At 38.5% G+C, this 128,030-nt stretch overlaps 5 protein-coding genes across 7 annotated transcripts; 2 read left to right on the forward strand and 3 right to left on the reverse strand.

Moving 5' to 3' along the window:
* Positions 1-1,540: 1,540 nt before the first annotated feature.
* CCDC18 (coiled-coil domain containing 18) lies at positions 1,541-22,665 on the reverse strand (the record flags this gene model as incomplete). The annotated part of the gene is made up of 23 exons (XM_082484161.1): positions 1,541-1,681; positions 2,153-2,269; positions 3,330-3,429; positions 3,999-4,212; positions 5,098-5,261; positions 5,724-5,866; positions 6,331-6,498; positions 7,854-7,970; positions 9,427-9,504; positions 10,077-10,211; positions 10,993-11,124; positions 11,939-12,049; positions 12,846-13,066; positions 13,761-13,918; positions 14,028-14,131; positions 15,383-15,692; positions 16,463-16,584; positions 17,352-17,448; positions 19,686-19,814; positions 20,700-20,809; positions 21,782-21,949; positions 22,201-22,357; positions 22,535-22,665. The coding sequence occupies 23 exons, from the start codon at positions 22,663-22,665 to the stop codon at positions 1,541-1,543; spliced, it is 3,327 nt and encodes a 1,108-aa protein (XP_082340287.1).
* A 956-nt stretch (positions 22,666-23,621) lies between these two features.
* Positions 23,622-30,188, forward strand: TMED5 (transmembrane p24 trafficking protein 5; the record flags this gene model as incomplete). Its single annotated transcript, XM_082483321.1, has 4 exons — positions 23,622-23,804; positions 25,801-25,898; positions 26,583-26,766; positions 29,387-30,188. The coding sequence occupies 4 exons, from the start codon at positions 23,622-23,624 to the stop codon at positions 29,603-29,605; spliced, it is 684 nt and encodes a 227-aa protein (XP_082339447.1). The 3' UTR covers positions 29,606-30,188.
* Positions 30,189-37,949: 7,761 nt separating this feature from the next.
* MTF2 (metal response element binding transcription factor 2) lies at positions 37,950-52,253 on the reverse strand. Its single transcript, XM_082484219.1, has 12 exons — positions 52,158-52,253; positions 51,705-51,805; positions 51,203-51,351; positions 49,870-49,965; positions 48,703-48,771; positions 47,753-47,876; positions 45,104-45,171; positions 44,543-44,713; positions 43,734-43,842; positions 43,516-43,574; positions 43,273-43,377; positions 37,950-41,001 (listed from the first exon to the last, which is right to left on the reverse strand). Exons 1-12 carry the CDS (start codon positions 52,231-52,233, stop codon positions 40,647-40,649), a joined length of 1,482 nt encoding a protein of 493 aa, XP_082340345.1. The 5' UTR covers positions 52,234-52,253; the 3' UTR covers positions 37,950-40,646.
* A 32,169-nt stretch (positions 52,254-84,422) lies between these two features.
* DIPK1A (divergent protein kinase domain 1A) lies at positions 84,423-103,873 on the forward strand (the record flags this gene model as incomplete). 3 transcript variants are annotated; one of them, XM_082484162.1, is made up of 5 exons in its annotated part: positions 84,423-84,476; positions 99,148-99,282; positions 99,574-99,681; positions 100,358-100,534; positions 101,922-103,873. In XM_082484162.1, the coding sequence occupies 5 exons, from the start codon at positions 84,423-84,425 to the stop codon at positions 102,732-102,734; spliced, it is 1,287 nt and encodes a 428-aa protein (XP_082340288.1). In that variant the 3' UTR covers positions 102,735-103,873. The 3 variants fall into 3 exon arrangements, with proteins under 3 accessions (XP_082340288.1, XP_082340290.1, XP_082340289.1); XM_082484164.1 differs by lacking the exon at positions 100,358-100,534; XM_082484163.1 differs by lacking the exon at positions 99,148-99,282.
* Positions 103,874-105,525: 1,652 nt separating this feature from the next.
* On the reverse strand, positions 105,526-112,918 carry RPL5 (ribosomal protein L5). The gene is made up of 8 exons (XM_082483584.1): positions 112,831-112,918; positions 111,897-111,966; positions 111,682-111,797; positions 110,060-110,194; positions 109,279-109,481; positions 108,220-108,397; positions 106,339-106,427; positions 105,526-105,689 (listed from the first exon to the last, which is right to left on the reverse strand). Exons 1-8 carry the CDS (start codon positions 112,831-112,833, stop codon positions 105,590-105,592), a joined length of 894 nt encoding a protein of 297 aa, XP_082339710.1. The 5' UTR covers positions 112,834-112,918; the 3' UTR covers positions 105,526-105,589.
* Positions 112,919-128,030: the final 15,112 nt, after the last annotated feature.

The raw sequence follows: 128,030 nt of genomic DNA on the forward strand, positions 1-128,030 counted from the left end.
TGACCTGGTTATTTCATGAGTTCCAAAAGGGCAGAGTAGACCAGGACAGAAGGCAACTCTAGCTAACAATTCCTTCCCTGAACTAATATATTTCCTGTAATAAGCAAGGAAGGTAGTGTATTAAGGGGAAAAAGAATGAGACAATATCCTGGTTTGAGGTAAAAGAGAACCAATTTTGTTCAGTAACTAAACCATGACAGACAGGCAGACACATACAACACACACACACACACACACACACACACACACACACACACGAAAGTCTTTTCTTACATCATATAATATACACAGTTTTTAAACAAAGAAGCAACCATATCAACATTCTAAGCAGAGTCAGAACTCCTCTGCAAAATATTTAATATTTTATGCGGAATGCTTCCAAAATCCAATGTTTCATCTACTTAACTATGATGTAAATAAACTTGAAATTTCATTTCCTTCAACTCAAGTCTCCGAAGGAACACGACTGGAGTAGGCCTATTTTCAAAGCCTTTCTTATCACATTCTTGGGCCTCCCCCTACATGGTATTGCTTAGCAAAATGAATAACAAGGCAATTTGCCTGGAAAGCAAGGGTCTAGTCAGCAGTTGTTTAGGGGCTAGCTAGCTATTCCTTTCATTTGGAATCATCCCCAAAATCTTACGAAAAGGTGGAAATATGTTATTGATACGTGTGAAAGGTAGCAGCTTGCACTGTCCTGTTCTTGACTATCATAAATAACCTTTAATAGAAATCAAGATGGAAGAGCTGACATGTTTAATTTGCAGTGAGAGGACCTTCACATTCAGCTGCGACACAGCCAAACGTCCATGATCTAGAACACAGATCAAATGCCTTTGGTGACTACGCAGTAAGAAGACTTCTCCAATATCTTATCCTAGGGAAAGAAATACCACACAAATGTGATATAATCAAAATGGCAAGAGCCATTTCAGTATTGGTGTTTACCTCTAGGTGGCAAGCATCTTTTAATGAACTTATTTCTGCTGAAAACCTGTTTATCTCAGATTGCATTTGTACTTGTAGTGACTGATTCATGCCCTAAACCAAAGATTTGTATAATTCACAAAGTAAAATTAGCTATCTTCTCTATTCTCTCTGTATGCTTCTATTCACTACACCAAAAAATTCTCTCTTCACGTTCCTGTAAGCATGCTAGATCTCAGTACTCTTTTGATGCATTTATTTTCACAAGATAGATACTTAAGTCACAAGATGTTCTCATCATACAGTGTATTGTTTCATTTCAAGGAAGACCATGTCCATAGCCAGAACATCAGCTTACTAAAGACAATCAATATTCAAATTTCTCCACAAAGCAGACAATTAAGTGTGCTATTAAATTTGTAATTTTTAAATCATTCAACTGGTTTAACTTTAGAGGATTCAGATTCAGCAAACACCAGGATATAGAATACAATTACTTGGGGAGAAGTAATTATTTATTCTAAAGAGACTTCGTATTGTTCCTTCTAGACAATTACCATAATGGCATTAAAAATTGATAATTTGTTGTGTATCCAAGGAACATTTTACCTATTCAGAGAGCTTCTACGCTCTGTTGTTTTCTTTCAATTTTTTTCTTCAGCTGATTTATTTCTTGATCTCTCTGGAGCAATTCAAACTCTTTTTCACGAAGCTCATCTTTAGAATGCTGGAGTCTCTTCTCTAAGTTCTCAATCTGAACAGAAAATGCAATTACATCAGAACAGATATTTTTGCTGAAATCAGGACAATTAAAAAAAAAAACAAAACCCACCCCAAACAAAATAAAACAAAAAAAAACCAAAATACCATCAGTATTACTTCTGACTTTGGATTCCCTTATCCATTCCTTATTTTATTTGTATTTTGCCAACATTTTCCTTTATTAAAACAGCAGTTTGGGAGCTATATCATATCAAGTAAAAAAAAAATAATTTCATTTTTATACTGGTATTTCCCTGAAAAATTTTTAGTTTTAATTGACAAACATAAAATATTTTTGCTGATATATTATTAAGATACTCCCTTCCCTCTCCCCACAATAAAGAACCATTTTTATTCTTCTAGATTAAACCTGGCTGGGCATCATGTCACATGACCAGATTTTCTCATAGAATTAGCTGCCCTTTGTTAGGGAAACTGGCTCTTAAATTTAAGTAAGAATTACCTGTTTATTGCATTCCTTAATTTCTAACTCTGACTTCTCTAAATTGCACTCTAATTGAATTATTTGTTGTTCCATTTCTGCCCTATGTTCACGAACTGTCATATCCAACTGTGTAATCTAGAGGTAAAAAAGGAAGAAATGGAAATATTTTATTTTGAACTTTGCAGATTTTAAGTAACATCACAAAATATGACAGAGAAAGGAATGAAACTAATCCTTTGTAGTCTGAAGAATATTCTCTCAAGCAGTCAATATAAAAACGCACCCTAAGCAACTCATTTAAAAAGTTCAGGCCAAACACAAAGAGAGAAGGGGAAAAAGGGGGAAAAGTCCATAACTGAATACGTTTGGTCCTCAGATACACAAAACACAAACCTAGTTCTCATTTTAAATGAGTAGCTTAGTATACTAATCCTTCTTGTTATAAAGTCCCAAATTTTGCCAAAGTAAAAAAAAAAAAAATCCTATTGCTTTGATAAATTCCTGGAGCAGCTCACAGGACATGTGGCAAGAGTATATTGGAATGTCTGGCCTCCTTACAGCGTCAGTTACTTGAACAGATTTTTTTTTTTTCTTTAAACCCCACCCCTCCTTCTCTCTGCAACTCAAATATTCTTGGATACAAAGGCTGGTAACTCCTGCAGGAAGTAGCTATTAGAAGGCTTATTATAAGTAACAGAATAATAGCTTTTCCATGATGGGTATCAAATCCTGAAGCCAGAATAAAAGACTGAAAATATTTCAAGTGAGCTACAGAAATTTATTCACAACAAAGATACTGTTTCATATTTACAGGTTGCTTTAGAGCTAATCAAACATGCTCCAGTGCAAACAAGGAAAGGAATCTATCATCTCCAAGCACACTTCAGTGCAGATCCTTCTTTCGTTTTATCAAACATCAAGGCGATAACAACTTTATCACTAAGGAAGAATTATGGGACAGGTTTGCATGAGGCTTCTGTTCTAGCAAAAGTAGCCTGTGGTCCCTTAGGGGAGCACAACATGATTTTTCCATACCATAAGGCTTCAGTAACATAGGTTTTGAGGTTAACACTGTGGCTATATTAACAGTACAATTTGGAATGATGTGTAAAGGCAATTAAACCTAGCAGATGTTTTATAAGTTATCTACTACATAACAGGATAATTATCAGTAATATACTTAAAGCGATCTGACCTGAGCTGCTCTTTGTTTCAGTTCCCAATTCCTTTCTTTCAATGCATGGTCCATGTCAAGGAGTTCTTGGTTTTTGTCTTCGATTTCTCCCTTGCAATACCTGAAATTCTCATATGTTTAATTGCTTAATGCATATTTAGTTGCTTAGGTTCAAGTATCCACCTTGAAAATCATGAGAACTATTACTTAAAAAATGTGTATCAACTAATTGATTGCAAAAAACCCAAAAAGAATAATTCTGTTAACTATATTCCAGGTGGTAATTTCCCAATAACTTCATTATTCAAGTTATTTAACTGGTTATCAGGACAACATGTTATTGAAAAAGAATAGTATAGAAGAAAATATTATTACTTTATGATCAGAAAGGAAACTGCACAATTTCACTATAAAAAAGTGATTCCTCATACAATTATTTCACATCTTTGGGATTCAGAAGATAATATGAGCAGATTTTAAAATAGAATTCCTAATAAAGAATTCAGCACCACTTTTAGAAATACAAAGTGAGCTGAGGAGCTACTGTATCAAGTTATCTTACAGCCACAAACCACCTAAAAATTATAGAGAGCTGCTAAGAAGATACAAACAGACCATCCAAACTATTTGCTATTACTAAGGAAAAACTAACACAACTAACTTTTCATGATGGAAAAGATACCAGCTTACCTGAGCTCAGTTGTAAGATCCATGATAGCAACATGCTTCTCCTCCAGAGAAGACTGTGCTTTCTGTAATGCATCTTTCAATTCCTGAAGCTGTGTTAAAGCGATTTTTAATTCTCCATGGACGTCCTCTAATGCAGATTCTAATTCTACTATTTTCTGTAAGGCTTCCCTGTGGCAAGTCTCACTTTGAAGCAGCTTATCTTCTAAATCATTCACTATTTTACACACACACAAAACACAAAATGTTTAATCATCAGTAAGTCAGGGTCTTTATGCAATACCGCTGCCTACTAGCACTTTCCATAATCAATTGTCAGTATCACTATTCCTAGCAAAATCTAGAAAAACCAGTGACTTCTGAGGTTATACAACCTTTTCATGTCACTTAAGTCTTCGCTGTTTTTATTCAACTCATAATCTACGATTGACTTCAAATATGAGGATTTATCTAAAAACATTTGGTCAACAAGAAAGTACAGAGACAACATAGTAACTGAACATGTAGTGCTACGGAAAATGCAAGCAGAATGGTTAGTAAGCCTCCAGTTTAAAAGAATGGTAAAATTAAATGGAGGAGAAGGGGTTGGAAAGTTTGTTATTTCCGCAGACTCACTTGTGGGTTTTGTGTTTGTTTTAAAGAGCTGAATTTTTGTAAATAGCATATGCCTTTATTAAGCCTATGTGTCTTGTTTGATTGCCACATTAAGAATCTGCGTTACCAATTTACAGGGAAAACTATTTATTCATTTCACCTGGGGTAATGGTACATCCCACAAAAGTGAGAATTTGCAAAGGTTGGTTAAAAAAAGTTAGTTTGGTTTTTTTTTAAGTTTGCGGTTTTTTTGGGAGGGGGGGGTAGGTTTGGGGTTTTTTTTCCCCCTCTTTCTTTTAAAAAACTGTGGAATTACCAACACCTTTAAAAAAAAAAAAAAAAAAAAAACCAACAACAAAAAAACAACCCCTCTATCAAAATGATCATATTTTTACTCTCATGTACTTGTTTATAAAACAATAGGGGAAAAAGGAAAATTGTCTAATCCAATAGATGCATAGAAATAGCCTGATGAAAGGAAGTCTGAGAAACAAAATAGCAAAATTACCCTCATTTGCCTTTTCACTGAGCTGTGATCGTGCTTCTTCCAAAGTAATATCCAACTGATTTATCTGCATTGCTTTGTCTTCACCATCTCGTTTTAATTGCACTACTTCTTTTTCCATACTATTAAGTTCATTCTTGCACTGATCCATCTCCAATTTAATTTGTCTAAATAGAAGCAACCAGAACAAAATGAACCTTGGAATAACAAAAGTGACATATGTATGTCCTTACGTGCTCCAAGACAAGCATTTGTGAATAAAATGAGAATAAAAAAGTCACATTAAGTAGGCTTTTCTCACAATAAACCCCATATTCTTTAGGACTATCAAGCCCTCCTAGAATCTACTATCTAGAATTACAAGCAAATTGATGTGTTTATGAGTTGAATTGCATTATGAAGTGCCATCTTAAGGCTAAATAGGTTGCTGGGACACGCATTAATTCTGTTGGAAGACTGTTCCAGAAACTCATGCCTCTGCTACTTAGAACCTTCCCTTCTGATTTCCAGTCTATGCTCATATGGAGACTGAATTGTACGACTATGTAGCTGAATACCATTTCAAACAGCAATCTTTCTTATTGGTATGTCTATCTGCAGAATATACCTCTCAGTTATTCTAAACCTACCTGATCGTACTAGAAAGTTCATCCACCTTCTGTCTGTTTAAATCTGCTTCCTGAGCAGCTAGGCAAAGTTTCTCCTCTGCCTTTCTCAACTCTTCTTCTGCGTATGTTTTCTGCTTCTGAAGCTCTTGTTCCAAATTGGATACCTATTTAAAATGGTATTTAAAAAGTATTGGTACTTTTAAATTACATACCAAAAAAAATATGTCTTCGACTTGCAACTTACATAGCAAGTTTTAACACAACGGGTTTCTTTATAGTTTAAAATTTTATATAATTTGATTAGAACTTCGCTGTCACATTTGAAAGACAAATAGTTTCTAGTGAATATAACAAGATTCAACTTTCTGAATTTCAATACACCTTTCCTTAATTGCAGTCTAGGGTTTGATTTTCCAAGTCCTTCGCCACTCTAATTCTAGCTAGTTTCTAGTAGCACAGAACCTGGTTTAAGACAAACCAAACCACTAAACTCTTTATTTTAGCTATATCTATAATAACTGCCAACTCAATTATCAAAGAAACATTCAGATTTTAAAGGTATTACAAAAAGATATATAAAAGCATTTAACCATCTGTCTTTATGTAGACGCTTCTCACCATACTGTACCTGTTTTTCAAGTTTAGTTTGATTATCTTCTAGCTCCCCATTTCTAATAGTTTCTTGCTGTAACATTTGTTGCTGATGATGCAAAGTTTGTTGTAGGAGAATATTTTGTTCACTTGTGTCCTGAATATTCTGATCTTTTAGTTTTATTTCTTTCTGTAAATAATGAACCTGAAAACACATTTATTTTCCATTACAATAAAATATTTTAATTTGTACTTGCATCAGCTATTCTCTTCGTTCTTAATACGCACAGAATCACACCTATGATTCAATAAAACTTCTGTCTCAGAATGTAGTTGCGTTACAGTTTCAACGGTACATAATACATCTCATAGCTCATCACTGAGTTGTGCTTTATGAAGTGAGGAAAGAAGTAACTTATCAGCCCTGTTTTTTGACTTCTTGCTTTCTAAATATACCTAAACTGGTCAATATTTTAAAAACATATATAACAAAGATTTTTCATGTCTAAATTACTGAACTACTTTTCTTTCTGTCATTCTTCTTACTTTGTTTCTCAGAAAGTCCTTGTTTTCCCCTTGAAATTTTGTTTTCAGTCCTCCCCTTAATTTCTTCCTGCCTCTAAGACAATAGTCATTTCAATAAAAAACAGGAATTCTGAGTGCCTAACTTGTCCCATGTTGAATGGCCTGATTTCTCAGTGTTGAATGCCAAGAATTTTCTGAAAAAAGGAAAAGTTCTTAAAATAAATAAATAAATAAAATCACTAACTGCTCACCCCAAAGTGGAAGTAGCGATTCTGTCACTTATGAAAACATTGGTCACAATTACAAAGCCACACTTGCTACCCTTAAGTTTCACGCACCATACAGTCTCTTCATATGCAGTATAACAACAGATTTCAGGGCTTAGAAAGTAGCAGTAAATATTACAGGCTTATGCATAACACAGACCATAGATTTCCATGCGGCTACTCCTATACAGGGTCTAGTAATCTCTGGTTGACTAAAGCCCATCTCTCAGCATGTAGGGCAACACTGACATGAACAGCTTATTATGAGAATTAGTTCATGTGGTTAGTCATTCCCACAAATAAACATTCATACTAATAATATTTAAACTTAATTCTTTCTTGCTTTCATGTAGTAGTGGAAAGTATGATAAAACTCAGGGGCTTGAAGTAAAAATATTCTTATGCCCAGGGCTTCTTCCCCATTAAGGTACTTGAAACACAAATCAATTACATGCACCTCAGTTTATACTGCAATAGGGCATGCTCCATTTTTTTTCCAAGATAATGCTTTCTTTCACTTAATTCTGATTTTGTTACTTCTCTCAACAATTCATTTATCTTGGTACTTCTTTTCCCTAAGCTTATCCAGTGTTTCCTAGTTATGATTTTCCCCTTTACCCTCACAATACGTACAGTCTTTTCCCAGCTTACTTCCTATTCACAGTTCCTGATGTGTTTTGTATCTTATTTCATAGACAAGCTTTTAGATTAAATCATTCAGAACAAACGTTCTCTGCAATACAGAAGAGTTGTTAAAACAAGCTGTTACCTCTTCAGACTTTTTTTTGAGCTGATTTTCAAATATCTCCTTATTTTCTTGTGACTGACTCAAATACAGTGCAACTTCTTCCTTACATACATCTAGCGCTGATTCAAGTTGTCTCACCTAGTTGAATGTAACAGATGATTAATTAAAATTGCATGGCATAGTTTTTACTAAGTAGTCTAAAAAAGTGCTAACACACATCTTTGTGTCAAATGTCTGAAAAGCTACTTTTTTTATCTAAAGACTACTAAAACAGGCATGGAAGATTATGAAATACTATTCAGAAATTAAAATTATTTGTGAAATTAAAATACTTTAGACTGTGTTTAAATCAGATGAGACTATCAGTTAAGAAAAGATATTCCAGTAGTTGTCAGTAGCTGGAATTTAAAAGCAACCACTTGCCCAACACCAGATCATTAAGCCACCACATTTTATTACATCTAGAATTGTATAAATAAATTTGGAATGATCATCATGTGATTTGAGAAAAGTCTTTTTCAAAAATAATATTCAGATCTTAATACAATTCCTCTTAGAAAGCTACTAAACAGCATTTTTTTTTTTTCCTTTCTGCACTGAGAGACAGTGCCTGAGTTCTACCAAGGGGGAAAGGAAAAGCATTTAGCAATGTCAACACTGTTAATCTATTTTACGCTTTTACTATTAATTTGGATTTGAGTAATCTCTAACAAATATCTTATAACCTCGAACAGACAAAAATTATAATGAACAAACCCCCAGAGGTGTTAAGACATAGTAATTAAACTTTTCTTAACTGTTTGGTTTCAGTGCTAGGACAACTTTTCTCAATAACGGGAATTGTGCTGAATTTAGCTACAGATTGGCTAATGCTTTTAATGCTACAGTTTTCTAAGCCATATTGGATTGTATACCTCTCTCCCCACCCGAATCAAGAGCTTTTTGAAGAAAAGTGATAATGGGTCCTAATTTTAAGTTTCTGGAAAACGTCCCAAATACTACAAAGCCACTTGGATAGAAAACTGGTCCAACACAGTTCTGAAAGAGCATGCTACCAGCCAAGTCCCCTGTATCTTCTTCTAGTGATATCCTGAAGATTTAATACTGTTTAATACTGTGGTAAATCACCACATGGCAGTGGTTTACTAAAATACTGTTGCAAGTGCTGCATGGAAAATATTTATCAGGCAAATGCTAGGAAGAGGTATAAATGGCTAAAACCATGAACATTATTATATCACATCACATATGTCTAAAATATATGTCATATCTGGAACAAAAAACCTACATAACATCTTTGTTAGACAATGTTTTACTTTAAGAGTACAAGTACAAGTCTGCCCTATTTATAACCACAGTAATTTTATAAAGCAATTATGCACTGCATAATCTCTTACTGCAGGTTTCACCATACTTCTTCTAATTAAAAAAAAAAAAAAAGGAAGACTTCACGTTAATGACTTCTGAAACATTTCCTTGAGACAAATTTCTATAAAGCAACCTTACTATAGATTTTCTATAGAGGATAAAAGGAAATACACCACTACTGCAAACTTTAAAACTATTAATTGAAAATTACAAAGAGCTTACTAACTTTGATTGTTTCTTCTGTTAACTGACTTTTCAGCACTTTCAATCCTTGATCTTTCTTGATATTTTGATTTTCCATTTCCTGTTTGTACACATATTTTTATTCAAGAGAACAAAATGTACATATAGTAACAGTAATTTAACTAATAAAAACTCATACTAAGAATCGGGGAAAAAATAGATCAGTGTATTTAAAGCACAATTGCTTGTATTCTGTATTTGTGTACATCATACTCTGAAGTGAGTTTGGTTCCTGATAGGTGTCCCTTCATATTCTACAACAGCAGGAATTATTAAAAGGAATAAAACATTGCCATAATAGAACATTCTTGGTTTTCCACCTGGCATAGAATAGATGCAATTGTTCTTTATCCAGATCTCCTTCCTTGGCAAGAAGCCCAAGGGGCAAACGAGCGGCATAAACAGAATGCTGAGATAAAAAATAATGAAACATCATTAAAGTTTGTACAATATATAGAAGTAGTAGCTGGGGACTACACTAGATTCAGTCAAATACTCAAACAAGAATTAGGATGCAAAACCATAAATATCTTTCATTTTCTCAAATTTTTCCATGTGTTTACAGACATGCTTTTCATCATTATTAGTCATTTGTTTGATTTGCATTTAAAGAAAGTCAAGAGCCAACCTTACCTCTCTGCTTTCTATCAGCAGCCCATTCAATGAATCAATGTGATGCTGTTTATGTATAACATCTTGTTGCAAAATAGATATTATTTTCTCTTGTCCAATGAATTGTTGATATTTCTTCTCCAGCTGTGTCTGAAGCTGTCCATAAGTAATTCATGATTTATTATTTTAATAAGCTCTTTCAAAGAATCTGTGCATCTAAATATGTCATTCACTTCTATTCACTCATCACTAACAATGAAAAGCAAATAACTTCCTGACATCAGTAGTATTGCAGAGTCTTAAAAACATCAAGAAATCCCAAATGCTTAATATTTTAAAGCAACAGGAGAATCAAGAGAATGAGGGCAGGCAGAGTGTAATTGCCAGTTGTCAGCCGAGACACTAAGACATGCATTCATTCTTTAGTAAAAGATGACAAGCTTGTTGACAGTAAGAAATAGCTACAGTTATATTTCTAGTCACAAAGCAACAGAATTCTTCTCTAAAGACTGAAAAACCTACCAGCAGTTCTCCCTGAACACAGATGCTCATAAGGCTCAGGCTGGCAGAGGTTCAGCAAATGAGATAATATTGTTAGAAACTGTCATAGTTTAATCCCAGTAGGCAAAAAAGCTTGTGCTTTTTTTTCGTTGGGTGTTTGGAGTGAAGAACAACAGTATTCTTCAAGTCCCTATTTCTCTTCAGTTGAGCAGAAAAGAGGATATTAATATGTCAGAGGGAAATAATGAGATTGCATAGTGTTAAATGGGAAATGAACTAAAAATCAGGAAATGTAGGGAGAAGATGTAACTTTTTAAATATAACTTTTTAATTGGATATTCTGCCTCAGAATTATTAAAAAGACAAAGAAATTAACATGGGAAAAAAGTTACCACGTATATCACTCATACATACTAGCACACAAGGAAGGTCTTACTAGCTCAATCTGTTCCTCCATCTCTTTGTGCTGCTCAAGGTGAACCAATTTTGCTTTTTCAAAAGCAGAAGTTATTTGCTCATGTTCTACTCTGATAGTTGTTTCTAACTCATGAATGCGTCTGTTTTTTCCCTGGAAAACAGCAACAACAAAAAGGACTTAATAAAAATATTTAGCTGTGATACTAAATAGCATTTTATTTTATAATCAAGTTCCTAGATTTCATAAAAGAATACAGAAAACACTGAAGTTATACACAGCATGTTTCATCTCAAAGGATGTCACACCTATAACATAGGTATAGAATGCCACTAAATGGAGCAGAGACAAAGTGTCTGCCAAGATAGACTACTGACACAGATTATAGCAATTGGAGCAGGGAACTTCTGACAAAGACAAAAAGAAATTTTATGTTCACATGGATAGATGGAATCTTTAAAACACAGGTTTCCATTTGAAAGGGACCACATAAATAGTTTCCTTTTCTAGCAACCTTAGACCCCTTCCCAAACAAAAAAAAAAAACTTTGTGTAACAATACCCAGACACGAATTTACAGTATTCCAAGTGTTAGATCACCTTCTTCACTTATTACCATTTAGAAGACAGGTCTATTATTCACAGGTCTACATGTATTTCACTGAAACAAATGGCAATGCTATTATTTATTTCAATAGGACCAGATTTTCATTGCACATATCATCACAAGGAAAAAGTAACATGTCCATTAATAACTTACCACGTTCAAAAGCATGAAAAAAGGAATGTTTTAGTTGATGCAAGATTCAGTTTTGAAAAACTACACAGTCTAAAAACTGCACAGATTGTTTAGCAGATCTGAAAGTCTATCCATCTTGAATACACGGAATAACACTGTTTTAATTTAAACTTTAATCTCTGTTTATGTGTTTTCACATAAATGTAATTTCTCACTCATAACATTTTACCATGAGTTCCTGTTCCAACTCGATATTTCTCGCTGCAACAGCAGAATAAGCAGTAGTCTTTTCTTCCAATTGTTTCTCAAGTTGAGAAAGGTGAGAAGATTTCTTTGTTATCTGAAATTAAACATGGCACAAAACACCATGAAAACAACTGTTTATTCAAGTATTTGTATATATATTCTTAACACCGATGTAATTTCAGCTCCTACTATTTCCTAGTATTCTTAATTAATTGTTTTGTTTATTTTTTGTATGATCTATTAAACTTTATTACTTACAGAGAAGAATTCCGGACAATTTACCTGAAATGTATCCAATTCATGATAATTATCAGTGCCATATAGTGAATTAGCTATTACAGATCTGTAACATTTATGGCCATTATTAGAAAATACTGTAAATCCCATTATGCTGGAATTCTACAAACACATAAGCACCAGAATGTAAACATTAGCATTTTAATTTATTCAACCAGAGAAGAGCTAGTTGAAGTTTAATTTCTTTCTTTTGTGACTCTCCAGTAATGATGTTAATCTCTGGCAACTGTAGTAACATTTAATGAGGAAAAATATAACTGTTCCTTCAGCATCGATTTCTTAAGATTACACATTAATTCAACCATAACACAGCAACAAGACTGCACATTTTCCACATAACAAATCAAAACAGTAGTACTAAAGCCCACTAACTACATCAGCTTTAAAACGAGATTTCTGACAACTAACAAATTAAGGCTGCTCTCTAAGTTTTTCTGCTTGCTCAAAAGTTTATTTCCAATTTTTCTTAAATAAGCCAGATTTTAAAATTAATATGGCAATTGCAGTTTCTCCATAACTATTGTCTTAACTATCTTTGCTTACTGAACTAAACAAGAAGTGGTATATTTTTTTCAGTGCTGCTGAAAACTTACTTCTCTCTCTAAGGTACTAGTTTTTGAAGCCTTCTTCAGTAGGTCTTCCTGTATGACTTGAAACTGACTGGTTCTCTGAGCCATGCTGATCTTCAAAGAAGAATTCTCATCATCTGCTTTTGTCAGTTTAGTGCGTAACTCTTTTATCTCTTTCTGGAATCTTTGCTTCTCCTTTTCAAATTGTTTACTGATAAGTTCCAACTGCTGACATTTTCTCCTCTCTCAAAGTAGAAAAAACCCAGAGATTAATTTATAAAAGAACATACAAACCAACACTCAAGCAAGTAATCATACAAACCAAAGAGAGAAGAAACATAATTGAATGACAACATATTGAACTAACACATATAATATCCAGAAAGAAGACTGTTTATTTTTTCCCTGTAATGTAACTGAAAGCTGTGACTCATGAAAACAACCAACCAACCGCACACACCCCAACAAACAAAAAAAACTGAAGACACCATCATTATATAGGTGCCCTGAAGTTATTTCATGGAGCAGTCCAAACAGTAATTGCAGAACCGATTGCAGAAATTCTGCAACAGCAGGATACAGAGAAAAGAATCAAAGAAAATGTGGACACCTTAGCATAACCTGCATAAAATAAAAATACATAGTTCTATTTCAAGACAACTTGTAGCTTAGATATTGCTGATGAAGTAACTTAACTAGCAAAAGGAAGAAGAATATTGTGCCTGGAGATCATGACAATTTCCAGAATTCCAAAGTGTCAAAATACTCCCTATTCAACCAAACTATATCTGTTAGCTCACAGAGATATATTTAAAAAAAAAAAAAAAAAAAAACCAAACCCAAAAACCACTACAAAAACCATCTATCTAAACCCCACCAAAAAATTCCTATTCTGTGGATTAATCAGACAGAACTCCACAGCTATTTTGGTAAGCTTACCTCCTCGACTTCTGATGAGTTTCACAGGCTCTGTTTCCAGGCCACATAACCTATTTTCTTCTCCTTCATTGTCATTAGAAAGGTGCCCGGCTCCATTACAGATAGTTAAGTTCGCACAAGGCTTTTGAATTTCTGCTTCTTTCATTGCCAGTTTAATGCTATTATAAAGGAGGAGACAATTATTTAACATTCTTTCTGCATGCTAGTTCAAATACTACCTTATTATCTGCCTATTCTTGCCACAATTCAGTAACCAGAAAGTTATACCTTAGGTCTGCAATCAAAGGTTTATTTGGTTCACAACAAGATTCAGAGAGAGCTTCCTTTGTTGAGGAACTGGGTAGCTGGTGTTTCAAGTGGTGCCATTTAAACTAAAAGTTAAGGGAAAACCAAGATCAATGCAAAAAATGACTTTTTATTTCCTCATAGCATGATTAATTCATGTTATGCTAGCATAAATTTTAAGATGCATATGCCAGGATGTTAAAAGTTTGGATAACTTGATCTTTAAAATTACTCTCCCAAGTAAGTGCTTGCAGAGCACTGCAGGTTTGTCTCACATTAGCAGAAATTATAGGCATTAAGGCCCTCTAAAACCGAGACCATTCCTTTAGATAACTTTGTACAGGTACTGAAGAAGCAACATTTTTTCTGTGAAAAATTAAGTAAATGGAGATACTATCAGTAATTCCACATTTTTAACTTCTTACATCATGCTTCCTTTCAGATTTTGATGACTGCATTTAATGTAATTTTTTAAAGTTACAGAAGGCTTCTGAATATTCCATTAAACTTCCAAATAAATGTCTATGGTCACAACAGCCCAAACCATCATTTTTATACAAAATTACTGTATTGTCTTCAGCAGAGGTCACTTTGGCAATTCCAAAATCATACAGAAAGCATACTTTCTATTTTGTTTTCATTACAGCTACTCACATTTATACTTCAAAAACAAAGATACATGATGTAATCTGTACTCCTGACTTCATATGTCTCTCTAGCCCTTCCTGACTTCCCAAACAGTTCTTCCAGTGACCCAAGTCAGTTCACAAATTTAGGTTTTTTTACTTGACTCTTCCAATCACTCAGTTTAGTGATATACTTCACTGGTACAAGCTTCAGGCTCGTAAGCCAAGGTTCATTTGCAGTCAGGAAAGGTGTGCCTTCTCTTTCCCAGCAAAAAGAAAGTTCCTACAAACATCTCTCCAGCTCTAATTTCTCCACTGCTGAGGTTGACACTTCAACTCTGGCTGTGTGACACAATGTGTCTACCATATGTGAAATGTCATGCTGTTCTATTAAGAAGATCCTCAGTGTCATATAATAGGACATCATCAGGTTTTAGAGACTATACCTACATCTGAGCAATCAATACACAGAACAGAGGAATGGAAAGACTAATTTTATATGCTTGCTGATTAATCAATTTCAAAGCACCTATTCCTTCCTCTTGAATGAGAAGGCAAAAGTAAAATATTTAAATTAAGAAAACATCTTGAAAACCAAAAGATATATTAGTCAGATTATTTCTCAAGAACATCACAGATTTTCCATGCAATATTGGTTAGAATTATTTAAGACACATAATACAATTTGTAAGGATGTATCAGTTACAGTACCTCTTCAGACGAACTTAGAGACAACTGGGAAATAATGGTTTCTAGTATGTTGAGCTCTTCCCTTGAGTCCTCAATTTCTTGATGGCATAATTTCAATTGGTTATGTTGCTGTGCAGTTAGTGCTTTCAGCTCTGCATTTTCACTTATTAGAGCATTCTTCTCTTTCAGTACTATTTCTTTTTCACAAAGTTCACTCTCAAGCTCAATGATCTTCTGATCAGACAGAGTCATCATTGATACCATTTCAGTGTTCTTTGCCTCTAGAGTCTTAATTTCTTCTTTTGTGCTATGATTCTCTTCCTTTAATTGCCTAAAAAAAGTACATCCATTTAAAAGGTATAGCTCAACATAGAGAAGTAGACTAGGATTCTCATTATTAAAAGTACTAGAAGAACACATAGTAACTATACTGTTTTGCTAGTTTACCTGTCAAAATCTAAGATTAGCTCTACACAAAGGACAGAAGAGTTTTCACTGCTTTACTAAGCTTACGCTGTTCCTAAGGACCAAGATGCAAACTGCTATCACCAAACAAAAGGAGAGAATAAACTACTACAGCAGACTCACTGGCAGGAAACAGATCAAGGTGGCTTTAACTGTGCTGAAGCCAAGGAAATTTAAGAACAGAATAAAATAACTGTATCTAAAATGACAATGGATGAAGATAACATACTAAGACTGAGCTAGTAGAATGTTCTGTTACTAATAAGAGAGGAAGGGGTCCTATTTCTTCTTTCCCTTTATACCTGATTGTACAGTGAACCAAGGAAACCTGTGCTCCCAGAGGGCTCAGTGGGGTATTGCTTGTTATTGTGAATGTATGCCAGCATATGGGATTAGAACTTTTAAGGATTAATTATAGAAGAGAATTTAGAAATTTCTAAGTGTATGCTAATATTTGTTACGTGTTTAGTATTATGGTTTGTCTGTTGTATTGCTGATATTTATCCTAAGTGTTCACTGATGCTAGTCCTGATTTGATTTGAACTATGCAAATTGAGCAGCACGTACAGTGACAGTTGTAACATGTAATTTATTCTCAAATAACCATACAGAGATTTTTAAAAGCCTTTGCATTACCTTAATTGCTCTTCTAGGATGTCTAGATCCTTTCTGTAGCTGACACACTTTTCATTCAACTTCTCTTTTTCTTTTTCACAATTAATTAAACGTTTTCCCAAGACTGCTTCTTCAGCTTTAACCTTAAAAAGCAATTTTTCATTACTGTACAACAATAATCTAAGCTTCCACGGCCAACAGGCTTTTTAAAAAGAATACTATAAACACTATGCTTTTTCTTTTTTTCTTTCTGGTATGCCTGTAGATAGTTCTATTGCTCACTGTTGTGAAGAAAAGGGGAGGGTCAAAGAAGATTTCTTTTTTTCTGTCATTTGGGAAAAAAAAGTAATATTATTTTGGTTTAATATTTTAGGGAATATTTGTGGTTGGCAATCTCCTTCCACAAGGAAAGGAGTCTAATCAAATAAAAATTCTCTGTATGAGCTAACTGTCTCAGGCCTGTATTTTCTCCTCCCACAAGGCAGGAAGCATTAACAATTTTGACTGCTGGAACTTTGGGAGATGACTTCATTTTCATCTTAGCTCTTCTCTAGCTCATGTTTCATTGAATAGGTAGTACAGATGGAGTCAAAAGAGTTTTTTTAAAAGGATCATATACTTTTAAAATGTAAAATTCCCAGCTGGAAAGCAAAAGACAGAAGAAACATCAGCAGCATTAAGATACCTCAAAGATGCAGACTGTCCAGACTGTGAGAAGACAGTTATAAACTGGACAGCTGAAGTTATCACAACAGAGTTGCTCACTCTGTCCCACCTCTCTTAGGATTTTGCCACCAACAAGCAGAAACAATTGACCCACTGGTGAACCCCTTGCTGTTTGCCGCCCAGCTTATTGGAAGAAGCAAAATCCTAATAGCATGGCAAAAGCAACTGAAGAAAAAACTCTTACCTTTTCTAATTTTTCAGTTATTTTCTCTTTATAGTTTTTGAAAGCTCTTGTCAGCTCCTCCACATTCAACAAAGCTTCATTTCTTTGCTGTTCTACTCTGCAAAGAAACATACCAATTTTAAAAATTACAAATTTCAGTCGTTATGTAACTATCTCCCTCCAGTTACTAAACAACTACTAAATTAATTGCTCCAGGTAACTTCCTTTCTTCTTCCAAATTTTCAAGCCCTAGATAAAAAAAGTTTCACAAGGCATAAATTAATCTTAAATATCATTTTTGCATATTAACATAAACAAAATTCCAGTAAGACTAAGAATGTAAAAATAAACACTTTTGAGATTCCCCTTCAAGAACATTTTTATTCAAATTATCCTCCTGTCCCTACCAGTAAAAGCCCATTTTAGGGACTGGGGTAGCATGCATGATAAGGAAGCAGAAGATAGCAGCGTTCCTTAAAATTCAAACTGCTTAAGGGGAACTAGAAAAGATTTTGATACTGAAGGAAGCTCTTGTGATGGAATTATGGTGAGACTGACAGGAACTAATAAAAGGATAAATTATTTGGAGGATACTGGAGAGATGGTGTCAATATTAGTAAAGGAAGCTGAGACTGGGATGATATCAGGTGAGCAACTGTTCAAAGCAGCAACCCAGACTGCTTACTATTTCGCCCTATCACTCTGCGCCCCTGCCCCTTTCTTGCTGTCCCCTATCCTTACTCACTAGGAAAGAAGTTGGAACAGTAACTGTGGGACAGCTTAGGTATTCAGTCTGTTCAGGACAGACACCCAACACAGGCACACAAGAATTCCTGCTGCTCAGTAACATTTGTTTCTCTTCCACTAAGGGAACTGCTGGGACAGAGCAAGTGTCTCATCTAAGTACAGCCTACCCTCAGATCAGTGTTTCTCAGTCTGCCTGTTGGGAGATGGCAAAAGTATTCAGAAAAGGGAATAAAGGGATTTCAGAATAACAAACAAAATAGTGTTGAAGCACTTCAGCTTGCTTGGCCAAGTAAGTGGTTGTAATTACTGACTAAAAGCAAACTGTAATAATTGTTAATACTAACAATAACATCATGTTGCCTTTAACACCTGACAGAAGCTCAGTTTTTCTAAAGTACCGAGCTATTTACATTTGCAACTAGTAACTGAGTACAGCTAGCTCCAACTCCACATGCACTGAATGAACAGTGACCATAGATCAACACATTTCTTCATCAGCAGTGCAAGTGCCACAGCATTTCCATTTGTCTAGCTCTAGGAAGGTTAGGGGTAATTTCATGGGTAGATAGACAAGCCAAACAAGGGTTTTGCATTCAAAGGGCTCAAGAAATGCTGTCTTGAGTCATTAATTCAGTTAGATTTTGCCCCAGGTAATGCAGTTAAAGACTCGTACCTGCCCAGTTCATTTATTCCTCTCATTTCTTGAAACAGAAAAACAACCTTAGAACAAGAGGTAACGGGCTCAAACTTGAACACAGGAAGTACCATCTTAACATGAGGAGGAACTTCTTTACTTTGAGGGTGGCAGAGCACTGGAACAGGCTGCCCAGAGAGGTTGTGCAGTCTCCCACACTGGAGACATCCAAAACCTGCCTGGACACGATCCTGTGCAACCTGCTGTAGGTGACCCTGCTCTGGCAGGGGGATTGGACTAGATGATCTCCAGAGGTCCCTTCCAACCCTGACCATTCTGTGAAAACTACATTTTGGAGGTAAGAGGATTGTATGCAGTAACTTCCAACAGTCGAAAGAAATTACCTAACCCTCCTAGTAGCCACACAACCACTAGGCTAAAGGAGGCAACAGGAAAGGGAAATGGGAATTGGGATGGAATTACAGCACCTTTTTCAATAATACCATATAGACAGGTAAGATTAAGGATAATATAAGAAAGTTCTCTTGATTAAGTTGTGCTTCTACCACTTTCCCCATGCTAACCCTAAAAATACAGCACTCAGTACTGTTGAATACTGAGTACTGAGCATACGCTGTAGGTTCTTGCAAGACAAACTCAAAAATAATTCAGGAAAAATATGTTCTGGACACATTTCAGCTCTCCATTGCAGTACATCTAATCTGAAGGGAAAAAAACAGGTGATAAAATGCTTGCTAGTGTACAATATCAGCCTGCAACTACCAGCAAATTTCAAGATTTCAAAACTGCCTATTTAAATAATAAGTATTTTCCCATTGAATCACCATTTTTTAAAAAAATAACATCCTTAAAGCAGAGAAATAATTTGATTCCACAAAGTAATCATCTGCAAATGGAAATAAACACTTATGCGCTATTATTCTGTATTCAGTTTATTAAAACTACTTAGCTACCTCTTTCCTTGCTTGCTTTGTTCAATTAACTCCATTTTCAGATTTTTATAGTCCTTTTTATATCTTTGCAACATGTTTGCTCTTTCCATTCCTGTTTTCCGGCTTTGATCCAGTTTATCTTCTGCATCTCTAGCAAATAAACAAAGCATAATTAAAAAATACGAACTTTTTTTTGTAAAGAAACCAGGTTTTTGTGGTTCTTTTCTGCACATGATGTTTGAGAAGAGCTAGCCAAACAAGTTGCAACTCTCAAAACTAGGTTTGGAACACCCATAGTCTCCAGACTCCCCAGGAGTATGTCAGCCTGCAGTGGTGTCCAAACCTCATTATCAGGCATCAGGTATCACGATTGCCAAGGGCCCAGATGGCTGACTTTGTGTCATGAGATCCAAACGTAGAAATAATTTTTCTGGCAATAGGTACAACTAGTCTGGATACACATGTGGGAAACAACACTGAAATATAAATTAAATATAAGTATTTCTACTGCTTTTGTAAAGACAGACTACTGAGATAGTAATTGAATATTATATAGGATGAGGTTGTAACATAAACTGACAGCCAGGTATGACTTCCTGAGAGCCTCTGGATGCTGTTCATGTTCGCTTTATTTGGCCATTTGCCTTGATTAATATATTAATGAAGAAAGAATCCTTTATGCTACATGCTGCACAGTCATGTTTGAAAATATGTATGCTTGTTTACTACTGAAGATATGCAGTCATGTAGCATACAATCACTCTAGTCAATTATAAGGGCACATTCATGTTTAGCATACATTATAAACTGGTTTCTTTTACCAGCCTTCAGTATTTTTTTATCTATTTCTTGAAGAACATTCAGTACAAAATAAAACACCTTCCTCCTCCTATATATGGCTCGGAAATGAAAGTTTCAAGCCCCAGATTACATGACCCACACAGTACCAGTAATTAAGTCATCCCAAAAAAAGAGACTGGACTATTTATTCTGGCAGACCACAATAAAATCTTGATTTAAAAGTACACTTATTACCTCAGAATTTTATCTTGAGCTGAAACTTCTGCTTCCAGGTTTACAATCTGTTCTTTCAACTTTGGAATACTGACTAAATGTGTACCTAAAGTCGATTCAAGATAAGAAATCTGAAATACAAACATATTTGGGGTTTCATTAACACTTGTTTATATACACCTTCAGGAGAGACGCATAAGAACAATCCGCTTACTGAATGATACAGTGCTCTTAACCTTACTGTAGAAGATACTTGTTCATCTACACAAACTGACCTCCGATTTTTTGCTCATTTAACATCCTTCCAGTTCCCTAGCACTGTTCCAGTGTGATATGCTGTCTAGCAGAGTGATTTCATTATATGTTGATCTTGTCACTTGCTTTTCCCAAAAAGTTTACATTCCACTATTTGTTCTTTCCATGCCAGACAGTCAAACATTTTGTTTATCTACTTATTTGTACTTTTGTTCTTAAACAAAAAGCATTAAGCATCGCTATGTTTTATTAATATTACATACAAACAAAATACAAAAATATAGTTATCTTGAAAAAAACTGTAGATACAAATGTATATTAAATCAGTAATGATTTATTAGATATAGTATTTCCTTCTAACTCATGTTCACTTTTTCAAAATATTTCAAAATTAATCCAACCTGAAAGGCCAACATTTTCATTTCCTAGACAAATGACTCCTGTGCCATTATTATTCACATTAAGATTAATATAGCTTAGTCACATGAATGTACAGTATTGAACAGTATTGAAATACATTATTGAACTATTTTCTTACATAAAGTATTATTCATTCTGTGACTTACTGGCTTTACATTTAACTTTGGAACATGAACAGATAGAATTCATAATTAATCTAGCCGTTTTGCTCATGGAGAAATAGATTCCATACTATTCTGTTCCAAGATTAATATTCTATTTTTTTCATAGTATTCAGCATTAAAGTTTAAAGTTTAAATACTAAATTTATATAGATTAAGACAAGACAAAAAAAAATAGCACGTTCTGCTTGGAATTACAAACTCAAAAGTCATGGTCACCAGGGCGTTTTTTTGCATTCGGGGTTTGTTTTTCTTTTTAATACATACTCTTGTTTTTGACTGCATCAATTCCAAGGTCATTGTTTCCACTCTGTTCTTTAGGTAGTGATTCTGAGAAATCAAAGATGCATTTTGCTGATGAAGGGCATCCAGCTTCTCCTTAAGACATTCATTTTCTTCCACAGTTTTATCAGAAGTTGTAAATACTGAGTAAGACTAGACATAAAAAAAGTCTGATATATATACACATACACGTATATATGCATATATAAGCAATATATACATCAACAGAAACTCTGCAGAACAAACGCATTGAAATCAAGTTATGTTTAAGAGTGCTTTGCTGATATAATTGCCTAATGCCAGAGTGTATCAACACCAAGTCCTAAAAGCAAAAAATATTCAGAAACACAGCAAAAAACAGAAAACTAAAGGAATAAAAATAAGTCACGAAGTACAATACTTACTTCAGATTTTCTTTGAAAATGCTGGCAAGATGTTTTACCAGCATTCTTCTTAGAGTTGGAAAAGCCTTGATGGTTGCAATTAGGCTGAACAAGGTCCTCCAAAGCGAAGTCTACAGATTCATCGAAGCAGCGGCCATAACGTTCACTTGTACTAGAGCTAGGAGGGAGAGTAAGAAGTTGCTACACAATTTTTTCTTTATTATTTTTCAATTGCTTATAAAGAGTACCCAAAATAAAAGCATAAAAGAAGCTACTTGCAATAATTCATTACACTGAATAAGACAGATTTACACTACAAGAGACAAGCTGTTCACATTCCCAAACACACTCATACCTAGAAAGCTCTTCCTCTACAGTTCGTAGATTTTTTTCAGTTTTCCTCAGCTGATTCTGTAATGACTGTAAATTTGCAAGCAGGTCGTCATCAGCAGCACTTTTAGCGCAAGTCCACATATGATATTCCATTGGTACTACACGTATGGCTAAAATAATATTTAATAGTAAAACATTGTTAAATGCATGTCAATACTACTTGCAAAGACACTTTTAAAGACACAGAAATAAGGCAAACGGAAAAAGAAGGAAAGGAGGAAAAAAAATACAGAAAAGCAAATACTGAATTTCCCAATGTAAACAAACATACATTTTGCTCGCTACCCTTTCCCACATTCACTAGATAAAACCTACTCTGTACAAATTGTCTCTTTCGAGAAAAAAAAAAAAAGAGTTACATACATAGCCACAAAGTATGAGAAGCTGTGTGAATTGCCACTTATGAAAACCAGAAAAAAACCCTACTATACATCAGGTGCCAAAAGTCTCTTCGACAATGCGCCTCAGTTACTTCAGGTAACAGCACTCACACAAGCAATACACGAAACTTTGCCTTGCAGACCAGCTAAATTAAAAAAAAAAAAAAAAGAAAAAAAAAAAAAGAACAAAACATAGCAGCGAGGCCTTGACAGCACAGAGGATGCGACCGCCTACGCGGTGGGGGCAGCCCCTCACCACGAGCAAATACAGACGCGGCAGATCGGGCCTGAGGTATTCCCATGCGTAAACGGCCCAGACGGCTCGGAGAAACCAACACTCCCGGGCGAGGCCTGAGGGGATAGGAAAGGACTCCGAGGAGATTCGCGTGGGTAACAGCGGCGCCTCAGAGCCCCGCTCCGAGCACCGCGCTTCCCTCCCACAGGACTCCCCCCTGGGGACCCGCACCTCACCCCACTTCAAACAGCGCGGGCTATGAGAGACCGAACCCGCCTTCCCTGCCAGGTCCGCATGGCGCATGCGCGGCCCCGCCCCTTCTTGCGTGCTGTGCGCAGCGGCGCCGGCCCCGCCCACGCCCCCGGGGGCCGGTACCGGCCCCCGGGGGCGTGGGCGGGGCCGGCGCCGCCTCTCGCTCTCTCCGCGCCGCCGCGATGGTGGTGGTGCTGTGGCCCCGGCTGCTGTTCGGTTGTTTGGCGCTGCTCCTGTGGCCTCCCGCCACTGCCGAGTTCACCCCCTCCCTAGACAGCGACTTCACCTTCACGCTTCCCGCCGGCCGCAAGGAGTGCTTCTATCAGCCCATGCGCAAGGAGGCCTCGCTGGAGCTCGAGTACCAGGTCGGTTCGGCTGCCGGTTCCCGAGTATGGAAGGGAGGTGCCGCCGGCCCGGCCCGGCCCGGCCCGGCGCGGCCCGGCCGGCGGGAAGGGTTTGGGGAAGGCAGCGGCATCCCCGGTTGCCTTTGCCTCAGCGGCGGCCCCCGGCGGCCTTCCCCCCGGCGAGCTGCGGCGGCGGGAGGCCGCCCCGCTGCCCGCACGTCCTGCGGTAAAGCACCTTTTATCTCGAGGGTGGAAGTTTTGCAAAAGCAGCCTTGTTTAACTGGGCTAACGTTAAGGTCTTGATGCCCTTCTTGGGAAGAGTTGAGTTCCCCGGGTATTTCTGGGGAATATCTCGGCCTTTTTTTTTGTTGTTGTTCTTATTTTTCTTAAAATAAAGACTTTTTTCAGTAGAACAGGCACAGTGAATATTTTCCCATCCTGCTGCTGTGCCTCAAAATTGGCCGGCATCTGTCTTTCTCCACCCCCCACCCCTTTTTTCCCCCCTTCTGCTTCCCAACTGAAAATACAAAGCTGAAATTCCAGATTATTGTCTAATTATTGTAAAGCACAGAACTGAACAAGAATGAAAGATTGATGTGTTTAAGCTTTGTTCAGAGCCCTGTCTTAGCAAAGCAGAAGCTTATTTTGTACTGACCAAGTAGGATTTTATTTTAATCATAATCAAAATTTTATTTTACAGGGAACAAATGTGTATAACTGAGTTTTATTTCCAGTTATTTATGTATAACTGAATTTATTTCCACTCAGGCATAAATTACTGTAGTACAGTAACAATTTGTATTTGAATGTGTAAAAGAGGAGCTCTGTATGTTACTGAAAATAGATTCGTCTTGTACTTAAATATCCTGAATTGGTAGTGGCTAAAGTACAGGAATATCGAATGTAAAGATGCAGGTCATTCTCCAAAGACATCATCCATTAAATACTACGCTGATAGGAAGTTTTGTTCCGGGTGTTTAGATTGTGTCATAGCCTTAAAGGTATATCATGATGTGTGGTTTTTAATTTGATCAGCTGTTAGCTACTTATTTTCCTTGTCCTTTCTCTTCTTTTGGTAAGTCTCCAGTGTTACTTTAAGTCGGTGTAAACTTTGCCCTCAATTTCAGCAGGAGCAGACTGCGATACTTAAATAGCTCACTGGAAAACAAGCAAACAGAAAAATCCCCTAGCATGGGATCATGAAAATGATCCCCCTCTGCCCCCTTATGCAATTACTACTTTCCCTGTAGAGAATGTCTGTAACATAAGAGATGTGGCGATACAACTGTAGCCACGTTATACAGTTAAAGCAGCACAGCTTTGTAATACTCTATGCACTTAGGAGCTAAGGAAGCTAAATGCCTTCAATTCCTTCTGCCTCTGGGAAATCACAATGCCCTGGGAGAATTCAGACCTTCAATCTGCATTAAAAGGCGAGAAGGTCTGCGATACAGCTTTGATTGGTGTAAGACATCTATTCCTGTCTTCTACACTGTTAATTCACCCAATAAAAAGATCCTGGGGATGACACTGCATAGACTGTGTTCTTCTACAAATAGATGTATGTGTATATACATAAAAGTGACAGATCTTAGTTTTAAAATTGCTTTTCTACCACTGAACCTAGCACTGGTACTTACCCATCAATGATGTCTGCCGTAGACATGCTAGAGTTAGCCATCTGTTGGTACTCTTACAGGTTGGCTAACCCTGCCCATTGATAAAATTATATGCATTCTTAAAAACGAATAGGGAAGAGTTCACTATAAGCCCAGCCTAGCATGATTAGATCATGTGTAGTTTAAGATTCGAAATGGCTAAAATGCTTTTGGGTTGAACCAGTTTTTAATCTGTTTCCAGTTAACTTGGTGTGAACTCATGCAGACAGATTCAGCTTTCGGCTTCTTTCTGTGTCAGTTCCCTTACCTAAAAATATTTGCCTTCCCTACTAATGTTGCCATCAGCAATACAAACAGGAATTCCACTGGCTGGAGGGTTTTTTCTGTTTGATTCACAGGTTCTAGATGGAGCAGGATTAGATGTTGATTTTCATCTGCTGTCTCCAAAAGGTGAAACTCTAGTTTTTGATGAAAGAAAATCAGATGGAGTTCATACGTAAGTTTAAAATCTTCAAACTTACAGGCATTACATAAAGTACTTTTTTGATTTCTTTAACAAATATAACTAAAATAAAGTTTGAGTACTTATTATTCCTTGGTATTACAGAAGACACAGGACAGTTTGAGAATACTGATTACCTCTCTGTAAGCACTGAATGCTTTTTACATGGATCTTACCAGGGGAGTGAAGGATATTTTTGTTTTAATGATAGCTGTTTCTGGTCAGTGAACAAAAATAATTATTGTGACGTTGAACAAGGTCTCTACATCTAATATCAAAAGATCTTGTCAGTCATATAATAATAAGCTGAGAAATCCCCTATTTTTCCAGTCCTTTTGTCAAAATATCTAGCAATTATTGTAATTTTACTGTAGAGCATAAGAATTCCACTCATGGTATAGCTTTTTCGTAATGATTAACAATGATTCAAAATCCCAATCAAGGAAAATCGCTGTCTTCATCATTTTATGCCTTTAGAGTCAGTGGCATTGTTTTGCTGTGACTCTGTGATCTGTAATGTGGCTTTAGACTTCTTACTTTATATAAAAAGCATATTCAGTTATTTCTAAGTGCATGATTGTCAGTCTTAAAGACGAAAATTTGCTTACAAAAACTCACTTTTTGAGAACCAGCATAAAAAGTGTAGTTAAGTTAATGAGATTTGGCTTATATACACAGGGTGGAAACAGAAGATGGGGATTACATGTTCTGCTTTGACAACACATTCAGTACCATTTCTGAAAAGGTGATTTTCTTTGAACTGATCTTGGACAATATGGGAGAAGACGGACAAGATCAGGAAGACTGGAAGAAGTACGTTACAGGCACAGATCTCCTAGATATGAAATTGGAAGACATTCTGGTTAGTATTTGATCTTTAATTCTCTTCAATGTAAGAACATTCAGGAAAAAACTCAACATCATTTAGCCATTCTGCTTTGGTCGGGATACTATTCCAGTTCCATATATCACTTTTTCTGATGCATTAATGCTAGCACCACGGATCTCTTGCTTCCACACAGAAATTTAAGAATACTTTCAGAATAGACCCTGAATCAGCAAGAAGACATTGCCTAGCTCTCAAAGTCACTGTTTCCAATTCAGCTTCCTTTCTTCCTACTGCTAAAGTAGGACACTTTTCCCTAGCAGCAATGAAATGAATATTTATAGTGTTAAAGTATTGCTTAATCCCAGTGATGTAGTTGGAATCACTGCATAGATTTTTTTTTTATCAATGTTTGAAAATAAAGTACTGTGTTAGCCTCTTCTTCCCATCTTCGCACAGTACCCCAACCAGTGTATGGATTAATAGTTCTATCTTCAATAATTTATATATTACTTTATTAGTTTTTTTCCCCAAAAAATTTTGTTTCATCTTTTCAAAGTAATAAACAGGACAGGAGTTAATCTGTACTACACTGCAGGTTCACCTTTGCAGACCTTCATAGAATGGTAATGATAGAATCATAGAATGGTTTAGGTTGGAAAGGACCTTGAAAATCATCAAGTTCCAACCCCCCTGCCATAGGCAGGGACACCTCCCACTAGACCAGGTTGCAATGTTTGCTTAAACTGTACACTGACACTATTTGATGTAGGATGAAGACTACTGCTGAGTCAAAGCTTTTATTTCCTTTTATGATCATTAAATGTTGAGATTACTCTAGAAATAGAGGATTGTTTGGTGTCCTCTGCCACTGTTCTTAGTGCTTGGTAGGATGCAGTAAGCCATTGTCTGTTTGCTGGTAGTTACCAACAACAGGTATCTTAATAAAAAAAGCCCAAACCCCAAACAAAACTAAAACAAACCAAAGCCCCAAACCAACATCCACAAACACTTACTGAATACACTGGTGTACAGAATGGCATTGATTGTATTCTATTTATTACAATAAACAAAATGCAGATTTTTAAACAACAAAACAAAATGTTTATGATCTTTTATAAGTGTATGATACGCTTTTAAGTAGTTAAAATCAAACATAGAATATGAAAAGCTATCCAGATATTCTTTAAAATTGGCAATCAAGACAATTAGAAAAAACAAAGTTTATAGGGGAAATTGCGAAGAAAATCCCTCTCACTAACTGCAAGCAATACTTGAAAGGATTTTACAGCTACTTGTGTACATACTGCTCTCTCTTCCAAAAGAAAAAGAAATGCAGAACTTGCCTTTATTTGAGAGCCTTGCAGATCTTATGAAGTAGGTAATTTTTGTAAAGCTAACATTAGCGTTTGATGGTTTACTTAGTTAAGTTATATACCTTACTTGCAAGTTCTGTGAGGACTTACATAAACACTTAGCAGTTTAACTTTTTAAACAACATATTTGCTGGGGAAAATGGGGAATTCTGTCTTATTTTTAAAGCTCTATGGTGTTGATGTTTCTTATTGTGTAACTTATGAACTTTAGTATAATCATAAAATTATTTGGCTTCCAAAAACAGCTCTTTTGAAATATTTGTTAAATATGGAACAGAGAAAGCGTCCATGGAGAAAATGTTACTGGTGGGTTTAACCTTTTGGGGGTTTTGTTTGGTTGGTTTGTTGCTTTTTCTTTTTTTTTTTTTTTTTTTTTTATAGCCTGTTACTGTGCACATTACTTTTCTCACTACAAATTACTTCACAGTCCCATAATTATATCAAGAACCTAAATCAGCACTTCATGAGATCAGCTTTTAGGTTGTGACTATCTGATATGGTGTGGATGAAACTTTTAACAGATTATAGGACCAGGCATTGACTTTGTAAACACAGAATAAGGAGTAGATCTTGAGCTGCTGCTGTTACAGCCAGAGTGTTCATGTACTTCCTCTGGTTCCCTGAGATGCACTGTGTCCTTTGTAGGACCTCCACTTGTCCTATTGACAATTTATTGTCAAAATTCTGCTTTAGTATCAAAGCTGAAGCAGCAGTTTATCACCACTACAGAGAAAACAACAACAACAAAAAAATGGGAATATAACATTACTGTACTACTTTTCTTTTGCTACGTCTATCGTCCTGATGGTAGTCTGCATTAAAAAGTGCCTTAATTTAATTATTCAGCAGGAAAAAAACCACCCTATGTTTGTTTCCTACTACGTGACTTGAGACTAGTTCTGTAGAGATCACTGCTTTTTACTTGTCTGAATACGTGGAATCACAGTTCCCCAAGATACATGGAATATTAAAAAAACTAATTTTAGGTTTGATTTCTCTCTCCTTTCCCTAGCCTGTAACAGGAAAAAGCCAAGTTACTATAGAACCTTAATTCTGTGTTAATTAAGCCTTTTTAGGTGATGTAAAATAAATAGGCTAGACAAATTAATGAAAACTCTGCAATGAGGTATATATTTCAAAGTGAAATTAACTGTCTACCTGGCAAGAAATTAAATTACAGGTGGTAATACAGTATTAATATTTTGTATATGTTGCAAGCTAAAAATTTAATTCGGGTGTATGTTTTTTTCTTCTAAAAAGACTCTTTTATTACTTACCAGGAATCCATCAACAGTGTCAAAACCAGATTAAGCAAAAGTGTCCAGATCCAGACCCTACTCAGAGCATTCGAGGCTCGTGACCGCAATATACAAGAAAGCAACTTTGACAGAGTGAATTTCTGGTCCATGGTCAACTTGGGAGTAATGGTGGTGGTATCAGCTGTTCAGGTTTACATGTTGAAAAGTCTCTTTGAAGATAAGAGGAAAAGTAGAACTTGATATTCAGTATGATCATAACAGGTATGGGGGAAGAGGGGAAGCAATAAACTACTACAGTAAAGAAAAAAAAAAAAACCCATGACCTTTCAGATTTTTTTGAACAGGCAGTAGACATCAGGTTTTCAATTCACTTTGGGCTTTTTGGTTGTTTTTTTTGGCAGTGGTGGTCATGTTTGTTTTGTTGGGTTTTTTGGTTGTGTTTGTTTTGTGGGTGTTTGGTTTTGTTTGTTTTTTTGTTTTTTTTTTTTTTGTTTGTTTTTTTTTTTTTAACATGGACAGAATGCCTTGCCCCAAGCTCTTCCATTTTTGCAAATACTACTAACTTTTTTTGTACTTGTAGCATTTGTTAATGATTGTTAATGACTAACTTATGTATAGTGCACAGGATGCTTGGTGCATATGCAAAGAAATGTTAATACTATAATTTTTTCATGTTCACATAAAACTTTAAATGTTAACTTAAACATTGGTTTATTTGTTGTTAAACATAGAGTGAATTTACACATGTGCCTAAGTGTTTACAGGATTAGGGCCCACAGGGGTAGTCTGTAGTTACTGTCATTTAAAGTTACATGTTTTTAAAAATCTTCAGCTTTTGGTGTATGGCATAGCATCATGGAGAAACACTGGGCTAACATTGTGAGAACAAAGTGAGAACTCTTTTTTTTTTTTATACAGATGACTAACATCAGCACTTTAAAAAAGCACCATCAATGTGAAATTGAGTCAGTGTTGAAAAGAATTGGAGAAAATAGGTGTAATTCCTGTTCATAAAGATTTCTGTCCTGTAGTTGTATAACCCTATTCTCCTTTTTGGCTGTTACATGAGATTCAAGAGACAAGTGACTACATGGTATACAAACAAATGCACACACACACTGAAGTATGGTTTGCAAACTCTCAGATACTGTAACCTTATGTAATAGATAGTTTTCAAGAAGTTATTTCTGATATTATTCTTTCCCTTTAATAAAGGGGGGGTGGTGGTGGTGTGTCACAGTATGTGAAAACATTACCTTAATGTTAATTTTTGTAGTCTCCCAATCCTTCTTATTTGCCAATTTATTTTTTATTAGTTTTTGTCTACTACATGTATGACTAATGTAGCAGTTAATAGGGTAACTTACATAGGCATGAAAAACCAAAGCTGTTCACCTAAACTTTCCCCTTTTGCTCACCCTCACAAGTCTTTTAATTCTTTAAGTACACTCAGTTCATGAGCAGTGTTTCTATATCTAGCTATTTATATGAGTAAGGCATGAATTACATGAGCAATAAGTACAGGCTTCAAATTTTAGGACTGACTGAAGATGTAGTATCACTTAACTAAGACAACACTATCCTCAAATCAGTAATTTGTATTTTCTAGATGAAGTGGCTTTTAACAGTGTAGTGCAGGTATGGAGAATTTTTGCCAAAACCCCTGGTGTGTGAGAATTAACTTTTTTTAATAGTTCGGAGTTCGTAATTTTTACAGTGTGCCAAGTCACTGAAATTTCCTGTATAAGTGTGTTAAACTACTTTCTCAAAAAACACTTTTTTAAAAGTGTTTTAAAAAGAGTGTATGTATTAGTGTTGTGCCTGTTATTGGGTCATCTGGGTATGAACAGCAGAATTGCAACTTTGAGACTTTCTGTGATTAAAAATTTTATGGAGCTAAAACAGGGTCAGTAAACACATGAAGAAACACTTTGTTCAAATGAAGGGCTAAAGTACATAGAAACAGCACTTCAGCTTCAACTTCAGACAACAGCTTTTATAAGCAAACGTATTATTCCTCACAGCACTTGGTAGAGAGGCTACAAAGGCTGTTGAGCTACTTTTTCTTTCTGCAAAGCTCTGTCCAAAAAACTATTGTTTCCCTTTAGGGTTCTGTGTACCTTTTTTTCCACATGATGCTTTCTATTCTAAATCGCCTGGAGTTAGAAAGCTTATTTCTGTGATCAGCAAAGTCTAGGAAAAATGAATTCTTTCTGCTAGAGGGGCAAATAATATTTTCCTGCCATTTCCCTGTACGTCCCCCAGTACTGATATACTACGTTTGTACATGAGGGCATAAGCCAAAGCTCACTGAAGTCAACTTCCAAGGTTTTGATCAGGTCCCTTCAGCACAGGCAAATAAGATTTTTAGGGCTCTGCCCCTTTTGCTAGAAGAGGAGATCTATCATCATTTACATCACCATGAGTGTGATGCTACAACCCATCCACAAAATGCTGAACCAGCTCTGTGAAGCTGCGACTTCAACATCTACCTCTTATATCAAAGCTACTAGATTCTAGATTTCAGCTTAGACCTCCAACAGCTAAGTTCTGCCAAGTTTTTCAAGGGCACCTCAAGGGGTTAGGTTCGCCAGCTGCTCTGCCTCTCTGACAGTGGTTATACATCCAGTGGCAAAACAGTATGGTGTATTAGCTTAAGCTGCTAATGAATGCAGACTTCTCTGATCAAAGGCAGAAGACAACTGCAGCAGTTTCTCCAATTACAAATAGTCTCTGGTAGAAGCAAAATAATGCAACAATTGTCAGCAGAGTTCATCTGGAAGAAATTATTGTTTTGCAACTAAGAGCTCTGACTCTATTTTCTCCCCACTCAAGGTTCATTATAGAAGATGAAACAGGGAATAACTATAAAGGTAACTGCTTTGACTTTGGCAGCTGGAATATGTTGATCATAGGTGAAGGATTTACATTTAAACATGCAGCTGAAAAAAAGTTTAGTAGATCGCTTTTGATTGTATAAGATTTACAAAGGAGAATATAAATCTAATTTTTTTTTCTTAATGGACTTTTTATTCACAATTTAAATGTTTTAAGACTTGCAGATGTTGAATAAAGTTATGCAAAACTCAGATTTTCAATAAATGAAGTTTAAACCTGTTTGTGGTCTTCATTTTATAATGAAGGAAGAATGCTTTACTTACAAATGCTGCAAAAGATTGAGGACTGTAAGCTAACAAGAACTTTATTTTTAGTAATGGAGCTTTTTCATTTCTTCGTCTTGCAGGTTCAAATTCTGTTCTTATTCAGTTACCCAAAACCTTATCAATGCACATAACTTCAGATTTACACAGATGTCAGATCAGAACGACACCAACTTCTGATCTTGATAACTTCAAAACTAAATGTATTTTCTGTTACCATCAGATGCATGTCAGGTATGAGCCTTAACTATTTTTCCCCCCCCCAATATTTGAAACTTAATACTTATATTCCATATTGCACCTGTAGTTTATTACACACACACACACACACACAGAATGGCACAGCTTCCAGTTATGCAAGGCAGTAAGGTTAAGAGAAATTCCAGAAAGAACAGTAGGTACCGTCTTGTGCAAAATTATAGTAAAGGTCAATAATACTACTGAGACTAGTAAAATTGTGTGTTCAAAGCAAGAGACAGCAAAACCCTTAGGCCAGCTTAAATCAAGATAGCTTGGTATTAAATCAGCACCTAGGACTTTGGGAAACTATTTGTCTAGTTGAGTGTTACTTCTTAGTAACCAAACCAAGTCCCAAGTTTCTCACCTGAAAAAAAAAAAAAACCAAACAGAAAAAAAAGAAATATTCCAAGGAACAGATTATGGGAATCTGTAAGCTTGTGATACCAAAGACGGCGACAAATTGACACTTGAACTCAAAAATCACTTTACTGCTCTAACCCAATGGCCTTTTCAGCAAGGATTTTACAGAAGGTACTTGGTCTTGATACATTGTTCTAACTTCTGTGCATGTTTGTGTTTCCAAATAAAAGCAGCACATAAGTCACATGAAACCGAGAAGAGTTAAAAAATAAAGGTTTTTTCAGCAGCAAACATCAACTGACAGGATCTGATGACCTGTTGAGTGCTTCCATTAAATCTTATATTTTCCTCCTTTAAAGAAACAATTTATTTTACAGTGTAAGTATTTTCATTTCTGATTAAGTATAGTCAACATATTGAAAATAAACACCAAGAAAAAAATAGAAGGAAAAGAAGAAAGTAGTATCACACAGTATCAAACTGTAGCAATTAAGGATCCCATAATATAAATTACTAGTAGTTATTAATATGTAATAATTTTGCATTAGTCATAAGAGAATACACAAGATCCTGAGACTAAAAGCTCAGCAGTTTGGAGCAGGTTTTTTTTCAGCTTAATCAAGTAATACACATGACAAATCCAAGCCTGTTTACCATTTCATAAGACTTCTGAGAAACCTGGGCCTGTCCGGAAGCCTGCTAACCACATTGTTCAAATAATGAAACAGGAACTTCCTTTTTGTACTGCGTCTTGAATCGATGAAATAGATACCATAAAATACTAAGGTACAACATTATGTTGCCAGATTGGGCAATTAATTGTAGAAGGCACAGTGGTTTGACTTGAAAAGGGACACGCACAGTGAAAACTAACAAAAGCCATTTTGGACAAAGACATCAGTGCAAAAGTTCCCTTTCCTGGTCTCTCAAAGTGTGCGCTGTGACAAATTATGCCTTCTGCTTTAACTTCTTACGTACAACACAACACTTTCGTACCTCAGACCGGCACAAGTGCAGTGCATCTCACGTACTCAGCAGCACAGCACTTCCTTGTTCAGCTCTGCTTACTTGTCAGCCTGCAGCATTATCCTCAGAGTCCATGACCACGTGGTACGGCGGCAAGACTACCTTGTTAAAAATGTCATTCAACCAGCCACAGCAGTTACTTTTTTTTTCCCTTTCCTATTTTTAAAACAAATATTTACATGGCAATCTGTCTTAAAGATAACTCATCCCCAACAGTTAATTAAGCCAGCCTGTTACTAAGTAGATTGAGCTATATCTGACATCTTTAAAAACTAAGAGTTCCTGTGCCTTCCTTAGTTTCAAAGAACTCTTTGAGACTGTTTCATTTTAAGACTTACCAATGCTGAGAAATGGCTTATATTAAGCCCTGCCTTTTGCATGCCTTCCCCCTGCTCCCGTAGTGCCCCATCACAGAAACTCACTATTCATACAGAAGGAATGCTAGTACAGAGATGAGCAAGCACCATATTCATAAACTACTGCACAGCAGATCAAAATATGCCTTATTGTTAGTTTTGAAAATAAAATCATATAATATACTTAAGGCAATGGTTGATTTTTTAATCACAGGTAAAGATAATAAAACTAACAAAAATAATATAAAAAAATAATAGTAAGCACATCTACACTGCTCAAGTTTCACCAGAAGTATCTGAATTACATCATCTTGTCTCATGCTATCAATTGCTATAGTTGAGGGCAGTTAATGAGACTTGGTACCCCATATAGCTCACAAGTCCCTTTCTTCCCTTAGCGTGTACTGAATTTCTGGAAACAAGATATCCTTCCTCCCTCTCCATCAGTTACCTGCCAAATAGGAATAACGGGCATGTAAGGAAGGCATAGAGTTGCCAAGATGTTCTAAAAGCATGTCTCTCTAGTCTGTAGCTTTATTTCAATGTTATGTTAAAATGACCTGACATTAACCATCTTACTAAGGTCATTTTTGTATTATGCTGGAGGATTTCAGGGAGTGGTAAAAATCAAAGTCAAGTCAAAAGATACCCATGATCGTCCATACAAAGAGTTTCTGACAGTTCAATCAATCACAGTTCCAAACAGTTAATGAGAAGTCTCTCGATTACACTCTGAACAGGAACAGGGTAGAACTGGGCCCCGGCCCCACCCCCGCCCCACCCCCCTCAAGCCCTGAGCACGCTTCAGCCATTATTCATTTATGCTGCCTGTCCTGAAATCATTCTTCAATCATTCTTCCCAGTCACTTTTCTCCCACAAGATGACACCACAAGACTGGGAAAAAGGAAGCAGGCTCAGGCACCAAGTGGCCAAACAAATAGGAGTTTCCATTTTAAGGCTTCAGCACTTACCTCTGAATGACTGTGAGACAGGTGAGCACATACAATACCTGAGCTCATTACCATAAGCAGGGAAGAAAAAACATGGGCGGAAAGAAGGCAAGGCTTGAATCAGCAATTTTTTTTTTTTTTTTAACCGTCCATCAAATGCTGTCTTTTTAAAAAGCGTTTCACCGGCCACTTCCTTAAAAATAATAACCACCATTGTAATTAAATACCTTCAAGTTGTTTCTCATTGTATTACTTGCACTTGTGTATTTCTACATGTAAATACACATATTACATATATTTATATATACACACATACTTTTCTGCAACAAGCCAGTTAGACTCCCTAGTCAGTTTGTCAGAAAGGACAATTCTGAGTATCCTCAGTGTCCTCCTGGTGTACTTTTTTTTTTTTTTGTACAAAACCCATCACTTTCCCTAACCAAGGAACTCTGCATCATTATCTTGATCTATTCTTAGTTCTATCTTATATTCTTCCCTTTTTCAGTCTCACCTTTTCCTCCTGCTACCACTACAAATAAAGTTTAACATCCTACAGCCTGAAAACCTTCCTAATTGTTCATTCATTATTTCCCTTTCCCTGAATTTCCAAGCATTGTTGATAATCTCTAGAATTTAATTATCTTCCTGCTTTCCAATCTCTGCTATCATGCAACCAATTTCTCAAGTATGAATACCAAGTTAGAGCAAGCAAATGAAAACAGAGGCAACCTTAGTAATGTTCATGAATGACAGAAACATGTACGTAGCAAGGCAGTAATTGTCACATTGGATGATGACAGAAGTGAATGCAGTAACAGCAACAGTTTTGTAAGTACTCATTAGTAAGTGGCAGAGCACAAATGGAGTACTTTGAAATAGTACTTACAGAAGAACAAACTTTATTTAGACCAAGACAGAACTATTAATTAGCTTCTTGCTATAAAGAAGGTTTTGAAGCGAATGAGTTTATCATTTGCAGATATCAAGATTGCAAGTTAATGCTACCACACTGGATATTAGGTAAACAGATGACTAGGAACCACAGGGAAGTCAGTTAATGCCGAATACAAAATAGCTAATAATGGGAATATAACAGAATACTGTCAAATTCAGAAACTGGAAACATCAATTAGAACAAGTGAAAGAGATATACACTGGTGAAATAATATCAGTGAACAGATTAGGAGAAAGATTATATAACTGTATGAGCTACAGCTGTCTAATATCTAATATCTGCAAGGCAAAATATTTTGGTATGAACGAAAACCGGAACAACTGTTGATGTTACAGATCTCAATGCTGGAATATGAAAAAGTCTGATTAAAATAATAGCAGAGATGGACTAGCTGAGAGGAACATTAAGGGATCCAGAAATGTAAAACAGATAAAAAAACACATCATGACAATACAAAATCTTCTGTTTCATTGTTGCTGAACAACAGGAGTAAGAGACTACCAAAAGCATCGAATTCCAAACTCATTCTCAGATCTTCCACAGCTTCTATTTGCACTTATCTTTTGCTTTTCTTTCTATTGGCCTGCACTATCTTTTCTAAGAGATGGTCATTCCCCTTTCAACCTCTTTCAGGGACTCCAAGGAGTCTCTTTTCCCCCCCCCATCTTTCTCTTCTTTACCTACAGATGATCCAATTTACAAAAAAAAAAAAAAAAAAAACAAACAACCCAAACACACAAACACACACAACCACACAACTCTTCTACAAACTTTAGGTTGAATTCCAATATTCCAATTTTTTTTCCTCATGCATTATTGTTTTTCTGACCAAACTAGGGATCTCAATAGATCTGACAGTCCACATGGTTGTTTAGCCCTCAGCTTAAATTCAGTGTCGACCAAACTCAGTTCACCATCCTAACCCCTTTTCTCCATTTCTAGAAAATATCATACCCTTAACTTCAGTGTTACTTTTCATTCAGGCAGATGTGAAGGAACTAGAAGTGACACAATTTAAAGCCTGAAAATGTTACCTGCATAGCATTTGCAAGCTTCATTCTCTTCCCTCTGCACAGAACTGATGCTCCTGTCCAGTTCATCCTTATCACTTTGTTCCAACTCTTGCTCCGTCTCCAGCCTTGGCATGTTCCATTTCAGTTCCATTTCCTTTTAAAATACAAAACTAAAGATCACTTTAGCAGGACATGTCCAAAGACATGACTGTTTTTCTCTTTATCCACTTATCTTTCCCCCCCACTCCCTAGACAAACTGCTTGTCTTCACCTTCAAGGACTTTTTTGGTTTATTTCTCTATGTTAAATCAAAATACTGACTTTCATTTCACATAACACTCAGATTTTTTCAAAATTCCTTTGTAATCTCACTCAAAATACCTGTTATGCATAGAAAAGCATAGTTTTTATTCAAAATTCCTCTTGAAGTTTTTTTTTGTTGAGACAATGATTTGACAAGTAGTTTGCTATGACAATTACTTCACAATTGTGACCAGTAATGTGCCATTCATTCTTTGCTGTCTTGTTCATGTGATGCCTACATTTTTAGAACAGCCTCAAGAGATACTTTACCTACCTAAATACTACTGTAATACAAATAATATGTAATGGAAAAATATTAAATCTGATACATATAGAAATGGTTCTAAATCAGTGACCACAACAAAGTTGAATTACATATATTTACACACATGCATACATACAACGATCAAGTCATACCAAAATGAAATCATTACGTACAGCAACATTTTTTTTTTCCTTTAGACACTCCATTACAACATACAATGAAATTCACATCAAAATGAGAGAAAGGCATTTGTAGGTGTGCTTTATTTACTACTCTAGCTGTATCTTCAGCAGCAACATTGCAGCATTTTCCAGTACATGACACCGTGTAACAAAGCATCCCTCAAGCATAGCTGGAACACTAGTTAGTGCCTATGTGCAGGGCAAGTGTCTCCAAGACAGTAACAGGAAAGCTAGAGATAGAGAAACAATGGATGGGAGGATACCATCAAGTATGTACTTCACAAGAATACAGAATCAAAACTCATTCTTCTCTCTCAAAAAATACACACATTTAATGTTGGTCTTTTAATTCTAAGAAAAAAAAAAAGCAATTCCAAAAATACAAACTGAACATCAGAGTCAAGTCAACCACCATAATAAAATGAAACAATGACATTCACAATAGTTAAGTCTATGGACAGCTTAAGTTTGACAAATATCTTCTCCCCCTTCCCCCCCACTAAAGTCCCTAATTACATTCCAGTATTTATCTTTCAATGAAACTTTACGAAAAATACTGCTGGTGTTCAGTTAGAATTAAAGGACTTGTATAAAGTGAAACAATAAAGACAGATACAGATGGTGTGAGTAAGGTTACAAAGTCTTTACATTTTGCATTATCCCAAGATATAAACATTCAAAAATTAACATGAAGTTGCTGTGTTATCAAAATATTGCAGCTACAGGCAAGGCAACATTAAATTAATAGCTGAGGGTGTGAGAAAAAACCACACATTTTAGTGAAGGTAAACAGAAGTGGCAGTTCTTAATCGGCATTTTTATAAAGCTAATATTACCCAGCCAGCCATAAACCAAGCACAGGATAAAAAGCTTTCTCTGCTTCCTTTGGCTACAAGGTGACAGGAAAAAAAGAAAAAAAAAAAAGAAATCACCTTTTTAAGATGTTGAAGATGAGCAGAAAAAGTCAAATCAAGTAATGGAATAAATAAGTACTAACCCAGGCAGTACACTTTAAACCACTCTGTCATTTGTAAATGTTACATAATTTTATTTTGGTGGTAAACTGTAAGCGCATAGGAAAACTAACCTTATGCAGTACAGTGAATAACCACCAAAGTAAAAATATTCTTCTGTTTACTCTTTGGCTAAACCCCCCTCAAAAGTAGCAGACAAAGAAAAAACATCTAATACTGGCAAGAGACTTTTTCAACTTTTTTTTTTTTAAACAAGTAAAATAAACTTATCAATTTAAAACTTGGTACATTTTAGAGAAACAAAAGAGGTAATGTTGTAATAAAAATCAGTAACGTTACTTCAAATGGCAACAAACAGTTGACCCTGTGCAATAATATACTTTGTTCATACTACATTTATCAAAATATGACTGTTTCTACTGATATATAGAAATCTTGTGTGTGACTCCTGTCAACTTAAGTTTATAACTGGGACACAAAATTTACAATCAATGTGCCACAACAGCTTTCAAATTGTTATTTCTAGTAGAGTTAATTTCAAAAATGTTCAGAACCTGCATTATTTTTTAACAGTTAGTTCTCATGGACAATAATGGAATATATTACCTAGAGCATATGAACATCAATGACTGCACCCATTGCCAGAACACACTGCACTGGTTTGACACTTTTCCTTAGTACATAGAAAGCAACAGCACCCAATAAGCCTGAGAAGAAATGCTGCTGTGTAAATACTGGCAACTATTCCTGAAAAAAGAATTATGGGATGTATTCTCAGAAGCTGCCCAATCCCATAATTTGTATTGCATAGGTCACAATCACACATATATATACACGCACAAGTATGTGTGTGCATCTATACATATGTATATACACACACGCGCACACGCACACACACAAAGAATATATTAAGAAGACAATGAAGTCTGGTCACAGAGCAATTTACAGGCTCAATATATTTTTTTTTCCTTTTTTTTTTTTTTTTTACACTTTGTTTGAAAGAAAATTTCAGTATTTTACAGTCTTCAGTAGGCATTATATACACTGCACTTATGAAATCTAGAAAGTATTGAAATAGAAATACATTTCTGCAAACATTTGGGTAAGAAAACAAACCAAAATTTTTCAAAGATTTGTGCTATCTACATAATATTTTCTCTAAATCACAATAACTGTATCCATGGAATGTTCTCTAGAAAAGGTCTTTTTTTTTTTTTTTTAAACACCATGCACATTTTTAAGCAATTGTAACCCAAAATATCCCAACCTAAAACAATCTAATAATGTTCAGATTAAAAAATTTAAGTTTCAGATCAGATTTTAAAAAGATAAGTCTTTATCACAAGAGCTGTAATGATAACAATTACATGTTAAGGCTAAACTGGTTTTGTTTTGTTTTTAGAGACACATTAAAAGACACGTTTCTCTCGTGGCTCTGCATTATGAACTGTACTTACAGATGACAGTGCAGTGAACATAATGTTCAGTCCTACAGTCAGGATGCAGTTGCTCCTTCCCACTCCACAAGATACTGCACCTTTCCATCAAGTGTCACCCGACGAGCCAAAACACGGTATTTTTCCCCACAAGCTATTCTACCTGCTGCACCAAAATAACTAGTAATCGAGTTCTTTAGATGATTGAGCTGTAACTCCTGGTCTGCTAAGTTGTTAAGTATCTCTGTATTGAGTTCATCATACTGGTAATCTTCCTTGCTTTCATCATCTTTTACAATTTCTGAATTTTGAGTCTGGAGTGCTTTTCGTGGAAAGCGACCTCTTCTTCTCAAATGTGGTATTGCAGCAGGCCAAGTTCTTCCTGTACGAGTCCTTTTTCTCGTGTCAGATAAACTATTAAAAAAACCAACAACAATCCAGCATTAAATCCAAGGGACTTATTCAAAATATATACTTTATAATCAGTTATTTTCACGCAACTCATGTTGTAACTTCTTTGTTCTATTTTTCACTGATAAAAATACTTGTTGCCTGTAGACAGATGACTATAAATACGGCACTTGCAAAATAAAGATTATTTACATAAGGAAAATTGCACAAATTTAACAAGTGTCAGAAGTTAGCTAAATTATATTAATTTATGCCTAGATAGGTTAAAGTACTATTTTGATACAGCTCAACCTCATTCTTAAGCAAATTTAAAAAGCTGTCTTCAGAGAAGTCTGCACCGGACATGCTTAAATTTGCAAATTAAAAAAAAAACAGTTCAATCACAGGTAGGCCTCAATTACAAAAACTGTACTATAATAGTATTTCAGACTTGATGTTCGTTAAGACTGTAAAAAAAATTTATGCATAGTTATTTTTTCAAACTGAATTTATCTCAATAAATTAAAATTCTGAAATATGAAAGATACAGCAAAATTTATTCTACATGACTACTTTCTATAATACACATTACTTTCTGAAGAGTTATTACATGTAGCCAGAAAAATACATATATCCAAAACCTACACATATTTATCTCTGGTAATAAAAAAAAGAAGCTTCTGACACTACCCAAGAATAAACCATCATCCAAATATTAAGTGTCCAAGCCTTATGTAAAAACCTACATATATAATTCGTACATACTAAACCACGTTTGATATAGTCTTAAATTAAATGGTGTGTGAACTTTGATGTCCAAGACTGCTATGTAACATACTGAGGAAAAAAATCACATCTTTTTAACATTTAAAAAAAAGAATAAAATAGAGGGCAAAAATACAAAACAGTGACTTAAGCCCTTAGGTAACAATTTCAGAATTCTAAGTTAAACATGAGTTTTTGAAGATAGACTATTTGTAGCAGTAATGCACACAAAAATGACTCATGAAAGCACTTGATAGCATGAACCAGGAAGAGAGGAGACAAAATAAGTAGACTGGGGATCCATGTACCTCAAAAAAAGAGAAATTTACATTTGCTGAACTTGAGAGTGAAAAGTTCAAGTAACAATTTACTTGCAGAAAAGTAGATTGTAGTTAATAATTTATTTATGAAGACTATGCCAAAGATTTTTCATGCTCTATTGACTGTAGAAAAAAAAAACCACAGCATACTTACTGTTCTTTAACATGAATACACAAACTTACAAAAACAAAAGCTGCTAAAATTAATTCAGGGTACACATCAGCTCTTTTATGGCCTTTATTAGAAAATTAAGCTTAGGAAGGTTTATGGGGCTTAATTCTTCTCAGTAAATTTAATTTAACTCCATTATTTTACATCAAAAAAGAACATTAGTTAGTGAGCACAAAAAACACCCTCACCCTGTGTGCTGTAAGCAGAACTTAAAAGATTAGTTTTCTTTTGTCCCGTTTCTTTAGATTTCCCCCTGCAATTTACTGCTCTACTCTTGAGTCTCAGTTGCTCGTTAATCCAAATCCCAGTGAATCACCATACCCTCAATGTTATGCCCCTTTGCAATATCCTGAGTTCTTCTGTATTTATTCTCCCACCAGTTCTGCAATACCCTTACCTCCTTTTCACATTTACTATGGCTGCCTCATATCTTAAGTCAACCTACTACCTTATTCCACCTTTGTTTTGCCAAAGCTTCAACTGAAAAAAAAAAAACCAAACCAAAACCAAACCACAAAAACAACCCAAAAACCGCCGCAAACAAAAAACCGCAATAGCACAGCACTGGCAATGACTAGGCCATAGAAAATTGTCTGACTTTCTGTAAGTGTGAGTTGCTGGTTTGTGTCTCTCTCATCCAAGCATCTATCTTCATGAATCTTGTTAGACCGTAATGGTGTCCCTGCCCACGGCAGGGGGGTTGGAACTAGGTGATCTTTAAGATCCCTTCCAACCTAAACCATTCTATGATAATTTCTTTGGGACTACCTGGATTCCCAGATTTCATGAAAGTTAGCCAAAATATTCAGAACTGACTGGAAGTACAACAGAACCTCAGGTTTTAAGAAACCAGACTTAGAACATTAACATGCCATGCTTTGGCAAGGTATTTCTTGTAGGATACCTGCAACTTCTGCTTATTAAGGGTGAGGTATTGCTGAACCAGTTGTTTCCTGTCCTCTCTTTCAGAAAATCTTATTAAAATGAATATATTGCACATCTTCAAGTTTATAATAAATAGAGCAATTGAATAATTACCTATAATGTCTGGAAATACTAGATGAGGTAGTTTCTTTCATACTGGCAGCACCTGTGGATTCCACATCTGAGGTATTGGATGAATGCGCAGTTCCATCCGATTTCCTGATATGCAAGATAACAGGGTTGCCATGTAATGAAAATAATCTTATGTTAAAACTGAGCAAACAGATAAATAACAAGGTATTATAACTTTTTTTTTACAGTGGATTTTTTTTTTTTTTTAATTTCTTTTCAATTTACCCAACAGTGCAGGGTAATTCCAAGGCTGGGTTCTCTATAACTGGAACTGGTTCATTATCCTAAGGAGGAAAAAAAAAAAAAAAAAAAAAGTACTTCAAATTAAATTTTAATCACTCTATCAATTTGATTTGACAGTGAATGGCGGAATATCATGATTCAAAAATGATAATCCAGTTGGGGGAGGGAGCAGGATAAGAATAAAGTATCCAAAACCTTACCAGAGGAGATGACTCCGGAGTTTTGTGAATCATTTTTCTTGTATAGGGACCAGGTGGACGACCTACTGATTTTTTTTTCCCCTTTCTTTCTATACCATTACTTAATTCCCTACAAGAAAATTTATATTTTGTCCTGTATTATTGAAGATAACTTTCAGCGAAGACATTTTTTCTTTGTCAATAAACACACAATTAGATGTCTATTGCTAAGACACTGCGCTAAATGACGTTATTCTGGTAAATCAAAATTGTCAGGTACAAAGCTACATATTTTTGCCTCTAGAATAAGATAAACAGATACAATATCTTTTTAGTGACATTACTGACTCTTTAATGTTGAAGGGGAACAAACAAGTGTTAAATGTTGTTTATTCATATGACCACACCTGGTAAAAAAGATGGCACATTTACTAATACAAGTTACAATGCCACATCATACTTCCTTCTTCCTAGTTAGAATTCTAGTTAGATTATTGCCTAAGAGCTCCAGAAAGGCAAGAGATTTTGTTTCCCAAATATCAGCAAAGTTGGGATATTCCCTACTGTTCTTACTGCTAAATTTCATGTTCAGTTTATTGTTTTTTTTTTTTGGTTTGGGTTTCTTTTAGAAGGATCCTAATAGAAAGCTAATTAAATTAATTCAAAGACCTCGTTCTCACAAATAGTCCTCTGTCACAGTTTAGGCAGGACATCCACTTTTAAAGTTATTTTAAAAAATACAATTAATAGGCTTTTTTTGTAGGCACCAAAAAAATACCCAAAGTACCCCAACATACCACAACATTGCTAGAATGACTGGGTTATTTTACCTCACATCAGGGATTGGTTTAGATGATTTTCTGCCTTTAATTTTGAACTCATGAGAAGTTCCTTCTGGTTCTTTTTCAGCCTTTAAAGCAGCATTTGGTGGCACAGGAGGAACACGAATTCTCAAGCCAAACAAATGCTTCTTTTTCTTTATTTCTTTTCCAGACATAAACCTAGATGATTTTAAATTAATTGTTAAATTCTGACCTTAGGGAAAGCAACTTTTAAAATAACAGTGCACATGCAAACCAAAACCATGCAAATTAGAATATTCATTCTAATACTATTTTATTCCCCCCTTTCCCCTAACACAATCCTCACTCTCAAATACAGAATGTGAAGTGGAAAGAGGATGGAAGTTAAAACAATTTTGTCTTATGATCTAGGTTCCAGTCAAATAGTTATGTAATGTTATAGTTTGAAATAGAAACAGTATTTAAAATTTAAACATTATCTGCAGCCAAAGTGATTAGCAGATAGACTGAGCAAAAGAGACTGAAGACTAATCTAGATCATATTAAATAGGGAAATAACATTTAAAATGAAAAGTACCAATAACTTACATGGTCTTGTAATCATTTAATGCCTCCAATACATGCTCGTATCTTTCAGATTTTGGTGTATCTGCCAGCTGTGAAGTATTAAGAAATCATTTAACCTGTCAAATTCTTCAGTAATAGAAAGCTTCCAGCTATTTTGAGTTACTGTAACTACAGATTTGGATGTGAAGTACATTTATGAAGTATTAGCTGTGGAAACTACCTAACCCCAAAGGATATTAATCATTATCCCATATATTCTGTGATTTTTATATCCACATAATTCACGCCAGGATCAAGCCTAGGCCAAAGGATTCGAATGTCACTTTAAGAAGTGCCAGAAAAACATCTCAAAGAGTTTTAGTATACTCATGTGACATAATACTAGCTTGCCCTTCCCAAGACCGCTAACAAGAATTCTTCTGTGGCATTACTGACTCCCAAATTAATTGAGATTGCAACCAGAAGATAGCTATATTAACACAAGAACTTAGTTATTTTATTGGTGATCATTTTAACTAAAATCCTGCCACAGGACCCAGTTCCCATTTTTGCCAAGAGGCTCAAAAGAATTATTAGAGTTTAAAAAAGTGAACTCATTTTCATGCCCCTTTTGCTAAGGCCCAGTCTAACCTCCTTTCTTGCACCAAAGCCTGAAGTAGCTCATCCCTATCAAGCTACAAACACATGGAATCTTATCTCTGAAAAACTGCATACTTATGAATTAGAGACATAAAGCTGAATAAGTATGGCGGTGACTACAAGAAGTGAACACATCTTTGAACAGAATTTAAAATAAGATTAGTTATTTTTATAATTAGCTGTTTTTAAATTTCAGTAAAGCTACCATATTTCCAGTTGCCATGCCAAAGTGTTCCAGCACTTTTATACAATTGGTTCTGCAGTAAATTTAAATTTAATTTTAATTATAGAGTTGACAAACAGTTTAAGTGTCACTATTACTATGGATACTACAGAGCAGACTGTACAACATTTGCAGCTCAAAAAAACCCACCTTTAGCTAACAGCTGAATAAATGAGTAGATATACTCATAAAAGCTAAGCTTTTAACACAATTTTGGGCAAGTCAATCTACCTGACTAAAGTTAAGAGAGGTATTCAATCAATTTAAGCCAAAGAAAGTAACAAATGTTTTTACGCATGCATTCAGTACAACCCATTGCTATCCAGAGGTATAACAACATGCTAAAAATTACTGGTTTATGAGGTCTGATAATTCCACCATTTACTCCTCTCTCACCTGTGGCTAAAAAACTTTTCCTCTTATTCAATCACAAGCAGCTAGACAAAGAAACAAAAGTGTAATTTCTAGCAGTGGCAAGCTAAGAATATTACAAAACGCCTAGAACCTTCATATTGTAGATGCTATTCTTGCTGTGACTGATTTCTGCTTAATAAAGAAACCAGATTAACCAAAGTAGTAAAATACATTTGCCTCAAATTTTTCAAGACAATTTACCACATTTTGTGCAGGCCTTTTTTTAATTAAAGCTTGAGACTTGGTATGACAATTATTGACTTGATAGGATTTCACCAAGAGATGCTATACATCCTGAGGTAAACCAGATGTCTATTCGTAATGACACTAAAGGTATTTTTTTTTAGTAATGCTAGAGTGTTTGCATGTCTGTAACAAACTCATAGTTTAAAACACACGTATTTTAAGCTATTTTCGATTGTGAAATGTAATTACTCATTTAAACCAAGAACATACGTTTGATTCTTAAATTATGTCTGCTGGTAAAAGCGTATTACAGATGTATGAATTTACTGAAAAGAAGTATAATAGTAGTATGTACTCATGATAAGAAGTTTTCAAGCCAGTTATATGCCATCTGTATTAAAAGTTTCAAAACCCTAAACAATTTTCATGCACAAAAAAGTGCATACTCTACTAGCAGCATGCCAATTTTAATTTAGACGTAAATTTTGCATCCAACCTTACATGCAGAAACATATCTACACCGCTCCTCTTAGTTAAATATGAAGTCAGTCTGCTTGGGGAAATGGATTTCCTTTAATGCTAAGGTAACAACCCAGTAAATCAAAAGCTGGAAAAATAACTAGTATAACAGTGAACTAAAACCAAGACACCTTGACAACTAGCAGAATCAGACTGGAAAAGGATCAAAACAATATTTAGACTTGGACATGAACAGATCACCCCTGCATTTGGAAGGCAGAGCGAAGAGGAAATGTTTGTGTACGATAATTAGTTATGTGTTACACCTTAGAGACTTTGAAGATGTCTTCATATGCAATATACTCTGCATTCAGATCTACGTTTAGATTTCTGGTCTGTGCACATGAAAATATCAAAGAACTATGAGAATTATAAAATGAAAGAAAAGGAAAATACATATATGCAATAGAACAAACAGTCGCCTATAAATAAAGATGCCATGCAAATAATAAAATAATAGTTTCATGGACCACTTCATAAATTTTACAGCTCAGAATAACACATAGCACTTAAAAAGCATTCTATTTCTGCAAGGAAATTAAAGATAGTCTCCTTATCATTTGGGATTACCGGATTTTAAGGTAATAAAGGATTTAACATCCAAAATAAAACAGTTCATAGGTCACTAACTTTCAGGACATATGTATGCACTGGGAGGAAAAACAAGAGAGAGTATTGTGGTTACGTACCTCACCAGGATGCAATCTATCCCAGTTTTCATTAATGTAGGCCATGAGTTCAAGCTCTGAATCAAAGTATTTCTTCTTATGAATAACACTTAGGTTGTAAAGGCATAGATGTGCTATGTCTACCCTAGAATTCAGAAATATTTTAATAAAAGAGGGGGAAAAAAAGCCTCTCTCTTCCAATTGTTTTTCTTTGAAATAATTTAGAAGAGATATTAGCACAACACAGAGGAACACAAAGCACAACTCAAAACACTCAATCCAGGGAATAACATTATGAAGTCTCTTGCCATTTCTCTTCCTTAAGTGATTCCTTCAGCTTTGAATCTTACTTTCACCTCTGCTTCATCTCATTGTCATGATGTTCTTTTAAACTTCAAAACTGGTCTAAACCATGGGTTACATTCAATGTATCAATTCTGAATTCACACAAGTATTTTGGTGAATTAACATTTTAAAAGGTAACTTCCACTATATATTTGTTAGGACACATATATCCACTAAATTGGATACAATTTCTAATATGGGTTAGTTTAAAGATCTCAAACTACAACTAACCATTAAGTCTCATCGAGGAAACTATTATAAAATGTGTCAAGATATGTACTCTAGTACTCATTACGTTTGGCTTATCCAATGGCAGGATCCTAAACCTGCAAAAGAGACTTTGTTCACATATCTCAATCTTCTTCTATACAACAAATGAGTAGTTGCTTTATACTGTATTGAACAATCCCAGAAATAAAACCCAAGAGCAAACAATCACAATATTTCTCTACATTTAAGGATAAGCTTTGAAGGAAAAGTTGTTCCTGTTCATACAAGCAGTAGCAACAACTCAGGACATCAAGTGGATTTCCTTTTTTACAAGGAGAATCAAAATACCAAAAGAGAAAAGCAGAGCATGTATTCAACTCACCATTATTTTTTTTTTTTTTTAAATTCATACTTACCATCTCAAGGGTAAACGTTTGAGGTATTCTGGTCCAGAACTGCAAACTGAGCAAATGAACGTATAAAACCTAAAAATATATACATATGTATATGTACATGTGTCCAGGTGGTGGGTGTCTGTACACACACACTCTCTTAAGGTTTTAACACCCTAATTATGAAAAAATGAAAGTTAAGCAGGCTAGAAACCCAACCATATGATATTTGAGAATACCTTCATCCTCCACTTTCCTTTATCAACTTCCACAGTCTGCGCTGGTACCTACCAGGCCACACACAAGGTACTTCCTCAATTTTATCCTGGTACCACTGTTTTATACTGCCTAAGAAAGTCCCTCAGCCTGTGACTATATCAGTGAGGAGGATCTGTAATATCCCCACTCCATTCTCTCAAATGCAGAAACCTGTGCCCCAGTGTAAGCACGCATTTAAAGGACCCATGCATTCCTAAGTCCTAACTCAGTTCCTTCACACAAACATTCCAGCACAACCAACAGCTAAAACAAAGTACAATAGATAATGAATGAGATACTCTTTGATTCCCTATCCAGTTCTCTCTAACTGCTCCAAGTTCGTCTTAAAAACGAAAGCACAGACCAGAGCTCTTTTTCATCTCCTTGTGTCCCAACTCATCACTCATGAGCAGAGGATGTACAGAGCTCCCCTTACTTTAACTATCCTTCCAGTTTTCTCCAATTCCCTATACTGTTAGTACAGGAACTACTACTGCACACACAATGACAGCCTACCTTGAAGCATGGTGCCTGTTCCACACAAGAGATTAGTCACCTACACAAAGTGAACTTGAAAGCCCTTATCTGAAGAATAGGCCCACTAAAGTGGAGTGCTTTAAAGCTTTCAAATTCCCAGTAGCCAGCACCTATAGTGTAATGAACTTCCACAAAGAGCGAAGTCAGTAACAATCAGAATTTAAGTATCCATTGATTACCTCTCCACCACACCACCCTCCTTCATTAAACTGGGATAAATAATCGCATTTTCCTGGCACCTGAACACATGCTTTATTTCATATAATCTCCTACACAAAACTCACTCTGCTTTTGGAAAACACTGTTGTATTACAGATGCCTTGATAAAAGCTCAGATGTGAGATTCCCTCCAATTTTAAATAAAGACAACCATGAAGTACAGCTTAAGTTTCTTACCTGTCACCAAAAAGCATTGGCTTTTGGAGGCACTGCACGCAAGCCTCATGAAACCACTGCTTACATTTGCAGCACTGCAACATCTTTAGATACCAGCTTCACCAACAGAAAGAAAAACAAGGTGTGTTAAAAAAGTTACTGAAAATTGTTCTTCATTGCGTTTAATTTAAATAGTAAGGGATCTTCTGACCCAAAGTGACTTTCACAGCTTATAAAACTGTCATCTGTAGGGACATTTCAGTAACACCGAGTTCTATAATAAATCATTTCTAAAAAAGAGTGACTAAGAATAATAAAAGGTAGTCTAGTGAAAGAATGAATTAAGTTATTAAATTAAGAAAATAAAAGTTTAATTTCCTCTGACAACTACTTTCTAGTTCTTGATAATAAGAATTCAGTAATTCCATATAAGATCCTTCTCACATACTGCATTAGCTTCCTCGTTATTTTCCAAAGCACAGCCCGGCCACATTAAGTCACAAACTTTTGTTCTGAGGATTCAACTACCAGAATCCTCAAAATGAACTTCACAGTTTACACTTTTTTCCTTTTCCAGCTTCTCCCTTGAGAAAAGGAACCATGCAAAATTGAAGGTGATATTTGTCCAACTCTGCAAAATTCTCAAACCAGAGCTCTATCCTGTGGGTCTAAACTCAAAAGCTTTGCTTCTCTGTGGGACTCTTGACTTGCCTTGACTTCAAATCTTCAATGCTATTTTATTCATTCACTCATCCATGCAGACACCAGAGTACTTATCTCTACCTGCTTAAGAAGTCCTCTTCTTGCCTTTCTTGTAAGAAAGGACCAGCAGAGGACTCTGTAATGTCATAAGAGGAAAAAAAAAAAAATAATATTTCCCCACCGATAATTGCAATCTAGGGTATGATGTTATGGTAGAATCAGACAATTTAATAAACTAATCTCTAGATACATTTATATTCATGACTAATGACAGAGCTAAGTTAACATCAGAAACTCACTGCCTAGAATTGCAAGAAGATCAACAACCAACTCCATCCAATCTCAACACATTAACAGCAGCAATGCAAAAAATAAAAAATTTCTTGCTTGTTCTAGAATGGACTTCGATGTTATGTGATGGTCACAAGACAAAACAAACCAAAAGATCTGATGGGAGAAGGAAAGCCATTAATAACACGTTTCCCATGAGACAAAAAAAAAAAAAAAATAAATTCCACATAGCATCAAGTTCAATACCTACACACAATAGAAACAGAAACTCACAGTTCACAAGTAAAAGTCTACAGGAAAAGGGCCAAAGCCTGCAGCTGCATAACAGAGAAAAGTTCTTCTATATTATCTGTTTACTTACTCTCCAGGTCCTCCACAATAGCAGTAACACTGCTGGACATTGGTTTTATGACCTGCATCCCACTCAAGGTCTGTTGCATTATATGGTAATGTTTGTTTCATGACTTGCAGTGCTTTGGCATTAGGTCCTTTCTTAAGCGCACCACCCCTCTGAGGAAAAACAAATACATTAGTTTACAAAACCAGTATTATATTTCTGAAACTTTCAAATCTTTTAATTTCAATGTTACAAAAATTTGTCTATAATCAAGTAAAATAGTAATCTGTATTTATGTTTTAATATTAGCATATTTGTTTAACAATAAATTGGAAGTCAAGTGTAATCTATTCCTAAAATAAATATTAATTCCCAGCATATAAAACTTCCATTCAGATCAAAATTAGCAAAGAAGAAATCACTAAAAAAAAAAAAGCACTATTTCTTTTATTTTTTTGTTTCAATTTCAAAAACAAAGTATGTATGTAATATGGGATGTATTAAAAATGTTTTTCTAGAAACAGACCTTTGTTGTTGTTGCAAAAACGCACTGTCGACAGAGCCATTTATCATCTGAATCAATCACGCTGGAATCAATATTTGGTGTGTGACACAGCTGATGATAACCTGTATAAAAAATGATCAGCCAAAGTCTTATTAAAATGGTAAAAGAAGCTTACACAAAATTAACTATATATCATTTTAATGCAACTAGAGGCATTATCCACCATTAAGTGCCCAAAATCTGATCAAAAAGATTGGTAGCACATTCAAAATGGTCTTTTAAATTTTTCTTAGTGGAAAAAAATAAACCTTATCTACAGAGCATGCGTTAGTCACTAACATTGATTATAATTATTCACTAAGCCTTTAGCGGCTATTAATGGCTATAAAATTTAAGATCAGTTGAGCAGTCACAGCATAGAACAAATAAAAACATCTTTTAAAATGCACTAAGTATAAAAAAAAATCTAGTTACCTTGCCCACATTTATCACATATAACCATTTCATTCGGTGCTTCTGAATACTCTTCCTGACATATTGTACAGACCATTTCCCCACTTTCAGTGGCTCCTAGACAAAGATGAAAGTGTGATTTTTTTTTTCCCCCCAGATTACACCTGCAATTGGAACGGTTACCACACGTATGGCTTTTTTCTGTAGTTTCAGTTACAGATCCATGCATTGTAGAAACATTGTTACAGGGCCTAACTTCCTCACAAAAATACATTCAGCCATTTTGTACAGACTGTATGTGTTAAAAATATTTTTATCACTTATCATAGACTATTGGATATTTATAGGCTATATATTGCCTATTTACTATGCAGTCCATGGTTCCTTAATACCAACAATAAAAATTAAATAACGGAATAAAGAATGTAAATGCAGGCTAAAAAAATATGTATAAACAAATCCTATTTGGACAACTCATATGTTTTGTATTTACAATAGTTTGTGCTTCTTTTCATGTAAATATATGCAAAATTGGTGCATATCTTTGACAGATCTGCCCAAGGTGCTTTAATATTAAAATCCAACACTCAAGAAATGTTATTGCTTCTTCTACATATCTGCAAGCATACAAAAGCGCACAGTAACAGTAGAGATAAAAAAAAAGTTAGCTTGCAAAATGGAAACAAAAGTACATCTTGCTCCAATTATACCACGTATCAATCTAAAAATCTGGATTAACACGCTCAAACTCAATATTTACAATAAATGAATCAAAGATCATAAACCAGCACTACAGAAAAGCAGTATTTTACACGCTTCTCAGAAATAAAGCAGTTGATTTTCTGCTATCATGTATACAAAGTTTCTCCTATTAACATCTGAAGTGTTTAGTTTAAACATCCAGAATCAGCAAGAGCCAGATCAGATTTCCATTGCCTTTATATTATGAGGTAATTGCAACTGATTTTCAGAAGAAATTTATCATTGAAGTTGTCAGCCATGTTTTTTTAGCATTAGATTGTCAAAATACTAGCTACTCCCCAAACATCTGAAAAAAAAAAAAAAAACACAAAGCAGCTAATATACAATAGACATCTCACTTGATAACCGTACATTTCTTTATATCACATGAATACTCCAAAATCTGTAATGGTTTCTTATGAGCAAGAGTTATGGTGTTACTTTTAAATGTGACAACTCCATTCAAACCTAGGATTTTCCAGTCTTTGGTTTCTTTCCACGTCATGTTGTTTCAACTGAAAACAATAGGAGGACATAAACTTGGTGTAAATTAGGGCCTGGAGTTTTCTGTTAAGACAGAGTATTATACTCTATCCCCATCCAAATAAACTCAAATGTGATTATACTTTTAGAATTGTTCTCCCCTCCCTGCACATAGTTATGTTAAAACAAAAACAAGCAAACAAAAAAAAAAAGTAACTGCAATGATAAAGAGTTGTTTGAAAATATTTTTTTCTTCTATTTGCCTAATTCATGATCCTGGGTCACATTAAATTATATCACTCTTTATGATACAAGAATATGATTTATTTTAACATATATAGTAATCTAAACAAATAAAATACCAAACAATGACTACTTCACTGAAGTTCTTGCCTGTTTGTATGTCCTTCCAGAGAACCCAGGATTTGGAACTGTCCTCAAATATAATGAAGCAGTTCTGTTTCAATTTGTTTATCTGAAAAACAAAAATAGAGTGGAAGCCATGAGTAAAAGGACTAAACAAAAGAATGTGTTTAATACTAAGTAAGTGAGACAATAATACTGTAATATCTAACGAACATACGATACTCTAAGACTCCAGTGAAGTTAAAAATTATTTACCTTTTTGATAGTTCCAAGATAAAACAAGCCATCTGACCATCTAGCTAGGACATCCTGACCTTCTTCAAATTTACACAGTGGCTTTTTGGCTTTCTGTCCATCACATAACGACAGCTTAGTCAGAGATGCTGAGGTCTTATGGCTTCGACGTAAAGGAGACCGCTTATGGACCAGTGAATTACCCACCGCTGTAGAGTCTCTAAAGAAAGGGAAGCAAGAGAAAAGATAATCAGAATCAGGTTAAAGTAAGAAGCCATATATTTTAAATATTAATATGATTCACAGCTAGAACTCACTTAGCCAACTCACAAACTTCAGGTAGCTAAAAACCTAGTCAAGTTTTCAGACTTTATATACCTTTAGTAGCAGTGCCTCTGCTACTGTAAGCACCTACCGAATTTGAAAAAGACAAGTTTATATAAAGAAAAATCTTCTGTGAAATCAACTAATGTAAATGAAGACAGAAAGATACAAACTTTCCAGCTCAGAGACTCTTCATAAAGTCAAAAGAAGCATCAAAGAATGCATCAATAACATTCAATACACGATTCCTTATGTAAAACTGAAGTCACTGACTGTTTTCTAAAATTCCAAGGAAGCTAAAAAGGTACTAAGTAATTTCTAACTACATTACCTTGGTAGGGAGAGTAGTAGTCAACAATTAACATGGTACTCAGCAGTCAGTTACTTAGAATAAAAAAAAATAACCACAACAAAAGGGGGGGGACAGCACCAGATTGAGCAATATGCCAACTCAGTGTCTATACTCAGGTACCTCCAACACAACATCATGCTTTGACACTAAGCATAGCTGTAGAGGTTTCCACATCAGAATAATTTCTACATGTTAGATGTCTAATGTAAAATAAATTTTCCTCTCTGTTAGAATCAGAGAGGAAAAGAATAAGGAAGGAAAAACAAAAGGTCTTGCAACCTTTCTTCACACATGAAACAAAATTACTTGAATCAACAATCATTTTTTCCTCATACAATTCCACAATATATATGTGTGAATATGCTTTTATGTCAGACTACTTGGAGTGTAGTGTTTGATAGCTAAAGGACTAAAATATATCTAAACATACTTTGTCTTTAGAAACTAAATGTATGCATAACTATGACTCAAACAAAGGACAGATCAGGGAGTTAAATAGGATAGAGTCAATTGAAAGACCAAATTTCACGTCACTCAAGATAGCTTAGGTACATTATCAGCACCAGAAACACAAGAATTAATCACAAAGCACCTATAAAACCAGTAAATGAATCAGTGTCCTATATAGTTTGATGAGAATTACTATTCAGATATTAGAGAGCTTCTGTAAAGTTTCAATGAGAAGATAATTCCTTCTCCCTGAAAAGTTTACTATTGATATTCAGTATGAAAATAAAACTGGAATTATAATGGCTTAAAACATCAAGAATATGCAAAATTAGTTTTAAGCATATTTATGATCAGTATAAGTCTAAACAATGACACAACAGTAAGATCAACCATAGTGGGCCAGACAAGTGTTCCACCTAGCCCAATAACTCTGGCATCCTCATGCACAACTTAACCAGTTTAAGTCCTGCCTGATCTCAAATACAAAAATATTCAGCCGGGTGACTAGGGAATACCATAGGAACAGGCAAAACTTAAAACAGCACTCCTCTCCCAAATACTCTCTCGGTTTCTTACAGGCTGTGGGTCCAAAGATCTCAAGCAGTAATGTCTTTGGGTTTTTGTGCTTAATGGAATTTTCTTCTGCAAGTTTTCCTGCATGTTTTGTCGAACCTGTAACGCAGCACTTCTTTTCGCTTGTTTCACAGCTGGCACCTTGTCACTTCATTTGACACCCTTCATCACTGCATCAGAAAACTAAACTGTCATTTTCCATCTTCTCCCTTCATGCCCCAGTAACAATGTTTAGACCCACAAAGCCATATTTCCCAGCTAAAGAATCCTACCAATTCTGCTGCTTCTCACATGAAAGCTGTTAAAAGTTACAGCTGCTTTTCCCCAGTTCTACTCTTACTTCTGATAAATGGGACTGGATGCATGCAGCATTGAAAGTTTATAGTAACAGGGTAACGGCATGGCAGTCCAGACTATTTTTTATTCTTTGTTTTTTTTATTACTAATAACATTTGTAGCCTTTCCCCACCTCCCCCCACTGCAATCAGACATTTTCAAAAAATTATTAGAAACTGCAGATTCTCATTCTAACTGCTCCCAGACTGTTTCTCCTCCCACTGTGTATTACTTCTGTTTGCACCAGATTTCGTTTGCCACTTCATTAGCTTGAAGTCCTTCTATAACTTTGCACATTGTTCTGAATAACCTCATACTCTTAGAACATTTCATTATTTAAATTTACCATCTTTTCTACATTACTGCAAGATTTTGCTCCCTATCTTGTGCAGTGGCTTAAATTTTTGCAAGGGCCTCTGAAGCAGGACCCCATCCCTTAACACTTGTTGCAACCACATTCTACTCTCTCCTTTGTATCTGTACAGCCATTGGTACTTGGGTGTATAAAACAGGCTCAGAAACAAATGTCTCTGAAGTCAGCCAGTCAAGAGAGGGAAAAAAAAGAAAAAAGGGTTTACCATCATCAGTTCCTCAAGCCTTTCTGACTACATACACATCCAACTTTGCACAAAGCAAGCAATGTTTAAAGGCTAGGCAAGGCTTCATCAAAACAGACTAGAAATAGTTGTGAAACCATAACCCAGTCTCAGCCAATAATTCTTTTCTTGAAAAGGACTCATCATTACAAGTATTTAGATACTTCAAATTACATCTATGAACTTGATTTAGCATATTAAACAGGTCAATAAGTTGCCATGTATAGTTCAAAACATGTAAAGCAAATTCACAAGTACAACTTGAAACAATTTAACAAGTATTTTGACAAGACTACTCTCTTCTATAGGCTCAAATATTTTTTCTCCAGCTTTTTATTTCATTTAAGAGGCTAGAGAAAGCAGCTAAAAGGCAGGAGTTTTGTCTCTTCTTTTCCAGTACTTGGAAAAAAAGCTGTGAAAGATCTGTACAGAATAAGTAAAGACTCAATCAATTTAGGTAAAATCTAGTACAGATTTCTATCTGAAAATCAACAACTATTTTTATTAGTTTTATATTAAAAGAAGCATATGACATTCTTCCTAGTACAGAAGTTTGCCCCATAACTCCATTCAAATTATAATAAAAATGTGTTGTGCATCATTTTCTGGCACAAAGCACTTAAATGAGTCCATACATTGACTTATACAACAGCCTAAATTCACAATAGCTACTTCAGACAGTGAAGGACCTTGACACACAGTAAAGGTCCAAGCCAATAAAGCAGACACTTCTCCATTGTCCACATTGCTCGCTTTGTGGGAGATAGCACTACTGAAGTGATGACTAAACAGCTCATGAAGTAGCTCCTGCTGTGGCAGTTTATGGTTTATCTAACTTAGAGTGAAAATAGGGTTAGTTATCACAATAGGCTGACACTTGGAGCTAGCTTAACAGTTGCTTTCCACATGGATAAGAAGTTCCTCTTCAGGGAAATGTTCCCTGGATGTTTTTGATGGAGATTAAGCGGGAAGAGCTACTGTTTTAACAAGTTGACCTTAATTAACAAGCCATAAGTTACTTAAAGTAGCCGTCTCTGAAGTTTGGAAACACTACACAAGAAATCACAAGAAATTCAGTGCAGACCAGCATAAAAACTACATGCCTAAAATGTTAATAACTTTCTCATCTGTCTTGCACAGCACTCTCTGCTGTAGTGGAATACCAAAAAGTCACAGCAACCATTAAAATGAAATTGCTGCATTTTCATTTCACTTGCAAGCAAGAAGTTATCCTCAGTTTGTTGCTAATTTTGAAATTAATGTAAAAGTTCTACATTTTCCAGCAACTCTTTTTCAAGTCTTCACTAAAGTTAGCTCCATAGCACCTTCGTAACATACCATTTATAGTTACCAACAAAATTAGTAACCTTTAAGTAACAATTTCCCCACCATCTTAAAGACTTCTCTCCAAGAACTTCTCATTGCAAAATATCCAACAGTTGTCTTGATTTTCAGAAAACTTATTGGACATAAAAGTCTACTTTATCTCCTATTTATCAAAATTAGATTTCTGTTAGTTTTGAAGTGTTTGTAACTCTTTAACATCTTTAAAACTTCAATGTTCATTTGGTGCCTCTAACTCCTGTATCTCCACAGCAATCCTACAGAAGGAAGATACTGAAGAGTTAAGGAAAGAGATGTGACGAGGCTGGAGGATTAAAAAGACTAAGCACTCTCCCTCTTGTTTCCAAGTGTCTTTTTCGTCAGTAGCACTGCCAGGGTAAGGTCATTCATGCTCCAGTATTCCTTCAGTTGTAACAACTGCCATGAAACAACACCTGTTACGAAAAGCTCCCTTGACAAGAGTTATATTTTTCAGTCATCTCAGTTCACCGATTTATTTGCTGAATGGTTTGTCAGCACAACAGAACAAACACAAACAAGCAACTTGGGACACAAACTCCCTCAACTGGCACTGCCAGACTGCTTGACTGAACTACAGACAGTTTCATTGACAATCCATGTCATTTCAGGAAATTTCTTCTAGAACAGCTGCATGATTCACAAATACTGCAACAGTAAGAGATGATAGCTACCCTATGAGTACAGACAGTTTTTTGAAGCCAATTTAAAGATACTAAATTTTACCAACTAGGTTCCCAAAGCATATTAAGGGAAAATTTTAATCCACTGAGACAACTCATAAAAGTGGGACCTACAGATAATTCATTTATTCCCAGTAAATACTGAAGGGAAGATGAGTTTAGAGAGCCCAGCAGATTTAACAGAAGGGAATTCAGACTAGAAATCATGCACAGAGCATCCTACTAAGACAACTCACATAGGTTTAGGATCTCTCTCAAAACTGGAAAACATGGTATCACATAGGAGAGTAAGATCTAGAGAAAGAACTTCTTAAACTGATTATCTCTAGTTATAAGTTCTGAAAATGTGATGTTACTGCTGATTAATCACAATTGTGTCTGAAGTTACAAACTATGCTTTTATTAAACTTCAAAGAAAACTGAACTATGAAGAATGGTTGTAAGATACCAGAAGTCTGTTCTGTTCTCCTTAAGACAGGACAGTTAACCTCTCACAGGAAATGGGGGAGAGTGGAGGTCTAGCAAGGGCTCAGAACACCCAAAACTGAGGGTAGTTTCACACACAGTTTATCCAATACAGCAGCTTGCTCCCCTCCCACCAGCTCTGGAATGACAAGCTGACTTCTCCATAAGCATTCTATTCAGTTTTCTTTCTCTTAATATGGATTAATTTTCCGATATTTTAAACAAATTAAAGCACGTCACAGAAAGGTCTGGTAACTAGACAAGCCAGGTAAGCAGCAAGCATACACAGCCAGAAGGCAGAAAAAAAAATTGAAAATAATCTTTTCTGAGAGCCACAACCTTAGCTGGTTTACCCAGCACCACATAACCAAGTCCAAGCCATATTCCAACGTAGCTGCTAACCCGTGACTGGAATCCCATACCTCTCAGCAGCTGGAGGGATGCTGGATCCCAGCCACATGTTTCTCCCCATCTCCCTGTCCTTCTCATGTCAAATAATATCTGTTCACTGCATCAATTCTCTCTCCCCCAAATAAAAAGATTGTGCTGGGTCAAGAAAACAAACAGACTGCCCCAACCCAGGCCCAAACTTAGGATCAGTCAATTCAAAAACCAAAATGTTCACTTTGCTTTTCATAATGGCAACTTTGTTGCAGCTGTCACTGTTCCAATTATACCTGAACAGGCTGTTAAATCAGTAAATTGCAAGGAATTTCTTTTAAGCAGAGGATCCAGTACAAATCTAGATTATAGCCTATCCTTTTACACTACTTTGTGTAGCCAAACGTATATTGAGCTCTCAATGTGCCACGTCATAGAATATCTACAAGATATACTTTGAGCTCCTTACCTTTACACTATTTTGTATTCTGGTACAATCAAAAGTCTAAGCCACATCACCAACAACACAGAAAAATGATAAAGGGACTCTAACCTAGGCACCTCTCAGTCTAGAAAAGCAAAGAGTAATGGTTGGGGGAGAAGAACATTCTCAAAGTTATTTTCAATTTTTACAGTTGTTCAGTATAAAAGAATAATTCCGTTTAGAAGGGATCTCAGGAGTTTGCTAGACCTGCTTAGTGTAGCATCAGCCATGAGGCAAAACCAGGTAGCTTTATCTAGTCAGCCCTTGAAAGCCTCCAGTGATGGAGGTCACACAGCCACCCTAGGGCCCTGTTCTGCTGCTGAACTGTCCTCAAGGGGGACACACGACAATGACGGACATTTCCCCCACACACACCCATCAGAATATCTCTTATTTCAACACATGTGTTACCTCTTGTCCTCCTGCTGCGCACTACTGTGAAGAGACTAATTCCAGCTTGTTAATCTTCTCATGGGAGCTGGAAGGCTGCTGTTAGGCCTCCCTGAAGACTTGTATTCTCCAGGCTGAACGTGCCTGGTTCCCTTGGCCTCCTCTCATAGGAGAAGTGCTCCAGTCCCCAACCATCTTGGTGGCCCTCCACCAAAACTCCTCTAGTTTGATGTCCTTCTTGCACTGGGAGAACCAAAACACAGTATTCTAGATGATGCCCAATGAGTTCTGTGTAGAAGGAAATAATCACGTCCCCTTGATCTTCTGGCTAAACTTCTTTGTAATGTGCAACAGATTAATAGACACAACCGCTGATCAGCTGAATGGGCTGCAGGGACTTACTTAGTCCTTATTAACTGCCCTTTTTTTTTTTTTTTTTTTTTTAGAAGTAAAACCTATTACTTCTGTCAGGTAATGTGATGGACATAGTTTTGAAAGCACAGATCTACTTAAAAAAAAAAAAAAAACACACATTAATGAAAAGATGTTCTGTGATTCCTAGACAGCCCTTTAAAGTGTCTCACCAGACAGAAGAATTCAGAGAAAAAAAATCATGGCCAAAATGCAAGGCTCTTTCAAAGTATTAAAAAAACCCCAAACAACGACAACTTTACTGAGGCAGTAATGTAGCACATGAAAGTCACATAAGATCATGATTGGTGGTATCATGGTTGGGTGGGTAGAGCCGAGAAGTAAACAAGTTACAATTTCTCATCTTGCTGACAAGGAGCAGCTTATATAGAGTAGTTACCCTGAAATCATTGATAGAACGAAGTTTTTCTGCCTTAAATGATACTATAGCTTCTATCCATGATGGATTTGTTAAGCATTGCTTGCTTGAGTGGCCTGTCAACTGGCTTGCTGCACATGTTTGTTTAAACATGAACTTGACTCATTCAGAACAGACAGGCTGCTTGCAAGAGCACACTAAGATAACTGTGATGTTCTCGTGGGGCTCTTCACCATGGTAGGTTGTGGAGATCAGGGGGTATCCGTAATGATTAGAGAACGGCAAACGTTACACCTGTCTTCAGAACGGGTTAAAAGTTCAACTTGGGGAACCACAGGCTGGTTAACCTCACTTTGGTCTCTATGGAAGGGATGTATTATGTCTTTCTGGAAGACATTTCTGGAAGGAGGTTGTAGGCAGGCAGGGGCTGGTCTCTTCTCCCAATTAAGAAGCAATAGGACAAGAGGAAATGGCCTCAAGTTGCGCCAGGGGAGGTTTAGACTGGACATTAGGAAAAATTTCTTCACTGACAGGGTTGTCAAGCATTGGAACAGGCTGCCCAGGGAAGTGGTGGAGTCACCATCCCTGGAGGTATTTAAAAGATGCGTAGATGTGGTACTTAGGGACATGGTTAAGTGGTGGACATAGCAGTGCTAGGCACATAGTTGGACTTTATGATCTTACAGTTCTTTTCCAACCTAAACAATTCTCTGATTCTATGACACGTGGAAAGGAGGTGACTGGGATCATTCAGCATATATTTACCAAGGATAAATCATGACCTGACAACCACCCTGACCACCTTCTGTGTTAAAAATAGCAGGATCTGCGGACAAGGGGAGAGAAGTAGATGTCACTTACCTCAATTTCAGTAAGACTCAAGGAAGCAGCTGACAGGAACCTCATGAAATTCAACAGAGACAAAAGCAAAGACCTGCATCTGAAGGAAGAACCTCAGGCTAAGACTGGCTGGGGATCAGCTTTGCAAGATTGGCTGGGGCTCTGACAGACAGAAAGCAGAACATGAGCCAGCAGTGTGCCCTTTGAGCAAAGGCAAGTGGTATCCTGAGCTATATTAACAGGAACAGAATCACAGAATTATCACAGAATTATCAGAGTTGGAAGGGACCTCTAGAGATCATCTAGTCCAACTCTCCTGCTAAAGCAGGATTGCCTAGAGCACATTTCTCAGGACTGCAGAACCAAAAGATTGAGGGGAAGTGATTATTTCCTTCTACATGGAAATTGTTAGATGTTCTGTGGAAGACATCAAACTAGAGGAGTTTGGTGGAGGGCCACCAAGACGGTTGGGGACTGGAGCACTTCTCCTATCAGAGGAGGCCAAGGGAACCAGGCACGTTCAGCCTGGAGAATACAAGTCTTCAGGGAGGCCTAACAGCAGCCTTCCAGCTCCCATGAGAAGATTAACAAGCTGGAATTAGTCTCTTCACAGTAGTGCGCAGCAGGAGGACAAGAGGTAACACATGTGTTGAAATAAGAGATATTCTGATGGGTGTGTGTGGGGGAAATGTCCGTCATTGTCGTGTGTCCCCCTTGAGGACAGTTCAGCAGCAGAACAGGGCCCTAGGGTGGCTGTGTGGCCTCCATCACTGGAGGCTTTCAAGGGCTGACTAGATAAAGTTACCTGGTTTTGCCTCATGGCTGATGCTACACTAAGCAGGTCTAGCAAACTCCTGAGATCCCTTCTAATCCAAGTCACCTTTTGACCCTGTGAAGTATGACTGTCCTTAATAAGATTAATTCATACTATTAAAAGAAGGTAGCCACCAGGATAAGTGCATTCTCGTGTCCATAATACTACAATCATTTCCGATTTTGGTTTTACTTGCTCCCATTCTCCTGCAAGAAATAATAAATAACGAGAAGTGGTTTAATTCTATTTGATATGCAAAGTGAAAGTATTAGTCTTTGAAAGATCATTACAGAGTATTTCCCTGCTTATTTAGTACTAGGGAAACAGGTTAGGGCATTTCTGGACTGTTAAGAGCCATTTGTTTGGGACTGATCATGTGTTTGTACACAAAGAGGCAGAAGGTACTATCAGGGAAGAGAGCAATGGTATCAGGTCACAACACACCTTTTCAGATCAGATCTTCCCTTAATTGTATACTTAGCACCTCCTTGAGCACAGCCACTGCCTTTTGGGTTTCTACAGTATCCAAATACAGAATGCCCAGCAACATACCTAAGGGAGTATAGTATGAGCATGCACCCAAGCAGTGAAAGAGGTAACAGACAACATGCTTACTTGCACGAGGGGAGGCAGGGATGGGTGGAGAAAAAGGATTTCAGAGGTGATTAAAACCCCGTGAAGATAAATTTCCTTCTTTAAGGCTAGTCTACAAGGACAGCAACCTTCATAAGCAGTCCACAGAAAGAAATTAAATCAATCTAAACCATAAATAAAGTATTATTATCCTCCAAGATACTAGTGAATGAAATATGTCCAGACTCATCAGGAATGCTCTCATCATTAGCTCTCTTCCTCTCAAAGAAAATTAAGCCTCTTGATTTCACTCCTCCATAGAGATTCTGCCTTCTAGGAAGAGACGATCAGCTTGAAACCTAGATTGTTCAAAGTGTAAATTCAACCAGTTTCAGTGCTTTGGGTAACAGGCATCACCCTGCCCAAGGACTTTCCAGCAATACCTGTGGTTTTATAATTCTTCTGCTGGTGTGTTTTACTCAAAGACACACTTCCCTTCCATTTCCTGCAAGGAAGGCCTGTAAAGAAGGTGAAAACAACTCTGCAGCAAGCTCAGAGGTCAATCACATAAAAAAATACTGTTAATTTGCAAACTAAGAGAAGATTCATATTGGCTTCTAGTTACACATTTCTTCCCTCCACAAGCCTCCTCCACAACTAGCAGGAGGAGCACAAAATATGCTTCAAAGCAACTTTAGGTGCCTCTCATACTATATTCATTCATATCTATTTCCAGGGAATACAAAAGTCCACTCTCTCCTAGTAAATTAACTGCAACCTATTTGTTACAGCTGCTCTTCTCATACATTTTATCTGATCTCCTAACGCAGGGAAGGACAAACATCATGTATCTGAGGCCAGTGTTGATACTAACTACCAGTGCATATGTCTTTCACATATTAAAAAAAATACATACACCTCAACAACTGGCAACTAACCATATTAAGCCAACTTTTGAGAAGCAAGCTACATTTGATTTAAAATTCCTCCCAGAGTAGAAAAGACAAGTTGTTGAGAAGCCACACCTCTGTATTTGACAAAATAAGAGTTAACTGTGGAAAACATTACACTTTTAGTTTAGATCCGCATTTCACCAACTTGTAGCTCATTGCAAAGATCCTTCTCACTTTCACTACTTTATTATGCACATTCTTCCATATTTTCAATCTTAGTTTTCCCTTATTCTCCTTCCACTAAAAAGCTAGTATTCTAATACTATAGGAACTACACTTTGTTTCTTCTTTTAAACTCAAATGCTTTCAAATTAATTGTAATTTGAGCACTCAGAAAAGGGACAAACATTAACTTACTTTTACCAACCTGATTACTGCCCCCCAAAAAACCACCACAAAACAGGGAAAACTTTCCCTTATTATCTCATGCTTTTGACAGTTTAGATATAAAGCACTGATCACTTTCCCTTACACTAAGCCAGGAGAAAATCATGCTAATATCCATTACTATGTTTGGCCTTTCAAAGTCATGAGCAGGGCCTAACTATCAGAAATTCAAGAAAGAAGCATAATGCTACGCTGCATTCCTGGCAGGCCCTTTCGTTTAACTACACAGGCCCTCTTCCTTTAAATAGCACCCCGATACTTCATGGGCAAATGATAACTCCTAGTATTTCAACACTAATATCAGTGTCCAAAGCATCCAACACAGTACCATATTGTTCTCTCTAACAAAAGTACCAACCCATTCTTTCTACACAATTCAAATACCAAAGAAAAGAAAACACGCTATTACACATCCTTTCAGCCAGCAACAGTTACCATATTTTAGTGGACTAAAAACGTAAAGCTTCCAAGCACCTTCAAATTGTCTGGCTTGTCGGAGACTAAGACATGAGGCGTTGCAAACAACAACAACAACAACAAACCCCCAAAAAACCAAAACCCACAAAGTTACCAGCGACCACCACCTCTTTTGTGCTGCTCTCTTTGCACTCGCGCAAATGCAGCCTACTCGGACAATATCCCTAAACGAGAAGATAAAAATACGGCTGGCGCAAGCCCCATCGCAACCTCACCGCTGCAGCAGCACCTCCACGGACCCCGTTAGGCGGCCCACTGCCTCCCTTCCCTTTGTTTTGGTCACTGAGGAGCACCGCTGACCCCTTACTCGCTTTGCCAGCCTCCGCCTCGGAAGGAGCTTCCTCCCCCTCCCCCCAAAGGCCTCCGGGGCCCCCCGCGCCGGAGCGGGGCCCCTCGCACCCCCTCCCCGACGGGCGGCGCGGCCGCCGCGGGGGAAGCGCGGGATGCGGGGGGGTGGGGGGATGTGGCACCGGCGGCCTGAGCTGCGGGGCGCGTCCGTTCGCCCGGTTCCCCCCCCCAACACACACACGCCGCGCGGGGCCCAGTCGCCCATCGCCCCTCCCTCCATCGCCCCCCCCCCCCCCCCCCCCCTCCGCCACCACGGCCCGCCCGCCCCTCACCTCATTCGGTCTCTCCAGTGGTGCCAACCGCCTCATACAGGGAAATCGGCGAGCTCAGGAGCCTCCCTCCCGGCGCCCCGGTGCGGCCGGGTCCTCGGTGCGCAGCGGGACCCCCCTGAGCACGGACCCCACAGCACAGCGGAGGAAAGACGGCGGGGGAGGGGTCAGAGCCGCTTCACAGACAGCCCGGCTCCACCGTAGCCCCTCGCCATTTTTGTTTCCCGCGGAGGAGAAGCTGGTGCATTCTGGGAGCACAAAGGGCCTCGGCCCCGCCCCGGCGGGCCCCGCCTGCGCCGACAGGCAGCTCCTGGGCCAGGGGGCGGGGAGTAAGAGCGCCGCGGCGGAAGGACACAGGTGAAGCCGAACCTTCGCCGCTGGTGAACAAAGACGGACTACTTTAGGCGTGCTTGCTGAAGGAGAGATCCCTGCTCGCCACCCGGGACTAGTTGCGGCAGTGCCGGAGGAGTTCACGGAGCCTCACCAGCCGCCGCCTATTGTGTCCCAGCCGCACCTGCGGGGAGGCGGACCGGGCCTGGGCAGTGTGGCCTGCCCCGCCGCGTTCAGCGGCCTTGCGGGTTCCTCCGCCCGGACTGGGGGCCGCGGCGCAGCTCCCCGCATCGATGGGGGTCGGCCCAAGCATCTGGAACGATGCGGGGAGGGCAGGACGAGAGCCCGGCTTCGCTCCCGGGTGGGCGGCTTAGGCCAGGCCCGTCACGGCCCGGCCCGGGTACCGGAGGCTGCCGCGGCCGGTTGGTTGGGGGCAGCGGGCTCCTCTGCAGTGACGGGCAGCGGTGTGCTGCCATTTTAGGAGAGGAGCTAAACCTCAGTTTCTGTTTTTAGCAGTAGCTGTATTAGCTGGGCAAAACAGGCACTGCCATTGAGAACAGTCTGGTTTTGTGAATAGTTTCTTAGATTGTAGTATTAGTCTCCATTAAAGTCGCAATTGCCCAATAGAGCAGTCTCATGTGTTATAAAACTTGCCCTCATCCCATAAGGGCAGTTACTGGGCGCTGCTCAGGCCTCTGCACAATGCTGAAATGCAAATATTTATGGATCGGATATCACCAACTGGTGTAACAGACGCTCAGGGAAGGGATGAATTCGGTGGACTGGAGGGTGGATTTCCAGTTCCCGGCTCTGTCCAGCTCATGCTGGGCTCGTGCTGCCCAAGTTTTCAAAGCTACCTTCCCTCCCAGGATGAGCCATGGAAAATAAGTCACTGGATCAGTTTGCCATCCCAGGGAGGGGCAGAGGGAAGCCTGTGCAGAGCACCGAGGTACAGCTTAGTCTGGCTAACTCCTAGTTGCATCAGAATAAAGCGGTATTTATGATCGAAATCTCTTGTTCACCGTTGTTTTAAATGCAAGTTTTAGGGGATAGTTCTCCCCTGGATGTGCAAACTAGACACTGGTCAGTAATCATGACGGTCTACTGCTAAAAACAGGCTTGCACAACACAAGCAGCCCCTGGCTGCTCTGCACAGATTTTCATGTACTGTGAACAGCAGCAAGTTTTTGTTTTCAGATTGCAACAGTGGTGTAAGAACCAGTGTTTAGCTAAGTTAAAAAGCAAACTTTCTAGTTGACAACAGAATAAACATGATTAAACATCAATAATTGGCTCCCTCAAAACTTTATTTAGTGTCATACTTGGACGGTCTTAACCAGCCTTGTCCTGCTGTGTCTTTGAATTGACTTAAATCAATACTTCTCAAAGTAGGAACACTCCCCTGTAATGTAAATTGTTTGTTTAACCACCACCACCAAAAAAGCCCCACAAACCCAACACAAAAGCTCCCGACCAACAAGACGCATGCTAGCTCTACCCTCCTTGTCCTTAGAATGTTGCTCCCAAAAGCAGTTTGCATAACCCCACTGCAGAGTTGCAGAGCTGCATGGCCCCATCCTATCCAAAAAGCACCACTTGTCACAGAGCTAGGAGTTGCTGCTGGAATAGCATTATCTGAGGGCAGCATGAGAAGAAAGTAGGAATCTCTATGTTACATAAGAATAATTAGGGTTTGATCAACTGATTAGTTTGCTATTTGGGGTTGCACTGGTTAGGTGAGAATGTACCTCCAAAGCTTGTTACTATTAGCTTTATTGCTACAAACAGCAGACCATGTCAATATTTTCCTGCAACCAAGATTCCACATAATATCTTTCTCCTGTAATATTAGAGAAGTAGAATATGAGCTTATAGCCAGACACCAAATAAAACCATTTTAAACTCTAAATCTTTTAAGGCCAGCTATTACTGATAGCTAGAAAAATTCCAAGCCATGTATATCTCCCACATGCACATCTCCCTGCCACCGCCTTAATTTAGTAACTCACACTATAACATCCTTTTTTTAAAATCAATTTAGCAGGTCACTGAATCTCCATCCAACAAGAATCCCCTTTCTAGAGCAGTGACTGCATCACTCCTACCGATCCAATCCATCTGCTAGACCAAGTAAATCAAATGGCTGAGGTATATGTAGACACAGGTGACAAGTTCAACAGCTTGTACTCTAGGAGGAGAAATTTGCACTGGAAGAGTCACTTGCATTATTCCTTTGCCCAACCTGACCAGATTATTACAGGGTTGGGGATATTACTGGAAGTGTGCAAATGATCCTTTACAAATGGCTTTCAAGTTAAAATGGTCAAATCAGCAAACCTGCTTTTGCAGCAAGAGGAGGATCCTTGTTATTACTGGCTTATGTGGGACAAAGAAATCAACAGCAATACTAAAAAACCTAGTTTAAACACTCTTTCCACGATTCCCATTACTATACTATAAGACATGTATGATTAATCTGATTTGGAGCAAGCTAGAATCTGTGTCTGCTTTCTATTCAGTGCTAGTAGTAAAACAACCAGTTATTTCTTCTGTTAACATATGGCAAGACTGTATGCCATGACTTTAGAATGAACTTTCCTGCCTTACTTTCTTTTTGCCTTCCACTAATACCTCAAAAGTATTTCAACATACAGTTTAAGCAATCTCTCCTGTTGTGTTTTCAGTTCCAGACATATTATGTATGTAGTTTGAGGCACAGGGTGACCAAAGCCAAATTAAATTACATTCCCTCCAATGTCAGTAAGGGCTTTCTTGCGTAGAAGTTTCGGGAAAAAAATTGTCTTTGATTATCTATCAGATTCTGCTTAGTAATAGATATGTTCATCTTTATTCCATCTCATCTTATAAATAGCTCTGTTTCAGAAAGGAACTAAAGAATAACAACTGGCACTGTCTTAAACTCTGTTTATTTTTGTCCATATACTGTTAGGCAAGCACTTGCCATAAAGACATGCAAAAGCAAAGTCTTGGCTTCTTAAAATGGTATCTTGCCTTGCTGGCACAGCAGAAAAAAATTAAATTTCATATTCAAAATGTAAATTCCCTAGTACCCAGTAGAGATGGATAAATTTGAAGAGTCAGAAACAGTGGCATTTCCCTTAGCTGATGGCCCTTCTCTTGAATGTTAACATATTTTTTAAAGGCTGCTGTTATGTTTATATACTTCCCTTGCCACAATGGCCACATAAATATTAAACAAGCAAACCAAAACACACCAAAAACCCAGAAGTATAAGTCTGCAGCATATGTAGATGAGAGCACCAACTACTGCACAGTATTATTTTCCATTACCTTATTGTATCACACAACATAACATCAAAATGATACCCTTGAACAAGACAATACTGTAAAGCTTATCCTTGTACAGATGGTTGTCATGACCACAATTCAGTAAGGAGGGAAAATTAGATCCCAGGCCATTTTCTCTGCATTGTTTAAGCATAGGAACAGCAAGGAAGCTCACCTGGGATCTTCCTATCTTAAATCAAGATAAATATGGTACATCTATTTTTACATAAATATAATAATCAGTGAGACAATGCACATATGCTGCATTTACTATGGCTCAACTCAGAAAAGAATCTTCAATTTCAAAATTTAAAAAATAGGCAAGTGATGTTATAAGATATAAAGAATTTTGTATTAATTGTCTGACAACTATCAAACAATTGTTATCATAAAATTACAGTAATTATTCTATCTTTATACCAAAAATATAAAAATAGCACTGAAAACATTTTAAAATAGATGTCTTTAAATATTTTTCTCGATAGACAACAATATTAATAATTTTTCATCCTCATATATCAATAATACAGAGGAAAATAATATTACTGGCTGTAAGGTACCCTGATACTGTTCTTCACACAGAAACACATTTTTTCTAGTACAAGCACTTTGCCATTCTCCTCTTTTTTATCTTCTCAGAGATCAGGAAATCATGAAAAAAACTGTCCTATACTCCATCATCTTCTTGTGCATGTTGGGATCTTGCTTGATAAATCTTAAACTGTAAATATCCTTTTAAATGTGTTCACTATTGCGGTCATTGTTGACCCAATTTAGCCGGTCAAATACTATTTTTTCTGTTCAATTCAATGTGTAGAAAAACAACGTATTTGTCCCACTAATTCTAAGCAATCATGTCTTCATTCTTATCTCCTTAATATTTAAAAATCTACTGCTTGTAACTTTTGAAGATAGAATATTATAAGAGTATTGCCATTGTATTTTGACTAAGTCTCTAAAGCGCTTCTGCAACACATGCATTAAACAGCAATTACTGTGTGGGTTAGTATATGATCTGCTTGTATCACAATCTTTATTAGCCTTTGAACTAAGCCACATTTAAACTTGAAAACCATTAGAAGGTTGTTTACCCTCTAAAAAGTAACATTTAGCAATCTAACTCTGTTCTTTAAATCCTTCCCTGGCACTATTACTCAAAGCACCAAAGACTTAAAAAAAACAAACTGTGGGTGTTAGCTCTGCATCTAATAACAGACACTTCAGATGTCTGAAAGAATGTCAAAGAAGCTGCAACTTAAAAAGTCCTTAATACTTGATTCACTTAAAATTTTATTCCAGATGTGTAACCTTTCTGAAATTACTTGTAAAACATAAGTCAGGATTTTGTATGACTGAGTGTCATTTGGTAGGTGGATGGATAGTTCTTCGGGTGATCTGTAGTTCACAATTCAAAGCAGTTACAAGCTATTAAATATTCACATAATTCTAATATAAGACCTTAGTTATTCCTAATTTGCCATTCATACCCCTCCATGGCTGAAATCTCTCTGTCTGCTTGAAGTGGCTGAACAAGCAGCAATCCCTCAGGTCACATATGTATAACAGTGGAAAAAATAAAACCTAAAATAGACTGAGATATCCAAGGACTGAAATTGTAAGAGCTTGAGACATAGTGTTTCTACAGTATTTACAACATCTTTGAGTATACTCGCTAAAGTGTGGGAAAGGCTTTTATTGTGAGAGAATATGTGTCTCACATCTATCTTAGCTATACTAACACTTTTTTTGTGCCTAAAGACAGTGAGTGAGGTCTGAAGGAGCAAAAATAAGTGCTTGACTAGGTTTGGCCTTGCTGAGGGTGCTTATGTATGAGCTACTGTGTTCTTACTGGTAATACTGTATTTTCTGTATTGAAGACTTATGAGCATATGTAGCATTATTTTAGCTCCAGAAAATCACAGAATCACAGCATGGTCAGGGTTGGAAGGGACCTCTGAAGATCACCTAGTCCAACCCCCCCGCCCGAGCAGGGTCACCTACAGCAGGTTGCACAGGATGGCATCCAGGCGGGTTTTTAATGTCTCCTGAGTGGGAGACTCCACAACCTCTCTGGGCAGCCTGTTCCAGTGCTCTGCCACCCTCAAAGGAAAGAAGTTCCTCCTCATGTTAAGATGGAACTTCCTATGTTCAAGTTTGTGCCCGTTACCCCTTGTCCTATCACTGGGCACCACTGCAAAAAGATCCCCCCTCAGACTAAAAAGACCCAAATCCCTCAGCCTTTCTTCATAAGAAAGATGTTCTAATCCCCTAAATACCTGTGAGAGAACTGCAGCTTATTACTATTCTGGCTGGTGGGAAATTTGTGAAGGTATGCAAGTGTAGTCCTCAGTAATCTTTCTTCCTGTCTGTTTCTTGTGCGTGAAAATATGAGGTCATTACTCAGAGCTGGAACTTAAGAGAGGTTTACTACTCTCTCTGCACTATCATTCTACTGCCGTGGTCATATAATCACCTTCTTTCAGGAAACAAACAGCTGCCAAGACTTGAAATTTTGGTTAATTGCCTGGATCAGAAAGAGGTTCCGGTTCCCAAACTCCCTGAGAATTCAGTCATGCACCGGTGTGATGCATTCTTTCCCTACTCTCTAAACACAGATCTGAAAGCAGTTACTGAAGCTCTAGTGACTAAAGTTAAAATGCATAGTCAGCATTTCAGAATTAAAGCCTAAGCAAGCATTTTATTCATTCACGTTTGCTCTCTTCTGTGGATTTCCAAAACTAATTGCAATTTCAAATATTTTACATCGTGATGGGTTGTATCATAACTTCTTGAAGACTCTGGCATCATACAGTTTTATGGCAAGGTTTTGTTCGTCAGCAACTATGCTCCTTTGTGTACTGTCAAAATGTCTGCTAGAGCAGAATTTCCAGCTCTTGTGTGGTTAAATTTTGTAACAGTACAGACCAGACTTACCTCTTAACTCTAAACTGAAGCAAAAAAAACGTTTAACGGCCCCTCAGGACACAGTTACATGGCAGAATATTGCTGTTTCATCTGCGGTGAAAAATCTGTTCTGGACATCAGTCTGGCCGGAGGGAGAATTAGTACAGCATTCCTTCTGCTCTCCCACCACCTGGAATGCAGTATGGGCCTTCTCACAAGCTTTCAGCAGACCTGCCAAGTCCCACTCAGATGGAAAGTGCCTCACTTCTCTTATTTTATTTTTTTTTCCTAATAGCATCTCTTTATCTGATGAAGATGGAAACAAAATACTTTTGAACAGTGCAGCATGAAAGGACCCTGCTAACACTTACAGCTGTTTGCAGTCCAGTAAATTCGGCTGCAGGGGCTGAAGATAAGGCAGTAGCCCTTTTTGTAGCTGTTGCTAGTCGAAGAGGGCTGCACACAAAGAACCATAAGTGGTCCCAGGCCAACACACTACCCAAGTCATCAATTCCATATTTCATTTTTCCACTTCTTATGAAATAGTGATACTGTTACATTTGTAAACTTTGATATATTTAAGCAAAAGGTGCAATCTAAGTATCATTGTTTTGGCTAATCCAAATGTAATAGTTATCATCCGACATATATTTTGATCTTTCCACATTGATGCCATGTTATCTCAGCCTGAAAGCCCAGATTCTGTTCTAACAGTGTTGCTTATCTGCACGCAGCTAAAAAAAAAACCAAAAACAACAGAAACATGATCAAAATAAATTATTACGGCATCAGTCATTCGTCTTCTATTTTGACATCCTTCACACTGGCACTGACATCCCCATCTATACATTCCTGACTCTGTCCCTAAAATCTGGCACTGCCAGGACAGACAATTTTTTCTTTTTCTTTTTCTTTTTTTTTTTTTTTTGTGCTATGTGCTTTTGTGATGAGTTAAAAACATTAGTTAAATAGCAATGTAAAACCAAAGCAACAGTACCTTCACTTGCAACATCATCAGGCTGCAAAAGCATACTGTGAGCCAGATTGTAAGCTAGTGAAATTCTTATAATGTATCAATAAAATAGTAGAAAAAAATGGTCCTGTCAACACAGAAGAGCTGTATTTCTACTAGATTAATATATTTAAAATAGTACAATCCGAAGTTGTCGTAGCATGGATGTAGTTTCCAGATAGCTAAACTTAAAGATGGGTTTGAGAGAAGTTGGGGAACGTGGCACATGCGCACTGCCAGCTGAGCGGTCCCCTGCCCTCGCTTTTGCAGCCAGCTGGTGCAAAGCAGCTAAACTGAGCTAAGGGCTGGCAGTCGCGCTGCTTTCCTCCCAGCGTGCTGCCAGGGCTCCCCTTGAGCCCACTGGGGTGCTCCTCTGGCGTTACAGTGACCTTCTTCATAGCACTCAGTAGTATAAATTAACCCCACAACAGTGGTAAATCGTTTTCTGCCAGTTCAGTCCCCTGAGCCTACTCCTCATGGAGGCAGGGGAGCCCCGGGCTGAAGGAGGGGATGGGGAGTCGAGCCCCAGTGAGGGGCTGCGAGACCGGCTCTTCTCGGCAGTTGTAGCCGAGGGTACAGTTTCCTGACCCAGCCAAACTTGTCTGGCAGCCGCTGCCATTCCAGGTTGCACTCACTCCTGCTCAGGGCGCTGCTGACATCGTCTGCCATGGTGGCTGTCCCCTCTGCCAGGAGCCACACCGGTGTGGCAGGTCTGTGAACTGCTCCAGCTGACAAAACATCACTTTTATGCATCTATGTATACATAACGCATACAGGTATGTATAAAAATTGGTTCGTTTTCAGCCAGATCAGCTAGCAGTATCTTCATGAATCTAGGAGCTGACAGTCTGTATACATTGAGGAAGGAGTGCAGAACCAAGGTAGCAGAAGAGGTGATAAAAATATTCATTTTAGAAAATGGAAATGCAAAGAGAAAAGGCTTATTTCTTCCTCTGTTCCAGTTATAGAATGAAATATCTACAACAAGCCAACAGGGAAACATAAACTGACCTTCAGTTTGACCCCATGGACTGCCATCTCTCTTTCACATGGTCAAGTGTACGTTCCATGGTTGGGGGCAGCTCATGAATATTTCTGATTCCAGGACAAGTGAGCTGCTTCTTGAGGCAGGACAGCAGAAGCACGCCAAGCAGGACTGCCAGGTAGACATGCTGGCCCTGGGAATTCACTGATACTGAAAAGCATCGTGTGATGGCCTCAGCCCAACTGGGATTGAGGACCACATGCCTTCCCAACCTGGGCAGCAGTGGTGGCCAGAGAGGGGTCTTGATGGCTCTGCTGTGTTTCATTACAGCAAATCCAAGTCCATCCTCCTGCCCATGAGGAACGCAAAGGGGAATATCCAGACCTTGCCGTAAGGACACGTGAAGAGAACTTCAGGATGAGAAAGATCACTTTCAAAGGGCTTGCCTACACGAAAACACCCTAAAAAGCTGAGACAAATTAAACTTAGGAAGACAATGCACAAAAGGGAAAGCATACTAAGTATATGTGAGGATTATCTCGTTCAGAAGTCAGTTTGCTATAGTTTAATTTTCCTTCAAATTACAGCTGTCTATTGTCAGTTTGCCTCTCCCAGCACCTTTACCAACTGTCTCAGATTTCCCAAGTAGGAACGATTCTAGACCCATACTTGTCAAGGACTGGAAGAAATGCAGACAAGCATTAACAAGACGCTGTGCTAGTGTGCAGGTGGCTGCTAAAAGTAGAACTGATTGTCTTTTGCCCTGCCTGGAATTCGGCAAACAGACCAAGAGGTCAAGTAGTGATGGCCTCCAAGGACTTTTTAATTTATTGCAGGTTCTAAGATGTAAACCGTCTGTGACAGTGCTATCATACTAGTAAAGATATAATGCTGTATCAGATTACTGGTGTGATTTAATTACCAGTGCATAGCCTGTGGTGAAAAGGGCATCTTTTCTTGCTAGACATGTAAATCCAGGTCTTATTTAAAAACATTTTTAAACAGAAACAACAAATTCAGTATGAATTAATCACTGGTTGAATATGTCATTCTCTTCTGCTTAGAATTCACTTTGAATCATACATGATGGCTGGGAAGAGGGATGGAAAAAAAAAGAGATGGAAAAGTCGTGTGGTTTCTGCTTTGTTCTGATTTTAAATTGAAACAAACTGTAACCATCAATTTCTGACGTGTGGGAAACAATAGTTGTGGTTCGAGTCCGACTTGAAGTAAAACTGGACATAAACCTATATCCTCAGTTGCGTAAATAAGCCCAGGTTCAAACGACACTGGGCAGAAGAGTTTTTACGTGGACAGTGGCAGGATGTGAACAGGAAGCTGGGATAAAACGTAGGTAAAGGGAGGTCAGCTTGGATGTCAGCACACAGTAAGTCTGGTTGGTTGTGTATATAAAGGCAGTCACAAATTAAGTTGATTAAAAACTCTACTGTGTAATACGGATCTAGAAAGGGTCTGATTGCCTGCTGGGTCAAAAGAAAACACTTTATCTGCTACAACTTCTAAGCAGATGTGATGGTGGTGTCATTTGAACGCCCTGTTTGGAAAGAGGGCTCTGCACCTACGTACAATGAGAACTCAGGTCATGCACAACAGTTGCACTGTTCACCGTAATAGCACTGGATATATTCAGTTTATCACAAAAGATATATTTTTAATGTGTTTCTTCTGAGCTAACAAATGCTTTAATTAACTGCAATTCTTTATACATTTAGGCAAATTATAGCTATTTTTAATAGACTTAATTGTATACAAAATGCAGCCTTGGCTTCTTTTAAATGAAAGACAAATCAAATAGCATGATTCCTGATGTAGATTCATACAGACCAATCTTGAAATACATCTTTGAAGCCTATGTTGTTACAGTTACCATATAGTCAAATAAGAAAATTACTTTAGTTGTAGTTCTGTGATACATTTTCTTTAGCAGTCAGGCTGGTTTAAGAAGTTCCCACAACAACCTCCTTCTCAGGCACTCTCCACGCACCCTTAGCGCAGGCAAAAACTGTTTGTTCAGCTGTGCTGTGAATTTCATCACAGAAACAATCTGGGTTAAAAATAACTTCTAATTAAAAATAATTGAATAATATTGATGGTCTAGGTTATAAAACTGTCTCGAAACAGTTTTATCCAGATTGGGGGGGTGGGGGTGTAGGAGCAGGGATGTCTGTGGCGCAGAAATAAAATGAGCTGGGAGAGGGCAGGGGAGAAATAACTTCTGTTGTGAACTTCAGTGTTGCGGAAAAAGCATGTGGCAGAACTGGTCAGTGCGAGCTGCAGCGCTGCGCAGAGCCAGGCCTGCAGAGCCTTGCAGGAACCGGGCATAAACCTAGTTTAACAAGATGCTTTTATAGTATATTGATATGATGTAGTCAATCTATACCTGCAGTGATACTTACCTCCCTAAATTTAAATGAAGCATATAGATAAATATGATACTGTATACTATATTAACATAAGCTTGAACATTTACTTAAAGAGTTTTAAGCTGTTACTGCTCCAAATTGCCTTTTGTCATTCAATTAGGGAAAAAAAAAACACCTTTAGAAATGCTGTAACCTAGTAGTTAGTGTTGTCATTCATTTATTATTTTGTATAGATGGATCAAAACCATCTGTTGTTCAGAAATGTGTGCTATTACATAGAGAAGAACTCAAAATATTTTAGACTACTTAATTTATTCTGCTTGTGTATTTTTAATGATTTAAGAAAATTTGTGTGTGAATGCAGTTCCATACTTTGCTTAAAACAGTATTTTTGCTTCTAAAAAATAATTCTAATAATTCTAAGGATAAAATAGTTTTACTTTATTCAAGTAATTTTGTTTATAGTGGGAATTGCTGCTAAGTACTGTAGAAATTTAGATGTTGACAAATTTTAAATAATTCAATTAATACCTTATGCCTACTGGGATTTTTTATATCAACAATCCCATAATACTTTCTATAAAGAAGGTTACATGAGTTAATTAATATACAATCAATAGACTGCCTACTCTCGGGATCGAAAAAGGCATCTGCGCTGTGCCAGGAATATACTTGACTGTCTGTTTTGTTGTTTATTTAAAGGGAAGTGAAAACTGTTTTATCTAGAAAAAACAATGGTGAATACTGAAGTAGACCAACTGTACATATAGTTAGTCAACAGCTGGTACTTTAAGAAGGACATTGCTGCTTCCTTCATAAGGGGTGATAAGCTTTTTAAGAAAGTTCGTGTATTACAAATTACCTCAGAATTACCAACTTCAATAAGATAATACCAAAAAGAAAAGAAAGAAATTTAGACTTAACAAATTTATAATCCTTACAATTAGAAGTTTCCTGAAAAGAAATATTTATTCCCTAAAGATTTCTGCTAATTGTTACTGCTTTTCCCGGGTGCTGTCAGAATCCTCTGACAATTCAGTACAAAATTTCTGCATTTCAGATATAGAGATTTTGAATGTAGCAAAACAAGTAAGACAAAGTGTTATATTTTGAGTAATTTTTGCCAATATCATGGCGTGCTGGTATACTGTATTAATTCTTACATACAGGGCCAGGTTCTCAGCTTCATTAAAGCATGTGAACTGAAGCAGATTTACTTACATATGATTTAAGGCCTGAAGAAACGATTAGTTCAGTTCAAGTTCCTACATAACACAATGATTCATTCACACTGCCCAACAAATCACTGGGCTGGAGTATATATTTTAAGGAGACGTCAGGTTTAGGGCAGATTTGAAGAGCTTTTCTTCTTACCCCGTTTTAAGCAGTTTGTTTCTGCCACTTCTTCCAAATGCCAAGCTATTCCCGCAGTTCTGAATATGTCAGTCTTTTGAGTGGCAAGCGGAATCAAACCAGAGAACTCATGTGGGTTTCTTCTTTTTCTGGTTATTTTTAATTTGGGTTCAGCAAACAGTTCACCGTTCAGCTACACAAAGAGTTGCACAGCAGAAGAGAGAGAAAAGCATGTGAGTAGGTATAAGTAGTAGAGGACAAGAGAGGAAAGGGCTTCACGTAGCAGCTCTGTTGTCTGTACTTGCTCTTCTGCCCATTTTTCTCCTCTGTTCCATAGCTGGCAGAAGGCAGGGCATATCTGCACTAGCTGAGGTTCACAGTCTAGCATTTTAGTGTTAACTGATGTTCACAGGCAATTAAAGCAAATATGGTAGACTGTGAACTGAAACAGTTCTGCTGTGGAAACGGCCTCTGGCAGAGGGGATGGGAGGACAGCTGGGGGTAGCAATGCATTAAACCATTGCAGCTGTTTTCCTCGCTGCACTTAATTCAGAGGTCTTAATTAAGTACACCATGTATTGAAAAAACGTACTACCCTGCTAGGTAACTTGTTCCAATGCTAAACTTCCTTAGGAGTTAAAAACTAACATCTTCTTTCTGAATTGGATTCCGCTGACATCTCCTTCTCATCATTGGCCTCCTTATGTCAGCACCTACTAGCTTCAGTACTGGAATTCAGTATTTAGAACCTAAGTAGGATTTTTGAAAGAGTGTGGGCTAGAACTTGGACGTTTCCTAGCTCTCTGAGCTACCTTATAAAGTAAGGAGGAAGGTGGAAGTGCTAAATCAGGGTAAGAAGTTTTGGGAAACGGCAGTAGGGCATTAAGAAAATGCCAGCTAGACTATTTATCCTTATGGCAAAGTCCATAAATAGGAATTAAGATGCTAACATTCAGATTATAATAGTTTTTTTTAACAGATTACTACCGTGAGTGTAAGATAAATAGAACAAACAAGTATTTTACTTCAAGTAGTGTGAGCAGAAGCTCATAGTAGATTATAACTTTGTTTTGCCACTAATTCAAAGAAGGAAACAGCCTAGATAATTAAGCAAAATAGCCATGTTGAAAGCTGGGTATTTTTGAAAAATCATTAGGCAAAAATAAGTTGTCTGAAAATGATAAAATTATTTCCAAACCAGAAATAGATTAATGCTAGCAAGTGTACCCTGACCATGCATTTTAACATATAACCTCAATTAATCTTGAGTCAGATTCTTGAACCTTGTAACTCAAGCAATTAATAGAGGAAATAGACTTGAAAGGACAAGTACATACAAAGGAAAATTAATTTTATTGGTTGATTGGATCAGAACTGTGTTGTCTTTGTAGACTTTGAAACTATGAGAACACAAATGCAACCTATTGTTTAGCATTTGCTTACAACTGACCATTAATGGGGTAATGACTACCTTCAAATCTTTTCTTCTGAGCAGAATATTTTTGGAGTTACCTCAGTCCTCTAATATATAAAGGACTGTAATAAATAAAGCTTTCTATTCTGAATTTATGAAGACCTATTTACTCTAAATGTGCTATGTTATTAAAACCTATTAACTGTAATATTTTCTACTGCATTTTGATTTTTAAACAATATACCAGAAAAAACAGCTTTTCAAAGTGAAGACTTGTACCCCAAAGTAAGCAGCATCTCTGAATGTTTAGTAATAGTTGGATCTAATCTCAGTCAAGAGCTAGAAATAAGTCACATACATTTATGTCATTTATCTGACTGTACATATATGTCTATATATGATATCATATATATAGATATAATATATAGAGATGGTCTATATATGTATAGAGAGATATGTTTACATAAGCTAAGTTTCAGTGGTTACAAACAACCACTTTTACTGTGGCGTAAATCCAAGGTACCGATGAAAGGAATTGGACTGCCTCTAACCGAACTCAGAGGAAAAAGAATTAAGATTAATTTTTAGTACAGATAATTGATCTAGTTCTTTAAACAACAACAGAAATGGTTGTGCCAACCCAAGGGAGAAGGTAGGCACCAACAGCAAAAGCAAGAGAAGAAGGTGACACCATCTGCTTCTGCAGCGGGGCGGATTTATGCTACATTAAAGTGACCATATAAATACAGCCTTAGAAATGAAACCTGCTGGCTAGAAGAGTCTGTTTCCTCAAATAGATTAATGGTTTGTTTATAACAAGTTAAGCCACAAGGGAATCCTTAACAGGCTTTGTCTGCTTTCTGGGTAAGAGATGGCTCCACCTATTCGTTCACAAGAAGCGGTAGCATTTTAAAGAATTTAAATGTGATACGAAATAATCTATTAGGATAAAATTAAAGTTACCGCACCGATTAAATCAGAGTTCACAGAAATTTGCAGGGGGGGAAGGAAACAGAATCTCACTCTGAAGGGAACATGAGGGAAAGTTTAGGTCTAAAAGTTGAATGTGTCCCCAGATCTTCATTCTCTTCCACAAAAACAAGTCTAAGGAAGTAGGGTCTGTATAAAAACAGATTCCCGGACAGATCTCTGAGCAAGCACCTTGATAGCTGGGTAATATGAAGAGAGAAACCTCTAACTTTTTGTAGACTTTATTTTAGGGAATGCAGGTGGGTTTATTTTAAATCATTGTCATGCTGTATATTGTGTAAATACATTTATTAAAAATAATTACAAACCAAGGTAACTGGCAAATATTAAGGTGTTCCATTCCTACTGGTGCTATAATACTTTAAAACTGTGGTACTGCTCAGGATCACAGAATATTTCTTGGGCATATCCAAAGAATAAGAGCATTAATCCAGGAAGCCATATTAGGCAGATTGAAAATTGGTAAAGCTGCTGTGAAAAAGAGAAGTCTTGTGATTATTAACATTAGCCAGAGACTCCCTGCATATAATACGACGGTGGGGAGAGTGCATGAAGCCTGAGGATTTCCCATCGAGTCTCTTATGATGGCATTCGAGTTAAATCGCTATGTGGGTGCAGTTGCTTCAAATAGCTGTATAAGAAGCAAGTCCAGCACCATTGCAATACGCTAATGTTTCGCTTTTGTGTAATGTTAAAACCTTGCTCAAGTAACACAGACTTTCCTGCAAAAGAAATTGGATAAAATTCTTTATTATATTTATAAAGGTACACATTATACTGAGTATACTGAAGAATTCAGATTCACAGAATCACAGAATTTTCAGAGTTGGAAGGGACCTCTAGAGATCATCTAGTCCAACTCCCCTGCTAAAGCAGGATTGCCTAGAGCACATTATTCAGGACTGCATCCAGGCGGGTCTTGAAAATCTCCAGGGAAGGGGACTCCACAACCTCCCTGGGCAGCCTGTGCCAGTGCTCTGTCACCCTCACTGTAAATAAGTTTTTCCGTGTATTTGAACGGAACTTCCTGTGTTCTAACTTGTGCCCATTACCCCTCGTCCTGTCACTTGGAACCATTGAAAAGAGCCTGGCTCCATCCTCCTTCAACCCACCCTTTAGATGCTTGTACACCATAATAAGGTCTCCCCTCAGCCTTCTCTTCTCCAGGCTAAAGAGTCCCAGCTCTCTCAGCCTTTCCTCATAAGGGAGGTGCTCCAATCCCTCAGTCATCTTAGTTGCCCTTCGCTGGACTCGCTCCAGCAGTTCCCTGTCCCTCTTGAACTGGGGAGCCCAAAACTGGACACAGTATTCCAGTTGTGGCCTCACCAGTGCAGAGTAGAGGGGGAGAATGACCTCCCTCGACCTACTGGCCACACTCTTCCCTATGCAGCCCAGGATTCCATTGGCCTTTTTGGCAACAAGGGCACATTGCTGGGCCATGGATAATTTACTATTATTATTACTATTATAATTACTATTATTCTTCTCTGTGATTTTCCATTCTCCTCATTAGTCTCATTTTCATTCATTGTATGTCCAGAATTCCTGGACACTTCAGCACATGTAACCACTCAGGTTTTTCTGAGTTATTCTTAGTATGTAATAAGCTCCAAGTTGTCATAGAACTGAAGGTGAAGGTAAGAAGGTGTTATAAAACCACATTTACCTTTTGACGCCATGAATGACAAACACTGTGCCTGTATAATAAGCAGTTGATTTCTATCCTACACGCAAACCCTGCATCACTAGAATAAAAACACTCAACGTTGATATAACTGGATAGGAAACTTAAATATGAACAGCATAACTTTTACTGCTTGGGCATTAAGCTATACCAAAGTTTTGGCACTGATGTACAAAAATGGATAATGTGTGAAGTACAGAATGGGAAGGCATGTGTGAATGGAAAGGCTGTACAGTAAATAACACACCAGTATGATTTATGTTTTAGCCCAGTTGCTTTTCTGCATCTGCCCCGCAGTCTTTAGAACATTCCTTGTTTTGCACACCCACTGAATGCCATGTTACACCTTTTCTGTTACTGTTCTGGCTTACATAGTCTAGCTTTTTATGGGAGTTGCCTCTGCTGAGGCTTAACTGGGAATTCTGTGTCAACAGGTAGCTGGAAAAGGCTGAAATGGCCATACTTTTTAGCATTTTGCAAAGCCTGGACACAAAGAGTACTTGGAGAAGAACTAAATACTTTGGTGTTGGAATAAAGCACCTGCTCTCACAGATGACTAAGTTCTCATGTACTAAGTGAAAAATATATCCCCTAATGAACACATGCCAGGAACTGTGTGGATACAGACGTAACAGGAATGAAACATTTAGATCCTTGCCTGCCATATGGGAGACCCACATTTCACGATTACTCCCAGCCTGTCATTCCAAGGGTTGGCACAGAGCACTGGATGAAGTAATGGCTTGAGATTATTCAGCGAAACCTTTAAATGTTTGCTCTGTGGTCTCCTCTGGTGTTGCCTTTCCGTTGCACGCCCGTAATCTAGCTAAACTTGTGCAAACCACTGAACTGTAGCGGGAGGTGATGCAGAAAGCACGGCCATCTGGGCCTGCCTGAATAGGAAGAGAAGAAAACACCCTCACTGTGAGAGAGTCGCTGGCTGTTATTAAAGCCAGGATTGCTTTTACAGGAGTGCCAAATCTTACTAATTAATTTTCAGATTTATACTTCAGAGTGGCTCTGGCAGTGATTATACCATTCAAAAAGCAGTCACAGACTGTTCTTGAATCTTAAAGCACAAGTCTCTCTAAATTCTGCGGTTTTAATACTTTGTGAGCTCCTAACATTTGGTTTCCAGATACACATCTTTCCTTAAGGGTAAGCCCTGCCAAAAATATGTAACTTCTTCTTACAGTAGTATTTTTGTGACCCGTCTTTGCATCAAAGAAGGCTTCTTTGGTAAGCGTACAGAACACCAAAAGCCATAACACGCTATGTTCATCACCTCATTATTTTTATCCTTACACCATGGCATAATCTTTTTGCCCAAAGTCTCACAGCCAAAAAGCATCTGAACAGGAGAGTCCCAGCTTCTGACTTTGACCCTGCTCAACACATTGCGTTGAAAGACGTCACAATCAAGTCATAAACACAAGAAGGCAGAACAAAAATAAAACTTTACCTAAGAAAGGACGATTTTACTTGGAAGTTAGCAGCATTCCCGCTAATTTCAAATGGGCTGGGACTTCTCACAGTGTGTGAAGCGTTGAGAGATCCTCCGGTGAAGAAGCCATTGATAATTTTTTCCCCGCTTTATGAGACTGGCATCCCTCATCTGTGTTAATGAGGCCCCGGGCAAACACTCCCTCCTTATTTTGGAGGAAATAATCCTTTTTTTTTTTTTTTTCCAGACTGTAACAGGCCCGCAGCTGTTTTTAATACTGTGTCCAGTAAATGACGGGAGCCTGTTCGCAATCAACGAGACACGTTATTTATTAACTGACTTCTTCATAATTGTCCCCAGACCGGGCCCGAGCACTTTCTGCCAGGCGGGAACAGGGGACGGCGACAGCCCTCACCGGCGGCTGAGGGTGGAGGGGGCGGGGCGAGATGAGGCCCCGCCCCCTACGCCCCTCAGCCCCGCCCCGCTCCCTCACAGCCGCTGCGATCCTTCGCTTTAAGCAGTGGGTGGCGACGCGGGTGGGTTTTTCCGCCGGCGGCAGCGGCGGCCGCTGCCCGCCTTCTTCTGCTCGCTGACAGCTGCTGTCGCTCGGCCGGTGGCCTGAGGGAGCGTGGCCGCCGGTGGCTGAGGGAAGGCGGCCGCCGCTGCGCTCGCCCCTTCTTCCCTCACCGCCACCCCTGTGCCGTGCCGAGCCGAGCTGGTGGCGCGGCCGCAGCGGCAGCAGGCGGGGAAGCGCTCCCCACCGCTCCGCCTCCCATCGCCGCCCGCTGCGGGGATGTGTGATTGCCATGGCGAGGCGGCTCTTCCCGGGGGCCTGGCTCAGGAAACCCCACTACGCGCAGGTAGGCCGGCAGCGGGCCGTCCCCCGCGGCGGGCGGGTCGGGCCGGGCAGGCCGGTTGCCAGCACCCTTCCCTCCCGGTTCCCCCCTTCCCCCCCTCCCCAGGCAAAGTTACCTCAGGAGCGGGCGCCCCCCGCAGGTCTCGCCGCTTCTCCCGGCCCGGCGCGGGTGCGGCCGTCGTTCCCTCCCGCCGGCGCCTGGCGGCGGACGGGGCTCGGCTGCGCCGCCGCGCTGTTGGGCGGCTTGGCCGGCGGGAGGCGGCGGTGCCGGGGCTGAGGCGCTAGCCGCGGCCGGCGGGCCCCTCGGCGGCGGAGGTCTCGGGGCGCGGGAACAGGTGCTGGGGGGCCGCGGTGCCTGTTGCCGCCCCTCCCGCCGGTCGGATCGGGCCTCTCTTGCGGCCGCTGGGGTGCAGCGAGCGCCGCGGAGCGCCCTCCCCGAGCGGTCCGCCCTGCGCGCCCGCAGGACCTGTTACGCGGCCGCCTGCCCGCCGGCTCCCTCGGCCCCCGCGGGCTCCCAAGAGGCTTCCAGTTGGGCAGCTACCCCTCCCTCCCCTCCCCCCCATCCCCCGGCATTGCCGGGGCCCTCATGCTTTTCTCCACATGTCCCTCCTTTACACCTATCGCCGGTGCCGTGGACATCCATCCTATCAGAGGATGGACTAGAGCATGCATGAGCAGGCTCGTTTTTTCCTGTCTCTTTAAAGAATTAATGTCGGGCACTTTTGCGGTCCAGTAGTTAGTTGCTACATGCATTTGTGTATGCGTTCGTAGACACACTGTTGTATTTACATATACCGGTACGCGTTTGTTTTACTTAAGCTATCTGTGTAAGGGTTTTTTGGTTGAAAGCGGTGAGCTATCATGTAGCAGGAAGTTCTACTGTGAAACGTTAGTCGGTTATCACTTTGCAGTACATTGAGGGTTATTCTCTGGGAATCCTTTTTATCTATTGCATTATATTTTAATTAAATTGTAACTAAAATGAGCATTTGTTGAGTTGGAGGGGATAAGTTTATTTCCTTTTCCTATATATGCTTCTTACACATTCATCGTCTGTTGATACCTTATTAAATGCTTTGTGATCATGGGATTAAAAAACATAAACTTCATACTCCTGTATTTGAAAGTCTTGAATGTTTCAATTCCTCCTCATCTGGAGCTTTTCTGATCTGTATTCTCTTTTTGGAAGGACCTGAAATGGGATGTAACATTTAAGAAGAAGTGTACAGATATGGGTATAATCTTACCCTCTTTGGTATTTGTTTTATGGTATGTATCGCAGATCTGTGTCAGTATCACTTGATTTTCAGACCAGAAAAGATTGTTCTTGATCTGTTTACTGAAGTAGACACTTCTACAGCATTTGGATTCCCATAGGAGAAAGCCTCTGAGACAAATAAAAATTAATTCATAATCTATATGCTACCTTTCAAATTAGGATTCTCCAAATAGTTTGTCTCGGTGATAAATCTCTCTCTGATCGTTGTGATGTCTGATAACATTTTTCTCCATTCTTCTCAGCATTTATTTTAAGGCCTTTCGAGCAAAATATGACGTTTTACAATCTGAGAAACAGGAAGACAGCAAGATTGTTTATTAGAAAAGCGAAATAAGTTAAATATTTGTTTCTATAGCTTTGTTATACTGGAAGCTGCGTTTGAATATTGTACAGATTTGTTTTAATAGTAGCTTTGTGAACATTAACATATTTTCTGTGTTAGACAGTGAATGCATGTTGATATTTGATGCATCCATAGAATGGCAGCAAGCTATCAATATATTGGCTTTTCTTGTCCCTGCATGTTACTGTTGGTGCATGACAACTGTAGTCATGGTTTAACTATAATAATTCCTGAGTGCTTTGTTGAGATTTGTCTTCAAAGAAGCTGTCTAAGCGAATGGTAGGCTTTAACTCACTGAGATGTAGCTATGAGCAAGATGGAAAGATTTGTGCAGTATTGCTACGCAATATTTCAATAGCACAGCAGGGAAGATGGTTGTACAATGAAAGGTATTGCTGAGTGGCTTCCAAATCTTGTTGGCTGGTGTTCCGGATTTTTGAAAAGTGTGTTGTGAATTAAGTTGCTAGAACATCAGGTTCTGCAAGGCAGAGCTTAATACCTGCTGTAGCTTTCCTGCTGTAATAGGAGCAGGATGCTATGAGTTGGTTTGCAACTGATACTCTATGGCAAATGTTCTATTATTATTATTTTACATGTTCTTTAGCTTTTATGCAGAATGCTAGATCCATAGGTAATCAGCTGATGATCTAGAAGGATGTGCTGCCAAGTATCAGCTCATGTAAAAGCTCATGTAAAAGGAGCAGGGTGAACTCTTAGATATCTTATTTCAGACCAGACCCTAGTGGTTAGGGACACACAGAGACATTAAAGTTTTGTCACAAAACAATAACTCTGAAATACAAAATTTTCTCATTGCTTAGACTGCAAATCATGTAACAATAGTAAAACAAATAAAACAACAAAAAACCCTCAAACCTGACAAACTTTTAAGCACTCTTAAATACCATACAAAAAAAAAATCTAATTGTATTTGTAGGATTTTACAATTGGGTGATTAACACTGTTGGGATTTGATATATGTTTTACAAGGAGAGGCTAGTGTCCCAAATTTTGGAGACATTGTCCTGAACTTCATTCTGATGGCTGTAGTTAGCAATTGTATCATGAAGCTGAGGGCAAGCCAGCAGGGTTGTGGATGACAACAATCTTGTAAAGAACACCTGCACGCTTGGAAGCTTTCTGGCCTCTAGAGATTCTGGACCGAATTTATAGACTCTTTAGAGATGCCCCATGGACTTCAGTAATGTACAGGAGACTCTCTTTGAAGGCCAAAAGAATAAACAAGTTTTAAAGCCTTACGTAAGAGAAACTTCCTATATCATCTCTTTCCTCTAAGATTTTAATTCTTCCCCCCTGCCCCCCTTAGCCTTTTAAGGGGAAACATCCTGTTTTCCATGTTTTCCATCTTGGTCATTATTTTATCTCAAAAGATATCTCCAATGTTGTTTACTCAGTTTGATTATTGGGGATACAAATAATTCAAGATGCTATCATAATCTTAAGAATGTGCTGCTTGCTCTTAAAAATGTGAATGTGTCCAGTATATGGCATCCAAGACAGCATGGGCTTATACTCTCAGACATCATGTCAGCCTACCCAAAATGTGTCCTATGATCCATAAACCAACTTGAACAGAGAACAAAATGAGATTTCTAATATGATCAGCCTACATTTTTTTTAATCTGTTCTTTCCTATTGCTAATATGCAAAACAAATGGAGTGAGCAACTCCAATTTAGAGAACGTTAGTGCACTATGGTTATGTGGAATACTTTGCAGAATTAAGCTCTCTGTACTATTAAACAAAGAAAAGCTTTCATACTCTTTAACCATAAAAATGTTTTAAATAAAAAGTACACTTACCAAAAACTGGCAAGTTATGTTGCATTTTGATCTGCTACTCTCCATATGCTTTGGAGTGCGTCCAGGCTTGAGTTTTGCCAGAAGTGGTTTTCCAGTACTGTTCCAGGGGATGAATGTCTAATTATTATTCAATGCACATGACTTAGGAGAATATACAAGTGATGGAAGAAGTCGACTCTGTAATATCCTTTTAAGCATTACAAGTGCTTTCCTTCATTCTTACATTCTCTGACTCATATTTAAAAGTCTTGATGGAAGAGTGAAGCAGAAAAGAGAAATTGTGTTTTCTGGTTTGAATGCTTTCTTCCTTTTTTGATAATTTTTGAATTCTCAGTCCTTCCGTCGCCCTAAATATGTTGCTATTAAAAATGTTTCCTAGTAGTTTGTCACAATTCCAAATGAAGTCTGCCTATATTTATTGCTCCCTAATCTCTGTATGTATTGCTCCCTAATCTCTGTCTGGGACTTCTTGCTCAGAAATGTGTTCAAATTATCTGCATAGCATATGTGCAGTAAGTCCGCTGTATTCAGGGTGCATTAATGCACATGTGACCTAACCAGGCTCAGTAAATCCATGTTCCTGCTGCATTAGTACAGCACATGCACATCAATTCTGAGACTTCTTAGATTAAGTGGACCAAGTCTGTCTACACTCACAGACCAATTCTGGGGAGGAAGTGGAAATTTTATAGGGGATATGTATGGGAAGAAACCAAATAATGATTGGTCCTTTTGCTGAACATAAGGAGGTTCTTACTAGAAAAAACAATTCCCTTTGAATTCCCTTAGAAGAGAGTGGAACCTTCTGGTCTTCTGTAAGCAGATATATGCTCTTGTCCATGCTCTGAACTGGCAGGACGTAAGTCTCATGCAAGTCAAAAGCTACATGACTGCATTGGCACAGTGCTGAGCCCAAAATAAATCTAGCTTCTCTAGAACTTCCTGCCAAGTATATGATGTAGTCAGATGGCATTTGAGGAGGATTTTCTGTCCCAAACACATTTTCTTTCTGCCTGAGAAGGAGGACAAATGTGGATAAACCCATATATACAGTATTCTCTCCTGTACTATGAATATGGTTGATACTCTGCAGTGGTCCTGAGGCCTGCAGACCACTGGTGGTCTCTGAGATTGTACTAAACAGTTTGTATTGTGTTAAATAACACTTTGATTTAAAGTTTAGTATTATAAATGTTCATGGAAGGAGTCAGCAAGAAACCGTGAGGAATTAAGAGGGTTTGTTGTCCCAGAAGCTTTGGCTACCAAGCAGTTTTTACACATGAAACAGCTTTGCCTAAAATGATCAGATTTATTCTTATTGATCTTTTTCAGATTTTACTAGTAGTTTTTTGTGCTGGATTATTTGTGTTCTACAATATTAGTGTTATTAGAAATAGTTTAAAAAAAAAACCCAACCAACAAAAAAAAACCCTGTCTCTAAAGGAAATCACTGTATCTTATTTTTCAAAAAGATGAAAGATAATCATTAGCACTTATTTGCTATAATTCCTGATTCACAGGAGCTTCCTCTTATGTATGTATGGGGAAATACTGAATAAAGTTAATTTATTAAATTTTTCAGTAGTCCTATTAATAGAAGACATTTTGTAGAGAAGAGTCTTGTGACAGGCTTTAGGAAGACCATTGTCAGAATTGTCTGTAGAAGTGAGGATATGATAAAATCATTTTTAGTTCTCCCTGTAGGGGTTCTGCAATATTTTATTAAGGACTGGGTGATTAAAGAGTTGTGAAAGGTTCACTTTTAAAAACAAAAATCAAATTGAAAAAAGCAAATACCTGTTTTATCTTTCCTATTCAAACTCTGCCCGAAGCATCCTGTTCTCTGCAGACTTATTTTCCAGACTGACTGCAGCTGTGGAACAATAATCCTTCATATATTTGCATTTAGTATCTGTAAATGACATTTGTGTCCTTCTTGTGGTTGCTTATTCATAATAATCTGCAACCCATGGGGTTTTTTTGTTGGTTTGGGTTGTTTTTTTTTTTTAAGTTTTATGCACTTCTATCTCACACAGATGTTGCTTGAATCACTGAAACTGCCTGCCATTATGTTTGGTATCCTTTCTTGTTTGTGGGTAGAATTTCACATGATAAAAGAAGATCTTATGTTACTTTGAATCTCTGAAAGTGCGTGTAATGGAGTTAGAGATCCAGATTTGGCTTCTGTGAGCTAGAAAGCCCTGGAAGGCATGCTGGTATGTTGAAGTAAACATACCCAGAAACTCTGTACTGATGCAATTTTTGTCATGGATTGTTTTTACGCATGATGTTGGGTATCAAAATGTTCAATGTATTTAAAATTTTGATAGTTTCTGGCAAATCATACTTCTCTTTGGAGAAAAAAAAAAAAAAAACACAAAACAAACAAACAAAAAAAAAAACACCAAAAAAACTAAAAATTGCATTCAAGAGAAAGCACTTAAAGGTGCCAGAAGGTTTCGTGCTTATCGGAAGGAAGGAAGTGTCTTGCTATAGCTTCTGCCTTGATTACTTTATTTTGAGGCAATATCCATTTTACAGCAAAGAAAAAAAAAAAATCCCCTTATGTTCCTTGTCTCCCAATTTTGATAACAACTTAAAGGAAATACTTGGAATGCTTTGTAGAGTGCAACATGGGGTAAACTGGGACTTGGACCATATGAATAGGTCCTCTATACTCTGCTCCAAAGAAGCTGAGTAAATCTAACACTGAAACTCTATCAGCAAGACTGTAAGTATTGGCGTTCATGTATGTGTTTCTTTGGCCCAGAATTTTAGCATTGTTGAGATGTAAGTTAGGTTCTTTTATATTGCAGATGCGGTTTGTTTATAAATAGCAGTCTTGAAGAGGAAAAAAAGTCGGAAATGCTATAATTGAATACACTTTGTGTTAGCATGACACCCCCCACCCCAACATTTGCATAGTTGGTCCTGTCCATGTATGGCAGTCTGCCCTTTTGTGGCTAAAAGGAGAAAGGCATGAGCTTCAATGTTTTAAATGAATTAAATTTACGCTGCTTAGATTGGAAACATTTTTTAGCTTATTTTTAACTGGTGCTTTTATTTCCTTCCTGGAAGATATAGTACCTAGACTTATCTAAAGAATGAGACTTATAGAGAAAGTGTGTCCTTCAAGAATGTGCAGGGCATATGTCAAGATACGAGATGACTTCTGGTAGGATTCAAAAAAGTTAATTTGAAGAAATGTAATTAAACTTCATAAAAGAGAGACACTTGAAAATTAAAGTACATGAGATGATAGAGAAAGCACCCAGCTTTGCTACTGAATTCTTAAATTATGATGCTTGTACTGTGTAGTGCTATTTACTTAAAAACAAAACAAAACAAAAAACAAAACCCCAACACATTTCTGGAGAAAGCTTTTATGTTTTATGTGTAGGAATGTCATCTATCAGCTTTTCCAGCTGCTGTAGGCCAAGTGCTGGACGGAAGATTGGAGACTACCATTCTTTCTTGCTCTATATTGTGTGTCTCAGCAGCTGTACGCTGAGTAACAAATTTGGGAAGTTGGATAGGAGAGAAGAGGACTTACCTGAAACGCCAAACAGGATTCCCCCCCCCCCTTTTTTTTTTCCTGGCAGCAAATTTAGGTAGAATACCATGAGCTGTTTAAAAACATACATCCTTTTCAGATAGGATGCTCAAGAGTTTTTGTTGCTGGAATGTGTGTGTGATGGTTGTGTTTGGGTTTTATTTATTTATTTAATACATGAGGAAATGTTGTCTGAGACTAGGTTCACAACATTATACTGGTGGTATATACTTAAATGGAAAATAAAAGTTCTTAAGTTAGCTTTGTGACAGTGTGTATGCAAGAAGTTAAGGATGGTTTGAGTCAGCCTTTGCCAATGCAGCCATTCTCATTTCAGCCTGGCACATCTTAATTGTACTTGGTCAGTAAGGGGGCTAACTGCTGAGCTGTGTGGAGTATTGCTGGGGTAGTCCAAGATGCTCCTCTGACCCCATGCTCCAGTAGTTTACTATACATACAGCTAAAGTGTCAGAGTGAGCATGCGCCCACACCGTAGCTACTACAGCTTGTTATTTGTTTGACTACTGGAAACTTCCAGCAAAAATGTTTTTTCTTGAAGGGGATGATTCTTAGTATGAGACCTAGGTGTGTTTGCTTCTACAGACCCTGCTATGTGGTGGTAACCTTTGACAGAGCATTTGGGCAAAGGAGTGGAAGTGGGAATAATGGGAAGTTGTTTGCTCAGTTGACTAGAAGTCAATCCTGACAAAAAGATGAGTACAAAAAACTAATGAACATGCCTTCATTGCATAGTTATCAATAATTGAATATGATCTGATTTTATCAAACTGTCATGCTTTAATTACAAATAGGTTTTGTACCTGTCTTCAGATGCTGCTGTGTCTCATTGTGCTTGCGAAGGCAAAGATCATTCTTTCTGTTTGATGCTGTATCTAGTTACAGAAACGTTAGGCCAAAGTAAAAATAGATGAATGACTCAGATAATTTCAGGAACTGTACTACAGAGCACTCATTGGTATTACTACTGTGTTGAAAGCAGCAAAAAAAAAAATTAAACTCGAGGTTATGAAAGCATGAGTTTCTGGGTGTTATAAGAACAAATAAAAATAAATAAATTATTACAGAAGACATTGAACCTGCGTGACTATACTATAATAGTTCTTATTTGTAAATGCTAAAACTATTACATATCATCTGTTCTTTGACCAGCAGAAAGTATGAAGGTAGCAAAGAAAGAAAACACCTTGTGGTTGCTTCTACAGAGTCTGCTATGTGGTGGTGACCTTTGACAGACTGAGAAAAATCTGTTTGTATGCTCACAACTGATCCAGATCAGGTGATCTGTCAATCCTGTACCTTAAATGTTTTTGATCTACTGGTCTGGTTCACATCTCAGTTCAAAACTGTGTTTCAAGAGACCTCTGCTGGAGGGCTGCTTCAGGGCTGGTAACCTGGGTTTACTGGGACAGATCTGCTGGGGTAGAATAGATGTCTTTGGTTTTGTTTTGGTTTATTTTGTGTAGTGTGGGTGTAAGAACTAAACTATGCAAAGAATCCATCTGCCCTGCTTACAGCTTTCCTTCAGTTCTGGAAGTGAGAACAGGGAGAGAGACAGTCTCCTAGTGCTTTGCCATAGCACCTTTGCTGGCTTCCCAGAGCTGTGAAAGAAGGTTGCTTGTGGATGATAAATGCATTTTGTACATGGACAGTAGTTCAGGATAAGGATTCCGAAGTAGGAAAGTTGTGCTGGAGAGACTGAAGAAGTGTACGAGGCACTGGGTAGTGCTGGAAACTTGCTTGAGAATGGAAGACAGACAGTGGAGAAAGACTGGAACCGAAGCCAGTGCTGCAGAATCAGATGTAAACAGACTGGAAATAACTGGAAGAAAAAATAGCAGATAATGTGTGGTTCAAGAGGGGGACGCTAAGACTGGCTAAGCAAACAGATTGAGATGGGCACTGGAAAGGAAAAACTAGTAAGTGAAAATTGTAAATGACTAAATACAGAAGATGGTCTGGAAGAAAGAATAGATGAGTTTGAGTCCACCTGAGCTTGAACTAAGATTTCAGCTCAATTCTGTAGGGAGCGGTGGTGCTGGAAGTATTTCTGAACCCATTGGCTGAGGTATCAGTTGTCACTTATTCCTGGTTCATGTGTAGGATGACTTCTACTGCTTTTCATCAGTCTGTTCAAGTTAATGTGGTTTGCAAGAAAGTTAGTGATTCTTCATGTTTTAAGAATGTAGGTGCAGTATTTTGTCTTTTTTTTTTTTTAAAAAACTAGGAAATTGCACTAAAAGTCTTGCAATCCTGTCATTTTAGTAGAGTTCTTTCAATGGGAAAGGCTTGTGTATGGTATTTCTTTTTTTGATGCTCCCCAGCCCCCTTGCTGTTGGTTTTGTTTTCTTGGCCATTCTGGCCTCCCCAGCTTCCTCATACATTTTCTAAGCTCTTTCTAAATGTGCTGTAAACCACACAGCATTATTGTTGGTCTTCTTTTGTACTCCATCCAGTTTGTATCCATATTGTGGACACCACACTTTATAGGAAATTACATGTTACTCCAAGTAAGCTCTTTGTGGCTTTGAGGAAAATAGCAGAAATTATTCCTGCCTTACAACACTCCCAATAAAATATCATAAAAGAAGAGCTGGCTGAAGGAACTATCTGGTCAAGATTTATTAACAGAATAAAAGCAGTTAGTTGTATCTATTTCTTCTTTTAATTAGGTAGTTTTAAGATCAAGTCAAGTGAGTGTGTGCAAAGGAATGAAGGAATAAGGATGCATCACTGAGGCACTTGGCAGGACCTCAGCTGTATGGGTTTGGAAGCACCTTTGAGTGTTTTGAACTGACCTTTCTTGGATTATTTCTTCTAAGAGGAAAGGATGTAATGCATGCTGGTTATTTGTCGTATTTTTATAGGTACTCATAAATTATTGTAGTCTTTCTAGTTGTAAATAAGTCAGCTTTTTTTTTTTTTTTTAATCTGCTGCAGTTCTGTGTTTTCCCTTCGTTTTAAAGCTGGGTAAATACTGTTCATCCTTTTGCCATCTGCTGGAACCTGCTTTCTCCTGCCCCTCCCAGGTCTCCCTCCTTAAGATTTCCAAGCTCTTAGTTCATGGCTGAGAGCTCACTTTGAGGCACTATCAGGTTTTCCTTTTTTTTTTTTTTTTCTTTTAAATCAGCTTAACTCTTGATTTTTCACAATAAAACATTGGCTTAGTTTCATAAAAGTTGAAAAACAGTTTGAAATTTTTAATCAGTTGAGGAGCTAGCTGTCCTGGAAACACAAATCCTCTGCCTAAACATAGGTCAGATGCAAATTTATTTATTTATCAGTGTAACACTGGCCCCTTGCTAACCTCAGCACTGATTTGGATGGACCAAACGTATGAGGCATTTCAAGCTCCTGGTTACAGAAAGTTCACTTCTCCTAGATGTGTCTGCCAGAGACTTCTAGCAGCAAATCAATGAAAGTTTTGAATTTTGAAGAAAATGTGATCTGAATCAACAAGTTGCTATGAAATATTTGATTATTTGGCATTGATAATTCCTTGATGGGTTTTTATCTTTTTTTTTTTCCATTTTTTTTTTTCATGGACCATTGATGTAGTCTAGCATAGCAACTCTACGTTCCTGTACAGCTTTCTCCTACCTTTCCTTCTCTAGTTACATATAGGTAAGACAGTACTTAAGCACTTCACTTATTAAAGTGGCCCAAATCTTTGAAAAGATTTTTTTGTTTTTTAGTAAGTGCATTTCAGTGTTTGTATTGCATGTTCCTCTTAACCTATATTTATATTAAAGATGTGTAGTTTCATTAAACTATTAGACAAGCTACACTGCCACAATCAGCCTTTCAAAATTCTGATAGTACTTCTTAAACAGCATAAACAAAACTTTTACATTATTTATTGATAAACCCTAGTATTTAGTCTTACTTATAGGCTCTGATTTTCAAAAGCAGGAAAATTTAAAATATGACACTGTTTCCCATCCCTGGAGGTGTTTAAGGCCAGGCTGGATGGGGGTTTGAGCAACCTGGTCTAGTGGGAGTTGTCCCTGCCTATGGCAGGGGGGTTGGAACTCGATGATCTTCAAGGTCCTTTCCAACCTAAACCATTCTATGATTCTATAATGAGGTTTTGACTATAAGTATTTACTTATCAGTGAAGTTCCTGTGGCTGTATGACCAGATCATCTTGGGATATTTCAGCTGAAATACAGAAAATTATTGCTTAGTATATTAAAGAAAATAGAAATCACTGTCTTAAATCTCCAGATGCTGTGCTATAACTACAATATTTACTCAAAGGCAGAGGAACTGGTCTTGAAGCAAGGAAAGAAGTTTTGAGATAAAGTGGACAAGTGTGTGTATCTGATCCTATGGAAAGGAAAAATCCACTTTCAAGTCAAGCTGCTTGTGTTAGACTTGTATACAAGCATGTTACAATTCTCATTTACTTTGATAAGATGTCTGAAGTTTAAGGTTGTTCCCAAATAAACTTTAGTGATGCTGCTAATTTTTTACTAAAGCTTTGAATTCTTTGTTGAGCAAGGTGAAGAATGTGCAGATTTGAACAAGCTTCAGTAGATCACATAAAGACAACATTAAAACATTTTTGTTCTACTGTAGGAGGAGAGAAATACGAAATTGTGGTTAGAGCAGTGGACTGTGACTTTGGAGATCTAAATTTAGGTGTGAGTTATTACCTGTGAGGCCTTGGGTGGGTTGATCTGTTTCTGCTTGTTCTCAGAAGTGTTCACCTATTTTGTATATAAATTTCCATTCTTGCAGAGAGTGTGGATACATATCTATTAGCATCTTGGAACCACAAACACTATTTTGATGTGGAATTTCATGGTACTATGTGTTTTGAAGGGACATAAAGCATCATGAGAAATATTTATGCTGGAACTGTTTAAAGGCTGTACCGGCATGCTCCTGCTTTTCTGTGTAACTTGTTAGGTTAACTTCTTGCTCATTATTACATTACATCACATCATGTGTTTGGAACCTTTTCCAAACATGTGGAATGGTTTCTCTATGAGGAACAGCTAAGTTAGAACCTGTCAATCTGGAGAAGAGATGACATGGCAGGGAGGCATGTAATGGAGGCTCACAAAATCATGACAGATGTGGAGAAAGTGGACAGAAATCGATAACTCATCTCTTCCAATACATGAACTAGGGGATCTCAAACAAAGCTAATATGAACCAGATTTAAGTAAAATAAAGTCCAGTCCCTGACCCCAGTACAGTGGATAGCAGACCTGTGGAATTAATTGCTAAAGGGTGTTCTGGATGCTAAAAGCTTATGTGGATTTTAAGGAGTCTGGCTAAGTTCATGAAAGATAAGTGGTTTGAGATTTATTAAACCTAGAAAATCACATCTGGCTTAGCAGGTTCTAGAGGAAAAATGGGAGCACATTTGTGATGTATATTATATGTTCTCACCCTTCGATGGCGTCTGTTTATAGCTATTGGTGAAGATCAGGATACTGGTAGAAGTAGATCTCATGCTGACCCAATACAGCTGCTCTTATGCACTTTCCTTATATCCTGTTGCTAAAGCTGATCCTGACTTTCTAATTCTCTTCTAATTCTGATGTGAGTATGAAAATCAAACTGTTAGCACACCAGACTTGGGGGGGGGAAGAAAAGAAAAAGATCAAACCATGCCTTTTCTGTTACAAGGCACTTAACTCTCCCTCAATTCTTAATTTATAAATACTTTTTTCATAAAATCATAGAATTGCTGAGGTTGGAAGGGACCTTTAAGATCATCGAGTCCAACCATTAACCTACCCTGACAAAAACCACTTCCACTTCTAAACCATGTCCCTAAGTACCACATCTACCCTTTTTTTAAACACCTCCAGGGATGGTGAATCCACCACCTCCCTGGGCAGCCTATTCCAATGTTTAATAAACCTTTCAGTGAAAAAATGTTTCCTAATACCCAATCTAAACCTCCCCTGACATAACTTGAACCCATTTCCTCTCCCTGGTGACAAGTGATAGGATGAGAAGAGGACAGCCCTCACCTCTCTACAACCTCCTTTCAGGTAGTTGTAGAGGGTGATAAGGTCTCCCCTCAGCCTCCTCTTCTCCAGGCTAAACAACCCCAGTTCCCTCAGTCGTTCCTCATAAGGTTTGTCCTCCAGACCCTTCACCAGCTTTGTAGCCCTTCTCTGGACACGCTCCAACACCTCAATGTCATTCTTTGTAGTGAGGGGCCCAAAACTGAACGCAATACTCGAGGTGGGGCCTCACCAGTGCCCAGTACAGGGGGATGATCACTTCCCTAATCCTGCTCACCACACTATTCCTGATACAGGCCAGGATGCTGTTGGCCTTTTTGGCCACCTGGGCACACTGCCGGCTCATATTGAGCTGGCCATCCACCAACACCCCCAGGTTCTTTTCCACCAGGCAGCTTTTGAGCCACTCTGCCCCAAGCCTGTAGTGCTGCATGGGGTTGTTGTGACCCAAGTGCAGGACCTGGCACTTGGCCTTGTTGAACTTCATACCATTGGCCTCAGCCCATCGGTCCAGCCTGTCCAGATCCCTCTGCAGAGCCATCCTACCCTCAAGCAGATCAACACGCCCGCCTAGCCTAGTGTCACCTGCAAACTTACTGAGGGTGCATTCGATCCCCTCATCCAGATCATTGATAAAGATATTAAACAGAACTGGCCCCAGCACCAAGCCCTGGGGGACACCACTTGTGACCGGACACCAACTAGATTTAACTCCATTCACCACCACTCTCTGGGCACGGCCATCCAGCCAGTTTTTTGCCCAGCGAAGAGTATACCTATCCAGGCCATGAGCAGGCAGTTTCTCCAGCAGAATGCTGTGGGAAAAGGTGTCAAAAGCTTTGCAAAAATCCAGGTAGATAACATCCACAGCTTTTCCCTCATCCACTAAGTGAGTCACCTTATCACAGAAGGAGATCAGGTTTGTCAGGCATGACCTGTCTTTCACAAACCCAATGCTGACTGGGCCTGATCGCCCTGTTCCCCTGCATGTGCTGTGTAATGGCACTGAGGATGATCTGTTCCATAACCTTCCCAGGAGGTTAACCTTTCCTCTGTCCCTAGGGAAAAATGTAAATGTGAGGCCACAGAAACAACGGGAAAGCCTTGCATACAGTTATGGGAAAGACCACTGAAGGTGAGGCTAGTACAGAGGAATTTTACTTGCATAATTAGATGGTGTCATGTCAAGGAAGGAGTGGGAGACTTCAGCACATGGAACCAGTCCCTGATATCCACCTTACTCATTGAATATGTCTTGCATATTTATACATTAACACAGATAGTTTTTTGACCAGATTCCTGGTCTGATGGATTTGGTTTACCAGGAGTGGAACATAAGTAGTCTTAGAGAAAAATGCAAGTAGTTGAGCTCTGAGAGTTTGATTTTGATCAAAATGGTTTTTCCAGCCTGGCTTGCCCTATGAGGGTCTGACATGTTTTATTTTATTTATTTATATCTTAATTTTCCTTCCACCTACATAAGTTGAACTGACCTCTCCTGTCAGTTTTTCTCACTGAACGAAGCGAATTTTCCATGTAATGCAGTATGCTTATTTTATCCCTGTGGAATTCAAATTCTTAAAGGTGAAATAGTGAATCATGTTTGTTTCTATCATTCTGACTACTGCTGAATGAATTACAGAGAATATTTTCTCTTTGTGTCCTCTAGGTACGTTTCTCATATATGCGGATGAAGTATCTCTTCATCTCTTGGTTAGTAGTATTTATTGGCAGCTGGGTTATGTATGTTCAGTACTCCACCTACACAGAACTATGCAGAGGACATGACTGTAGGAAAATAATAGTAAGTATACTTACCATAGCTTTCTTATGTGTTTGTCCCGACTAATTCCACAGCCAATTCAGTCAGTGCCATGTGTAAATTAAACAGTTTCTGATATTCCACCATGTTGAAGTAAGATTACATCTTCGATTACAGATAAATCCAGTTACGTTACTAAACATTGTTTTGGTATAGGGTTATTAAAATCGTTTTATTAGATTTTTCTTTCAAGAGTGAGGTGTTGGGAGAGATACAGTTGTTGCCTCCTTTCTTGGGCAATTTTAAAAATCTTTTTCTCCCTGTTTGTTTCAGTGTGATAAATACAAGACTGGAGTTATTGATGGGTCAGCATGTAGCAGTCTTTGTGCTAAAGAAACATTGTATTTTGGAAAATGTTTGTCAACGAAGCCCAATAACCAGGTAAGGCTTTACTCATCAAACCTAGTCATATTATTTCCCACTGAAAAGTCATTCTGTACAACATCAAGTAGACCTTAGTGTCTGTAAGCTGTATTTGATATAGATTATTTCAAACTCCATGTGCTGTGACATGAAGAGCACGTTTATATATATGCATATAATATACCTAGAGAGAGAGAGACTATCTAGGTATACTATATACGATATGCACCTATATATAATATACCTGTATGTATTATTATATATTATTCCACTATTTAGAGGGGTATATTACTATTTTATAATACATATATTTTATAAGTATATATAAAATACACTGGATCCTTCCACGTTTTGATAGAATATCTATACTTTTGCACAGCATACTACTTCTGTGCTATCCGAAATAGAAGCAGCAGCCTCTTAATAACCTATGTGAAGATGGTAGTAATGCCAATATACTGTTTTTCAAGCTGTCTTTGTATTTCGACAGTGTAGTGTCTCTTGAGTACCTGCAGTAGTGTATTGTATTTGAAGTTGCCATTGTTTGAATGTGCTCGGTGCATTGTCTGTACGCAGGACTCCATTTTCTAATCTGTGTTGACTCTTGAAGCAATGGTTGGAGTACAGGTGGTCTCTAGATGACCTGTAGTCATCTAAAGTTGTTTTTGACCTTTTCCCCTCTTTTCCTGTATAGATGTACTTGGGAATATGGGGAAATCTGCAAGGTGTTATAAAATGCCAGATGGAAGAAGCTGCCCAACCTAATTTTGGTACTGACCCAGAACCAAGGAAGGAAATAGTCCTATTTGATAAACCAACAAGAGGAACCACTGTTGAGAAGTTCAAAGAAATGGTATATGGTCTTTTTAAAGTAAGTATATGCTTATTTATTCTGCTTTGATAGTAAAGCTTATTTTCCCGCAGCTGGAGAGAGTGCCCTATTGTATGAGCTGTGTTCAAATGCATGTTAGAAAAGCAATCGATCAGCACAGAAATAGTTTTTCCCGGAGGTGCTTATCTTGACGTTTAAAGTAGCTACTTAGCAGGTGTTTTCCTTACTTTTTAACAGATGCAAGTTGGTATGCATCTGGCATGTCTACAGCTTTCATAGAATCAGTCTATGTTGGAAGGGACCTTTTAAGATCCTCACTTCTATTTGTATAGAAAATATGGTAAAAATACATATATCTTTGCTGCTCTTGGGGTTATTGTAACTGGTTACAAAGACTGAAGCACAATTTGAAAATGTTCGTGCTTGGGAAGAGTTACTATGTTAACTGAGCAGCAGGAATCTTTCTGACCAGAATGACCAGCCATACTTTCCCAGTTCTTTCTGTGTTATATTAATGTGACACTTATTTCTATTGCTTTAATGCTACCCCAGAATTTTCATAATATAGAGTCATCACTTTGATGCTATGTCAATACTGGGTTTTCTTTCTTAAAATTTTCTTGCTATTGTTATAGCTCCTATGTCTCCAGTGATGGAAATAATGCTGTTCTAGCTGAATGAGCATATGTGCACACATTTTAACAAAATTATGTAAAGCTGATGACAGCTGTCATGCATTGCAGTAGCTTTGTCTCTAAGAATTGGTGAGCAGCAGGTGCTTTAGAGTAGTCTTCTGGAGAATTTGGGAAGAGTTTATCTGACTTTCTGCATGTGTTGGTGGTAGTTTAAAATCCAACACTTCAGATTCCAGCAATGGCTTCTTTCTCTGTATTGATCCAACGGAGGTCATTATATCAAATAACAAAATTAAGTATTTCAGTACGCTTATCATATGGAATTTGTACCCAGCATGTCTTCGTACATTTTATAGTTGGCCAAAATGTACTTGATACTGTAATTTCTCTACACCTGTAAGGTTTAATCAGCTGAAAACTAAACCTGATCTAAAGATTTGAATTCTACATACTTTTTCTAAGAGAATATTTAACAAGCTATCTGATATGACTTTTCTAAAGACTGATCTGACCAAGAACAATGTTTGAATTTTAATGTTTGCATTTTGAAATGTAAAGAACACTAGTACTTTCAGAAGATCATATACTTGGTGCCTTTGAAAACAGAACAAAGTGAAACCTCTGCAGGCATCTGGTAGCAAGTCCTGTAACATCTATAACCAATGAAAACTAGAACATAACATACCCTAACCATACTGTCCGTAGAAGGAGAATAACAGGAGGTAGAATGACAGGTGGATTGGTGATAGTTAATGAAATCATACTTAATCTTTTCCGTTTGTTGTTTTCAGGCAAAATTGGGTGAACAAGGAAATCTTTCAGAACTGGTTAATCTCATCCTATCTTTTGCTGATGGAAACAAAGATGGTAGAGTTTCTTTGCCAGAGGCAAAATCTGCATGGGCACTTCTGCAGCTAGATGAGTTTCTGTTAATGGTGATCTTGCAGGATAAAGAACATACTCCCAAGTTGATGGGTTTTTGTGGGGATCTCTATGTGACTGAAAGAGTTGAATATACCTCTCTCTATGGAATCAGCCTTCCATGGATTATAGAACTTTTCATTCCCTCTGGCTTCAGAAGAAGCATGGACCAATGGTTTACTCCATCATGGCCAAGAAAGGCGAAAATAGCTATAGGGCTTTTAGAATTTGTGGAAGATATTTTCCATGGACCTTATGGAAACTTTCTTATGTGTGATACGAGTGCCAAAAACTTGGGATATAATGATAAATATGATTTGAAAATGATGGACATGAGAAAAATTGTGCCAGAAATTAATTTAAAGGAAATAATTAAAGATCGTCAGTGTGAATCAGATTTGGACTGTATTTATGGTACAGACTGTAGAACTCTGTGTGACCAAAGCAAAATGAGATGTACCACAGAAGTAATTCAGCCAAACTTGGCAAAAGCCTGTCAGCTACTTAAAGACTATCTGCTTCGTGGTGCTCCTTCTGATATTCATGAAGAACTAGAAAAACAACTGTACTTGTGTATTGCCCTTAAAGTCACAGCAAATCAGATGGAAATGGAGCATTCTTTAATACTCAATAACTTAAAAACTTTACTGTGGAAGAAAATTTCCCATACAAATGATTCTTAGCTTCTCCACCAGCAGAAGATAATACTGATGCCTGTCACTACAGGTGGCCTACCACATTTGATAAAAACAATCTGCAGCATTTTTTAAAGACGTTTCTTTACTCAGATTTCATGGATGGCTTTTTAACTCTTGCCCTTCAGTCCATACCTTATGACAGGGCTTCTCAAAGAACAAACACGCCACTCAATGGTCAGGCGGAGGCCAGAAGCGCTTCTGGTGTTCCAGTGCTGTGTTATGGAAACAAAAACCCTGCATGCTTGACTGTTCTATGCACTTTGTCAGATCTTGAACAAGATGAAAGTATTCACTGTGCCACCACATCAACTGATGGAACATCTTACAATTCTGTGAAAATCATTGCTCACTTGTGAAATACCTGCAAAAGATTTTTATCCTAAGTAGTTTTATGATGAACCACCACTACTGCAAACGTGTCTGAGTCCAAGCTGCTGTTATGAATAAACTGAACTGTGAGACTGATGTTTACTAATACATTGGCATGGCAGAATTTGCACATTAATAATTTCTAAACTGTGGAAAAAATAGAATTTTATTCTAGAATTGACATGTTGTAATATGAGACTTAAATCAGATTCTGTTTACACCTTGTTACCTCATGCTTACATCTTGAATGTTTAAGTATTTCAACACTTTATAATGAAGTCCTTACACAATGAACCATATTGGGAGCCAAGAATTGTAGAATATGTTATTTCTTAAAATGATGTATATAGGCTATAGTCTAGCAGCAGCATCAACATCCATTTCAAAAACTGTAGATTATTGTACTTCAGTTGAGACACCTTTAACCCAAATTAAGCTGTAGTAAATATGGAAAAGTAAGGAGTTTGTGGACTAAGCTATTTTATGAGAACTGAAGTTGATTTTTAAAAATACTGATAGCAGAAATGTCCTAACAGTTAAAAAAAAAAAACCCTTGCATTGCGTAGGAATCTGCTGTATGACATGTGAAACAAGTAATAATTGCAGATGAAGTTTTGACGCTCTACAGCTACAGACTAGTACTTAAATCCTCTTGAACTATTGCAGGATGTAAGCCAGAGCTAGACCTGAACTGTAGGACAGAAGCTGGATTGTTCCAGATCATGGAATACTGTTTAAATGGGAGACTCTTGATATAGTAAGAGCCAGGAATGAGGTGGAACATAAGTGAGCTGTAGTGTGTTATTACTTTTTTTTTTCTAGTAGCATCTATGAATTATTCTTAAGTCTCAAGTAAATCCTGGCACTCCACATGGCATGACCACTGTAGCACCTTTAATCTGCATCCCTGTTGTTTCTCAGATTTATATCTCTGTTCACAATTACTCAGAATTGGATCTGTAAAACACCTTAATACTGTGCTCAATACTTCTCTGTTAATGCTTAATTTATAAGTGCTTTAGGTATGAAGTAGTTCCATCCTTAATGATTTTAATGCCCGTCATCCGTATGCTTCTAAATCCTGGCCCCTTAATTCATCTTCAGCATAGGCAAGAAGGACAAGCTTTATTTAAATATTTGAAAGGTTGTTAATTGCTTTAGGTATCCTCTATTAAATGCATCCTTGAACGATTAAACTGAAGCACAGGACCAACAAAGTAATTTCTCCATACCATATGTAATAGTTTGCAGCTTGGGTTAAGAGTATACTGTTTTGTAAACATCAGCTTTTCAGTTTAAGAATTACTATGGTAATTAATGTCTCTAACTTGATAATGTCCTCCAACCACAAGCTAATACACTCATGTAAAATGGTCATGTTCTTGGTGGAAAAATATGACTGTAATTGCTTCTAGGTTCTGAGCAGAAATTATTGAATCCAAAATGATGTTGGGTATTTTAAACAACTGGAAAATATGTTTAATAGTGCAGTTTGTTGTACAGAACCTTCATTTTTTATTGCTGTTGTATCAAGTTGGAGCTTTCATTGGGGAAAAAATGCTTTTGTTTACAATAAATTACAGGCCTCCTTTTCTCTTTCAGTAGCAGTACTTATCACCTATCATTATCTTAAAGCAAAACATTGACCTACCTAGCCTACTTGACTTGTGTTTGAACTGTGCAAGCAAGTCCAAAGAAGTGCCTATGAAACTGAGATGTAGGAGAAAATAAGGGGTAAGGGCAAGTCAAGGCCTCTGTAACTAAGCACATGTGTGCAACTTGAAAGTGAATTCTCTTGTCTAATCACTAAATAATGTGAAGTATTTAGCTTAAGATAGTATCTGTTTCAGTAGCAGCCAGAGCTTGGAGCTGAGTGCAGGGAAATGCTTACTTCAGTTACTGGAGGAAGCTTAAATACTTCAATTAGACATGTACTCCTGTGTCAGCTACAGCTAAGTCACAGTAGGTAAAGTGTTGCTGACTGTATTCCTGAAAGCCTAAGGCTGCCTTTGGGCAGAGGCTTTAGAACCCGCTGTGACTACTCCTGATTTTTTCTTAAGCTACATACAGATTCCCCCATAACATTAAGTATGCGGAAAGAAAAAAGGTGAAGGACATGTAAAGCCCTTTTTAAAAAATTAAAATCTTTTTGTAGTTAGAAGCAGCAAGTTCTTAATCTAGTCTTTGATAGTAGTCATTCCAAAAATTAATCAAATTCATTTCCCCTTCCTATGGGAATAATGCTAATGCACCAGCCTTAGTTTTGAAGTCTTCTCCCCTGTGAAGGAGTTCAATTCATGCAGTACTTTGAAGGGAGGAAAAAACCCTTAAGGCTACAGAGTATCTAGATCATAAAAGAAAAATTCTGCATCTTTATAAGATATATTAATAAGCCAGTCTTACACAGTTGCTTACTCAATAAATTTATTGCCACTTTTTCCAAAGCTTCATAGAAAATTGTGGAAGTTGTCTTAACTATCAGCTGCACGCTCCTGGGCCCTGAGAAAGCTAGCCTTCTTTTGAGCAACACGATCTTTCTTCTGAGCGAGGGACATCTTGGGACAGTTCCATCTGCAATGTAAGCACAGTCTATGATATATCCAAGGCAGAAATAAGCAGAAAGGTGGTCAAGAAAGCTGCAGTGCTGCATGAGAACTATGATTAGAAGTGCTATGCTAGAACATATTCTCACTTTTGTAACATGTCTTATTTTCTCATAATGATATAAGGCTGTAGTTAGGGCACGGTTAGACTGCAACAGTTTAATTCCTCAAGAGGTAAGCTCAGTACTCTCTTGTGATTAGAGTATAGACAGTGTCAAGCCCAATGCAATAGCTGTGCCTTTATTTCTTTTCTCTCAGACCCCTGAAAAGTCAAAATAGTTTAGTACTGACAAATTAGTCAGCCTACCCTCTCCTGAAGAGAAACAGCTTTCCCACTGTGACCAGAATATACACATAAGGGTTCCAGCTATTCAGGCCACAAGTATGCTCTGCTTTTAAATTTTGTTTTTAATGCAGTTGAGGGCTCTTGAATTTTAAATTCCTACTGCTAATGTTAACTCCTGACAAAGTTATGCAGAAATGCTTGCATCAATCTGATCTAGAACACATCTGAGTTTTGATACAACTGCCGTGTGAACTACATTACTTGCTTTAATGTAACTAAAATATCTTCAACAGATAAGTCACACTTATGTTAAAGAAGATGGGAGTTTTACCTCTTTTTCTTGACTTCTCTCTTGGGTTTCTTTTCATGGACTGGATTATCCCGTATAGCAGCATGGGCTTTTTTATACATTTCTTCCATCTTAAAAAAAAAAAAAAAGTTGTTAAATTCTCTATAGCAGTCCAGTTGTAGGATCATATTAAAAAAAAAAAAAAAAACAACACAAAATGCAGGAAGTAATTTTATCTTTAACAGTTAGGGATCTGAGGCCATAGAGTAACTACAGATTACTTATAAGTCTCATAAATACAGGCTAGCATCTTGCAGTTGAAATACTTCTTCCTCTGAAGCCTACTTTCAGTCCCATAGCTTCCCTACATTCAAATTAAAAGGCAGTCTAGACAGTTATTCTACTTCTGCCTAGAATAAAATACTTCAGGTTTACTTATTAAACCAACATTACTCCACACAAACTCTTGTCATCAAACATGTAATTTTACCACTTTCCAGACCCTACTGTAGTACACATAACAAAGCTGTTTAGTAAGAGGGAAAGAGTAGAAGTTGTTGTGAAAGCAGCTACAGATTTACTAGTCTTGCAAGAACCACGACAGTCCCTGCATCATCCCCAAGGATGCAGTAACAGAATTACTGTAGCAGAGGCTATACCCAAACAGCAATTTCTCACAGCACATCATCGTACTGTTCTTTTAACATGTAAGACAGGAAAATGGAAGTAATCTGTCCAGTTACATAGATCAATAGCAGAAGGTACCAGAGACTCCAACTCTCTCGGCTGCTCTGTCTCAAAGACACCTATGGCTCCCTAACAGCACCAGTTTTAAGAATACCTTTGCTGGTGGTTAATTAAGACCACTAGACCCCAGCTGTGAAAAATCTTCTAGATGTACAAAGAATAACTGTCTAGTTAAGTCTTAAGACATAACTGTCTACTTACGTCTTAGTTGACGTAAGTCCTGGACCCACTTCATTGCAATACAAGCTATAAATATTGTTTGTTTAGTAAAAGAGTTGAAGTTGGCATTTACTAAAAATAAGTAATGTTGTATTACAAAAACTAAGTTACAAAAAAATAGTAGTTAGTTAAGTTTACAAAAAAACCCAAAACCCCACAGCAATAAAGGGATAAAGAATTAAGTGAAGGTTTCCATAGCTTAAAAAGGGGACATGAGAATCTTTGTTTCAAGCTTCAGGACCACTACTTAGGGAAACACAAGCAAGAATATTACAGGCTGCAAGACAAGCCATCTGAAAGGAGTTTAACATTTTAAAAGTGAAAGAAACACCTTGGTAATCTTACGTATCTCCTAGTGTTTTGTACAAAATACTCTAAAATTTAAAGTAGTATTAAAATAAGACGTATTACACACTGTAGATAGATTTGTGAGATGCTAGCTTCAACAATAGAGCTAGCTTGGGCTATTCTGTATTCAGCTGGGTCCTAGAACTACCTATAAGAGCCACACAAATCCTAAACCAGATTTGACCTAGAGCACATCCTCACAGTTGCAACTACCACAGCTGCAGAAATGACAGGCTGTGGTGCAGGATAAGGAATAAGGAGTAGCATGTATAGAAACTTCAAGTTACTTTCAAGATACTTTCAAGTTACTTCAAAATACTTTCCATATCAGGAAAAAAAAAGTGGTCTAGCTTAGAATGCAGTCCTGTAAGCTTAGACTTAGAGGCAGAATGATAAGCTTCACAGCAGGAAAAGAGATCTCACTTTCAGAAGATCTACAATATACTAAAGAGCCCTTAATGAAGTAAAAATATTTTCTTTGCGTGGATAACATACAACACAATTCATGTTATTGTACGTATCAAACTTATTTGCATTACTAGAAAAGGCCCTACACAAGACTTATCATCATCTCTATTAATGCACAAGAGCCAGCCAAATAAATCTTACCCCATCAGGTGTTACGTTGTTCTTTATGTATTGGGAGAACTGTTTTTTGTAAGCATCTTCATCCTCCTCCATCAGGTAACGCATATAATCTGCAACATTTTGGCCCATGATATGCTTGCGGTGTACCTCTGCATTGAATTCTTTGCTTTCCGAGTCATAACCAGGGAAACGTTTGGTACTGTGAAACAGCAGTTACAGCCAGATTAAGACATACTGCCAAATCCTCTAATTCAGAGGCTAGGTTCCACAAAGAAATGACTGATACATCAGATTCTCCTACAATAACTGAGGGATAGGACCCTCTAATTAAAAATTAAAGAGATATGGAAAATTAAGAAATGGAAATTTTAAGTTCCATCTCAGCTGCCATCAGTCCCGTCTTGAAACAGTGCAGTACATCATACACACACCGTGGACCAACTACAGAGTGTTCAGTCATTGGGAATATCATCATGTAGCAGCCAAGTCAGAAAAACTGGACAGTTAGTCAAGAATGAATGGGAGAGGGTAGGAAAATACAGATCAGATCTCAGATTTTTTCCCTACTGCTACTAGCAGAAAGAAGCAATCAACTGTAGTATCAGTGTTAGATAACACTGCCAAAAATCTTGATTCAGTCATTCGTAGCCTATGACAGGAATTGACAACACTTCCACGGGGAAATTATACATGCAGGTGGACTGCTGACACTGTGAAATCAATATATACACACAATTTGCTAAAGACGTAAAAAAAAAAGTAAATATCCTTTAGTATTCTGAAGTGCAATCAATTGATGATTTTAAGCAAGCCCAACAAGATGGCTCTTAGTTTCTAAAAATTTCATAGCAACTCTTGATAGTTGAAAGATTCCCAGCAGCACTATTGGAATGGTATTTGTGGATTAAAAAAAGACAGTGAAGCAACCAAAAAACCCCCCACCCCAGAACTTAGGCTACATAATCATTACCAGGTCATAACAAAATTATTTCAACATAAAGGGACAGTATAAGTAGACTGTCACATACAGAAGCATCTCAGGTTAATTCTAAAGGAATTTTTCCAAACAGATTACATTACCTATGAGGGATTGACAGACCACCATCCACCGCACCCTTCAGAGCACCAAAGACTTTGTTTCCAGTGGTAGTTCTTGCAAGACCTGCATCCAGGTAGCATGTGAAAGCACCAGGCTTCCCATCCACACTTTCCACATTGTATTCATCACCAGTCACTTCAACTTGGCCTTCATAGATCTTATCGAGACCAAATTTATTCAGAAGCTGTGGGGAAGAAACAAAAAAAGCACTTCTGAAATTCTTCCCATTTATTGACAAAATGAATAATCATCACCACCTTAAAACACAAATTTTCAGTAGAACCGTAATGTTTTAAATAAATTTCTTCACAAAAAATATGTACCCCATACTAATAACAAAGCTTTTAACAACCACCACGATAAGCATGTCTGCTAAATTTCAACCTTTTGTTCCAACAGGTACACCAGTGAACTTTAAGACTTATTCATGAGCTTGTATGGAAAACAGATGGATGCTGTTTACATGTTTTCAAACTCATCAAGGTACATTTCTTACATTTTTATCCTGACTCCCTCCCTCTACCAAACTTAAGTGCTGAGACTTAAAAGTAGGCTGCTGGAGTTGAAACTGCATGCTGTCATGCTGTGACAGTCACAAGAGACTATCAAATCTATATGCTAACTAGCAAAAGTTAATATTTAGAGATGCCCACAGAATCAGGCATCTATACTAATGCGCCACTTAAGAAAGTGGGCTTTCCCTTTTCTAAGAAAACCAGAAAAACAGAGCAGCAACTTCCAGACAATCTGATGGATACCTACCCTGCGTGCCAACAGCAGACCTGTACAGTACGCTGCTGCGTAATTGGTCAGGCCAACCTTCACACCGTATTTTGGCAGCTCATGGGCATAAGCAGCACAGACAATCATGTCACCTTCGATTCTGGCATATGCAATCTGACAACAAAACAACTGTTAGTGTTCTCACAATAATTCAAATTTATTGTTTCTTTGACATCTACTTAAGCTGATAGGAATTCTGTATAGAGATGTCCAGCAAACTGCCAACCTTTGCATGCAAACTCAACAGGTTGTGTTTTTCATTTTTTTTTAAAGGCATAATTAACTCAAGTACAGACACGAAGAATTAAAATCTGGATTAGGCCAGAGAAACTGTACATCAGCAACAATTTCGTTTACCTCTCCACATATGTCAAGAGGCCAGAAAACTGCTTACAAAAGCAACCTTTCAAAGAGTAATTGTAGATGTGGATGGATTCTGTCACACTTTCTCCATGTAGTTCTCATATAACACAGCATGTAACGCACCTCAGAAAAATACAAAAGCATCTGATACAGAGTTTGTGATAACGCTGTTACTCACCTTATGGAATGATTTTATTAACGGGTCTGAGATTTTCATAATCTCAGGGGGTCTCCTGTGAGACAGCAGTACTATCAGATATGTTTCTACTGTTCCTTCCACATACAGAACCTTCTCCTTTTGACTCCCACACCTCCTTTCTACATCCAAAAGTTGTCCCCTATTTGCAGGATTTCTACATACTGGAAGGGCACTATCAGTCAGATGTAGGCATCTGCCACCACTGATTTTTGAGTTTCAAAGATAAAATAACCTTGTCAAGATCATATAGTTTCATCTGAACTGACTGTAAAAACAGCACTCTCCACTCTTCTCAACAGACAGTTATTCTATGAAGAAAGAAATGACAGTTAAACTTTTCTAGCTTTTTTTTTTTGAGCTTAACAATATGTATTTATGATAGAACAAACATGCTTAAGTTTTTAACTTCAAAATTAGTCAAAACATTCTGAAAATGAAACAGGAAAGTGAACCACAGTGAAGAACTGCATATGATGCAACATACAACTGCATACTTAAAAATAGTAGGCATTTTTACTTATTTGCCAGTTTCCTTTAATTTCACAGGAAAGCCATCGTAAGGCCTCCCTGCTTCATATGAGCCACATAACATCAAAGGAAAAAAAACTCTCAAGAGAAGGCACCTTTAGATACAGTGCAATAGTCAATGCACATTGACAGGTCACGTAGTCAACTTTGTTGTCTTCAGTCAAACAAAAAGGCCCTCTTTTCAAAGCACTTTAAACACAGCAGAAAAAAAAGTAAATCTTCCCTGTCCCTAAAATCTTCTACTTAGTATCACTGAAACAGTACAACTTATATTACGAAAAACCTCGCTAAAGAATGTTGACACTAGTAAAACTTATTTTGGATCATGAATACGGTTTATTACTGAAGTTGTATCAACATTTAAAGATTGTTCTCCTCTAAGAAACTATTTTAGAATATGAAAATTGCTCAGATCAAGCCTAAAAAAGCCCAGCTGCTTCAACCATCCCCCTTTCTGTTCATTTCACTCAGGGAAGGCTGCTAAGTAAGGAGCAGGCACCACAGACCTTACCTGGCAAATGATGTCTCTGTTGGTAACACGCACAATCATCCTATATTTAGGGGTGTTATACTTGTTTTTATCTTGAATTACCAGACGTTTGCGAGCATAGTAATCAGTTTTTCCCTCTGAAAAACAACAGTTATAGGGTGGAAGACACATGTGGAAAAAAGTAGGAATGTCCATCAATGACATTTAATTATGTGTTACAAGGAATTTAACCGTACCTCTCCTTCTCCTGAATTTCACTTGATATCTCTTGAAGTAGGCCTTATTCTTGACAACTTTCACAAACCCCTTGAATAAGAAGTATAACTAGATGTTATTACCATATAACCATGTAAGCCAAGATCATTCTCACTAAATCAAACCTGCCACGAATAAAGCCGCAGTGAGATCAAAAATAAAATAATCGGTTTACTTATGCATTTAGATGAAAAAAGGCATCATACAAATAAAGTGGGGGGGGGGAGCACCCAAAGCCTATCCTTTCTATCCTTCCCACAAGAACTAATGCACGCTTCTCCCCATGACTTCACGTGGTTTCAGGAGAAAAACCAGAAATCCTATGCTTTAACCGAACGTCTTTCTGCAGGGACCGAAGCAGCGACCGTGGTCATTTCCAGCCGCTCCCCCACGGCCAGTTACTTCTCTGGCGAGTTCCGCCCCGGGGCCGGCCTTTCCCGCAGCCCCCGCCGCTCAGCCCACATCCCAGCGGCACCCGCCGGCCCTTCCGAGGGGCAGCCCCGCCGCAGGACGGCGGGCGGGCGGTCAGACACCCGTCCCCTCCGCCGACCCTCCAGCCGGTCGCCGCCGAGGCACGGGGGGCTCTGTCACACCCGCTCCCGCCGCCACGAGCCTGCGGCCCAGGCCCGACCCAGCCCGCCGCCACACCAGGCCGGCACGCCACGGCCTAGGGCGGCGGCGCGGACGATAGCGGGGCCGTGCCGGGCCCCGCTGGGGCCCCGTCGAGCCGCCCCGAGCCGCCCCGCGGGGCGGCCCCGGCGCGAATGGCAGCCATTGCCACGCTGGAGCCGCCGCAGCCCGCCCCGGCCCCGCGCCAATCGGGCTCCATCCGGGCGGGCGGAGCCGCGCGGCGGGCGCAGAACGGCGGGCAGAGCCCCCCCCAGCCGCGGGGATGCCGCGGGGGCCGGTACTGACCATCGTGCCAGGTACTGTCCGGTCTAGGCCTAGGCCGGGGCCCGCTCCGCACAACGACTGCTCTCCGCAGCAGGGGGGAAAAGGCCGCGCCCACTGCGCAGCCGCAGCTCCTCGCCTGGCCGGCGAGGCGGGGCGCTGCCGGCCGGCATGTCGCCATCGCCCGCCGTGCTGCCCCCTGCCGGCCCGGAGGAGCGCCACGTACCGCGGCCGTCTAATGCCCACGCGTAAGGTGTCGTCGCTTCCACATCTTCGTTAACGGCCGAAGCAGTTACTAGCAAGGGGTATATCAGAGCAAAGGGATTCTTACCCCAGGAAAACCAATAGATTTGGTCGTAAAAATCTCCAATTATGGAAGTGGTATAGAATTTTAGTTCCCTTCATTTTCCGGGGAAAAATCTCACGGCTGATTGAACAGTAATTAAAACGTTAAGCCAACCGAGACCCAATCAAATGCTGTTCCTAAAACAAATTACAGATGCTTGGGGTAATTGACATCTGCTGAAATAAAGCAAGAATATATACTTGCACATATATATGTATACATATACTGTGACAAATAGGTCGAGTGACATCAGATTTCTTGACATTGTCAGAGAAAAGGGCAGAAAGCAATCATCTTTAAAGGTTCCTGATGCATTTGTCTGGTTATCTTCATTTGCTTTACTTAAAAACAACAACAACAACAACAACAACAAAAAACAAACGACCCCACTAATTGCCATACGTAGACCAATAATTTGAAAAGTTATTATTTTGATATAAATAAACACAAGAGAATGAAAACGATAAATGTTTCCTACATCAGGCAAGTACCACCATGGTTCCTACCTGCTAGCTTTAGAAATTATTTAACTATCTAAATCTGAATTTTAGAAAATTCAGAATTTTACGTACTTTTCAATTTTTACATAAAGTAACTCTAGGGGGGAGCACATTGTCTTAGTTTCTCCCCAGCACACAAATGCATGCTCTCCAATAAGGGTCTGCTGGCAACTGCTGAGCAATTACTTACTCTGATGAGAAACGCCTCATGGTCAATGGTATCATAAGCAAGGCTACATTGGTCTTGCTGTAAAAACAAGAAAAAACAAAATCAATTTCTTGTTCTCTGTAAGAAGACTTTTTGCTCCTAAAATAGCTCACCAGCACAAAAACCAGCCCGTTATCCCATCACACCTCCACATGCTCTCATGCTTGTTGTCACTCTGTGGAACAGGGAGGCTCCAGCTGCGCTTATTAGCCCCACCCCGGAATCACTTACAAATTCGGGGCAAATCTCTCCTTTCACCTTCAGTGACAATGTTTGTTAAAAGGGTGACTGCTATTCATAGAGGCACTGAAATTGTTGAGGTAAAAGCTAAGATTTTCAATGCTTTAATAAAATATGTTTTACTGATAATAATTATTGATAGGGAAAAAGGTATATTTGCATTTTTTTTTTCTTTGAGGCTATCTCAGTTTCTGTTGTATTGTATATGGTGTTTTTACTTGAGTCTGTTCTGGAGAGCAAGGTGTCAGGTGGGTCTTTTAGAGCAGTGTCTTGTGTTTGGGCGATGTCTCTTGAGCTGATAGAGCCACCCTTATGAGGGGAGACCCCCTCCCCGTCTGTCTGTGGAGGGGGGCCTCAGGGCAGCGGGGCTGCTGGCTGGGCTGGATTGGACCAACCTATGTAGTCGCTGGTGGCAACTGTGCTTTTTCTGCCGTTGCTTCCAACGGACGATAGCCTTATTAAAGCAAAAAAAAAGTTATGCTGGATGCCTACCTATAGCCTATTGCTGCTTACTTGTTTTTTTTGAGTATATTCTTTGCGTGTTTGGCTGTAAAGCAGGATGTAGAGTAGCGTATATGTCCTGGTAGTGTTGGATTTCTTTTTTTAAATTAAGCTTTTATTGGAATCCTTACAAATGAAGACTTCTGTGTGGTTTTTCCTAGGAGTCTCTAGCCCTCATTGTAGGTGCATAAAGGCAAATGGGCTTGTTATGAGATGGGAGGCTTGTTGGACCGGGAGCTGCTCCGGGCAGACACTCTCTCAGCTGTCTGCGTAACCTCATTGGCATCTGGCCGAAACGTGTCCAACCAAGGCGCGTAGGGAAGGGCCCATCCTGCTGTTTGGTGGTTCTGGAGAGTGCCTTGTTATAGGCAACTTCCAACACATAGACGGCATTATGGAGGTCCCTGGGCACACAGGGTGTCCGCACCACAGCGGCCTGCCTTCGCCGGCCAGATGCAGCGCACCTTTGCGTTACACCCCGGCGGTGCGGCCTCTCCTCTGCTCCGCCGCCGCTGGGAACGGCCGGGGCCGGGCTGGGGGTGGCACGGCAGGCGGGGGGGCGTGGGGCACGGTGAGGGCTTTGCCTTATTCACGGCTGTGGGATTTCTTTGCCGCTACAGCAGCGATGATATAACGCGTGGGGGACACCTACAAGGAGGAACCACGGAAGCGAGCTGGGGCGCTCGCCAGGGCAGCTCGCCGCCCGGCTTTCCTACAGCGGGCCCGACCGCCGCCCCGTGAAGCGGGGGAGCGGCGGCTTTTCCAGTAGCAGGCCCTGACACCACGACCACCACCACCCCGCCCCGGGCTACCCTCGCCGCGGCCGGGCCCGTTACCGGCAAGGCGGAGCCGCCGCCCGCCCCCCGTGCCCCCACCCCGGTCTCGAGGCCGCGGCGGGCGCGGGGCTGCCCCTCGCGGCAGCGGCTGCGCGCGGAGTGCGCCTGCGCGCGGCGCGGGCAGGGACGTGGCCCGGCCGCCGGCACCGGCGGAGCGCGGCGAGCCGCCGGGGGAAGGGGGGGGAGGGGGTGGAGCTCGGCGGGGCTGCGGGGGACGCCGATGCTCGCACCTCCCTGCCGCGGGCAACGCTTCCAAGGTGAGGCGCGGCCGGGCCCGCGCCCCCGCCGCTGAGGGCCCGGGGGCGGTGCGCGGCCGGGCCTAAGTGGGGCGCAGCGACCCCGGCCGCGCTGTCCCGTCCCGTTGGACTGGGCGGCGGCGGGGCTTCCTCGCCCCGCGGGCACCGCCGGCCGCCCCCGCCCAGCTCCCGGGGCCCTCCCGCCGCGGTGGGGCGGAGGGCGTCGCGGCGCCGCCGGGCAGGGAAAGTCCGCTCCCCTCCGGCGGGGCGGGGGTGACGGGAGGGAGGCCGCGGTGCGGGGCCCTGCCGCCGGCTCGGGGGGCTGCGGAGCCGGCGTCCCTCAGCGCCTCAGGCGGCGGCGGCTCGGCTGCCGCGGGGACGCGAGTGGGTAGTTGGCAGCTCGGTGATGGAAGTGCCCTGTGGTGGTGGCGGGGGGGGGCTGCAGCGGGTCTGTCTGCAGAGGGTGATGTCTGCCGTGGGTTTATGAAAGTAGCGTTAAACCAGGAACCTGTGGGCCTCTCCTTCTTGAGAGACAATTTTCCAGCGCGGTTTGGGGGATCTCCTTTACCAACACCTCCTGCCGCATCTGCATGGATGTGCTTATATAATGAGGGTAAAAAGTCGATGTTAATGTTCTGGCTACTTGTTATGCATCCCAGCTTTAATTCCTGGTGTCGTTTTCCTGTAGCTCCGAATATTTCCTGCTGATTTTTAGCATTGCTAAGCTGAGCAATTTTATAGCAAATGTGAAGTTGGCGTACCATTTTGAATTTCCAACATGAGGTAGCATTAACACTGACTATATCAAAACACATCATTTCATGTCAGCCTCGGACAGTATTTTTTTTGTTGTTGTTGTTGAAGATCGCATACAAAAGATGTAGAAAGAAGTCAGCTTTGTACAGAGAAGATCTGACAATATTCAATACATTTTACGTATCTCCAAAAGTATTTGTCAAAAATTTCAAAACTTTTTTTCCTGTTCTTTTTAATTCGCTTTACTTCATGTGCCTAAAGGAGAAGGTAACTGGGTCTTGTTTGTTTTTCTGGTAGGCAGTATTAAAAAGTGATTTGTGTAAATGTGGCTGTTTATTTCTCTTACCTTCTTTCAATGTGCAGTTTCTGCTTTGGTCATGATTGTATAGCTCTATATTTAGACTTATAAAGACTTAAGGCTTATTTTGAAATACATAGATATGAATTCTCTTTCAAGTAAGGATTAGGAGAGGAAATAGAGATCGCCAGTGAAAGAGAGGGGCATGATCAGGAGGAATCAGCATTATGAATCAGCATCGCCAGAATTTGATGAACTGGGATGAGAGCAGCTGTAGTGACTGTCACTGAATGTCCACCCAACCCAACAATACCTCTGAGAGGAGCAGATGTTTGGAGAAGAAAGCTTCAACAGTACAGCACGACTTCCTCCCTTTATCTCTTCCCTGCCTCCCAAAGGCAGAGGCGTAGGGACTTCCTGAGCTACAGTCTGGTGGCTTGGAAGTTTTGTTTTGTTTTGTTAGGGTTTTTTGGTTGTGGCTTTTTTTTTTTTTTTCATTGCTCTCCATATGTTTGTCTTCTGTGGACTTGTTTGATTGCTTTTGAACACGTAAGCAGGAGGTGGTTGGAGGGTGGAATGGTTGAAATGAGGTTCCTGGGAAAGAAGAGATGAGAGAAAAGCTTTTCAAAGTTTATGAGAAGGGGTGGGGCAAGTGATGTGCTTAAACAGTTACTGTCAGTTTGTTCTCTGGGTAGGATTGATAATAAATAGAGAAGTAAGAAAAACTGGAAGAAAAGGCCTTTGTAAGTTAATTTTGGAAAATATCATTGTTTACCTTGCTAATTCAAGGTTCTAATATCACAATTTAGAATGGGGAAAACAGCTAAGTTGGGGTATGCATACACAGTATTATGTTTTACATTTTCTTACTCTTCTTGGTTTGTTTTCTTAACTTGTAGAAAAATAAATACACTTCTAATGCCTAGGGAAGAGACATAGTACAATTTAATACTTTAGGTATCATTTTAAGTGTCATGCATAGTTTAAAAGAAAAATCTTTTCTGGTCATTTGACAAGAGGAACAATAAAGAAAACATCCTTACTTTATGGATGTTTTCTCAAACAACCTATACTTGCCTTGATTACATACTCTTAATTCACTTTTTTCCCAAGATCCAATTAAAATAGTTATTGTTAAAAAAAAAAAGGACAAATAGTAAATATTATAGGAGTATGTAATCTTGAGTTGTTTGATATACTCTCTGAAGCTCTTGAATATATGTCACTTAAGTCGTAGGTAGCACGCTGAATTAAAGCCTTGTGTCTTCCATATTTGTAACAACCAACATCATCAGTTGGCAAATTTTTTATTCCTTTAAACTGGGAATACTGTCTTGCTTTCATTGTAGTCTTGTCTGCTTAAGCGTCTGTGGTTGGGGCACATCCTTTCCTTCTCCAGCAAGTGGTGATTGGAATAAATGGGTAGTAGGTTAGTGCAGGGGCTCTTGTCTCAATTTGCTCATTTTATATGCAATTGTGATGCATTTTTGTTGTACGCATGTACACAGAAAACTATATTCGCTTTTCCTTAATTTCTCTTAACGTTTAGCTTCCTGTGAACTCTGGAAACTAGTTAGTTAGCCATGAAGTGGTGTTTTGGGGAGGGCCTAGGGGGTGTTGAGCCTGCTACAGGACTCGGGCAATGAAGAATGGGATCTGCTTTCAGTCATGCTGACGGGGATCATGCTGTGGTCTTCATGTTATTTCAGGCTGTGTAACTGCCAACTTTGTTTGCTAATTGTGTGTAAAAGTAATCCTTCTGAGTCCCAGTGAGGCAGTTACTGCGTATTTGGGGTTGAAGTACAATACTAGGGTTGGCCTTTATTCTGGACAAAAAGTAAGGCGCTGTGATAGAGCAACTGTGCGCATGTAACCTTTTTGTATTAGTTTTCAACTTGGGAAGCAGCCAAAAGCCACCACCAGAATCTTTATTTTCTTTTGTCTGAACAATTTTTACCTGTCTTCGATGGGTTTTGTTACCAAAATCTGTCATCTTGTCTGATCTGTATTGTTTTGCAAGTAACTTGTGATTTATTTTTACTTCCACAATTTAATCCTTTAAAAAAAACCCAACAACCCCAAACTTAATGTTTTGGTAATAAGTTGTGATAATGCATTCTGCTACTTGGTAAGCTACTGAACTTCTCAAACTCCTGAGGTTTCTTATGCCCTATTGTCAGGACTAAATCTTAGTGATTCTTAGCATAGCATTAAATACCTGCTTGATGACATCAGAACATGTTCCTGATCCTTTTTTTTTTTTTTTAATTTAAAAAGTGTAATAATTATATTGTGATGATACAGAATTCTGACTCACCAGTATCTTATACCGTATTAACTATGTATTTTTTTCTTTGGATTCATCAGACTGGCAGATGGGGCCAGTCTTTTAGTAGTGAATTCTTGTTGCCACAAGTTGACTGTGCACTTGTAACTAAGTAACTTGTAACCTGTAACTAAGAGGATGTTAGGAGAAGAGCTTACCATTATTTTTGTTATAGAAGGGTAAAACTATCAAATGTGGCTTAAAGTGGGTGTCAAAAAGTAGTAGCTAGCCAAAACCTAACATTTTGGACGTGTACTGTCTATATTGCTATATAGAGTGACATTGTATAGAATTTAGTTTTACAGCTCTCATTTTTCAAGTGTTCTTCTTGGTTATATATGGTTCAAACAGTGAACTACTTTCAGGCATAGTAAAAAGAAATTCCAAATTTCACGCTCTCTGAAACAGCAGAACTAAAACCCAATATTCATTAAGCAAAGTAATTTATTCCCCCGCACCTGGAATGTGTTAGTGGTGGAACTTCATGGGTTTGGCTGAAGCTTTAGTAAGCATTTCTCAGCCCTTTGGAAAAGGAATAGTGATCAGTCTTTCTAAAGACAAAATGAAAAAGGCAAGTTAAAATTCCGTAATGAGACACAGACCATGATAGAATGGGCTTGGGATACCTACATATTCTTTTTCGTGCCAGTCTGGCACTAAAAATTATCTGTTTCACTGATCTTCCTTGCATTTTTCCACTAGTAGGCATCTTTGAAAGAAGTAAATAGGCCCTTATTTCAAAATGCAAGTGTAAAACTCAGTGGTCAACTAATCAGAAAATAACTGATTTTGATGAGTAGAATATGTCATCTCTCTGAAGAGCCATCTACCTTTTCTTTAGTGAATAACTGAGGAAAATTAGTTTTCTCTGAGTGTCGTGCTCAGAGAAGTCTGTAGGAGCACTCTTACAGATGTCAGTAGCGTGGAGGAAGACCCTTCTATAGCCACAAACCAAGTGCTTGCTTCAGGTTATGCTGTAAGTGCTTGTGAAGACAAGTCATGGATATACTAAGTAAATTGGTGGGCAAAATTAAATATTACTGCAAGACCACAGTTGTTGGCATGGGTTGTGTTAGAAGAATTGGCTGTTGATTTGTGCACCTGTGTTTAAATCTGCTACATTTACTGAATAGCTCAGACAACTTTCCTATGTGGAAATTACTAAATTGGTTGCACTTCTCACTTTTAAAACTTTTAATTCTTGTTCTCCGTCAGCAGCTGCAGGTTGCAATGAATTTGTAGCTCACAAGTAAAGCTGGTTATCAGCCAGTCATTTAGAAACTGGTTTACTCTTTTGAATTTGAATGTAATTGATAGAAAGTTGACCTTTTAGATGATCATTTAAAGGAAAGAAGAATGATATCCTGAAGGTAGGGTCTCACCAACCTCTGTCACCCGATTTGTTTAAAATTCTAGTAAGCAATTAATAAAGTTTCAAGTGTTACCATATCCCATAAGCCCCTGTTTATGTTCTTCAGTTTCTCCATCAAGTCTCTTTTCATACATCTCTTTGGAAAGGGAGCCATGCACAATTCGGTAAATGGGAGATAAGCATCTTGGTTCTAGCCTGTAGATTGTGGCATAAGTTTATGTAGTCTCTGTAAACAAGGAGAATTACACCTAGAAAATACTTGAGTACATAAAAAGAAACGTTGCATGGAATGTTATGTTTTCATGTTGTCAGATACTGGATCTTTTTAAACTTACCAATTTAATTCCTTGCAAATTTTGTATACATTTTTAATGAAGAGTTGTGTTAAAAACATTGATTTTAATTCAGGCTCAGCGAGCACTTAAAAATATGGCTTAGTTCTTTCTTACTTTCAAAATATAGACCTAAGCTTTTAGTAAATTTAACTACGTTTATATATTTTTTTTGTTTGTTTATTTTAAATGCTAGTCCTGGATCCTTTCCAGGAGGAAGTTGGCTAAAAGCAACATGAAGGAAGCTAGGCTTAGGGAATGAGTAGGAAAGTAATATTTGTAGAAAGGAACTTTAACGATAAACATGTGTCCTTCAGCATGTGTTACTTTTTTGTAAATGCCTGGTGATACTTGGACTCCAGTGAAATGATAGAGTTCCTTTTTATTGAAAAGAAAAAAAGAAATCTTCCAATCTAGTTCATAAACAAGTTGACTTTGCAGTTATTGTTCTTTATTTCAGTTGATTAGTCTAATTCTTCCTTCTCTTTTGTTAGCCAAGGGGATGGTCCTTCAACTACATGTGCATGTAACTTGGCATGCTGAACTTCAAATACAAAGATGTTTCCCAAAGTGAGGTCTAAGAGAACAAAGAAACAAAGGCAGTTCCCTGTTAAAGGTTTTTTACTGTAGTCCTTCAGTATTTTCTCTTGCAGCTCTGAGGAGCTCTCAGCTATCTTTTGTACAAAAGCACTATATCTGATTCTTTTCCCCTTGAAAGAATGTCTCTATAGTTTTCTGAAGGTTGTTACATTTCTATGTCAGATTTGAAACTTGTTTGAAAGAGGACCATTTTTAGATGGACAGGAGGTAGTGTCTGCAAAAGCACAGTGGTTTGTCTTCTCAGCTGGTGTACTGGGACAATGCTTGACAGATTGTAAACCACACTGGACTTAAGAGGTAATTAGAAACATGGAATTGTTCTTGGAAATAAATAGAATTTGGTGCAATTTGCTCAGTGGTTGAAATGTTATTCATATGACTTTGAACAATGGTTTCAACCTTTCATTGGATCACTATAACATTTCTAATTAAGTACCTCCTTTAAACACCTCATTTATTAGATTATGTTGTGCATGTCAGCTTGCAGCCTCGAGTTCTTTTTAGATGTTTTAGGACCATCAAAACCCCAACATGTCAGAGTCTGAAGACAACTTTTAAAGAACATGTGTCTACTAAATGATACTACAGAAAGCTTTCTGATAGCTCAAGTTTTATACAATATAAAATGTTAGACTGCTTTATCCTTTATATCAGAAAGGCTTGGAGAGCTAGTGAGTATCAAGTGAAATGGAAGCTGGTGAATGCTAGCTATGATATTCCTGACTATTAGCTGATGGTACAAGAAAAATCAGGAATATGAGAATAAATCAGGACTTCTTAAGACTTTAGCAGACATTGGTTATTTGAATCTGTAGTGTAAAAGATATAGATGAAGCTTACAGTGAAACCATGTTTGAGCCTTAAATGAGGATTTTAGCCTGTCAGGAAGCATGATAACAGGCTGATTCACCAGCTACCTCTCCTGCATATGTCATTGACTGAGTCAGTTTAATTTATTCTTCAGATATTAGAATGCTGTTACCTTTTTTGAAGCAAGCAGGAGGCTGGGTCCATGGAATGCTATATGACTGGCTTGAAAAATGTATACAATTACCATTGTTTAACCCCAGCCAGAAGCAAGAGCCATGCAGCTGCTCGCTCGCTCCCCCCAGCTGCAATGGGGGAGAGAATTGGAAGAGTAGAAGTGAGGAAAATCTCATGGGTTGTGATAGAGACAGTTTGATAGGTAGAGCAAAAGCCACACACGCAAAGCAAAACAAGGAATTCATTCACTGCTTCCCACGGGCAGGCAGGTGTTCCGCCATCTCCAGGAAAGCAGGGCTCCATCATGTGCAATAGTTCCTTGGGAAGACAAGTGCCATCACTCTGAACATCCCCCCCCCTTCCTTCATCTTACCCCAGCTTTATATATCGAGCACGATATCACATGGTATGGAATAGCCCTATTGTCAGTTGGGGTCAGCTGTCCCAGCTACGTCCCCTTCCAACTTCTTGTGCCCATCCAGCCTGTTTGCTGGTGGGGTGGTGTGAGGAGCAGAAAAGGGCTTGACTGCTTAGCAACAGCCAAAAGCATTAGTGCGCTGTCATCGCTGATACAAATCCAAAACATTGCACTATACCAGCTGCTAGTAAAAAGGTTAACTCTATCCCGGCTGAAACCATGACAACAGTTTCAGCCCCAATTATGTGAGACTTCTTTTTATATGTAGAATAGTATGAGGATTACTTCCTGCATCCTGGAAGTTCCCATTTCTTTCTCTTTTCAGGAAGAGGAGAAAGAGTAGAGAGCATATAATATATACATTAGTGTTTGTATAAGGCTTGCAGCTATTTTTAATTTGTTGTATGATAAGAATAGCTGAGATGCTATTTTGGGTAATCAAGATACCTGTAACTTTAATACAGATTTTCCTCAGGGAATTGCATAATATAGGTACTAAACTAATTCAATGTGTACGGAGAAATACATTTCTTAAAGAAATTTAAATAGACTTTTTTAGAAAAAACATCTTGTCTGTCTGGCAAACGCAAAAATATGTGGTGGTAACAACTTGGGCTTACTGTAAGGTGCTGCACAATACCTTGGGATTCTCAGGGAAAGGGATTTATATAATTGTATGTGATGTGGGATGCCATGGTCTGCCTTCAGCTAGCCTTACTTAGAATACTTCATGTGCTGCTCTGCTGCAGTATTCCTTTGAGTAACTCAAAAATTGAAACACAGTGTTGTACTTCCTCTTGGTAATAAAGCGCTGTTGTCAGCAGCTAATTGAAGATACTAAACATAAAGTTGAGATACTGAATTTTATGTATTTTAATTGCCATATATAAACTGCACCTCCTATGTATATAATATCAACATAAATATTTATTATTTTTTCCAGTAGATTAAAGTACATAGAGGACAGGTCTGTGCCTTGACTGATGGCTGACCAGATGGGTGAGAATTGCTGGGAATTCTGTTTTGCTCATTGGAAACTGCAGCAGAGTAGAAAGTCTTTAGTAGTTAAGTGTTGTTCCCCTCCTCTTTTTAAAGATCAGTATTTTCAAACTCCACACATTTAATTAGGAGGTATCTACGTGGTCTTAGGTAGGCAGATGCAAATGAGCTCTGCCAGTGCTCTTGATGTGTTGGCAAACTGGGAGCAGTGTAGCTGTTAATATGGCTTGGAGCCTGAATTAATATACCTGGTTTGGAGCTGGATGATGCCTGCTCAGTTCCCTGTGTCCTCCTGCAAAGGGTAAAGGCAGCGTACCCCTGCCTGCTTGCCTCCGGACCTGGCCATCTTCAGTGGAAAGCATTGCTGTCCCCGGGAGTGGGCCAGGAGCAGCATTTGTGTTCAAAGTCTGAATAATTGGCAGGTTTTTGAGTGAGATCCCTCCGGGGAAAAAACACATTTTTAAAATGGGCTGACTCTGTTTTTGATCGCACATTAATAATAATTAGATAGCTCAATCATCCTGATGATGCTCTCAATAAGCTGGCATGCTTTCCAGGCAATGTAGGTTACCTTTTATACTCTTCAAATGTAACTTGAATTTCAGCATCTGAAAAATGCTGGGAATAAAAAGGAAATGAGCTCTCTTTGCATAGTTGAAAAACTGGCTGAGGCAAGTTGAGCAAAGAATACTGCGAATGGGGGGCTTCCAGCCTGAGCTGGTTAGCTGAAGGGATGGAGAGCTCACATAGATCTGGTAAGCGCTGGGACATCCAGAGCAGAGTCCAGGGTTGAGCTGTCTGCGTAGGTGCTGCCAGCGATACACGGGGTAGCGCAGGAGGGTGCCAGGTAGAGCACCTTCACAAGTGTGAGCGCTTCAGCTATCAGGTAAGGCAGAACAGGGTGGGCGCAGCATAGGTGGATACACTGAGTGAGAGGGTGATGGCAAAGGCAAAAGTCCTATCTCATGTGTAGTTAGATTTATCGCTGTGACCTAGCTAAGATTTTGAGATGGGCATTGTGGTGTATCTGGCTGTCCTTGTTACTGCTACAAACAGCTGAGCACATGACTACGATCTCTTTTCTACAATAATGAAGAGTGGGAAAAGGAAAGACACTTCCTAACTGCGGAGCATCATTGTTGTAGCCAAAAGGGAGACTACTGCTGCAGGCCTGCAGAAATATCACTGGTTAAATAATAACCAGGTTTTAAAAGAAACATTTGTTTAGGAAAGCCTTGAGGAGACTCTGTCCAAAAATACAAAGAAAAGATTAAAGGTTTAATAATAATGAGTCAGTAGGATTAATTTCTGTACTACCTATCTGTATTGTCTTAGTAGTGGGACACCAATTTCTTGTTGCAGGGATTGTCAGTGGAAAGGTGGGAAGTAGCAGTGGTCTGTAGTTTAGTGACAGCTGAATGCAACTATCGTGTTAGATACAACAGTGTACATAGAGTTGAAAACTTATGCCGTGTAGCAGGGATTTTTGTTCTTTATTAAGAGGAGAGTGAAGAGTTGGAAGGGCAAGCGTAGGAGCACTGTGTGTGTGTTGGTAGGAATACCAGTGTGTTGCTCTTGGAAAGGTTTTCTTATTTTCAAAGTCCAGTGACCTCTTTTCTGGAAGGCCTTAAGTCACTTGTCAAAGAATAACTCTACGAAATCTTCTATCACTGAATATAAATTTTGAAATTAACATAGGTGAAATGATGAAATATGAAAATCCTGTTACTCTATCCTGTTTAGGGAAAGGGATAACAAACTGATACTAAATGCCTTTGTGCCTTCGTCCAGGAGTCTACGCTGATGCTGACAATTTGAGAGCTGGTTTTAGATTTTTAGGAAATCTTGGAAAAGCCTGACAAAAGGGATGTAGGCTTGACTAGTGGGCTACTAGATCAGAATTTTTTTCTTTGTTTAGGTTGGCCCTGGGTGACTGGCATAGCTGTTTTTCACAAACAAATTCTTCATGTGTTTTTGATACAAACTTCACTGTGAGCCTTTTGATGTTCAAACATTTGCTTTTTGCAACTGTGTATATTATGCTTGTTATATGTATGCTTTCGGACTAGAAATTTTTGTTGGTACTAACTCTCTTAAATACATTCTAATGAAACTCTGAACTGCTTTTAGAAAAAGGAGTATTGTTAGACACAGTGTTCTGATTTAACTGCTGTCTTGCATGATTTTCTTCACCATACTTTTTCTTAATATTCTTCCCATAATTGTTTTTTTACAAACCTTTGCTTTAATTTTTTTAATGCCTGGTGATGTGTTAGTGAATGAATGTTAATAAGATTCTTGATTTCTGTCCCCCATCCCACCCCCTGCTTCAGCTGTCTTAATGTGGAGTATGAGCCTCATAATGTGTAAGCCAGACTCAGGTTGGATTTACTTTTTTACTTGCCTAGTTGCTTTACTTTGAAAAGATTATTGTATACTTTCTCTTCCTGTTCCTGTCACATAGGGTATTACTCAAAATCATTGCTTTTCTAATATTTATATGTAAGATTCTTAGAAGGGATGACTCTTAAAACCTGCTGTGTATGGCAGTCATGTTTGATGTGGCGTTAAGATTTGCCCCGTTTCTGCCAACATTTATTTTTGGAATAGTTGCATTACTTGTCATATTTTAAGCAGTTTAAAGCCTTTGAGAAAATAATCTGTCTTAAGTGAGATGTAGGAGTTACCTTTATCATAATGCTATTTTATTCAAAGTGAAACAGCAATAAGTTATTCTTTCATAGCAATAGAGAGTAAAGGATATTGACTGAGTGAAATGTTAACTAATGTATTAATCTTAAGATTTTGAAACCTCTAACAATTTTTATTCCTTTCTTGTGTAAAAGATGGTGTCAAATGTTAGTATTGGAAGTGATTCCAAGGATTATCTTTAACAGATCATGTGTTGTGTCTTTTTAAAAAACACATATTGATATACCTGAGCTTTCCTGTGCAACAGTGTTGTAATAACCAACTGGAACCTTACTGATGCTTATGTTGGGACCTTACTGTTCCCCCCTGTGGCTTGTATCTCTGCATCTGAGGATTTCTAGCAAAATCTGTTACCATTCTCAGAATGAATGTTAAGCATATGGAAATTGGAAACCTCTTCACAGTCCTCTAGGAGAACTCTTAAGTGTCATGTTGCTGGTGGAGAGGAAGTGGGGAGGTTGAGTACCACTGTTCTGTTTGGCCTGTAGCGTTCCTCCTGTTTTTCTGAAAGCATTCACTGTGTCTTCCTTTCCATATGACGTGACAATACAATACTGCTGGATTCAATTCGCTAAAACGTTCATTGTAGCGTTGTATGTAAATAAAAGCTTCTGCTTTAGGAACAAGTAATTTGGTCTATGTACTGTGCTTCAAGTAAATGCATAGTGTGCTGAGATGGAGTTACTTTTCCCAGTTGAAATTCTGCTTTAATTAGATTCTATTAGAGGATCTTGGGAAGGGACTTTTCCTGTAGCTCAGCGTCTTTTGTATCTTAGCAATTGTTGTATAGGCAGTACTGCACAATTGTTTGTGACAACCATTGAGCAATTCAGTGTTTTGAGGAAGTCAGCAAAGGTCAAAAGAAATAGTTGCCAGCAGCACCACTTCAAAGGAAGTTCCTCTTCAACCTTAGTTTCTCTAGGCAGCTAACTCTTCCTTTAAGGTGCATCTAAATTTTCTCTGAGTTGGTCCAGGAAAGAATCGAACTCTGTGAATTGCTGTAGGTCAAAGCCTTTTACATTTTCAGTTGCTGAAAGAAGCTCTAGTGAGGGGTTCATTAGAAAATACCTTCAGGGGCTGCTGTTCATTCTTCTCTAGTGATCCATGAATCTATTAGGCTGTATTACCCCATAACACTGGTCAAGAAGTAGCAGCAGATTATGATCAACCCCAGTTAACCTCCTCATTCCTGGACTGACAGTTTCTGTGTCTGTTCAGAGCTCACTTCTGCTGTAGTAGTACCTCTCACTTTTCCCCCAGGACCCCTCTCAAACCTCAGGATTGTCCAGGCACTAGCAGTGGGATCAGGGATCAAGGATACTTGGTGTACCTGAAGGATACAGGTGACCTGAAGAGAAAGCGAGGAAGCAGAAGAGCTGGCAGCATGAGGCCTTTAATGTAAGATGTTCAGGAGCTGTTGTAGATTCGCAGGTGTAAATTCTTTGTGACTGTTTTCTGCATGCTGGCACATGGTAGAGGATCTCTTGCTTTGGTGTGGATTAGAAATGTGGTGCCCCTGCTCCTCTGTTCTGCTGCTGTAAGGATTAATGGAGGCGAGCA

The sequence above is a fragment of the Vanellus vanellus genome (genome assembly GCF_965231255.1).
Source record: "Vanellus vanellus genome assembly, chromosome: 5".
In the NCBI taxonomy this organism is placed as follows: Eukaryota; Metazoa; Chordata; class Aves; order Charadriiformes; family Charadriidae; genus Vanellus; species Vanellus vanellus.

What these genes read in the sequence shown, in the direction of transcription:
- MTF2 (XM_082484219.1), bottom strand. Translation starts at nt 52,233, where the DNA reads ATGGTCTGTACAATATGTCAGGAAGAGTATTCAGAAGCACCGAATGAA. An exon ending in ATAGATTGCATCCTGGTGAG is followed by an intron (nt 45,172 to 47,752) that starts GTACGTAACCAC and finishes AATACTTCACAG; the next exon opens with CTGGCAGATACACCAAAATC. An exon ending in AGTATTTCCAGACATTATAG is followed by an intron (nt 41,002 to 43,272) that starts GTAATTATTCAA and finishes TTTTTTTAATAG; the next exon opens with TTTATCTGACACGAGAAAAA.
- RPL5 (XM_082483584.1), bottom strand. An exon ending in GAAATTCAGGAGAAGGAGAG is followed by an intron (nt 111,798 to 111,896) that starts GTACGGTTAAAT and finishes GTTGTTTTTCAG; the next exon opens with AGGGAAAAACTGATTACTAT. An exon ending in ACAGAGACATCATTTGCCAG is followed by an intron (nt 110,195 to 111,681) that starts GTAAGGTCTGTG and finishes TTTTGTTGTCAG; the next exon opens with ATTGCATATGCCAGAATCGA.